This window comes from Sturnus vulgaris, chromosome 6 (assembly GCF_052056855.1).
Source record: "Sturnus vulgaris isolate bStuVul1 chromosome 6, bStuVul1.hap1, whole genome shotgun sequence".
In the NCBI taxonomy this organism is placed as follows: domain Eukaryota; kingdom Metazoa; phylum Chordata; class Aves; order Passeriformes; family Sturnidae; genus Sturnus; species Sturnus vulgaris.
The window spans coordinates 7707082-7851260 of NC_142248.1; the positions used below are offsets into that span (position 1 = coordinate 7707082).

General features: G+C 43.4%; 2 protein-coding genes across 2 annotated transcripts; one reads left to right on the forward strand and one right to left on the reverse strand.

Moving 5' to 3' along the window:
- Positions 1–462: 462 nt before the first annotated feature.
- EXT2 (exostosin glycosyltransferase 2) lies at positions 463–73088 on the forward strand. Its single transcript, XM_014873572.2, has 15 exons — positions 463–543; positions 1090–1199; positions 2351–2910; positions 3082–3171; positions 7914–8030; positions 11345–11540; positions 14903–15042; positions 15909–16002; positions 33306–33437; positions 42714–42903; positions 55229–55395; positions 62222–62365; positions 62885–63013; positions 64213–64295; positions 70312–73088. Exons 3-15 carry the CDS (start codon positions 2375–2377, stop codon positions 70448–70450), a joined length of 2157 nt encoding a protein of 718 aa, XP_014729058.1. The 5' UTR covers positions 463–543; positions 1090–1199; positions 2351–2374; the 3' UTR covers positions 70451–73088.
- A 5569-nt stretch (positions 73089–78657) lies between these two features.
- Positions 78658–122028, reverse strand: ALX4 (ALX homeobox 4). The gene is made up of 4 exons (XM_014873524.2): positions 121377–122028; positions 93523–93833; positions 85889–86017; positions 78658–83876 (listed from the first exon to the last, which is right to left on the reverse strand). The coding sequence occupies exons 1-4, from the start codon at positions 121771–121773 to the stop codon at positions 83553–83555; spliced, it is 1161 nt and encodes a 386-aa protein (XP_014729010.2). The 5' UTR covers positions 121774–122028; the 3' UTR covers positions 78658–83552.
- Positions 122029–144179: the final 22151 nt, after the last annotated feature.

A 144179-nucleotide genomic window follows, 5' to 3' on the forward strand; every position in this document is an offset into this window, starting at 1 on the left:
GCTCCCATTTCTGGGGATGAAACCAGTGTCTCTTATTTCCACACGGCTGGAGTTTTGTGCAATAAATTTGTCCTTCTCCGTCTTCTGTTAGAAGATACTTCCAGCTACTTCTGTGAAGAGTTTGGGGAAGGTGTAGATATGGGATATGTCCTCACTGAAGTAGTGCCATCCAGCAGAAAGCGACACATGACCCAAAAGCCAATGAGAAAGCCCAGCAGAGTTTTGGAAAGGCACACAGGACCGGAGGAAAGCGAGGCATTAATGCAAACGTGTTGTAAACCAGCGTGGCGGCGGTTCATCGGCGCAGGTTTCGGGCACTCAGACGCGGTGCCGGTCCGTGCCGGTCCAACGGGAGGAGCTCCCGCCCCCGCCGGTGGGGGCCCCGCCGCGCTGCACGCCCGCCCTCCGGCCGCGGGGGGGCGCTGGGCCGGCGGGGCCGGCGGCCGCGCGTGCGCACCGGCCGGGCCGGGCCGGGCCGGGCTGGGCCGGGGGCGGTGGAGCGGGCGGGGCGCGGCCGGGCGGCCCCGGTGACTGCGGGCGGAGGTGAGTGCGGGCCCGGCGGGGGGGAACTGCGGGAGCTAAGGCGGCCCGGCTGCTGCCGACCGGGTTCCGGGCTGCCTTGGGCCCGCCCGCCGCGTCGCTCGGAAGGCGGCCCGTCCTCGTCCCCGTCCCTGTCCCCGTCCCGTTCCCGTCCCTTGCGCCCCGTATTGTGCTGCCACCTCTCTGCCCGCTGCGTCTCGCTCCCGTTACTTCCAGTAGTCCAAGCGCGAGTACGCCCTGTCCCGTGCGCAAGCGGATTGTGTGCTGTGTAAGAGAGAACGTTTCCATGCATGGAGGGGGACCTTTCACTGAGGGTTCTTCCAGCCGGGCTCAGGTCTGGACGGATTTGCCGAGTGAGTGAAGCGCTCGCTGCAGGGCGCGACCTGTGTCATCACATAGCTGGTTCTGGTGCTATGTCAGGAAGGAGGAGTAGAGGACGTGGTTAACAGTCGGGAGCGTATAGAAAGTTTTTAATTGTAAAGCTGACAGTAATGTAGCGTTCTGGCTTCTGTCCTGATAACAGCATGACACATGTATTGCCTTGTACAGGAGATTTTAGAAGCTTCCTCCAGAATCCGATTGTGGATGTAAAGTGATGAGAAGAGCCGTTAAAAGTGGAATGCTTATTGGCATCTGCGATTATTTCAGTGCTGCTTTGTGTAAGTACAGTCAAGTCACGCATAACCCACCCCACCCTGTCAGTCTTTTGTTAAGAACACAAAATAAACACGATTCAGTTTGTTACACCATCGGATTACTAATGAAATTAATTCTCCTTTCATTCATTGATACTTCTTTTATTCGTATTTGTTGTCTACTGGACAGTTAACATGTCTGACTTTCTCTCTCACAAAGCAAGAAAACATCCCATTTGTCTAAAAGAAAAACATAATTATACTGTTCACATTCTTTTTCTGGAAAACATGCTTGCTGTTCTTAAAAAGCTCTCATTATGGAGAGTTCAGGTTGAATTTATTTATGATGAAAGTTGTAGCTGAAAATCTAAGCAAGCTGTTGCTTGCCGGTTTTTTCAGTCTGTAGTTAGTGTAAATCATCCTTTGCAGGAACCACAATTCTGTGTGTAGCAGCTTGTAAGAAATATCAAAGATGACAGTAGTTTGTGATACTTTATATTATGTCATGTTTTTCATTTCAACTATAGTTCAGGCTATAGTGAACTATTTAAATGTTTTTCTCAATGTGGCTGCTCATAGAACATTTTTATGCTCCACTAGGCACGTTGACTAAGATGACAAATTAATTCCTTTTTCTTGCCAGAAGTAGTTTACCATCGTTCTAGTCAGATATGGTGGGGCTTCTATGAAATTCAGTTTAGAAGCACATTTATCTTAGAAACAGTATCATGGTCCTAAGTTTTGTGTGATGCCCTGTTACAAGCTCTTTGCAGGTATCCAAGTTGTTTCTCTTCTCCTGTAGATAAGCATTTTGGTTTTTTTATTAGCATTCCCTCTGAATACACTTTGTAGTGGGACCTCACTACTTCTGCAGTGTCTGAGATTTCCTCTCTCTGGCCAAGCTGTGCCTTTTTCTGCCGTGTGATTGTTCATTGGCCCACATCATTTCATTACAGCCAGACCCAGCAGATCAGCCTCAGTTGCTGCTTGCCCAGTGGCAGTCCCGGCTGGCATCCTGCGTTCCCACGGGAATCATGAGCATCTGAAGGAAGCCTACTGTAATCTGCTGAGGCAAAGACCCTTCCCCGAAAGGAGCAACTGCATGTTTCTCTGCATTGTGATAACTATGTATCTCTTCTAGAGCTCATCCTAAAACCTCTCTCTCTATTTTGTAGCAACAAGAGATAATTGATTCCATTATGTGTGCCTCGGCCAAATATAACACCCGGGGTCCCGCCCTCATCCCAAGGATGAAAACCAAGCATCGCATCTATTACATCACTCTCTTTTCCATAGTTCTGCTTGGCCTAATTGCCACAGGAATGTTCCAGTTCTGGCCTCACTCCATTGAATCATCCAGTGACTGGACTGTTGAAAAACGCAGTGTCCATGATGTGCCTGTGGTCAAGCTTCCTGCTGATAGCCCCATTCCCGAGCGGGGAGACCTCAGCTGCAGGATGCACACCTGCTTCGACGTCTATAGATGTGGTTTCAATCCCAAGAACAAAATCAAAGTATACATCTATTCACTGAAAAAGTATGTGGATGAATATGGGACGTTGGTGAGCAACACCATTTCCAGGGAATACAATGAGCTGCTGACAGCCATCTCTGACAGTGAATTCTACACTGATGATGTCAACCGGGCCTGCCTTTTTGTGCCATCCATAGATGTCCTCAATCAGAACGCCCTCCGGATCAAAGAGACAGCTCAGGCTTTGGCACAGTTATCCAGGTACGTGCTGAAACTTCAGTGTGTGAATGGAAAGAGCACAAAGTAAAAAAAGTAAGGCTAATGCAGGAGGGGAGAATGCAGTGAGTTAATGCCAGCACTAGGCTTTGACAGATCTTGTCTACATGTAGAGAACGCCTTTCTAATTGCAGTTTCTTTCTTCTTTTGCTGTAGGTGGGATCGAGGCACAAATCATTTGCTCTTCAATATGCTGCCTGGAGGGCCACCAGATTATAACACTGCCCTAGATGTTCCTAGAGATAGGTATGTGTTGTGCTGTGTGATGGGCAGATCTAGGTTTAAATGCCACTGAAGAAGCAACAAGCTCAGAAGGGAAATTGATAGTAAAGGATGTGCTCCTTAACCTTTACAAAGCTAGATTATGACTTGCTTGCTTCTCAAAAAAGGAAAGTAAAACCTTGTATAGAAGAGATGTTTACTTTTGAAATCTGATAGTTTAGCCCCATCCTTAATTTTACGAGGGATGTGGCTATCTGTCTGCTTTTAACTCTTGGAGTTGCTGTAAGGTTGGAGAATCTTGATCGAGTGTGTAACTGAATATGAATGCTTTACAGAATGTCCCATTTGATCCAAATTAGAAATTCAAAGACGATTGTAGCAGCAGCTTTCTAATAGAAGTCAGGTACTTTAAGGGCATTTAAAGCAGCTCTCTGCTTAACAAAACTATGCTGAATTTCAATAGTTTTTGTTATCTTAATAATTAGACTGTATTAGTAATTGGACAAATGCTCTTAGTTATTCTCTGGCAAGTGTGCTTTAAAAATATGTGCCAGGAACTTAAAAGGCATACATTCTGAGCTCAGTTTTCACTTGCAGGATTGTTTCGTTTTGGAGGAGGAAAGGAGGTTGTAAGGGAAAGAAAATTGAAAGAGGAAGGAGATACTGTTACTGAAGATGTTTCTAATACGTCTGCCTGTGTGTGCTTAGTTCTGCTGAGTTAGGTCCATTGTAACCAGTGCTTTTCTTGAAAGTCAAAGTTAACTTTCTCCTGCCAAATCTTGCCTGAGATACGGGGTCTTTGCTAAGATGATTGCCTGTGAAATATATCTTGATTTCCAGGCATCAAAGACAATTTAAAACATCTTCCAGTACCAGAACAGACTTTTTTTCTGGACATGTTTAAAGAGTAAATTTGCTCATTGTAATTATATCACTGTGAAGTAAGGCTTTAGTTTTTTCCTTTTCAGTATGAAACATGTTGTATGTATGGGTTAGCCTGGAGAGGGCAGTCAAGCATCAGTCTCATGTACAAGTCTGTTAGTAAATACTTGCATTTGTTATCTTAGATTTATACTTAAGGAGAATTTTCATTTGACAGTAGAATGGACTGCATATTTATAGGTATATGTGTGTCTATCAAAGAAGTGGATTTATTAACTGAATGTAGTATATATGCTGCAGAACTTTTTTATTTTTGCTTTTTAATCTCATATCTCCATTTACATTTGGCCTTGCATGCCTTGGCTTAGCAGGCAAGAAACCTATTATTTTGGTAGGTGTTTCTCCTAAGTATTTGTCATGCAAACATGGAAAACTGGGTAATTTATGTAAGAAACTAAAGTCTTTTTTAGCATTCAGGTGTTGTAATTTGCCAATCTGACTCAGTCCATCCACAGCTGTATGATTGTGAGCTGTAATACATAAGAGAGGTGATAACAGTCCTTGGGATGGAAAAAAAGTGGAAATTCCTTTTTGTAGGGAGCCAACAGTTGGACTGTTTGATGTACAGAAGTTATTCTACAGGTCACAGGTGCAAAGACAAGGGGCCTCTGAAAGAACCTGGGAGTGTGGACCTAGTCCTGGAGAGGCCTGAGTGGTACAGAATGAGCTTTCAGTATGCTTTTGGAGACCTTTGGAGCTCTTAGTTCATGTCTAATGGAACAAGTGATTAGGATGTGTTTTCTTCATTTGAGAATGTTTAAAGGTGCTAGGAGTGGGTAGTTAATCAACTGTGATAGACAGTTGTTTGTAGCATCACAGGGTAAGAAGCTGCTGGCCAAAATAAAAGCATGCTGGCAGAGTTCAGTTGGTTTTGAATGACTTGTCTGAACTGTACCATGACAACTCCAGAAGGAGTTTTTTGGGAGTTTGTGGATCACTTGTGAAATACACAGGTAATATTTGTGGAGTTTGCACAGTGAGTGTGGCCTGCCTTCTGCAGTCAACGTGTCTGAGAGATCATACACAGTTGAACTGTAGTGGATCATGAGGTTTAATAGACTTGTGTCCTATTAATTTGCTGCAGAATATTGATCCAGGTAAAGTAAGACCTTATACACAGGGGGGAGTTCAGTTATATAATGATTTTACATCTGGAAAAGTTCTTGGCTAACGTACTTCACTAAGGGGTTGTTTGTTTATTAAATCTTTAATCCAATTTCCAAAGAGAGTGTAGAAGTTCTTTCTTCCATAATTTCAGAAGTGAAAGTTTGCCTTGTGGGCATGGAGGCTGCGTTGCTAGTATTGGCTGCCATAACATATGTAATCTCCTTCCATAAAACTTAAAAGATAAGCTATATATTATCTGTTAATTAGTGCTGTTGGATTTGGTACAATGATGAGGTTGAAAGGATTTCTTTTGCAAAACTTTTCTGGTGCTGTAGAATTGAATTTATGAACTAAGATACTTTTTATTTATTTCTTTTTCAGTCTGTGAATTGAGTTCAGTGACTTGTGGAGTTTGGCAGAAAGCTGCTGCAGATGGCAGTTGGACAGAAATATTTAGAGTACAGGCCAGCTGGAGCACTTAATGGAGAGAAAGAAGGATCAATATTTGAAAAGTGGTGAAAAGTTGCTCAGGGACAGTCGTTCCTTGCTGATCAGTGCAATTTAAAGATTATTTGTCTTGAGTGCATTAGGAGTTAATATTCCTACTCTCTTAATGCATTGTACAGTGAAAATCCAAGTGGAGTTACTTAACTGGTGTTGGTTCCCTGTGGGTTTATTTAGGTAAAAGTCTGCATGACACACACCTGCTTTCTCAAGGCTGATGAGGTGCTGTCGTGTTTTCACTGGATCCTATTAAAACAATCTGTTTCTGGTTTCCCAGTTTGGGGGGAGTGTATAAAAGGAGAAGGGAGATATAAAGTGCAAGAGCAGTAACACTCAACCAATTTTTTTTCTCTCTTCTTGTAACTGGATTAATATGGATAAGACACAGAACATGCAGCTTCAACGGTGAAGCCTAGTCATAGCAGTGTTGTACATGTCACCAAAAGCAGGGGGTTGGGGGACATTGGAAAGGAATTAGAAATTATTTGGAATATAAATTCTAAACTCAGTATGTACTTAATTTATCATCTGGTTCTCAAGCTGATTTTTGCTCCTATCATAGTTTGTATGCTGAATGAAGAGTCACATTTATGGCAAAGTGTGACCATGGTGTTTGAACACTGAGCAGTTGTGCTGCAGGTCAGAGCAGGAAGTGAAGTATCCTGTGGGGCATCTGATGGGGATGAGAACAGGCACAACATACTGGTGTTCATCTAGAGTGTCTTATACTCATGGGAAGAATCTTGGGTGGTAATTTGGTATAATGAGAATCTATTGTCTAACATTTGTGGGAAACTGCTTCGCCAAACACCTTACCAAGGATTTCATTCACTGATGTCTGAAAACAGGAATATTAGCTAATGGATTGTTGGTGCCTCTTCCAGTCTCATGTTGACTTTTTGTTCCTACGTGTTCTGATTACTGACAAGACCTATGCCTTCTCTGAAGTGTGACAGTAAGGCTTTCCACTGTAATCATAACTGCAAAAATGGGTACAGCTCCTCAAGATCCTTTCTTTAATGCCCTGTCTAGTAATGTATTTGTGTCCTGCTCCTTTCTACAGGGAAGGAGGCAAACTGGAATTGAGAAATAAGGTACCTTAAGCAGAACCAGCGTTCCAGAAGCAGCTGAAAGTATAGCACACCCTCCTGTTGAATGACAAAGGACTGAAAGTTTGATCAGCTCTTTGAGAAGGCTCACAAAAGAAGCTGAATCTGAGCTTTTGAAACTAGGATGATGTGTTCCTGATGCCACCTTGTCACTGGACATGAAATGGCAACGGAAAAACTGTTATCCTCTACTAGAGTATTTCAAAGAGGCTTGATTTGTGATAGGAGATAGTGGCAAACTTTTTTTTCTGGAATTGTATATGATATACTGCTTTCTTCTATATACATTGTTCTCTTCTGTTTCTTAAAGCACTTCCGTGTGGCAAAAGGTTGTCCCATCTAGGAAAAGGCACAATGCAGGTCATCCTGTTGGAAGGTTGAATTGCATTTTAATTTATCAGTCCTTGATTATTCCCATGTTCTCTAGCATATAGTGTCCCAAGCAGCCTCTACTCTTGGAAGTTAGTGTCATGAAATACAGATTTCTTTTTCTCATGTTTTCTGTTCATAGAATTTTTGTGTAATATAAAAATGAAATAAATTTCAGTAGTATGATAACTTTGAAAATACAGTTGCAAATAACTTAATTTTATTTTCCATCCTAAGAAGTCCAAAGTCACTGTAAGATGCTAAAATACTGTTACTGTACTGTGATTTGTATCTGAAATATAGCTTGTCTTGAACGCTTTGAAAGTTGTTCTATACCCAATTTTAATATGGGTATCAAGGAATATCTTAACTAGTCGAAATAATTCAGAATGTATTTCTTCAGATTAAAATTGTCTTAGGATATGTAAGCTTGTAAATTGCAACAATAACAGTAATATATTAGATTTCCCTATACTAATGCAAAAATGCTTCATTCCTCAGTGATCACACACAACTGTAAGCACTCTGTAGGTGACTAGATCCTATTTAGCAGCAAACCAAGATCACAAAAACTAAAGTCAACTTAAAGCCATCATGAAAACATGCCACTGAGAAATGCTGAGGGAAAAGCTTACCTCTGAGCATGCATCTTGTTCTGGTAATGACAAGCAGTGAATTGCTGGAGTTTGAATGTTATACATTCTCAGTTTAAACTTGCTTTCTTGTGTTTTCCAGAGCTCTGTTGGCTGGTGGAGGCTTCTCCACTTGGACTTACCGGCAAGGCTACGATGTCAGTATTCCTGTTTACAGCCCCCTGTCAGGAGAAGTAGATCTGCCAGAAAGAGGACCAGGGTAAAGTAATTCCCATGAATTGGGCAAAGTATATTCAATATCATATTTAATATTGATGATTATGAAATATAATTATAGCTACTAACTTTATGGTGAGCTTGGGCACTTTTGTAAGACTTGCTTTTAACAGCTCTTGCTGTTAAAACTGATGATGCTTTAAATGCTGATGGTTCCACTGCTAATGGTCTTGGTTCAATTGCCAACTGCTCCTTCTAATAACTTTATACTTTTCTTGTATTGTGGTGCCTAAAACTGTGCAGAGCACTCAGACTAAGACAATCCCTTCCTTTGACCAGCTGCCTGATGCACCCCAGGACACAGTTGTCCCTCCTGGCTGTTGGGGTACTACTGACTCATATTCAGCTTGCCATTGACCAGAACCCCCAGATCTCTTTCCACAGGGCTGCTCTCCAGCTTCTCATTTCCCAGTCTGTCTGTACATCCAGGTTTGCCCTGTCCCAGGTACAGTCTGAGACTTGTCTTTATTAAACTTCATACCCTTGGTGATTGCCCAGCTCTTTGATTTGTTGAGATCTCTCTGCAGGGCTTCTCTGCCTTCAAGGGAGCCAGCAGCTCCTCCCAATTTTTTGTTGTTGGCAAACTTACTTAGTATCCCTTCCAGTCTGTGTCCAAGTTGTTTATGAAGATGTGGAACAGCTCAGGACCTAGGTTGGAGCTCTGAGGAACCCCACTGTGACAGGTCGCCAGCTTGATGTAACACCCACCATTTGCACCTCACCTGTCATTAAGCTCATGAAAAAGAAGGATGAAATCTTGTTTGTGTGATTATGGGAATACGTACATCCAGACCTTAGAACACTGATTTTGTTTCTTTTTTAAAGTAATGGAGTAAGACATAAACACAAACAACACCACCTTCCCCTCCCTGAACATTGTCGTTGGAAGAAAAGCAAGAGAATTGGGAAATAAAACACTGATTTTCTCAGAGCATGTAATTAGCCATTGAAATGAGCTATCCTGGCTTCTCTAATCTGTTCATGTCTTCAGAACAAGAGGAGGTAGAAGTCTGGAAGACATGTTTTAACTGGTTATGGAAGGCTGTTCTTTTTCTATTTCATAAATCTTCTAATTACACAGCTGAAAAAGTTGCTCTGTAACAAGGTCTTACTTCTGTTATGATTTAAAAGATGGGCAGACAGAGGCAATGGGGATCAATGATCTGTCTGCTCATTGTGAAGATCAAGTGTACAAATGTAGTCTGGTAAGGGCAGTGCTCTTGCTGTTACTCTTGCTCCAAGTACAATAATGCAGTCAATTAGGACAAATTTGTGCAGCAGTGGTTTACTTTGCTCACACCCTTTATGTCCCTGCTTGTGATGCCCCTGGACCAGGCCAGTGAGTGGCATCTCATTGGCAATCATCCCAATTGATTGCTCACAGTTCTTAAGTGTTACTACATTCCAACACAGAGTGCAAGCATGCTCTGTGTTTCTGTCTGGAGAGCATGAATGTGATGATGGGCTCCAGCATGTATAGAACCAGTTGTAAAGAGAGAAGCAGTCATATTTTTCATGTCCAGGTAGTCAGTTCAACTCTGATTTTGGGTTTTTTGGGTAGTCAGCTCAACTCTGATTTTGGGTCAGATAAGAGAAATAGTTCTTGTGTTCCGTTAATGTGTTGGAGATTTAGTTTCTCAAAATTGCTTTTTGTTTTATTTTTTTAGTTTTTTAAAATTGTGTTGGGCAGCCTGGTGTCCGGAGTGCCATCCAGTGGCCAGTCAGCGTTACTAGTGACTAGGATTCCCAGGCTCGCCTGCTTTGTGCAGGAGGGGTGGGACGAGGACACACCACTCAGAATCCAGGCTTGCTTGGGATAAACCTTTTCATCACACTACGTTAGTGTGTTATTTCTTGGGAGATGGCATGTACTTTCTTTTGTAGCAGTGTTTGATAAGCCAGATTTTGAGTGTCATAGAGTGATGACAATTTCCAGGCAAAATTTTCTTTTAAACATATAGACAAACAACACAAACAAACCTACTTTTTTTTTTTTTTAAGCTAGTTATATGCATTTATTATCGCTCATCTGTATCATTATTTCCTTTTTTAAAGGCCTCTTACAGAGCTGAACTGAGGGGGTTTGATTTTCTTGCCTTTTTAATTGGATTGCTTAAAATCCAATTCTGCTGGTAGCAAGTTGGTAGCAGCTGGAGACTTGTGAGAAAGAATGTTTAAAAAAAATGCTATGCATCTGTTAATTGGAGCAACTAAAGTGACCAGCATGAAAATGAGTAGAAGAGGTGAGAAGAGCAGCAGGAGAGGTCTGACTTTATAAAGTGTGTGTGTTTGTGTGTTTTCAGAGCTGTAAATTAAAGATAGCATCACGTGGAGTAGAACTGGAATCCTAAGTACAGGCCTCGTGCTTCCTGTGTTCTTTTGGCAGCGTGAGGGCACTCACTCACTATGTGTGTTCCTTTCACTGGGGAGTGGTGAAGCAGTCTGACTTTAGCTGACCTGTTTGAAAAGGAAACCCAAGTAGATGAGTATAACAATTATATGACATGCTATTTTCCAGTATTAGTACAACTTTTTTAAGCAGCAAGCACTTAATTTGAGCTTGTATTCCTGTGTGGTTTACCTCCAGTGTTATTTAGTGTTTTTAAACACATCACTATATGAAATGTTCAGCATGTTTTAAATATTCATGGTTTTGGAAGATGGTAGGAGTTGAGAGTGTATGGGATAACATATGCCATATGGACCTTCAACTTTTCTTTGGAAATGTTGCCTCTATATTGCCCCAAGGGACAGAACTGAATCACAGTTAAAAAAAATGAGCTTGTTTATTGCTGCCGTCACCATATCAAGCCTAAATAAGCTAAATACTGAGTTGTCAGTTCAGCATCTTTTTTCAATTAAAATTCATGAGAACATATATGGGAGGAGAAACTAGAAGCACTCACTGTCCTATCTACTTTGTTTTAGCATATGAACACCAAACAAAAGTATAAACAATCCTGGCATCAGTAACAGGCTGATTTAAAATGCAGCTAAATAATGTTTATTTAACTTTATAATAGAAGTTATAATGCAAGTGCCTATTCTAATGTGATAAATACTCTTACCAAGTAGAAATTTATTCAGAATTGTAAATAATATTGAGCCACTATCTATCCCAGACTTAATTATATTTCATCATTACCCATTCCAGCCTTGTCTGACAATATGGTCTTGGCAGCATGTCCTCATTTAGTTAATCTTGCTCTGCTTTTCCAGGATGAAAGGAAATGCATTCTTGAGCATCTTGGAAGTAAACTTGCAGTGCTGTCAGGTAACCTGGCTGTGTTTTTCCAGCCCTCGCAGGTATTTCATTCTGTCATCTCAAATGGCTCTGCACCCAGAATACCGCCTGGAGCTGGAAGCTCTTCAGGCTGAGAATGGGGAATCAGTGCTGGTCCTGGACAAATGTACAAACCTGTCAGATGGGGTCCCTGCTGTTCGCAAACGCTGCTACAAGAATCAAGTCTTTGATTATCCTCAAGTGCTTCAGGTAAGGCTGTCCCTCCTGCAGGTTTCTCTTCCCAGCAGTGTATGTCTTAGCTGTGATTCTTGTTCCTGTCCAGCAGTGGTAGGGTACTTCCTTGTATTTAGTTTATGTGCTTGATATGGTTTAAAACTGCATAATTTTTTATGTTAGCTTGAGTATTGTATCTTAAGTATTGAGGATATATCCTCAATGGTATTGAGTATTATATCCTTGAGTATTTATCCTTATTTTTAAGAGGGCCAAAAGCTATGTACTCAAAATCATATGCAGACTCTGCTTATATGAGACTGGTCATGGTAATTTGGCAATACAAGGCAGTGTCATGTAAACTTAAAAAAAATTACACGAAGATACTGCCAAATCCAGTAGCAATGGGTTGCTAAATGGAGGAATGGGAGGAAAAACTTTTGGAGGCAGATGAAGTTGCTCACTTCAAAACTGGAGAGGAACATTGGAATTTGCACCTTCCGAAATAGCTGACAAAAGGGCTTTCAGCTGGCATGAATTTGGAATTGATTTCTCGGATATGACAGTCTGGGCCTTGCTAGATGAAGCTTGAAACTTGAAGATGGCTTTGTCAATTGGATAGAAGGTTAAAATGCACTTTAAGGAGCTTATGCTCTTATATTTGGGCCACAAAAAGGAATGTTAAATTTAAGGACAGTTGTTAATCAAATTACATTTTTTGTATGCAGTTTAGTAGTTAAATTGTACAGAACTATCTGTGTAGATATCTCAGACTGAGCTAGCAGGCTTGTCAGCATGCAGCTATGAAAACATCTAGGTGAAATGTGTTTCATGGCCTTGGCCCAACTTCCAGAGGCCTTTTGATGTGTCAGTGAAGATAAAACTAGATAGTGTTCTCAGACCCCTGTGTCTCTTGGCAATTCACTAACAGAGGTGCTTTGGCATGCAGTGTGGTGAAGTGAGCTATGCCACAGGCCACTGTCTGCGGCCACCAGCATATAATCTGTCTTTGAACTTCAGCAAGTGATGGTAAAATAACAAACAAGCTGAGGAAAGGCAAAGTTTCCACCCCTCCTGTTATGTTTTGTAGGAAATATGTTTAAAATTCCATGTGGAGGAGGAGGAGAGGGAGGAAAGGGTCACCAGGAGTCCTAAACTTTGAGTAACAAAAACTTGTTTGCTTTATTTCTTTAAATAAATAGTCTGAATTGCTAAAGGATAGCAAGTAAGGGAATCTATATCTGTATCTTGCTATATATGATTTTATAACTCAGAAGAGAGCTGGCACATGCCGAGATTGTTAAAATACTTTCCCCTGCATTTCCCTTTGGAATGTCTGGCTGATAACAGTGGTGATGTGAGGAGATGTATTTATAGTAACCTTTGTCTAGACAGGAAAAATGGTTATCTGGGCAGATGAGCATGTGTGTCCACATCTGGGCTTTTTTTTTTTCTTTTTTGTCTCTCCCAGTCCTTACTCGTCTCTTCCACCTGCTGCTGTGTGATCTAGTGAGTCAATGGTTAAAATGTGTGTTCATTCTCTCAGCTCCTTTCATTCCCCACACCCTTCTTTTCTTTCTCTTCCTGTCTAAGAGTGGGGGAAGGGGGACTTGGATCACAGTTCATCCTTTCCAGCACTGCCTTTACAGATGTCCTACTAGACAGACTCTTGGACTTCTGGGTTGTTAATGCTTCCTGTTTGCAGTCTTCTCTTAGATGAGATTTTCAAGGCTCTTAGTACTCTTTGGGTATGAACACAGGTCTTATGATTACATCAGGAAACAAGTGAAGAGCCAGCAAAACCCCTTGTATTTCCTAGTTCCATCTTGATGTTTTGCTGCCCTGCTGAGCCTTCTGACTCCTTTTCTTCAGGCCATGGAACACAAGCTGGAAAAATGTTTTCTTATCTGTGGGAACCCCTGTATCAACTTTATAATTTTTCTTTCTTAAACTTAGGGATAATATTGACTTGGGATTTTTCCCTGTTGTGTAGCTGAACTCTATTAGCATTTATTTTGCAATCTTGAGTCTGTAGCAAGATTCCTCAGTGGCAGTGAGAACTAAAGTCCCTAAATACAGGGTGAGTGCAACATAGTCAAGAAGTCCTCTTTGCTGCAAGTTAAACTTGTGGCATTTTGTCTTCTGTATTGTGGACATGAGTAAATGGATTATACTCCTTTTGTGACAACGTTTTTTAATCTTTGAAGCTCCCTTCCTCCTGCCCTCATTCCTTCAGAATAAGTAGCATTGATAGAGTCAATTCTTCCTTGTAGATTATATTTTCAAGGTAAGTAATCATCCTTTACTTACCACGGGAAGTGCATTGCCCAAGACTGAACCCTGCTCTGTCTGAGGTCTTTTGTTACTGTGAAGAGTAAGGGAATCCTTCAGATTTCTTAAATTGTACATGTTTTTGGATTGTAATACTACCTGTGGGTGGAGTGGTTTGTGTTTTCAACAGTACAACATTGCTGTCACATGAATACCCTTTCTTTGCCTGTTCTTTTGTAGGAAATGTCCTCTTCTGCAAAGTGCAAATCTTAGCCAGTTGCTTCATGCCTGTTATTTGTGCAGTTTGCTATTTTTAAGTGTTGAATTCTATATCAGTATTTCTTAGTTGATTTATGCATACAATGTCTAAATCTAATCCTGGTATCTATTACACCTGCTAATCCTACAAAATCATAGATATTGTCAGTCTAATAAGTATGGTCTTAATTCTGCTGCTCAGTTAGCTAAGGGACACGCTGAATGCTGTTGCACTTAGGAAAGATTACTTGGTTTATCACTGCTTTACTTATGAGTCACTGGTAACTACTATATACTTGGAGTTCTGTAACTGTAATTTATATACTGTAAAAGCCTATGAGGGCTTTATCTAGCCCCTGATTTCTTAATTTGACTGTGAAAATGCTGCCAAACATGTCAAATGACTTGAGATTCAAAATTTGTTACTTCCCTGCTATCCATAGAGCTGCACTGCCTTATAACAGAAGAAAATTAAGTTGGCTCCATACAGTTTATACTTAAATAAGTTCATCTTAATTGTGCTGAACTGTTGAAAAGTTTTAAATTTATTTTTCTCCTTGAGTTTTCTCAACTGAATTCTAAAGTTTGGCCATTAAAATAAAGCACAGAATTGTCCCACCAGCCCATTTCTCATTCCTCCACTTAAGATATTTTTCCTAACCTCTGGAAGATAAAGTTGTAAAATTATTTTGAATTAGCTAATAATTCAGAATATATTGATTGCACAGAGCAAGTTGATTTTCCTTTTGACTTTTTTTTACGAAGGGAAGGGCAGGAAAACATAATGCATATATACATACACACACACAATGCAAATATAACATGTCCTTTTTTTCCTCATCTGTGTGTTGGATACCATTTGTTGACAGGAGTCTACATTCTGTGTTGTTCTACGTGGAGCCCGCCTGGGACAGGCTGTGCTAAGTGATGTTCTTCAAGCTGGTTGTGTCCCAGTCATCATTGCTGACTCCTACATTCTGCCTTTCTCTGAGGTTCTGGACTGGAAGAGGTCTGTACCCTCGCTGCTGTACATCAAACCACTGCCTGAGATACTTCATTGCCTTCAGTGGTTTGAATCAAATCTGATAAGTCAAGTGTACTGGGGGTTACAGAGTAAGATGCACACTGTCTTTGCCCTTGATCTATTTTGTATCATAAATAGGAGAGGAAAATAAATGAGACTGATATGACAGAGCATTGATTATGCTGTAGCCAGTAATTTTTTCTTCTAAAACAGATGTGCTGTATAATCCCATGCTTGAATTCAATGAGGACTGGTCTCCATTCAGGCTCTTTTAAGGAAAATATATACTAAATATTGTGTCACAGAAATGCTAATTCTCTATATTGCACCATGATTCCCAAGTTTATCTGAGATGGAAAGGTATCATTACTTTGTGACTGAGTACACTGTATTAGAAGTTTATATTATGTTTCTTTGCATTCACTATGCCCAATTAAATGATCTTATGATAGGGATAATATGTACAAAAATTATTTATTTTATGTGTAACTCTGTGTATGCTACTACTGTTTGGTTATTCAAAAAATCTCTGCTGACAGCAAGTCAGTGACAATCCAGAGATGAGAATTCAAAATTTCTGAATCTCTATCCATTCCATAGTTATTTGATAGTCTGGACAGATCAGTTTACAGACTTTGGTGGCATTATCTGTGGGCAGACTGGCTGCTGTTGGGAAGGAACTGTTATCGAGTATTTTGTTACACTGAGAGAAGACTGCTTCTTTTTGCTTATGTCTTACTAAAATAGGGCAAGATTCTGGGTTGGAAAAGCAGTCAATGTCTTTTGAATGTAGATGTCAATGTAGAATTTCTTCTCACCTTACCATAAGTTTTCTTTTTTTTTGCTTATAGGGCCTCTGTTGTCATCCCTGAAGAGAAGATGCCTGAAATGTACAGTATTCTGCAAAGTATCCCCCAGCGACAGATTGAAGAGATGCAAAGACAGGTAAAGCAATGTACCATGTTAAAATTATTTTCTTTGCTTTACAGTTGGAGTCTATGTTCATACACTTGCCTTGCTCTGACAGCTGTTGGAATGCAGAAGCATCCACTGTACTCTCATGTTAATATTTTAATTATTTGACCCTCGTTTTTTTTTAATGCTAAACATCTGCATTTGCCATCACTTTTCAGTGGGATGGAAGCTCTCCCTGAATGTAAGTGTACTGCCTACTGACATCTATTGACATATTTCTGATGAAATCACAGGGTATATTTGTTTTGCTTTTCTACATGGCATTTAAATTGTAGTAAAGAAGTTCAAGAATCTGTGTTTATTTCAAAAGCAGCTTTGGTTTGTAGAAAAATTTTAGTTGCCTTAAATGTGAGGGGACTGTTAAGCCCAAAATATTTTAAATGTTTTATCTACATTGACAATTCCTCTGAGAGAGGGATTTTTCTTATTTGGTGACTGCAAGAGCTGAGCCCATGAACTGTCAGGCCAGTAAAGAGCATATTAACATGTAATGTACATTTGTATCTAGGATATTTCATCCTTGACACCTTACTGTACCTGAGTGTATATTGTTATAAGGTAAGATGGTGCTCTTATCATTGCCTCAGTTCCTCATCAGGAAAATCATAGAGGAAGTAAGAGCTAGGGTTTTAAGGAAAAAGTTAACTATGTGGTCTCAGGTGACTTTTCAAGATGCATGGGATTTCTGCAGTCAAATTTCTGCAAGAATTGTGAAGTCATTTGTCTGAAATTCCCTTACACTACCTTAGTGACAAAGTCATCTTTTGTGTGGTCCTTGTAAAAAGTGACCCAAGACATTTTTTTAGAATGTAGCCCACAACACTCTAGTTATTACTACTTAGGCAGTGCTAAAAGATGCCCAATGTATATAAATACTGATATATGGGGAAAAAATAGACTCTCAATTTAGAAGTAAATGTCTTTCACACCTGAATTCTGTTGCCACCTTCACTGCATTCTGTTCTGGGTCTGCAATACCACGGCAGCCATCAGGGGTCTCCTTTCTCTTTAGTGCCTTCACACAAATGAACCATTTTGATGGGGTCTGCTGGCAGCACCAACATGCCACCAAAACCAGGAGGTGAGAAAGTAAGATGAGTGTTACAACTCCTAGAGATGTGGTTTTTGGTTTAGAGATGTTAACCTAATAAAGCTTTAAAAATGATATTAATAGTCTGTCAAAGTGTGCAATAACTTTCTTGTTGTCTATTTCACTGATAATATAAAATAATCACTTCTATATAGTGTTATAGATAGTGTTCTTCAGCTATGAACAATGCACTTGATATTATGGACACCTTAAAAACTAAAGTATGAAATCAGGCAACTCATCTTTAAAAAAAAAAAGCCAACAAAATAAAGACAAAGGAGCAAATCCCCTAAATATTCACAACAAAGCAAGCCAACAATAACCCCCTTAATCTGGATTACATATACATTATCTATATTACCTGTAACTCTATAAAATTAACTTAAAATAGATGGTATTTTAGTGCTCATAATACAGATATAGTCTCTGTTCAGAGTGAACTTTGTTGGATAATACATGGTTTGTGATAGTCATTGTCACTGGGATCAAAACATCACTGAACATCATTGGAAAATGTGACTCTATTGACTGAAGGTGTGATGCATTTTTCTAAAGCTTCTTCTCACATCTTATTGCTTTTATTGTGTGTCTTGACAGTAAAAGTAACAGGATGAAATCACAAGGTCTTTCTTCTTCGTGAATTCATTTCTGTATGTATATTGAAGATATTTAAACATGTTATCCATACATTTAATGTCCTGTCAGCCTTATTTACAAAGCAATATGCTTGTGTTAATGTCTCTGAAGTTCCCTTGCTGATAGGTTGTTTTCTAGACATCTAGTATGGTGAAAAATACTTAATGACTGATACTGTGGGGACTACCAGTAACCTGACATGTATGGTTGAGATAATCTTTTTCTAGGCAAATAGAACAAATCTTTGCTCTGAATTTCTCCTGGCTGAAGCATGCATTTATCAGATCTATCAGACTTTTTGGGTCTGATAACCTTTGTGGGATTGGAGCCTTGCTGCCTGACTGCATTGGTTTCAGTGATTGTCTTAGGATAGAATTCTTATCTTTATTTGGAAAACATAAAAATTAAAACAAATATTACTGTAAATGTTTGCTTGCCAATTTTCTTTGTTAATTACTTTGTACTTTTTTGCAGTATTTTTTCCTAGGAGATTGTCTGAAGATCATACATCAAGGTTAAAATGTAGACATAAACATATAAGCATACACCTACATATACCTGTATATAATTTTTTTCAAGTTGAAATAGGTAGTCTGCTTTTAAAGACTAAAATTTTCTCTATGGGTATTTTTTTCCTTTGTTTCTGGAGATACCTCAAGTTATACATCAGCTGGGGAAGAGAGGAAGCCATTACATTTAAGTTATACAAGAACTCATATTTGAGAGTGTTTTTTTCCAGTTTGTATACCTATCATGGACATCACATAGCACTGTCATGAAGAGGATAAAATACAGGAGTTTCAGTTTTGGAGACTTGATCTGCTAGGATCTGTGGCTGGTATGATCTGAGCTGTGATTTCCTCCAATACAATTTTATTTTGCTCAGTTTTTTATCAGACAGTACATGGTATAAACTGGGAAGGAGATTCATTGATTTGAACAGAGCTTTAGTGCAGGAAATCAAAATTAATTCTGCTATCCTACATCATACCTGATTGCACTGAGATCAATGGAGATCAGCTACATTAACTTATGCCTTTGTTGTTCAAACTTGCAGAACAGTTTACTCCAAACAATTCCAGTGCAGTTTCCTGTCTGTCCTCAGAAAAGGGAATAATTTCTCTGCTTGTAGCCTAGTTTACATATTTGCAAAAAATTGATACATATTTTCAATTCTGCATGTACAGCCTACGTCTCTGAAAACCAATTCTCACGTATATTGCTCTTATAAACTGCAACATTTTGACCATCAAAACCAGTCTCTGCTGATTGAGCTGCTAAAATTAATAGCAGTCTGGATAAAACTTATGTATCTCTGGGATTGCTGTCTTGTCTCTTTTCTACAGTAATGTTGTCATTCTCATTTTCTTTGAAGCTTCCTTGAACCATCCCCCTCTCACAAATAGTTCCATATGGAGTTTGAAACTCTGGTAGAAGTGCCCAGAGGCAAGTTGATAAGCAACTTTGCTGCTCAGGCTTGATGCTGCATCCTTATGTTTTCATTTTATCTGCACCAGCATCCAGGTAATAGCAAAGTTCTGGAAGTGGAAGGGAAGAAGTAGATGTAATGGTCCTGTATAATAGAGAGTAAAATTTGAAATTTTGTCTTGCTCCTGCAGAGTGAAATGGATAAAAAAAGCAAAACAAGACTTTGCTGGCATCGCCTTGTCTTATGCCTTGTATAGTTTCACTTCCAACAGTTTGAAGGGTTTTTTGTAAGATTTTGCTCTGAAAGCCTATTGGTCTCTGGAAAAAGGGGTATATATGCAATTTAAAACAGCCTTCTCATGGGCAGTTTTGGCCTCTTAACTACCTGCAATCACATGGAAAAGATTTTTTAAGAGATGTAATAAATAGTTATGTGAAAGTATAAATTCCATAGTCAGTTATGTAAAAAACAATACAAAGAATTTTTAGAAAAGAGATAGAGAACAAGTTGGAAAATACTGTGCCACTATGTAAATCTGTTTTATGTCTGCACCATGAATACAGTCTGTAGTTATGGTTCTCCCATCCTGAAAATGATATAATAGAACAAAGGTGATTGAAAGCTTCAAGAGAAGACTGATAGCCTAATGCTCTTCATCTTGAAAACGAATGATTGGTGATGATGAAGCAGGAATATAATACAGAACTATAAAATAAGAAGGTAATGAAAAAGTGAATGGATGTGCCTGTACATTGTTTGATACTATTTCATTTGATGTCTCACAGTACTTTTACTATTTGGAATCTGGTCTAAAAAAAAAAAAAGATGATCTCACAGAACTGAGAGGTCGTCTGTGAGAATCACTTCTTCATAATTTGGTGTGAGTGAAGGGGTTTTATTGACATAAAAGGCAGAATGAAGAAATCCAGAGAAGGAAAATCTGTCAGAGATGAATGCAAAGATATACCCTCTGGCTTAAAAGTTCCTGCATTGCAGACTTCTGGAAGCTGGAGAGTACTTTGAGGAAGTGGTGGCTTATGCCTGCTGTGTCTGTGGGAGGGGGGTTCCTAAAGTACCTGCTGTGGAGCACTGTCAGAGGGAGAAAATGGGAACAGAAGGCCATTTGGTCAGACCTGGCAGCTTCAGGACTCATGTTTACTAAAGACTTCAGTATTATATTGCCTTGTGTAATAAGTTGTCAGACAATCAGTGGTTTTTAAAAGGCATCTTGACTTCACTGGCTGCCAAACACTTCAGTGGGAGAGTATTGAAAGTGATGTATAGTTTCCTTCTTTGGATAAGTGTGTAATTTACTTTCCTTTCAAATAATGGCCATGTACCATTCTTGCTTTTCATTAATTAAAGTTTTAGATAATCACAACCTCTTGCTTTTTTAGCCTAAGTGGACAATTAAAGGCTAAAAAAGGATTCAAATTCAGTGTAAAAACTGTGGCTAGAAAACATGTAGTTTGCAATGTTTGTTCCCACAGTTGGCATACCTGGACAAGCTGTTGTGGTTTTTCTTGTGCACATGCCATGTGCCTTAGCCCTGAACTGAGGAGAAGTTCAGACTTCAGGTCAAAGAGAGCTGAAGACACAAGCATAAATCAATGACTTATTTTAGTGCCACGTTAAAACAACATGAGTGGCTGGCTTTTCTGACCCTCCTCCCTTTCATTTAATGTGCTTCTTTGGCTCTTCTTTAAAGAGGGCTCTGTAGAGTAATTTCAACTCTTATCAGCTTGCTGACAGCTATATGAGCCTTTCTGCTGGCTCCAGGCAATCACTGCCAGCGTGTGAAACATCCCATTCTTGCAGTGAAATGGTCTTGGATAGAGTTAAAGCAAATGGGTGGTGGAGTTTTCCTGTGGGTGGTGCAGCTTACATGAAAGAGATGGGATTTAGTTCTTGTTAACCAATTAAACAGAAATTCATTTCAATATCTGGACACTAGATGCTCTTTGAGCATACTTAGGCTTTTACAAGTCCTTTTAATGAGAATATTAAACTTACAGCTGCAGTTCTTTCCCTGACAGGGGACAGCTTCTGTCTCTGGATTCTGTAGAATCATCATTATCAAATTTAAGAGAACTTTCATCTGCCTGCCATTTGTAGCGTTTTAAGGAGTGCGACTGCAGAGCCTAACCCTGCTTTAATCCTCCCAGAGTGCTTCAGTGAAGCTCTGGGTCCCCCATAAATGTCAGGCCTGGACAATTTGCCATCTTATCAGATGCACTGAAGTTAGTTCCAGCCCTCTCACCCCTCCCCCAGAGGAAAGATTTGTTGCTGCAAACAGCAAAGGAAAGAAAAAACTTTTTCCTGGCTTACTGCCAGGATCACCATGGGAGTTGTAGAATCCTTGGCATTTATATATGAGACTTTCATTACTCCCCTCTCCCTTCAGTTGTTGCAGAGAGTATCCTTACCCTAGATTTTTTTTTTCTTCTTGCCTGTCCTGCCTTGTTGTTTTTCAGAATGAAGAAAGCTGTCTTCGTGGCATCTCTGAGATAGAGCTCTGAAATTTGAGACCAATCAGCACCTCCATCTATAATTTTTATAGGATACATTTGGGCTGCTTTTGTATCTAGATAGGCAGCTTCTAAACAGTGAAAGGTTAAACTTAACTGTGAGAGGAAAATTATGCTATTCTAAGACAATTTTGTTTTTTTTGTTTTTCAGATTAGATTTTAAGAATCTGTGTCTTAAGAATCTGTATCTTGTTGCACAGTGGATTTTTGGTACTTACCCTTTGCAGATTGCTATACACAACTTGGATAGACTACAGATAAACCAGATGATCCAGAAATTGGAAAGGCATGTACTTTTAGGAAGAATATTTGAAAATATTCTGTCATGCACATGGAGCAGTTAGCTGCAGACAAATGGATGATTAAGCATATCTCCTGGTGTTGCACTCTTTCTTTGTTACTCTGTGCTTTCCTTCTGCTGCTGTATAGCTTGTACCACATCACATTCCTTATCAATTCTGCTTGCTTTGTTTACCCCCTTTAGTTATTGAAAATATCACAACTTTAGCATTTATCTATATAGCATAAATATGCTGCATTGTTGTAGTAATTGGCATGTGAATATATTTAATAGAGTAGTAAATACACCTTGGTCTTGTATCCATTTTACTGATGAGTAGATTGATATGTAAATAACTTGTGCAAGGTCAAATCATAATATTAATAATGGAATTTAGAAATCTAGATCCTGTTTTAATGTATCAAATGTATCTTACAAGACAGTAGGAACATCTGACTTTTAAATTAGAAAGGTTTTACATTTTCTATAGAAACAATTTGCTGCCAGATAATCTTTAGCCAGCTTTTCCTTGAATCTTTGTCTGTAAATTATGCAGATATATTGAATAGTTTCTTAGATGCCCGGAGGTAGGAAAATCGTGTGTCTTTTTTGCAAACTGTATAGTGGGCTGGTTTAGGAATATGCTGTAGTGCCCCTTGGCTTTCAAATTGTGTGATTTGTATCTGGTGTTTGGCTTCTTCCTTTCCTTTTTTTTTTTTTTTTTGTTTTGTTTTGTTTTGTTTTGTTTTTTGGTTTTTTGTTTTCTCATTAGCAATAATTTTGAGTGCTCTTTAGAAATTAAAATGGCACCTGCCATTAGTTGTCTTTGAACCCTGGTGACTTAATTCTGTAGAGATGCTATGGGCAGAAGGATTGTACAGGGTGTGCATATTCCAGGATGTTAATATTGGAGTAGGGAATCATGGATAGAAGTTTGGCTTCATACAGTAAAGAATATCATGCTATTCCAGATGTTTACCAAGAAGAAATAAACAACTCTTGTTGATGTCTATCAATGATTCTTTTTCATGTAAATTTATTTTCAATCCTCTTTCATTGTAGTGTGACTGCCACATAGTATTATCACAACCAGCAGTTAATATTCACCTTCCCCATTTCATCAGATTGCCATACAGCCATGGATAGTTTGAGCCATGAAGGTTGAGGTATTTTTATATAGCTCAAGCTAAGTTCAGTTATTTTTAAGATGTGGAGGAAAAAAAGCAGCACCATGTCCTAAATGGAATTTTTCCAGTAGGTATGGAAAAAACCTCATGACTGCCAGTCCTTCAGCTTTTATCCTCAGAGAAGTCAGTAGGATATATTTGTATTCAAGCAACGCTGGCAGTAATGTCTGTGGTTAAAATTGTCCAATGTTGAGAACTGTGTGTATGGGGATATGTGTATTATGTTTGTGCTTATATAAAACAGAGCTGTATAGCTTACAGGAAACTGAGCAAAACATGCCTTCATCAAAAGGGCAAGTTCTTCCTGGTATAGAGCTTAAGCTCTGAAATTGAGGTATGTGCTGATTTTTGACAGCTATAATATGGTGGTAACCTTACCTAGATTTTTTTTTTCTTCCTTCAAAAAGCTGTCCTTTCATGTGTGTGATTGGCACTGGGCTTGCTTTGTGTTTAGCTTCTCTAATCAAGGGAATTTAAGCTTCTATTCTCCCAGCATTAGTACAGCAGTCATGGGAAATCTCAAACAAGGCAGATCTTATTGCAGCAGTTGACACAAATAAAAGCAGTTGTGCTTTTATTTATTTATTTTTGATGCTGGATGCTGATTAAAAGTTTCCAAGCATCCTTTAGCTATGTTATGAAGCCAGCCAGCAGAGAGCAGGGCAGCTGCCGAGGAAGGGAGACACTGGTGGACACAGGACAAGATCACAGTGGGAAGCATCAGTGTGTGTAACACAGAAAGCTGGGAAAGGTGTAAACAGATCCCCAATTTATCTATAGGGTGGGCTCTCCAAACACTGTTTTATTGGCCAGTGGCTCCTGCTTTACTAACCTCTAACCTCTGCAGTACTCAGAGGTGCTGCCCACCAGCCAGCCTTGTCTTTGAACCTCCCTTGGCTCCTGCCACCTCAAAGACTTGCAGTCAGATTCCTGTGTTTTGCTTGGGACCTCACCTCTCAGCGGGATGCCTGCAGCAGGGAAAACTGATCTACCCTGAGAACATAGACATATTTGAAGGCAATACCCCTAGGACTAGAAACCTATTGCTTTCAGTTTCAGGAGCTGTCCATCACTTGTCAAGAAATGTGGATAAAACATCTTCCCACCCCCCAACTTCTGGTCGTGCAGTAGTTGAATGTTCCCTGCAATTGCATACATATATTTGTTTTCTGTTATTTTCCAGACTGCTTTTGAATCAGTGATAGCACAATTCTAGCTCACTGTAGGTCTGGTTTTATGTTGAGTGGGTCAAGAACAAATATCATAATAAGGATGATACATGTTCAAGTATTTTTGACTCCCCAGGTTAGATGTGCCTGCCACTTCCTTTAGAGTAATGGCCTGGTGAAATTGGAGTAATTAGAGAGCCATGCAAACTCCTGGAAACTGGAGGGAAGAGAGTGGGCTATTTTTTGTGTCTTTACATCATTATTGATGACTATGTAGATATAATGGCTTATCTGGAAGCTAGAGCAGTATCTATTTGTCTTTTTCAGCAGTGTTATTTCTATGGGGTCAACACATACCATTTGCTTGTAAATAGGAAGACAAACTGAAAGCTCTTTGGGAGCAAAGGGAATTCAGAAAATGATAGTAATTTTATATATCACATGTTTTTAAAGCTGTAAATACCACATGAAACTTTGGGGTTTTGTTTGGTTGTGGGTTTTTTGGGTTTTGTTGGTTTTTTTTCCTCTCATCCTGCTGTTTTCTTTGCTGGCTCTGTCTCCATACTTTGCAGCAGTATTCCCAGCCACAGCTGAGAATGGGGTGGCTTCCTTGCTGTTCATAGTGCTGGTATCTGTTTGTTGGCTCCATAACTGAAAAGTATTTTGACCGTGGATTTGTAGGGTGCCAGGACAGTAAGTCAGGTTTCCTGGCTGGTGCAATGTTGCCTTCTGCAACAAAGTTGCTAAGTTGACATACTCATTGATCAAAGAGGCAAGTTTGAGGTGCAGAAATATATGAAAGGAGGGGAGAACACCAGTGCTAAGTGATATTTTTATCTATTCAGGTCTTGTGTTCTTGCTTTTTTTAGAATTAAGTTGCTATCATTAGGACAAGGAATAGTGGAAATCTGTATTTTAAGGGTAAAGATAATTCAGGATTTCAAAAATATATTAAAAATTGCCATCTAATGAGAATGAGAACTCTTTTAGTGAAAATACCTTGTTTTGTGTCATGTATTTAAGCAGAAGGTGGCTCTTCATGAGAAGATGAAAACCTTAAAAACACCAAAGCAGAAAAATCTCCAAAACCCACCACCCCTAAAACTAATCAAAAAACCCCTCAAACTCCCAAAGTTATGTGAAAGTGAGGAAGCAAGAGTGAAAATGTTAACTTGAACAGATAAGCTTCTAAGAACCATTCTCATATATGCACAGTATGTAGTGTATGTGTGAATTACTACAATTGATGTAATTCTTTTCAAAGCACCAAAGAGGAGAATCAGAATCTGAGGAAGGCTACGGTGCAAGAAACTTAATTTTAATATCTGAGCTTGCACTAACATTTTCTTTTAATTCCTCTAAGAGTCAGCAAGTAGTCTCCAGCAATAAAACTGAGAGTGAGGAGAAGTGAGTGATTCCCAAGTGGCTGGTATCTGAAGGGTAAGATTAGCATTTTGAACTCTGACCTCTGTCCCCTTATGAATTGGCAGCTTCAAAAAGAAAAAGAAAAAAAAAAGAAATTTGGATAATGGAAAGATTCAGTTTTCACTCTCTGTTGTATCAGAAGGAGGCAAATGTGCTTGTTTCATAGCTGAAATTACTTCAGCAGAGAATATTGAGCCAAAGGATTAAATCCACTTAGTGCTTCACTTTTGAAGAGATTGTTTTTGAAGCTGAATTACAATAAAAACCAGCACCATGAAATGTCTGTCTAGAATCTTTTTCTTAAAATATTTGATTGTAATCATACAAATTATTGTTTTGTTTGTTCATACTGCTGAAGTGTCTTGTAATTAAGGAATATTCCTCTATAGGCCACTCATATAATTTGTGTAAGTTAAATAGACAAATTGAGTATTTTCAGGGCTTTATTTGAGAATTGTGCATAACTCAAAAACATGGAATGAAAGTTCAGAAATAATATTGAAAGAATGATGTCAGATTACAATAGAAACAAACCTTAGTTAACTGGAAACAACAGTGTGTGCCCTGCATTGTTCTACTGCTCATTCCTCTTTTTTGCCCTTGCAGAGGAACTTCTGGTTTGAGGTTTTGATAACCCTGATGCTGAATTATGGATTAGTCTTTATCTGAAGTGATCATGGGCCTCCAAAACTTCAATTCCTTGCTTACCTTTATTTTTTAGGTTTAGAAGTGACATGCTGATACTCTGAGCACTCTTTATATACTGTCTGCACTACTACTTTTCTTGGATAGGTCTGCAGTGAGAAACAGATGCAACACAGCCAGTTTTGATGAATTTGAAAGATGCTTTTTATCTGATATTCTATAAAACATAAAAATCACAAAACTTTTCAGTTTTAGGAAACTTAGCATGATTTTACCAGTATTTATTTGATTTAATGGATTAGCTTTTAAAATTCCTACATCGTTTGTGTATGGGGACAAGAAACTGATTTTTACTTTCAGAATGCAATTTCTAAGGAGTTTACCTCTAGTTTCAGGTAATTGTGCTGGCACCTCAAAAGTGAGATAACTTTTCAGATCACAGCTCTCTTACTGTTATTCGTTGGCTGAAACACATGAGTTGTTTTTGAAAAATGTAACCTACATTTGTGTAGCCTAGATTTGCATTTCAAATTTTCATGCCTCTCTGGGAAAAATGAGACTACTTCAGGTCACTATTGAAAACAGAGCTTTAAGGGGTAGAAGGACCATGACTTACAGCCAGTCACTTATTTTATCCTCTCATGCTCCCTTCCTAAGAGAAGAATGGATTTATTAGAAGGTATTTTAAGGTACCAGAGGTCCAGATTTCTGTCTGAATAACCCATTTTTTTTCCTGCACTGATTACAGAGAGAATGAGCCAGCCAGCCTTAGGAATGTTGAATGTGGTTGAGTGCTATCACCAAGGGTCCTAAACAAATCAAGCTTTTTTTTTTTAATCCCAAATTCTTACCATTTTCTAGAAGCAACAAAATACTCTTGAATTCTTAATAGTATAGTCTTCTGAGGCTTTCTTGTAAACCTGTGTAAAAAACCTAAACACATCACTGGTTTTAGCTGATACAAGCTGGTATCATGTTTGCTGGAGAACTGCACACTAAAAGTGGTATGTGTGATCAGCAAGGAAGCTCTTGGAACAGATGTAGGAACAATAACACAGTACAGAAAGAGGGTGCAGGTTACAGTTTAAAAGCAGAAAAATGTGGGAAATTGGGGCTATAAAGTCCTCAGTCTGAACCCAAAATTTATCTTGAGAAGCTTTTTCTAAAATGCATATTGCTCCAAAAGAGTAACTTACTTTCTCTTCAGTCCCATTTTGCAGGGGAGCTCAGTAGGGCTCTTGAGAGCTCAGATTTGCTATCTGACTATTATATAACATCAGCTGTATTCATATGCATCTTAAATATAGGGCAAACATACAAAAATTCAATTTATCATCTTGAACCTCAGTAGCCCATTTAATACTACTGCCCAATGTAAATAGTTTGGGGGGAGGGTGCCTGGGACCAATTTGAGTACTGTACTCAATGGGAAATAGTGTGCTATGTCTCAGTAGAAAATGTTTGATTATATCACAGTATGACATATAACTTTAGCAGGTCTTTGTGGATGCACTTCCATGTCCAGAGCTGTCAGATGCACAGCTGAGCTGTAGATATTTACTGTAATATCTTTTGTATCTCTGTTGAAGGTCCACATTTTAGAAGGGGTTACTACAATCAATTACTTCAGTTACTTAGCTAAATATTTTATTACTTTAAAGTTTCTATTTACCAATAAAAAGAAAAGATAGTTATTGGGTGTTTTTCCTATTCTTCTATCCATCCCAAAATCTGAAAGGTTTAGAATGTTTAAGTCTCACAACATCTCTTTGAGGTCAATATTACACATAGTGCTGAGAGGCTGAAGTAAAAGCAAGAAATCTAATAAATGCCAAACTTTTATCTGTAAATAAGTAACAGAACCAGGATTAAAAGTAAGATCAGCAGGTTGACCATACTCTTTTGCTTGGATAGACTTCTCTAATCCAGCTGGGAGTAAAAACCAAGAACACCAAGAGCCATTAGGAAGGGAAAGCATTAAAGTAGAGTCACCATAGGCGGTGTGAAAATGGCTGTATTTCAAGGCCTTGTAAACCCTTTCAAGGCATTTTGGAAACACTGAACTGCTGCAGTGGGGCACAATCTCACAGCATCATGGCGCCTGACCTAAAAGTTGAGAAAAGTGGTGGTTTATGGGCAGTTAAATTTTACTACTCTTTTGCGAATTTTGGTTCTTTCCCCTCTTGCTACTTTTACGAACTCCCACCAAATCATGGGCTGTGAAAAGACAGAAGGCTAGAAAGTTCCTTTCATGGACTGTTTTCCCTTGATGTAAATGTTACACAAGGTAGTCCTTTCCTTGCCTTATGCCCAGTGTTGTTTTTTTTTTCACAAACCAATCGAAAGATTTGCATTGATCTGTCTTGCACTCTGCACCAGAGCACCATTAGTGGCATTAACACTAGAACTTATAAACATTAAATGAATGGACTCTGTAACCTGATTCTATTTTGGCTTGTAAAGAGCTTATAAAGAGATGGTAGGCCCCCAAGTGTGTTTATTTCTAAGGAAAATAACACCTTACCTAAATAAATGTTACTTTCTATGAGTAGGCTGCCTTGTTGCTGCATGCTGCTGCCTGTTGTCTGGTGTGAAAATAAGTGCACATGCTCCCTTCCCAAGCTCTTGCCTGTGCTGGTATGTACTGAATATTGTTAGTTTAGGTTCTTCATAGTCCAATTGAACTAAATCCTGAAACTGAAAACAAGTGGAATTGAACTTTTGAGTTGCATGCTTGCTTATTTGGTTTAAGGAACATCTGTCTCACAAATAGTGCTAGTCTGGCTCAAGGTGTGCATGTGTATTTGTAGAGATAAATTGACAGCACTACATTATGTTAAGAAATTGTGGCCTTCAGTGATGGGTTAGGAAGTGATGTGTTTTCTTGGCTGATCTAAGGAGGATGCAGCAGTTGAAAGTGGGGCAGGAGGAAGGAAGAAAGGAAGGGCAACAACTTAGAACTACTTACTGGCATGCCCATGTTTGTGAACTTGGTCTGCAGAACCCATTGCTGCTTGGCAAGAGGAGAGAATTTGATCTCCGATTCCTTCAGTCTTTGGCTTCCATAATGAAGTTGTCATGGCTTTGTTAAATTTACTGCAGAAATTGAATTCAGATGAACTAATTTCGTGGGCAATCTATTGTGTAATGAGAACTTCTAGTCGATTCCAACCCACTGGGCAACCCAATAATATAATGTATTATTGTCAGTCAAGTCATACAGTATGCTAGATTTGACTCTTCAAAGCGTTGGTAAAACTGTTTCTGAAAGTAATAATTTTCTGTCTTTCATTTTGGATCTATCTTAGATTTTCTATTTATCCAGAAATTCAGAAGAAGAAATTTTATTTCTTCTTTCTGCTTTCAATTCCTGTAAACCATACAGGTTGTATGTAATGTACATTGATCTGTGTTGTCCTGGCAGTCATACAAAGTAGATGTTTGATTTCTGTTAACCACCTAGGTTGTCCATGGCCTAAGCAATATTTAGGTGTATACAAAACTAGCTTTCTCTACAAGTCTGTGGTCTACATAGTGTGCTTCCTCAGAAAAATCTGGAAACCTCATCAAGCAGGCTTCTAGAGTACTAGAAGCTGATTTCAGTTCAGGTTGAAAGGAGAAGTTTGATTTTTATCATAGTTGTAGTCTGAGTATAGTCAATGCTATGTGGAAGCCAAGGTCTGGACTTACAGATTATTTATTTTGAGATACTGAAAGGTGTTCAGGTAGCTCTAATTAGTGGATTGCAATTACCATACCTTAAAATACTGCTTAGTGTCTTAAAGTTACTCTTCAGTTTTCTGGATTCATAGATATTGAAAAGAGAAACAGAGCTCAGTAAAGCTATGTAAGATTAATAAGTTGGCATAGGAGTCTGGAACAGAAACCTTTTTTTTTTATTGTTGTTACTCTCTCCTGTATCACAAATGTGTTCATGGAATTTCTATCCACTCTATTTCTTGCTTTTCAACCTCACTGAGTAGAAAATACATTTCAAATGGAATCAACATACATCTTCCCAATAGAAAACTTTCCCAAAATATTTAGTAACTCAGCATGTGGAGCAGCAGACACTAGCAAGCCATGTTAATCAGTTCTGCTTTATAAAAGCAAACAAGGTGGGGAGGAAGTAATGAGACCCTGAAACATCTGTTTGGGGACTTCAAATCCCCTTAGAAGGTTTTGAGTTCTGCCTTAAAGAAACACAACTCCGAAAATATTACAACCAACTGTGGGAACATTTTATGGCTCTTTACAAAAAATTAATTGCATAAATATTAGTCTATAAAACATAAATTCCCTCTGCCCTCTTCTCCAGATTTGCTTCTGGTATAAAGGTGTAATCTTCCCTGACATTACAAGCATTCTTTAAGCAAAGAACAGCTGGATCAGGTCCATCCTAGTTTTGCTGAAGAAAGAAAATCATCTTTGATTTTTATGAAGCTAGGTAATAATAGATATTATGGTATTAATAAACAATCTTAGAACATTATAGGAAAGCTGTCATTTAATAACAATAGAATACATAATCCTGTAGTTCACACTAATAATAGTTACTTAATTGCATATAAAGTTGTGTGTTAAAAGGCCACATAAAATAGTTTCTCCTTCCTACTTAGTGCTGCTTACAGCAGTTGTTTTAAACTGTTGTCCAGCATGAAAATAAAATTTGGAATCCTTTTTATTTAGCATACTTCAACAGAGAAGTTAGCTGTTCTGGTCCATTTTAATTCTTAATCTGCTTCTGGTTTTCTTTTTAGATAGTTTGTTTTTTGATAATATGTTTTTCTTAAGGGATAGGATATAGGGAAAGAAATACTAATGCTTATGCTTAGCATGTGGTGTTTCCTTTATTTAGTGTCTTTTTACTTATTCTTACCCGTTTATATAATTCTCCTGCTTTTACACTTGAATGTGGTAGTAATTTTGTTCCGTGTTCTTGGTAATCAGCCTGTTATCCAGCTGTTAAGTCCTATCAGGAAGAGAAATAAGGACAGGGAAGTGATTCCATTCTAAAGTGAAGTTGCTTTGCACTCTCTGAATGACAAACTCCACAGTAATGTCATTTTGGACATACCTATCACTCTCTGTAGTAAAATTTGTAGTAAAATTTTGAAATAACCTGAAATAGTCAGAGTTATGGCTGTTTGCACAGTAAATGAAGTACTTTAGAGGGCACTAATCTCTCTCCTAGTTTGCTTTTTAAATTGTAACATCTTCAATATTTACAGAAATAGTCTGCAGAATCTGTTTTACAGATTTTTTTTTTTTTTTTTACTCCCAGAGTAGAATTTTAGGGCTGGTGGTTCAGCACCAAGTCTGCAGTTCTAAACCCCGTAGCTTATACTCAGAGTAAAGTACAGGGTAGCATAAGCATGAATATATACAAGTTTGTGCTTATAATCTTTCCTCTATACTGTTATTTAGTCTAGCAATATCCAAAAGGAAGTGAATATGCAGGAATCACTGTGTGTCTTCTGTTAAAAAGTACTGATCTGCAGAGTGAGATCTGCTGGCATTTGTTAACAACAGATAAACAAGAGTTATTTTTGGTTCATCCTAAGGTCTGTACCTCCAGAAACTTGGTATTCCTTCAGTAATTAAATAAGGTAAATAATACTATTTAATATTTTCATAGCATGTTATTAAAATTGGCTTGTCTGTAGAACCTTTTTGCTATTTAAGAATCCTGTAGCAAGAGTAAAGTAGCACTTGACCAAATTTGTGTTTTGTCCTCAGCTGTGTCCTGACTGAAAACTTCTAAAGATTCCATTTAATGAAAAAATGCATTTATTTTAATTGTTCTACCTCCTAGATGCAAACACATACTCTTATAGTTGGTAATTAACCATAGGGAGTTTGCAAATGAAATTAATTTCTGGAGAGTTCAAGGTGCTGCAGTTTCCTGAAGAAAAGGAAGATTGTAAAAAATCATATCTTTTGGGCCAGAATTCTTGAGCTACATGGTTTGGTTAAACACGTTTCCTTCTGGGTTGGATGGGGACCTGCAGGATCATTTGATACTTCTAGGGATTGAAAAAGTATGTTTATATCCCTTAACAGGGAGTCAGATAAATTAGCATTTTCATTTCCAAACCCCTGCTTTTCTTCTATCATTTCTGTATTACACAGAAACTAGGACAGGATGGCAACTTGTACAGGACCTTAGTTTTAGAATAACTCATAGTGAAATTCAGAGCACCTGTGTATGACAATCCCATGCTTCATTTCAGCAGTTTTACACTGTGCTAGAAATTAGCCTAGATTTATGATTGTAATAAATTAGCATGTACATGTACTTTTATGTGAAAATCAGAATTATTTACCTGTATAAATAAGAATAGGTTTCCTGGAAGTCTTGGGAAGCTATAAGTCTGGTAGGGTTCATGACTACTGAAATTCTCTATCTGATCAAGTGTCTCTAATACTGATGTTAAAAAGTGACTTCTAAGTTCTGCCTTTCAGACAGAATGCTTTTATTTTACTATTTAACTGCACTGTGGATTCCTTTGCCTTAGAAAAAATGGAGTGTAACAGTAATTTGTTTTGTTCTATGGTCAAACTTCTTTTGACATTTTTCATGAGGAAGACATATGGTAAAAGTATGAAAATACTTGATTCCTTCAAATATTTTCATTCTGTTTAATCACTTGCAAAATAATGCTGCTGCTTCTTTTTATTGGCTGTAATTCATTTTAAGGGGTGGAGTTGAGTTTGAAGCCTTCAGGCTTTATGGAAATACTCCATTTACAACAAACATGCCTCCTAATTTAATTTCCACCTGACATGTAGACTGCGTGGAACAGATTGTGCATGGCAAGCCGAAATTGATTATTAAGCACTGGATCTGTGCAATATGAAAGTGAGTTTTATTCTCTTTACAGGCAAGGTGGTTCTGGGAAGCATATTTTCGATCAATGAAGGCAATTGCTCTTGCTACTCTTCAGATTATCAATGATAGAATTTACCCATATGCTGCCATTTCTTATGAAGAATGGAATGATCCCCCAGCTGTAGTAAGTAAATTCGTTTGATTTACTTGTAAAACAAATTGTGGATTTTTTTTTTCCTTGTATAAAAGGTATGTGCTATGAAACTTGGTAATAATTCTGCATCTGAGTTTGTGTGTGCATGTGTTGTGCTGGTAACTTGCACAGATGAAGCTAATATATTTTATGAGAACTGGCAGAATAACTAGCAGTTCTTTTTATGTCCTGGCACTAAGATGAGAACTTTTAACTTTTGCTATTGCACCCATTAAATTGCTTCCTTGTTTATATTTTTATTTATTTATTTTTCCTTGATGCATACACACACGAACACACACACTTCTATTTAATTCAGGGAGAGTTTGGAGCACTGTATATATTTGGACACAGTCTGTATGACTGCAGAGAAAATAGTGGAAATGCTGAAGATCTCAAAAAATCTGCAGGGATCTTTCATATAATTCTTGACATAGCTAATTATTCTTATGCCTACAGTTTTCTTCATGTTATTTCTTAACAATTTCTCTTACACAGAAACTGATGATCAAAGTTTTACTTTTTTTTTTTTTTGGCCTGTTTTTGGTTTAATTTAAAGTTTCACTGGTTGAACTCACTTCTGTTAAGAAAAAACAGTGCAGTATTAATTAACCTTCTGCACCAAGCAGCTGGTTCTGATTTTTTACTATATAAAAGCCTGTAGATGATTTTCACCCATAATCAGTTAATTTTCTCTGTGTCAAAATATAAATAATAGTTTTGTTTTACTAATAAAACCAAACTTGTTAACTGTCTTGCTTTATGATAGTTTAGAGAAAGAAAGCTGGGTAGGAGTACTGGGTAGGGAGTAAAGTGTGTTTTACTTTAAACTCTTCAGACCAACGGAGTGTGAACAGTTGCTGATGAATAGTTAGAATCTTATTGCTGTGCTTCAGAAGTTGTGTTTCCATTGCCTAGCCAAAGGCATTAATCATCTCCAGTTGTCATTTCTTGGAGAGGAAATGTGGCCAGTGGTCAGTATTTAAGGAAGAAATTATTTTGCACAAGTGTGTACTCCACAAGAAGAGAATCAGAATGTCTTAACACCTTTACAATTATGGTAGCAGAACCAAGCACCTTTAAACACACTTAGTGAAATAAAGAAAATGCTTTAAGGATTATTCAGCCTTTAAAGGGAACCTAAAAATGTCTCCTGGATTCTCTCCTATACTTCTTATTTTTATGGTTTTTTTTTTAATAAATGCACTAGTCAGGGTTTCAAAGTTGTCAGCTTGTTGGGCAGTAATAAGCTTCTTGAGCCTGTGTCTCACTAGCTCCTGCCTAATATCCACTCACAGCAGTGTCACAGTTTCTCATCAGTCTGGATGAAAGTTGGAAGGACTTACAGATGTACATCTCAGGTAGCAGAAAATGGCAACTGTATCTTCTAACTTTTATAAGAGGGCAAAGTAACTAATGTCCTTTTTGTTAACAAGAAAATATCTATATTCTTCTCTAAATAAACTCCGTGATTGAAGCTTTTAAAGAAAATTATTTCAGGTCAGTCTCTGGGCTAGGGTATAGCTAATTGTTAAAATAAGCACCTGTGAGTTAACATTAATACCGCAGTGAAAAGTGTGAGTAACTGTCATAAATTCTTATGTTACTGGCTAGAACTGACCTCCAGAACTTGCCATGTGTATTCTGCTTTCAAACTCAGCCGACTCAGCAGCCAGTTCCTTTAGCTCTGTTTGTTGTTCCATGTGGTGTTATGGTCAGTGGGGATTAAGTGCAATGCTCTTCTATATGCTTTTGTTCCTGTTACATGGTCTCAATAGGAACACAAAGGTGCACAAAGAGTATGCAGAAGCTGTAGGCGTGTTAACAAGAGGTGCAGAGGTGCAATCACTGTTTTAAGGACTTACTGAAGTTAGCCAGAAATTTCTTTAATCAGTACAAGGCTGTTCATAAAGCTCAGATCACTGTGCTCTGAACAGTGAGGTTTTGAAAATGAGAGCACAGATTTGCCTGTGGGATATCTATACAGGAAAATGCCAGCTTTAAGGGATTTGTAAATTTATTTGCTAGGACAAATTCACCTATCTAAAGAAAGAAGAGCTTGCTGTGCAGGATCATTATGCAGAGAAGGATACTTGGAAAGAACTCTTGGCCATGGTTGCTTACCTGCCTGCCTTCTTGGTTTAAGGTGGGGAGTTTTTTGTGTGCACTTTTAGGGGTTAATTTTGCTGAGTAGGTCACTAGAATCCTGAGAAGTAACAGAAAAAATTTGGTAAAATGTCCTGGTTACTAATTGTTGTACTGCTCAGTTGTTACAACTGCTTCAGGTGTTAGACAAAGCAGTATAACCATTATTTCTACTTTGACAATTAAAATGGCTCATAACTCTCCATTATACTTTGCATTTTGTTGAAGTATTGTAGCTTCATGTGTTTGCTTTCAGAATTAGATTAGTCATCTGATTTCAGTCTATTTTCGATGTTTTTCTATAGTTCTGCCATTTCGTATTTTGATTGTAGTATAGTAGAATAGATTCTGAGTTAGCAAACATTTAGCAGATGGCAGCAGGTGAGTATGCCTGATAAAAGAGATTTTTAGAGGTCTCAAATGTTTAATTTAGTTTGTAACAGCAACACATATGAGGAAAAAGCTGAGAAAGCTGCATCTTTTGCAAAAGGCTGCCCCACGTTTGATATCAATTTCAAAGTAGGATTGATAGCCTTCTCTTTGCTTTTCTTTGAGCTCAGATACTTCAAAATAGGAATTAAGACACATCTGCAAGCATAATAATGATTACATTGTTTTTACTGCAAAATTGCATTAATTGCATTAATTTTTGTATCCCCCATTTGAGGGGATGGCTGTTACTTTGTACAGTCAGCGTGAAAATGATACTTAAAATTTGTGAGGCATATTCATGGCTAGATCTGCACATAGATAAGCTTCATTTCTGTCCCTGAGATATTTCTCAAGTCTCAACACAATGAAACCTCAGCCCATACTGTGTTGAGTTGGTAGTTTCCCAAACACTTTAAACCACTGTAGTAGGTACTGCTGCCCAAAGAAGCAGTCCTGCACTTTTCTACAGCTGGGTAACAATTTTCTCTTTCATGTGCAACCTTTTTTTTGATATTTCTATTTCACTTGTGGTGAATTAGCCAAGATAATATTCCTTATATAAAACTTACCAGGGAAGAGAAAAAATAAAGAGTGGGGATGTGTGCAAAGGAGGGACTGGGTGGCTTGAAGGCTGCTTTTCTTGGCATTAGTTTGACTTATATTGGCTCAAAATATTAGTAAGACTGTTGCCTGAGTATCTTCACCAGAGTGTCGATCCAACAGTGGTACAGGAGGGTGTTTTTCCAGGAGGGAGTATAAGGTATGCAGAAGATAAATGCATATACAGTTAATTCCATACTTAGTACATTGCACAGGGGAAGTGATCCAAGCAGTTTTATGTGTTTTTATGGGCTGACTGAAGACTGTTGGCCTTTCTCAAGCAAAAAAAAAGTTATAAAGTGGATTATTTTTCTACTTATTCACTGTCCTGTTGAGGAAATGGAAGACTAGTAGCATATAACATGCTAATATGTTATGGAATAATACTTTGAATAAAAATACACTATAACATATTTCCTCCTTTTAATGAAGAGAAGCAAATGATACTTTTGGGGCCTGAAATTCATTGCTGGACTACTTGAGCCCTTTATGTCTCAGGCAGTCTTTTGTTGCAAGCATGAGAGTTTAATGTCTTTTGTATTTTTTGGCCCAATCGTTATCCATTAGGCAGAGGCAATCAGTTATGTCCAAGTAAACCAGAAAATGACTGATTCTACGGTGTGCATTTTGATGGTTACCAGTTTGGGGTGGATTAGAAATAATGACTTGGGCTTGAGATGTGATCTGTTACCTTCAATTAAGTACTTTGTTATGCTCTAATAGAAGTAAATTACTTCCTCACTTATGCTTCGTTGTAGATTGCTTAAATTCTCCTCTTTGCCTTATACCTCACTAATGTATATGGGTTTCTGAAAAATGAGTCAGACAGATTTTTTTTGCAGAATTCTTCAGCTGCTTTTGTTGAAATTCTTTCAAGCCTGTTTATAATGTAAACCTATGAAACATTAGATGTTTTTTTTTGTCAGAGGCTGCTTTTGAGCTCTGACCTTGGATGATACAGACCAGAGTTTAATAATCACTTGAGAATATGAGTATGTGAACAATAAACATACCAGATTTCATTTCTTCCAGTGAGGCAGAAAACAGCACCATCATTTGGTGTAAACTAAAATAGCAGACTTTTCTTAGTGCCCAGAATGCCATTCATTTAGCAAAGTCTAAGTAGGATGTTAATTTACAGAATACTTTGTGGATCCTGCCAATTACTAGGCACTTGACACTTGTTAAAACATTCAACTATTCCTAACCTCTTTGACTAATATTTTATAGTCCTCAGTCTACAGAAAATGCTACTGTTATAACTATGCTTCCCTCCTAGCACCATTTGTCATCTCTAAAGCATTAAGCAAATATTAGCATACATTTTTTTATCTATCTGTAAATGAGAACAAACTAGCATTTTTCTGGGCAGTGCATATCTGGTATTTTTTCCATTGAACAATATTAGATTTCTGTTTCTGCTGTATTTTCCAGCTACTTGTTTGATGATTGCAATCAGCTGGATCAAATCATGCTTTATAAACGTTGGTATTTTTATGTGAATGTGAAACATGATTTAACAGTTGGATCTTTAATTTACCTGCCCAGAGGTTAGGATACTTCTCTTACACAGTGGATTATTCTATAGTTGATAGAAGTTCCTGTCTGTCTTGTGGCTAATTTTTTTTTTTGTGAGGAGGGTTTATGACCTTCATTAAAACATGAAATGATGGCCACTGCAACTTTGTTTGTAATTCTGTTGGGTGTAAGCACTTTGGTTCTCTGGACAAGTAGAGAGGGTTAATTCCCTTGGGTTTGCCCTGTGACCACTTGAGGATGGGAAGCATGATGAAATACTTTCTCAAAGTATTGGATAGAAACTTACCATAAATAATTGGAGAAAAATAGAATAAATCAAGGCTTCTTTTGGTCTGGTAATTCATAATTGAAACCATATTGAGGTTAGATGGATTTTAAGAACCATCCAGCTGAAAAAGCCTTAACCACAGTGGCAGAGGATATATCTCTGTTTTGCTTAGATGTATAGGACTGCTCAGCTACTAAGTTCAATACACTGCTATCCTTACCTCTGTGCTTCTAAAAGGCAGTGAATTGTTGTTCAGCCTATGTGGTTTCAATAATATGTGGTTTACAGCAAGCAGGCTAGGTGTTCAAAATAGAATACACGGGTGGGAAAGCTCACTGTCTTGTTCATGGGAGCAGTGAAATTTTGTTCTTCTTAAATGCTGTTGCTGAGTTTTTCCACTAAATGATAGCTGGGAAATTCTTGATTCTTCTTTAATATGGGACTTCTTACACAGCCTTGTTTTCCCAGAGACCATTCTGTGATGTGTCTACTGTACCTTCAAGCCTCTTTCAATGGTGAACAGCCAGTTAAGAAGTTTTGGGACAGGACCGAGTCTTTGTTGTCTCTGATGCTTTACCAATAACTTTGAGGCTCCATAGAATTTAAATATTAAGATTGTCCATTTCTCAGTCCAGTTGTATTCATTGGTGTTGTGAAGCTCCCACCCTATCTCCCCTCTGTACCCTGCTAAGAAAGGTCTGTTATAAACTTCCCTGCTAAGTTGAACTGGAAGACTCTACATCAAGTCCAGCCTGAAGCTTCCCACATCATGAGAATTCAGCTCCCTTGATGTATCATCCTTAATGTATTTATTTTTCCTAAGGTAGAATCAGGTTGTTTTTCATGACCAAGAGGGAGGACAATATCTGATTGAGCTATAGTAAAGAAAGGTGCCTTGTTTCTAAGACTTTATTACACATGCACAGGACAGCTGCAGCAGTCTGAATCCTTATGTACATACATAACCATTCCTGACTTCTCCTGTCTTCCAGCTTCAGGCTGTTCCCAAGTTCTCACTGTCACTCACGTTGCAGTACTTTGGATTTTCATATGAGCTGCAAAGAGCTGTCAGACAACTGAGACTGTGAGACTTAAGGGACGTGAAATTACTCTTAGGAAACTAGCATTTCAATTTGATCCTTTTTGCCCATAAAAATGATTCACAGCAAGTAATCTATTAATCTTGGATTAATTATCCTGGTCCTTCTAATGATATTAGCTGGGAGAGTGATAGTGAAGGGTTGTCTTATCCGTAGCTGAGTGTCAGCACTTTGTCAAAGAAAGGTGATAGATGATCAGTCTTCTGTTGCTGTTTGCTCTCCTCTCTGAGAGTGAAAGTTCCTGTGAATTTCTGTCAAGAATGTTAATAAAGATGGGAATGGAGCAAATGTGCCTTCATCACTTGGTTGCTTGAGCAGTGACTGGGAGAACCCATCCCTATGTCATTAGCCATTTCATGCTTTGCTGCCATAATGGAGATTTAATTAGGTTGCTGTTGTATTAATTGCCTGTATGGTTTGCTTTTCCCAAGCAAAAATCTGGAAGACTTTAGCAAATTATGGAGGCTTGAATTTGCCTGATTTCCTGCAGAAAGTGGGGTCAATAGGTCTCAGACTGTAGACACACTCTTCAGGCAGGCAGCAGGGGGTTGGCTCTTAATGGCACTTGAGAGATGCTTAATTGCCTTTTTGAAATGTTTTTCTCAAATGAGAGGCATGGTTCTCCCATCCATTAGTGTGTGTCTACAGGATTTTCCCTCCTTCCATCATCCTTTAGTAAGTGCAGAAGCAAAACCTCCTTAAAAGTTGCCTTATTTTTCCTAAGTTATGACCAGCAGGGGAAAATTTTCATGCCTTTCTGAAAGTACTAGAAGTTGGGATGTAAGGAATGTACCTAAAATTTAGGTTTATAAGAGAAATTCATTACCATTTTAGGTACATATGCATGTGTTTGCACACATATGCATAATATATTTCTTTCTGTAAGTACCTAAAACAGTTTTAGCTTATGAAAAAGGAATAATCCTTCTCAAAAGATATTATATCAAGAAATTTATTAGGAAGTGCTGTGGACAGAGAGAAAACATTTCTAGAAAAACTTCAAATGGGAGCCATTAATCTAGGTAGCAATTCTTGCCCATAAGTTATAAATAGAACATTGTCTGCAGATGGTTCTACCGGTTATTTCTTCTTGTAGGACAGAAACATAATATTTTCTTGGCACTCTGATTATGATGTTAAACCTCTGCTTCAAGTATTAATGAAAAGAGTTTTCTGAGAGTTGTGTTAAGAAGCTGCTTGACATTACCAGGGTCATTTGGATAATAGCAGTCTTGGAGTGGGGGTTGTGTGAAAACAAGTCTGTAGTAAAGCTTTAATGAGGTGGATTATGCTCTGGTAACATTTAGATTGTGATTTGCTGTAGAAATTATTGAAGCTAGAGCAAAATCAGAGGGCTGTCCCCATCTGCCACTAGTCACCTTGAACAACTAGCAAAGTATGTACAAAAGCTTTTATATTAGAAAACGTAGTAATCTGAAAGCAGATTTTTCTCTGCACATATAAGTTGCTGAAGTAATGGATGTATATTTTCTGAATTACTGAGTGTGCTTTCACAGGTAGCCATGTCCCTTTAATGAACCAAAATTCCATATTGTACCATTACTGTTTCTACATTATCCTATTATTCCTCTTGGGTAAAACGTAGAACTTTGTGTTTTCCATTAGGATCCTCACAAACAGTTTAAGATGAATGCTGCTTTTACCAGACCTGATAAAATGTGTGTAGCTGGAGGCCAGTCTGTCTTTCCAGCTATTTCAGGAAGTCTACTAAAACATACTACTCCTACTGACAGGTCCTTGCCTGGAACATACTCTTAGACCATCCTGGACAAAAGAGTGTGCCAATGCTGTGCTTAACTTTTCCACCTCACATATTTATCCCCTCTTCAGTTTTGATTTGTTCATAGAAGGAAATCATATTCACATCATTTTTTTCCCCCCTCCTTTACCAAAATGGTCAAAATATTATGATGTCTCTCAGTAAATAGACTCTTTATTCTCTTTATCCTTGAAATCATTCTTGTTAGAGGAGTCTAACCATTAAACACGAGGAAGGTGACTGCTGAGTATATAAAGTTAAGCAAAGACTAAATAGGGAAACAGAAAATTTCAAAGTTTGCTTCCTACAAATATGACCTTGTAACTCTGAATCTGTAAAACTTGCTTTACTCCTGATACGAGCAGGCTTATGATATGAGTTTAGCTGGAGGATTTCACAGTATTTCTGTAAGCTGCTGGCAGTTGCTAACCTCCTACAAGTATTCATAGTTTTTACAGGCTAGGATTCAAAACTTCCTTGCAAAACAGCATCACTCAATTTCTGCTTTCCCAACTCCCCTTTTCACCTTGTCCCAAAGGGTTTGGTTTTTCCCTTTGCTTCTCTGTCCGACCCCTGCTTGGAACGTCAGTTGGAATGGAAAATTTGAGACTAAAATGCTGGTGTTTTCATTCTTGTCAAATGGTCCCTTCACTGCTTCCTCCCCCATGTTGTCAGCTCCAAAGGGGGTTGGCACATTCAGTGGGAATTTAGTTGTCTGTCTTGTCTTTTGCTGTCTGGGCTGGCTTCCCTATGGCGTGTATTGAAGTAAGACCTTTAAAGTCCTAAAAGGGATGCCCTAGTTAAAATTCCCAAGGAGCAGATAGTTCTGAAATTCATCTTTGAATCTCATGTATTTTTAAGGGGTTTTTTTTGTGTAACAGGTGGGTTTTTTCCACTGTTGAACAAACTTTGTGGAAGCTAGTACATTGCTCCTCTTTGTATCTGCTTTTTCCCTTTTTGCTTGGATGCACATTTCATGCCAAGTTCATGGGTTTGTTCCTTTGGTTTTGTTGTTGTTAACACTTTTTCACTCTGAAGTTGTAGTGCTGATTAAGTTTGTTTTTTGTTTATTGACTCCTGACTATAAATATAAATAAATGAGAATTGAACCATGCTAGCTGGGCTCAAATCACCTTGGTTTTCATTCTGCCTCTTCCACTTTAGTTTTCACCTTAATCCCTATTTGGTTGCAACATTACAGCTAGACAGAAATGAAAATTGAAATAAGAAAGAGATTGGAATAAAGGTTTTGAGAAATTGCTGAAATCAGAATTGAGAGTCAACCTGCCTGATCTGAGCAAATTACAAATCTGATGGTTAGGGCCTGGCTATATGAATTACTCCCTACTGTGATAGTTCACTTTAATCCAATTGGTTTGCTGTTTTCTTGTTTTCATTCACAGAAATGGAGCAGTGTGAGCAACCCACTCTTCCTTCCACTGATCCCACCTCAGTCCCAAGGTTTCACAGCTGTGGTTCTGACCTATGACCGAGTGGAGAGCCTTTTCCGGGTTATCACCGAGGTGTCTAAAGTGCCTAGTCTGTCCAAATTGTTGGTAGTCTGGAACAACCAGAATAAGAATCCACCAGAAGGTAAAAACCCATGGAAGGGGCATAGCATGTCTATTGACACCTGTTCTACATCATTTATATTCAAGAAGTATTTCACGGTTCTTTCAAAATAATCAGTTGGATTTTTTGTGACAAAGTGTTTGAAAGCAAAATAAGAGAAGCCAAAGTAGATAAGAAGAAAAAAAGCATAGCAGTGGTTGTGCTGCTAACTTCTGAATCAAAAGTTACAAATACAATATTACAGACACATTTCTGTCTTTAACATTTTTGGAGGGACTAGGAAGGAGAGGCCTAGTTTTGATCTGTCCATACTTGCTTTTATTTCTTTGTAGACAGACTTTCCTCACAGTGTATATACTGCTGCTACCAGACTGTTTCTGGAGCAATTGTGGTTCAAAGCAGCAAAGTAGTTTGAATGCTTGGAGGTAGAAAATAAGTGAATATTTTGATTGACTGATGAAATGAAAGTTTGAGACATTTCAGGTGTCCAAAATGGAGTTTCCATACCACTAGAATATCTTGTGAAAATGCTAATGCTTGCCCAGTAAGACAATACATAAATTCCTGTTTTAAAATATTTCTCTTACCAACACATATGGTATTCTGTGCTCCTCTTTGTAGTATGTGAGTGAGTCTAGTGTCATCTGCATGGTTTTAAAGTTGTTTTAAAATTTGTAGTTATTTTAAAATGAGGACTCATTCACAGGCATTTTCCCAAGTTATTTATATGTGTAGATTTTTGGAACAAGGTTTGGTTTCAAAGGTATATTAATTACTCCGATGTGAATTCAGTGCTGTAAATCTCTCAATTATTTTATTTTCAGTAGCTGAGGTGGGTTTTGCCAGCCTGTCATACTCCTGTACTGTGTCCCCTTGTGCCAGGACCTCAGTATTAGGCTGCCCAGTCTTCACAGCTTGCTGTCTACATTTTCAAACCCAAGATCCTTACCTCATGTTTTTTTGACTCCTTCCATGCAATGTCATTGCACACTCCATGGGCTGCTCTGTGTCCAACCCTTCTTTCCCATCCCCAGGCTGTCTGCCTCACGAGACCATGCTGCTCCTAATCTTCTCCCAGGCTCTGGAAACACAGCTCCTGACTTTAATGAATTCCATTATGAAATCACCATGGAATAAATGGGAGGTCTTGCCCCATGTAAGGGAAGCTAGCTAGGCTTGGCTTTTGCTAATCTTCTCCTGTGCTAGACAGACTCTCCAACACTGCTCATTTTATTCTTGTGCTTACTGTTCCCTAGGGTGGCTTTCTTCAAGTTCTGAACACCAATACTAAAATCCAGAGCATTGTGCTAGGCAATGAAAGCCTCCTCTTCTCATTCTGGATTAAATACTGTAGCTGTATTAGCTTATATGAGGCTGGTTCCCATGTGCTGTGCATAGGGATCTGTCATTCTCATCTGAAAATGTGGTGATTTTGTGGGACAAGAAATGTTGCCTTCTAGGAATACGTGTTCAAAAAAATGCTGTGGTGTGGATTTCTCTGTCTTCTGTAGTGAATGAAGTGTGTAGTCAGGACTCCTCACTTTTTAATTCTCTTTCCAGAGGCTTCACCTTCTGCTGTGTTCTACTCTTCAAGGTTAGTTATTCTGCATAGCAGCAAGATGCAATGTAGAAATTTATCCCTGACCACTTGTCTTAATTTCCCATCTCCTAAGAGCTCAGAGCCAATCTATTGCTACCATTCACTTGGCTCATTTGCCATTTTGGCAACTTGCTGCAGTTTAAAGCAGAGTAGCTTTATTGTTTACTTTAAAAAGTGTTCTTTAATGTTTTGCAACTCTTTAGAGTAAAAATTGTTGCATATAAATTGATAACAACAGGAATTTTTGCAGTAAGCAGTTCTTTTCTAAAAGCAAAAAGGTTTAGTGATATATAGAGTTATGTGATCACTGAGTGTGAGTGGATTCTACCCAAATGGATTGTTTCCACATTTCCTTCACATTTCCTTCAGTCTGAGATACAGGAGAGTTTAAGCAAATAGATCATTACAATAAGCTTTTCTTTTCAATCATTGTATTAGTATTGAAAGCCAAAGTGTGTTTAATTTTTTTCTGCCCCTATTACTGATAAGTCATAAACTAGTTTAAAGCAAACCCAACCTGTAGAGCTTAAAACTGTGGACTTGAGAGCACAGTTGAAAGCATAAGCAGGTTTGTCCTTGCATTAGCCTAAGCATTACATTGAAGCAAATATCTATTTTTTAGTGTCCCTTGTCCCTTTTTTGCTGTTACAACCATTGTAATCTCTTGGCCTATGGCTAGAGAGAGGTCAGGTTGATTAAATGAACTTGTTTTATTCCAGATCCATGCAGGGCATTCCACTTGGCTCTTCAGCCAGTCTCTTGTTCAGTCTGTCTATTGATGATCCTAATCCTCGGACTTCAAAGCTTCTGCTGTTTATAGCCTGTTAAAACCAGGAAGTTTCTGATGGATTAGAACAAGGAATGAGTTTGAAGTTTGTAATGTGCACCACTGTCACTGATAAAGTCTAGTTTATTACCCTACAGTAGTATCTGCACTTTTATGGCTATTCATTTTTAATTGGTTGTAGTGAAGCAGAGGTGCTTAACCTTCCAGAGCATCGAGTGCTCTATTTCTTGGTCCTTTGCACATAAGGGACATGTGTCAGTACAGAAGCAGATCTTGGCTTTTATCACTGCAGCCCTTGGTGTCTTCATTTTGTTTTGCAAATAAAATGTAAGTGGGAGGGCTGGGTGGAGAGCATCCAAATTGCCTTCCTTAGTGAGTATGTGTGCTGAATTGAGAATTGGGTTTAGGTTTCCTGGGATGCAGCTGGCAAAGTGCCACACAAGTGACATGTGGTCTTTCCTTTCTTTCCTCTGTCAACACCAGAAAATTATTGTAACTGAAAATATCATTATTATCAAAACAATATGCTATGCATTTGCAATAATGCCTTTATGTATTGACACTCACGACTTAGGAGGAAAACCAAATTAAAATTAAATAGTGTAAAAATTGTACAAAATTTAAGGTTGTGGAGTCACAGGTGGTCAATGCCATCAGTAGTGCTGAGCATCCCAGCTGAGAGGCTGTAGCTGATCTTGGCTGCTGTACAGTGGTAACAGATGTGGGGAGTGTGCAAGGTGTCTGGAAACAAGCTCCTTTCAAACCTAGACCTCTCAGGACAGATGCAGCTCTGATGCAACAGAAATATTTTGTTATGCTGGCTGATAAAAAAGGTAAACAGGTAAGAGGACAATGGATTAATTAAACACTTGACTGGAAAGTTTTCAACCAAATAGCATGTAAAAATATAAAATTGGAGAACTACATGTATGTGAGCTAGATATCAGTATTAATCTTAAGATTTTTTTCCCTAGTCTTAAGAGTTTGTAAGGATCTTTTTTTAACTTAATGTCTGAGAGCTATCTGTATAAGTCTGATCTCATAGTTCTGTGTTTTCTTTAGAATCAGTGAAAAAAAACAAGATGGGTCTATGAGAAATACAGATGTCTTGTGCAAAAACAACAAAATTTGAAGTTAATACAGTGTTTTTGATAGTAAAAATATTAGATTTTAGATGTGAAATAGCAGAAAGAAAATATCACATGCAGTGATTATTCTAATCTGGAACCTTAAAACATAGTATCAGCTTGTTTTCTTAAGTATTCAATGAATTTAGGAATGTGAACTCTGTTGTGTGTCTTTGGCTGAGATTTGATATTTTCTCTGCCATACATTGTATGCAAGAAGCTCATCAATGCAGCAGTAATGTCAGTAGGCCCATAACTGTGTGTGTAATACTAATAAAAATAGTAAAAGCCTTGAAATATTACAGGAAAAAAAAATCAATCTTTTTCCCTCACTCACTCTGGATCAATTAAAGTAAACATTGTGGTCCAAGTGCCTGGTGCTGGGAATATTTATGTAGAAATCTTCATTTTCTCCATCAGCCAAAATTTTTTTTTTCAGTTCATTCATTGTGTTTTTCTAAATTGCTAGTTCTGAAATTCAAGTAAATAGTCTGTGATAGAAATTTCCACAAACATTTGTTTCAGACAAGTGAAGAAACCACTTTGTCTACCACACAAATCATATTACAATGTATATTAATAATGTAATTCATTACTTTTAATAAATATGCAACAAGCTACAAATCATGTGTGGTAGCTTGATTCCTTTCTAGGTTCAGTTTTATAAAAATGCAAAGTGTATTTTAAAGAATATGTATTTTCTGTTTAGTTGTGGATCCTGGAGCTAAGTTGCCAATAAACTTCTTATGGTATTACTGAAATAATAATATTTGTATTTCTATTTGATGCTGCTGATGGACAGCATTGATATAAACTGTTGGGACTAAAGAAAGTGAATATCCTTTGGATTGCTGTATCTTAGGAAAGTTTATCTTTTAAAAAAAATTAATAAAAACATTTTCAGTGGCAGGTTTGGGTTTTTTGTATACTGTATCTTTGGTAGTTAGCACTGATAGGAATGGGTTTTTTTAACTTCTCTCTAAGTTTTGAATTAATTTGGTTTCTTGATAATGGACTTAATGCCATTTTCCTTGATTAGCTAGAGAAGTAATTCATGGTGATTTTAGTCTTCTATAAGGCATATTACAAACATTTTGCAATACTACTTCCTAGGGAAATCTAGAAAGTTAGCCTATCAAGCCCATCTTACCAAACTGGGCCCTGATGTCCTAGAAGCAAATATTCTGTTTTTTTATATACAAAAGGAATTCTGTGCATTTCTGTAGAACAATATAAACACTGTAATGTGAGTAGAACACTGAACCTGTTTTGAACAGTGAACAGACTTTTTCACTCAGCCATAATGGAAGGAGTTCTGTAATAAGTAGAAATAATATGCTTGATGTTGTTTCTGACAGTTTTTTGAAAATTCAGACTCCAGCTGAATTTTGCCATTCGGTATTAGAGATTGAAAAAGTATTAATTAGGTTTCATCAGCAGTGTTCAGTTAGTTGCATTCATGCAAACTACAGCTAGAAGAAGTATCAGATGTACAAAAGTTCAGGTATGAGAATTGAGAATGTTGTATGGGATTCTGTGCAGCTGCAGGTACAAACAGAGCATGTTTAGAGATGTTTTCTGCCAGTTTTTTATCAGACTTTGTCTACCTTGCACAACTTCTGGAAAGGTTTTTTCGTTTTTGTATTTCCAAATGGGCTCCATAGAAATTTTGGGAAGTCAGAGCATTATAGGAATTAATATTCTGGACTCAGGTTGTCACTAGTCATGAGATAATCTTAGCTGTTGTTATTGAGGCAGTAAAGCAGAAAAAGAATGTTTGTACAAATGTCTTTGTGTGAGTCATCAAAATGCCATGATTTTAGCCAATAAGTGGATTTTTAAAAATTTGTCACATTGGTTTTAATACTGACAGGCATTCAGTTATTTCCATCAAGAGTGTATGCTGTATTTCCAGCTCGTCATTATCCTTACCTGCTGCTTCCACTGCAAATGCAACAAACCATATGCATTCAAGTACTACTTGCTATTTTTTTGAACTTGGTACTACTTAGAAGTGGTGTCCCAGGAATATTGGTTAGCTCTGTACAGCTGATGTGCTGATTCTCATTTTCCCTAGGTTGAGTGTTGAAACTGGGAATGGATGATTAGTACATACAGCAAGTAATTTCCTTTGTAAATACACTTCTGCCTGCTGACAAGATCAACAATAATGTGTGTGCTGCAAAAGGACTTCTTCAGATGTTATTAACTTCACAGTTTCCCAGAAGCAAGGGTACAGGGAATGGTGCTGTTTAACAACACAATGGTGTGTCCTGGTTCTGGCCAGGACAGGGTTAATTTTTGCAGTCTGTACCACCTCACTATTCTGTATTTCCTCACTCATTTCTAGGGGAAGGGAGTCTCTTCCCCGGAGAAGGGCTTCCTTCTGGTTGAGAAACTTGGTGGAAGGAGCTGTGTGGTATTGTCTATCCTTGGGTTTTTCTCCCTGTGAATAGTTTTCTTTCTTGTACCCTGTTGTTAATACTGTTATCACTTATAATCACAGTGTTACTGTTCATTTTGTCTCATTGCTGTTTCCAGCAAGTTGTTTTTACCTCAGCTTGTGATGTTTGCCTTTTGTGCCTCCAATTCTCTTCCTCTCTATCCTGCTGCAGCAGGAAGGGGGAAGGGAAAGTGAGAGAGAGGTGTGTGGTTTGGAGGGTCTTGGTGGAGGCACTGAACTGGGGAGTACCATTCCCAAACCATGACACAGTGCCATTTCTCTTTAAAAAGAAATAATACCTTCCGTGGAAATATTATGCTCTATTATTTTTAACGATCCCCCTTTTATGTATGATGTAACAGTTCATTCAGTGCTGAGAAACAGGGCTGGATTTCAGACTAAGAAATCGTTTTTATACATAAACAGTGTGCAAGCTTATGTTAGTTACATTTTCATTACAAACATCTGATCACAAGCCTAGGGAGGTGTGGAAAATGAGAGAGGTTTTTTGTGTGAGAGGTTATTCCTTTAGGTTCTAATGAAATTACCTCTTTCTCATGACTGTCCTCCCTTCTCTTATTTACAAGTCTCATGTGATTCATTGGCAGCTGAAGCTGAGAAATGCATAATTAGAGGATGGGATATTTTGCTGGTCTTTTATAAGTGAGTGTTTTAACTGGGAATGTAACTATGTCACCTTTTTATCCCACAGTTTAAATCATCTTGAAATCATGCTTGGGAATTTTGCTGTGAGATGGGGACTTGCAGGCCATAATGGTGGAATTGTGGGGTGGCCAGAAACACAGCCATGTGTGTATGTGGTTGTTAGGGTCTGTAAGCCCATTAGAAGAGGGAGCTGCATTGAGCAAAGTTGGGAAGTTACTGATTTTATGTTTAGAGGACCACGCACTCTTTTCTATGGGCTTCTCCAGCAATCACTGCATCAGTAGTCCTAAATAGCACATAATGCCAATCTTGACCCGAGTCATTACCAGAGAGCAAGTGTGTTATTCACTCTTCTCTCATGATTATTTCAATATGACACCCAGTAGGAATTGCCTGTTATTCTCTTCAGAATCCTTGTATACATAGACTTGTATTCATTCCAGACAGCTTTATTTCTATAATTTGTTTCTATTTTCTGCTGCATTACAGAATCCACTGATTTTTTAAAAAGTAAGAGTAGTCCCCAGTCCAAACATGCATTTTTTTTACTTTTGTATGCCTAAAGGATCTCGTGCCATGATGTGAGATTCTTAAGCTTCTTTTGTTTGTCATACTCTATTAAAAGTCTGTCTTACTGTAAGAATAAAGCCTGTGCTTTTACCTTGGTTATAACAAAGTTAGTAAATTGAGAATTTCCTTCATATAGGTTTTGCCAGTGCTGAGGTTTCTCAGAACTTTCCAAGCTGTATCTGAAAATTCAGTCTGATATTACAGAAGTGGCACACCCTGCTTCTGATTTCTTTTTAAATACAAATACTTTTCTTTTGTGGTCCTTTAAAATAAATATAGACAATTTTAACCTTCCTAATGGATTCCAAAACTTTGACTTCTGGAGTGTCTGTTGTCCTTTATATATAATGTATTTCTTTTGGAGTTCCTGTGGCAGAGCTAATTCCTAATACCTGGATCTCTCACTGGAGCCTGCTGTCCTTTATGATAGTCAGTTTTGCCCAGCTTGCCAGTTGTTGCCCAGATGTCATTGTGTCATAACATCTCTCCCATGTGCTTCCATCTCTGGAGGAGCAGCAACCTCCAGGATCAAGTCAGCCTCTAGGCAGCAAGTAGCCTTGACATTTTGCATGCTGCAGAGTAACTGGTACCCTAATGTCTTATTCAAAGTTTCTCCAAAATGCTTCTATTTTCTTTTCATTAATCTAAGGCTAAATTCAGAAACTTTATATTATGTTTCTCAAAGCACAAATATTTGACAGTAACATACCCGTTGTTGAGAACTGGTCATTTTGAGAGACTTTCCAAGACCTTAGTAAATCATGTGGATTTAAGAGGATTTGCTGACATCTGAGATGCGTGCTGATTATAATTAGATTACATCTTCATTTTTCATACACTTTTCATTACTTTTTCCTTCTATAACCATTTTTTATGCGAGTGGCATGTCTGTTAGTAAGCTATCAAATAGTTGATTTTTCAGAAGAGCTGGAAGTTTAATGCTTAAATGCATTCCTGTTTTTCTGAAGTATAATTTTTCAATCCTAGTGAATTTTCAGTTTCAATTTTTGTTTCAATATATTCCTGCACTTTGTTGCAGTTCGGTTGTCATTTTTTCAACATGTAGAAGACACAAAAAGAAGAAAAGACTGAATAAAAGAAGACATTTGATACATTTTAAGCATTCTTTGATGTTACAAATAAATACAAATTTACAAATGCATGCATAAATATGGCAATTCTGATTGCAACTGAAACACTTGTAACAGTATTTTTGGGATGTATCAGGCTGTTTAAAATTATTTTATACCAATCCTGGGGTTACATCTGGATAATTATAGGCAATTATCCAGAGATCTTTAAGAAGCTTGCAAACATTACACAGTGTGTAGTCTTTATGAAGCAATGACATCTGTCTTTGTGAGGTACCTGCAACTGTCTGTTATCATTTATAAAATGATTCTTGCACATTGTATGGTAAACCAGTAAGAAAGCAGTGGATGAAATCAAGAGTACTAATTTGCAATAATCAGTTCCAGTCATTCAAGGTTGCTGCCTCCTGAGGTTACAACGAGTAGTAAGCTGAAAATGTTGGAATTTCAGTGATCTCCTACTGGAATCATCATTTCAGATTATGATTCATGCAGGACTTTTAAAGACCTTACAATGCTGAGAACAAAATGAGCTCCTGACGCTATAATTGGAATCAATGCTCCATTTTTGTGGTGGCTCCAGGGAGCTTGCTGTATGTCCCCAGCTGGTGACTGACCATGACTTCCACTGGGATCCATCAGGAATGGGATTGACACCTTCCAGCTGACTACTGGTCAGTATCACAAGCCAGTCAAGAGTGCTAGGGCTAATGACTTAAGCCCTTCTAGTAGAAGGACAAGAGGTGAGTAAAACAGGACAAGAACATGCATATGTGTCAAATAAAGGCCATGTTCTACAAGACCACACAGATAAAAGTAGATTTTACAGACACATTTTCGACCTTACAGGAAAAACCTTGGGGTAGGAAACTGAATACAAATTTTGCCAGTAAATATCACTCCTTGTTTCTTCTTTCTCTCTCTCTCTCTTCTTCTTTTTTTTTTTTTTTTTTTTTTAACTTTTTGGCCACCCATGCATGCCAATCCTCTTTTCTAAAATACAGCTCCAAGAAAAACTGACTTTTGAAGTCTTGCTCTGGTTTGGAAATATTGCTTTGTTTTCCTGAGTGAAGTAGTGTTTGGACTCTGGTGTCTTTTAGCAGTGTGCAGATTTGTGGGTTTTTTGAGTGTTGTATGAGCTGTTAAATCTGAGAGGCCCAGTGGCAATGAGGATGTGGACACTTCTTCCTGAGAGCAAATTTTACTTGTACATGTGGGAATGAAGCATCTTCTCTTCTTCTCTGGTACTGTCTTCTTATTGCAACAGGCTGATGGTGGAAAGAGTGCAAAACTGTTGTGGAGACAGACCTGATTGAAGGTTATAATGGAGTTGGAAGTGTGTGCACATAATGGTATCCCATTATTTTTGGAAGCCAGCATTCTTCAGATTCTTCTGCTGAGAACAATTCCAGAATATGATCATATGTTTTTGTTTAAAAACTTAAACCATTTTCTCAGGTTAGGACTTCTCTTATTTTTGTCCTTACAGTGGCTTTTTTCATTGGCACCTATTTCAGCTTCCACTTTTCATTCTCAAAACACAGAAACAAGGATCTTATTTGATCTTTTGCTCTTTTCTGAATTTCTGTATTTGTTCACCATGTCCTAGTAGTTTTTTTCAAACTTGCTGTTCTTATCCTGATGATACTCATCTTACTGTTCGTGGAGTTTGAGGCAGAAGGTGCAGTAAGACCATCTGAGTCACCACATTGCCTTTCTTTTCAGTCTAGTGACTTCTAACCTGACTTTATCTTCTATAATAATACCCAGTCTTGTTGAAAGACAAGATGTACAGACCCAATTGCTGTCCTTTTTAACTTTTGCCAGAGGTTAACCACTGTTACTATTAAAAATGTCTGCCTTATTTATACTTTGAATTTGCCTGGCTTTAGATCCCAGTAATTGTTTTTTGTTATGTCTTTCTCCAGTTTGTTGAAAATACATGTAATTTTTCTTCTTCTGTAGGTGCTTGTACATGTTAATCAAATCTACTTTTTGTTCCTTCTTTTAGTAAACTAAACAGATCGATCTCCACGTTCTACCAAAAGGCATTTTCTCCTGACCTCAAATAACTCATGTGATTCTTTTTGCACCATTTTCAGTGTTTTAATATGGTTTGAAATATAAAAACACCAGAATGAAACAGTATTTTAGCATCTGTCTGTCTGCTTATAGGTAAAAGTGCCCTGCCCTCTGCCCCCACTTCTTACTACATATCCATCTATATGTACAAAAATTAGATTAATACATTCTGCCTTATCAGCATGCTGAGAACTAATGTTCACTCTGTCCCTTTAATCTTTTTCAGAAGCTGCTTTTAGGGAAAAAGTTGCCTTGGTCCTAGTGTTTAACTGTATGTCAAATGTGTCAGTGTGTTTTTTGTTCAAGTGCACCTAGTTTACTAAGCAGTCCAGTCATATAGACTTTAGTAAACTCTGTATGACTTTATTGTCCTCACTATTTTTCATGTCTCCAGGCTTTGTGTCATTTGCAAATTGCACTGGAAATTTACATGTATTTCAGACATGAAAATTCCAGTGGCTTCAGGCCCAATATCAGTTCTTCTAGACTCCACTTACCACAGAATCAGAGAATGGCTGAGCTTAGAAGGGGCTTCTGGAGATCAGCTGCCCAACGCCCCTCTCAGGCAGGAACATCTCAAGTGGGGTGCACAGAACCATCTCCAGATGGCTTTCAATACCTTCAAGAGTAGAGATTTCACTACCTCATTGGGCAACCTGTGTTAGTGCTCAGTCACACTCATTCTGAAAAAGTCTCTCCTGATGTTCAGAGGGAACCTCCAGTGTTTCAGTTTGTGCCATTGCCTCTGGTCCTTTCACTGGCCACCAGTGTAAGGAGCCTAGTTCTGTCTTCTTTGCACCTTCCCTTCAGGTATTTGTACCTATTAGTGAAGCCTTCCTTGAGCCTTCTCTTCTCTAGGCTAAGTAGCCACAGCACTCTCAGCCTTTCCTTGTAAAGGAGATGCTCCAGTGCCATTATTACCTTCATGGTTCTTTGCTGAACTCTCCCCAGTTTGCCCATGTCTCTCTTGCTTTTATTTAAAATTCTTTTTCATGAATAGTTGCTTTTGGGATGTGTCATATGGTAATAATGACTGCTGTTAACCTTTGTGCTAGAAACTGTACATGGTTATATGCTTTTAGAATGAATGTTTAATATTCAGCCCTTACTTCCATTTCCTTTAGCTTGGTGCTCTTGACTTATACCTAAGTTATTATTTTGTAGGAATAGAATAGGATTTTGAAAATTTTTTAATATTTGCAGAATCTGTTAACATGACACTTAAGGTGCCACATGTTAAACACGTAGGAAGAAAAGGAAATTAATGTCATTGTAGAGTGAATTGGATCCAGTTTTGTGTCTGTGGGGAGTTTTGTTGCTATTTAAATCCTCATTTGACTTGTAAATGTTAATGTTTGTGTACTCCAGTGCTCTATTCTACTTGGAAGAATGCTATAGGCCACAAGTTAGAATCCATTTGTATGTATCTAGTTTTAAATTATTGCTGTGACTTAGGACTTTGAAGATGAAAGAAATTGCTAAGACACAGAGTATGCTCCCTAGTAATAATCAATAGTGCTAAACATTTAATTGATATAATAAAATTTAATTTTCTCAGCCCTTGATAGAACTAACCTTCTCAGTCAAATTCTGTATGACCCCTAGACTTGCAGTCAGTGATTGTGTACTGCCACTTCGAATTATTTTAGTTGCATTTGAGTGAAGTATCTTTTCATGCTTTGTGTCCTAAACCAATACATATTGGCACTGTGAGTGTTGCAAGTCGCTGTTTTGGGCAAGCTATCCTCTTTGTAGCTGCCCATGAAGCTCTTTGTTGAGAGACACAGAGGGAAATGTTGCTGAACTTCTGTCTCTTGCCTTCATATGCTCTCGTGTTTGCCAAACTGTAACTGCTGTAAATTCACCATGAAGAAGCGTTTGTTTAGATGTGAAGAAGAAAAAAGAGCAGCTAAGATGGATATGCAGACTCAGAAGTAAAATATAACATTGAATTCTTTTTCTTCTAATTTTTCTCTCTAGATTCCCTGTGGCCAAAGATTCGTGTTCCCCTGAAAGTTGTTAGGACTGCAGAAAACAAACTTAGCAACCGCTTCTTCCCTTATGATGAGATTGAAACAGAAGCAGTGTTGGCTATTGATGATGATATCATTATGCTAACCTCAGATGAACTCCAGTTTGGCTATGAGGTAAGAGAACTGTTTTTTCCCTGTCTCTTAGTCTGTCCACTTCAACATTGTATATAAACTGGAGGAAGCACTGCACAGTCTGTTAATTCAGATTGTTGCATCTCTCTTTACCATAACAGTTCAATGCCAACTGAAATAGTTTTACGGATAGTCATTCAAAAACTTGCCAGCTAAGAGGTTTTCAGTAACTGGCACAGGAGTGCCAAGAGACTCCAGAAAATGTTATAGTGGAATTAGTGTAGTGGAAACAGTCTGAAGACTGAACTGCATTCTTCTTAACAGCTTCAGATAAATCAGAAATGCTAGCCAAGTGAACGTGTCTTGATGGACAAGACAAGTTTCAGAGATTAAGTGTTGGGAACAGAGAAGGCCTCTTGAGGACATGCCAGAGTAAGGTGGAGTGCAGTGAAAAGAAGAACTGAAGAATTTCAAGGAGGGGACACATGGATCATGTGCTTGAAATGGCAAAGCTTCAACAGCTGCTCTTGTGATGAGGGTATGGACAGAAAGCAAGCTTGTCCAAATCAGTTACTCATGGCAGTACAAAGAGATGACAGTCTTCATAGGTGCTTGAATTGTTTGTTAGAAGAGCACTTGAAGCAACATTGTTGTCTTCCTTCCCAAACTATGTTTTGAATTAGGTAATTTTTGTCTTCCATTTGTATTTGAGTGTATGACACAGTCCATAATCTAACATTACTGTTATATGTGTGTATTTAAGACAAAGATGCTGTACATGTAAACAAATCAGAAACATTGAAAAACGTAATACCATATTTTAAGAAATCTTTGAATTATTTAGTCACACCTGTACATGCATTATCAACAGCAAAACAACACTGGGCTTCCTACGTGAGAGCTAGAACATGAAACTGTTATCTAAGTTGAATAAAATTGTGAAAACTGCTTCTCTAAGGTGGAGAAAGCTAGTGAAATGTGATAGTTGTACAATTTTTAGCAATCTTAAGTGCAGTTAATACAAGATATTTTTTAAAGTTATGTTGTAAGTATTTCTTTAATGTATGTACATGCATGGAAAAATATTGCTCTTTCTCCCTCTCGAGTAAAAGAGACTGTTAGCAAGCAACAAGCTTTTGGACTCCAGAAATGTCTTGTGATGATGTAGGTATGCTGAAGTAATAACAAAGATGTTAAGTAGTGGAGACAGAGGTTTCATCTATCATGTGTGTCTCCAGAAAGGAAATACTTCTCTTGCCAGGTTAAGAGTAGTGGGTTAATACATGAGGTGTGAAAGATGGAAGGAAGAGAAGACAACTGAAGGAAGGGGATTTTGGCTACACAGACCTTTTCTATACTTTGTTGTCTACAATGAATGTTTTAAACACGATACTGCAACAGCAGAGCAATCGAGTGCTGGCAGTTCTACAAGCTGACTTACTTTTGCCTGTGTTGGTGCTTATAGCTACTAATTCTGAGGGTGATCTGATGGGATGAAAGACAGCAGATCCATAATGTGCCTGCTGCATTAATCTTTGCTCTATTTGCAGTTTGATTTTCATTTCATAAAGTCGTCTCAAATAAAGTGACTAAGAGTAAGGAGTGACTTACTGAAGTCACATAAGTGACTGTGTAAGTAGTTCTGCTATTGGCAGAGCAGGCTTGAAGGGCTTTGAAGCAAAGACTCAAACTGCAGCTAAGTTCCAGCTGTGTCAGCCAGGAGTCTTGCAAAGCAGAGCCTTGGTTTTTGTGTGTCTGAACTGTTAATTTTAACACTCACAATGGACAATATCTGTAACATCACATATATTGAGTCTGGTCACTCACACAGAAAGGAGTTCTCCTCATGAAAAACAAAAATAAGGCAAAGAAAATTCGATGTGAATTCCCCTGTAGTCAGTGCAATTAGGGGATAATTGGGACCTGCAACTGTTCATCTCCTAGGATTAAGTCCACCAGATCTAGTAGTTTGAGTGTGCTGGCTCATTTATTGTTCTTACAGCCATGTCCCTTGGTTGCAGGGACTATCTGAGTCACAGTCCTTATATTCTGTGTGTGAATGTAACTGTTTGGACATGAAATTGTTTAGTTTGGCAGACTGGAAATTATTTCTTTTGCAGTTTTTTGCATTTTATTATAAATCCTATTCCTTTTTGATATTCTGGGAAGTCAGTTTACTGCACAGTAACACTGATGGAAAATTAAAGTGCTGTATTGAGAAGATAGTTGAGACAAACCTACGAGTAATTTGAATCCTTATATTTTGAATTTGGCCTCACCCCCTCAGTAAATTAAATGAATAGAAATGTCTTTGAATATAGAAGCAGAGCAATTTATTCTAGAAATACAGTTTTCCCCATATAGGGGGTGAGTGATGTAACTCCTACTCTCTGGCACAGAAATCAGGGGCTGAAGATTGATCTTTCCTGTCCTTGAGTGTCTGTGACTTGCTTGACAGGCCTGAGCTGGCTCCCAGATGTTTAAATTGTCCTCAGCCTGTGATAATTTATTTATCTGTTTATGTGTGTTACCAGAAAAGTATCTCTCAAACTCTTGACTCATTTGCAGGGGAATCCAGAGGGAACAGTAGCAGCATATAAGGTTACTAGAAAGTTTTCTTTTAAAAGTAGGTCTGCTTCTGCTTTGGTCATATGAAGGGCTGGAAACGTGACATTCAGTAATTTTCTTTTCTCTCCTGACATCTTTGAGACTTTGCATTTAAACGTGTGGCAAAACCCCCTCTGTCACACACTTGTCTGAATGTATAGAGCAAGCCTAAAAAAAAAAACCAGAAAACTTTGATCTCTGTACACTTTCAGCCATAAAAAATTATAGTAACACTCAAAGTGTCAGACATTTTTACTTGTTAAAAGTGAACTATTATGGTACAGTGATTTATGACCTTGCATAAATCTATTGGAGCAAGCAGAAAAATAGTCCCTATGTGCTGCTGTATTAAGGTAGCAGAAGAATACTCATGACATTCTGACTTTGAAAAAAGTAGTTCTGTTAAGTTACATGACTTGGGACACTGGAAAAAACCGTTTATATCTAGATAACTTTTTTCCTACTTACTGAACTTTTTTGTTCACAGAGAGAGTATCACAAAGACCAAAGAAATTGACCAAGTATTTAGATTATTGTAATCTCAAAAAATTAAAGTAGAACCATTGGCCACCTCTGAAGTGTTTAGTGTTTGGATACAAGACTGAAATCAAACATTGTAGCATTCCCACCTCAGATGTCTTAGCATTAAGTAATTTCTTATTGCCTACTTATGCAACACTTTGTCCTTACAGAGTCAAAATATTTTTATTAGAGCAATAATAGAAACAGTCTGAATGGAGATTATTGTTCTGAGCCCGTGTTTCTCGTTCATAAAATGCACAGTTTGGTGCATTGCTAAGTTTGCATTTTTTCTGTTGAAAACTTTTGGCCTTCTGTTGGTAGATGACCTTATTCTGTCTCAAAATTGTTTTTCAGTGCTTCATGTCTCTGGCATTCTTTAAAAAAATCTACTCTCTGTTGAATTGCATGTTTTGCTAGGCAGAAATTTTCATGAAGTTTGAATGCCTTCTTCAGAGGAATTCTTACTTGCTCATTTTGACTTTAAAAGCTTAGTTTTCAGCATTCCTTTGTAGGACAAGTCTTATAACTCTGATTAACAAAAAAATATTCACTGCTGGCCACATTCAAAGCTCTTCTTCAAATTGGTGATACTTTAAAAAATGTATGTGTGCAAAGCATCATGTATCTTTTAATGGACTCTGTGTTTACATTTTGCTTAATTTTTTTACTAAGAGCACAGGCTCTCATTCCTTTGAGGACTGGGAAAGAATTAAGAGTGGATGGGTCTCTGGAAGGCAGGAGTACTGATGGGTTGAGTTTGTTTTCATTTGTAGAGAATAGTCAGTTTCATTCTTAAAATATTGTCATGGTAGCTTCAGAAAAATAGTCAGCATTTCTATTAATTAATTCGCTGAAATTGCATGTGCCTTAATGTAGTCTAGTGAATTTAATACATGAATGTTTTGCACATGGAGAGTTTACTGTTCTGATGGCACAGCAAATTGCACAGAATAGTTGAGGCTGTGAGGCAGAAAGATGAGGCTGGAGGGTGTTTTAGCTGTGCTGGTTAGGTCACTTGGGAACTGCACTTGAAAACAAAATTACTATCATTTCCTTTTGGTTTTTCTTACAAGATTTCTAGTAAAACTACTAAGTCAGAACTTCTATTTGACATTTCATCTGGGAGATGCTTCATCCAAAAATATTTATCTTCAGGATTGACTAGCAGAGTCTTTGGAATGACTTGTCTGCAAAGATGCATACCTCCTCTTCACTTGGCAACATGTTTTTCCTTGGATGTGTCCCTTACCAGTATTAAATCAGGCCATTCTTCTTAGTCTGAGAAAGCTAATAAGATCACTGGCTAAAATGAAATGTATTCCTAACAGACCAATAAATTATAGGCAACCATCAAACAAGAAAAAGGACAGTCGGACAAAATAGAGGGTAGTATTAGAATCATTACCACTGTTTTTATTCTGAAAGCTTCCTTATAAGCAGTAGCTGTATATATTAATTTTGTCACAAAGCATATGCATGGATTTGGGCAGTGAGCTGGATGGAGCCATTGGGAGCCTTTCCAGAATTACCATTGAATCAGCTAGTGGTGAACATTATGAAAAACCCAAGCTTTTCCACTGACTTCGAAAGCATTGCTTTTAAAGGGAATCTTTGTTCTAAACCCCGAAGTTATTTTTCAGATCCATTGAACTGACCATTTTCAGAGGCTAGCAAGTTTTTTCACAGGGTAGAGTTGATATTTGGAGTGACACAAGGACATCTGTATGAGTAATGTGCATTATAATTGGCTTTTATTTTATGTCATTTGGACTCTTGAAGATGACACCAAGGGCAAAAACTGGAAGGGATATGAATCCAGGGTTCTGTATTGAGAAGGCACTGCAGTCCCATGGGAAGCAGTAGCTGACTTTAATCTTTCTTTCAGCTGCTGTTAATATGCATGCCATTTCCTCTACAAGAATTCTTAGCCCAGTACGGTGCAGATCTGTGGTGTTCTGTCAAATCCTTTGCTGAGCCTCAGTAGCTTATGTGGTGGTGCCTTCCAACAGCTGGGAGATAGACGTTTTAATATTCAGATTTAAAACGAAATCATTAATTTTTTGAGTCCTGGAGAGTGAGGAATAAATTTTTGAGTGTTGTACATTTAGTTTTGTGTTCTTTCTGAAGGTTTTCTACATCATGTCAAAATAGATATCTCAAGCCCTCAGTGGCTTGCCTGCCAGAAGTCTGTATTGTTTTAATTAGCTTATGGCACCAACTTGTAAGTGTCCTATGAATTCTCTTTCTTCAGTTCCAAGTTATCTCTGCTTTCAGGAACCCTCTGTGTTGGAGCATTGTCATATCTAAATACTATCCCAGTACTTGTGCCCTAGAACTGTCCAGAAAGATTGATTTCTGGATAAAATAGAAGGCGAGGAGTCAGAAGATCTGGTTCCCATTCTTGTTTCCTGTATGATTTTTGGCAGTTTTCCTCATCTGGACGTTTGAAATAATAACTGCTCTCATCATGGGATTCTGAAGCTGTATTAACTGACAGCAATAAAATGTGTTGAGATGTATAGATGAAAAGGTATATAGTAATGCAAAATCACAGAAATGTAGATGCAGAAGCAGTAACTTAGAGCTGATTGTTTTATCATATTTACTTTGACAAAACACTTGCATTGAGTCCTTATAATCCAGGCCTCCCAACTGAAATGCACTGACACATAAAAAGTGCCCAAAGTGAACTGCTGGGAGTGACATTTGCAGGATGGTGGAATTCCAGATAACACTTTCTTTACTGTACATTCAACTATAGGGTTCCCCTGTCTTTTGTACAGACAAAAGAGATTGTGAAGGGATCCTTGGGGATTTTGAGGTTCTTTGTTGTTGATCTTGCATACAAAAATTTCATTGTGTATGCATCTGTTTGTTTATACATTACCAACTTAAACCAGCAACTCTTGTAACCTAACTGTATGTTAGAGAGTCAAGACTCATTTTTCCAACTGCCACTTATCTGGATTAAGGGACAAATTTCAAATAATTTGTCTGCAAATAAAGCAGACAAACCATATCTAGCAAACAAATAGCGTTCAGACCCCTCTAAATAATTATAATCCTTCCTCCCTTTTTCTCTAATGCAAAAATTGTCCATTATTTAATGTGGCCAGCAGTGTGGAGAACTGGGGTTGCGTTAATGATGCCCTTCTCCTTGTTCCTGTCTACTGTATTTGATCCTGTAGTCAGCTATAAAATAATGTATGGAGTGACAAGGATGGTATCTTGATTGTATCCAGCTGTCTGGAACAAGTCAAGGGCAAAGCAGCCTTCCATGTAGCCAAGCACCCACTAAAGAATACCAGAAATATTAAAATTTAAGCCAGTTCCTGACAAAGGAAGCAGGTTGGTTAGATCGAAAGCCAGCTGCGAAAGTAGTTAAGTTGTAGTCATATCTACTGACATAAAAAGTTTCATTTTAATCATGCTTGTGTTTAGTTGGAGTTAAAATCTTTTGGAATAGTAATTTGTGTTTCTCTAGAACAATTATTTTAGTATTCCATAAGTGGCCTTTTGCTCTGGGACATGGCCTCTCTGAGTTGTAGGGTCCTTCTACAGCAAGCTCATTCTTTTTTGTACTTCTTCTTGGCAATTTTTGTTCAAAGAATGTGGACTTAGAAGAATTTAAGTGATCTTTGCCCCTCTGAAACTCTACCCTTCCAAAGCAGATGTGTTGCATTTGCTTTCTGTGCAGGCCTGGTTAGCAGCATATCATGTTTTTTTTTTTTCTCTTCAGGTCTGGCGTGAGTTCCCTGACAGGTTGGTTGGATATCCAGGCCGCCTGCATCTTTGGGACCATGAGATGAACAAATGGAAATATGAATCAGAATGGACCAATGAAGTCTCAATGGTGCTCACTGGGGCAGCCTTTTATCACAAGGTAGCATACAACTTGCACTGTACTAATGTACAATATATACATTAAAAAAGATCTATATGTGTTTCTGTCATTGTTCCAGCAGTTTTTGTGGTGCTATGATTATGTTCTTTAAAATAGTTGGAGAACTGATTGCAAACTTTCCCTAGACCTCTTTCAGTTGTTGTGAAAACCACTGTTTTGTCTCTGCCAGTGAAATAAAATCATTACTTACCTTCATGAACTTACAAAACTCCTGCCAGTTTGCATGACTTGAAAGTACATAGCAAATTTTTCAGGGAATGTAGCTTTGTAGCTGGCAGGTTCAGAAAAGAAAACCAATTTTAACAAAATTTGTGTGGTGGTCAGGAAAGGAATAATTATGCAGTTTAGCACCCAAAAAATATTTTCTTTCTGCTGAAGTAGTTCTTGTCTGAAGGCACTATCACTTAGCTGCCTGCTTTTCCATGACTGAAATATTTAGTCTTGCAGTTACTGTATCTATATTTGAAATTATCTTCTTTCTCTCTCTCTCCTCTGCAGTATTTCAACTACCTTTACACCTATAAAATGCCTGGAGACATCAAGAACTGGGTGGATGCTCATATGAATTGTGAAGATATTGCCATGAATTTTCTAGTAGCAAATGTCACTGGCAAATCAGTCATTAAGGTGGGGCTTTTCTGCTGTTTATCTTTACAAAATTTAAAAACATGAGATACATACTTAAATTTATTCAGTAGGCTTCAATATTACTTAATACTTCAGTAATACTTAATCCTCCTTTTTCTCTCATTTTCCCCCAGTATGGTATCTTGCTCTCCTTCCATGATAGAAAAACCCTTCTAGTAGAGTTTTTATATTAACTGAGAACAGAGAATTGTTTTTTAACAGTTGTTTCTGGTGGTTATTTTAGCCATCTAGATGAGCTATAAAAAAGATAATTTAAGTGACAGCTGTACATGTGTATGTGTATATGTACGTGCCCACATACATATATTTTAACTATTTGAGATCGCTAGAGGAAAGAAATTGCCAACTGTCCACAGCTCGCTCTATCATGGCCTGACAACAGCTGATTTATAGGAATGTTAATTGCAAGAACATTAATTGCAAGATCAGCTTTAAATGAACTTTTTATCCCTGAATTAATTTCCTGACATGTTTCGACACGTTTTCAGGTCTAGACATTCACTCCGTACATTCATTTCAAAGTGTGTCAACTTGGAATGAGATTTAGAGGCCACCAGGCATTACTTCAATTAGCAGGGTCCGTTCTCCCATCTGTCCATCATCATTTACTGGGGCTGGTGGCTGCATTTCCTAGAAAAGTCTTTAGAAGATAAAGTGTGTGCTTTTGCTGAAAAAGTTTTTGAGCTGTATGAGGGCATGGCAGAGCAATTTGGCACCTCTGTGCGATTCGGAGAGTCTTGCAGGGTTTGCCAGTCAGCTCTTAACTGGAGAGAGCAAAGGAGCGCCTGTTGGATTAACGTTACGGTGAAGTATGGGAAGCTATATTTCATCGCTGTTATGGCTGCAAGAACAAATGGTGTTTATACAGGGACCTTGGCAGTGAGAAAACAGTCATTAAACAGGAATTAAGGAGCTTGTCATCGCCACTTCTTTTCGGTTACAGAAGGAAAAAAACCCTCCAAGCCGTTTTTATTGGGCCCCTGTGAATTTTGCAGTCGGCTGGGCCAGATGGAGCTGAATGGAGGAACAGAGTGGCTTTTTTTTTTGTACACCCCCTCTTTTTGAGACAGCTCAGCTTACACTGTAGGCATGTTCAGAGGTATTGCACTGCTCTCTCTGCAAGGAGATTAATGTCCCTTCTGCTGATATTTGATAATATCTGGCGTGCCTTTCTGCAGGTGACCCCACGAAAGAAGTTCAAATGTCCAGAATGCACAGCAATTGATGGGTTATCATTGGACCAGACACACATGGTGGAAAGGTGAGTGACCATTCTTTATTTCTCTGATTGCCTTGTTCTGATCCCTAGAATCTTATCCTGTGTCTCATTAAATTAGGATCAAAAGTGTTTTTATAAATTACTAATTTTGAAAGAATGTTACATGGATTCGATCAGCATAAGTCATTCCTACAGTGAGTGATGTGTCACTGAAAAGTAGACTGCTACAAAAAAAGGACTTTAAAAGGGTACAATTTTTAGCAGCTTTGCTGTAAAGATTATAGGACACATATATGAAATTCAGGTTCCTTGTTGGCTGTACTGTCGGTAATACCACATTTCTGTTTGCCGTGGAATATCAACTGAACTAAGTATTAATTTTTTTTTTTTAAACCAGACAATTGCTAGCTTACCAAAGAGCAGAAAGGATATAATTATTAATAAAATCATTTGAAGTGTTATTTGTACAGTGTCTTCTCTCCAAGGATTGTGAAGCACATTCGCAATCCTTGTGCTTCACAACAAAGATTATCAATGTGCTTCACAATCCTTGGAGAGAAGTGAAGGGCTCTTGCTGCACAATTCCATGTTGCATTTTTTAACAATGGCAGCATCATTACATTTTTCTGAAAATTTAGTTTTGAAATGAAGTATGCATTTGGAAAGACATTGAATGCTTAGAGTGAAATACTGAAAGTTTGTAAGTATGAGATTCACATTCCCTCCTTTACTGTAAAGGGCTTTCCAGCCTTGACCTAGACGTTAGGCTTCTCTCTGCCTTGGCTGCTGAATGTGTGAAGTAAGGGAAAGCTTCTTCATTTTGCAAAGCTGTTCAATACCCATGTTTGAAATGGGCTATCTGACAATAAATGTACATACTAGTTACTAGGTGGAATTAACTTGAGATTTAAGACCAATAAAGGCATCTTACTATGTGCTTCTTAGGCTGTTGCATCTCTCCTGCAAACTTTGGGAAAAATTATTTGCAACCATAGAACTGATGGGGTAGGTAAGCAGGGGAAAGAAGTCACCAGAAGAAACAGACAGTTGGACTTGATGATCTTAAAGGTCTCTTCCAACATCGATGATTCTATGATTTTAAGATGTGACAAAAAAAAAAAAAAATCTGACCTGCATTTAAAATAGGCCATTTCAGATTTTCATGGGGAGTTATAACATGGTTATCTTGCTAGTTATCATTTTAACAGTGAGCTTTTTTTCTGTCCTGCTCTGCAGAACTCAGAAAATTTAAAGTGTTGTATGGGCTTTAATAAGACTGGATTTTTAAAAAGAGTATGCAACTCAAAAATAAAGCCCACCCCATTAAGATGGTAAAAATTACTCTGCAGGCAACTAGTTGAGAAGGGGTGGGAAGTTTGGTAGATCTTAAATATTAGCTGAAAGGGAAGCACAAGAGGTTCCCCCTGGAGAGGTTCCTACCTGAAGCCAGTTAAGCTTTACTATGGTCATAGTAGTAGTGCTACAACAACACGTGGGAATTTTAGTTATGAGCTAGGTTCTCATTAAGGTAAATGCTATAAAAACAGAAGATTAAAAAGTGCTCTTTGCCTTGAAGTGCATTATGATGCTGAGTAAAGGTCATGTTTCCATGTCTATAGCAGTTCTTGTATCCTCAGAGTAAAGTGTCATTGACAGTTTATTGAGAACATGTTTAAACTGTTGTTTTGCTTGTCTTGAAATTTTGAAAAGTGGAGAATACTGGGTTGTGGGAAGGGTTAGATTGACTACAGATCCACATGCTTTTATTTGCCCAGCCAAAGAAGTATGTGCTGAGATTGAGTCTGAGTGCTAGAAAATCTGGAGAGATACACAGTTTGGGTATATTGAGACTTGATTTTGAAAATCCTTAATATCATACTGAAACTGCTTGCTATACCTAATGCCTTCTTGCCCTGTGTTATCATCTACCTAAATATAAAGGAGTTATTTGAGAATCTGAAAGGATTTATTTTTTTTAATCTTTTAAGCTAGATATTCATTTAAAGTGGATAATAAGTGGTAACAACTCCTAGAGCAAATTTTCCTAACTTAGCAGTGAGTAAGGTTCTCCAGTCTATCTATCTGTCTGTCTATCTGTCTGTCTGTCTATCCATCCATCCACTAACTATTTTCAGGGTCAGCAGAGAAGCTGAATGGAAAACAAAATGCATGCATCATGGAATTCTGGTCATTATAAAAGAATAACTTTGTACTGATGACTTTACAGTTTTGGGCATCAAGAACAATACCTGAGATGTCAGGCAAAGAGCTGTTATCAGCTTTACTTGCAGCTTTCCCAAGTGCCTGACTCCTTGCTTTTTAGCATTCAGAAATAACAAACAGGTAGTCTGAGTTAATTACTTGCCCGGATATCCAGGGATCAAGCCACTGTTTGTGAAACAAACAGTTTATCAGGGTTGTCACGTGCATGCACAACAGTTAGTGTTAGGTTTCTGGTACAGAAATAGCAGAGAGATGCCCAGCAACTGCCTGTTGGTTTTGTAAATGGAGAAGGTTTGAGAAGTCAGTTGTGGAGATCTGTCCAGGAAAGATATGTAACTAATTGGTTTTGTTGGCCATTTTGGCTCTTTCAGCAGAGACAAAGGAAGATGGTACACTTGAACTCGCTCTTATTAGGAAATTTTATTCTTTTAGCAATACACTGAATCATGGGAGAGCCAACTCTGCTATTCTTTGTGCTGTGTAATTTATTTGAGATAAATAGACTTTAGTCCCCAGGGTTATCGAACTCCATCATTAAAATACATTAACTGAAGAAAGCTTTGAACCAAGAATTCCTTTCTTGTTCTACAAGGTTAGCCTTTACATCAGGTCACAGAAGAAACTGCAGGAAGGTCTCATAATCCCTGTATTTACAGGTATTTAAGTAGCAACAGGTTTACTGCCTTTAGCATCTTTGGCTCTCAAAATGGAGAACTCTGTAAAATGCAGTCTAGAGGGCAACTGCCAGTACAGTAAATATAGCAAAGGGCTGAACTGCTTCTGCAGCCACAACAACAGCAGTGTTTTATGTAAGACATGTATTTGTCAGTCAAAATAGGAAACCATTTCCTTAAGAGGCAAACTGCCCAGGTCACAGTTGGCCAAAGATTACAGGTAAGGGCTACCCTGCCACATAGTGAGTTGGATTATAGCAGTGAGGAACCTGATTAAGAGAAACCTTGACAAACACCAAGTTCATCCAGGGGCAATGGGACTGTCAATTTCTGAATTCACACAGTCTTAATGTCTTATTGAGCTGAGCACTACTGCACATTGTCAGCAATGCAAGGAAAAAAAATTCTTGGAAGCAAACATGCCTCTGTTACTTTGAATGTGCAGAACTGTTGACACAACCAAGAGAAACACCTTTCCTCCATATTGAGATGACACTACATTATCTTGGCCACCTAGCTTTCAGTGTTTCATGTTCTAGATATCTTTTCTGGTTTATATTGTCCAAAAGTGGCAAGGACTTCAGAATTCAAGTGATTTAGTTCAGTGCTAGAGATGAAATCTTTGGAAAGAAGTGTCTTTCTTTCAAACACATTTTGTGGCTTGTGCATGACATTTCTTTCCTTTAAAAAAGCCTGTTCTGATCTTTTAATTTGATATTTATTTGTGGAGGGCTAACTTCTGCTTCAGCCACAGTGTTTAGAACATAGTATTTTTTCCATTTTTAATTTTTGCCATTTCTTTAACAATGAAATGGTTTCATGGTGGTTAAAGATGTTGTACTTGCAGGCTTAAATGGACTTGCCACCAAAATATGTTTGGCTGTAGAAGGATCCCATCTTGATATTTTGTCATAAGACCTCACTTTTGATTAGGGAGTATAACTTCTGGAGGGAAGAGGTCAATTTTGTCTGCCCTATCCATTTAGTTTTGTCTTTTGCTCTGAGGGTGCCACTTAGTTCCGGTTGTGACAATGGCTGGTCTGATGTGGACACCTGCCTACCAGGCAGTAGGCTGAGATAACTAATTCATTTCACACCAGCCACCAAGCAGCTGTTACATTACAATGTCTTTCAGTCATTACTGGCAAAGGCAGGATTTGAACCAGTAGACTAAAAGTATTCTTGTATTCCAGAAACCAGTGAAGGCCAGCAGCTGTGCAAACTTCTCACATGCACATCTCCCACTGCATCTACCTCCTTGCCTGTGAAGTTTGTGGGTTTCATGCCATGAGGCTTCTCCAATACACATCATGGATTAGTTAACCACATTTCTTACAAGTAACAGATTATTTAAAAGTCTGACCTTATCTAAAAATCAGATGTGTTTACTATCTCTCACGGTGGGCATCCTGTGGAAGCAACAGAAACTGCTTAATGTTCCTGGAGATAACACTCAGCTCCTGCTGTCTGCAGGAGCCACTGCAACCTGTCAGTGCCTGAGGTCCAAATCTCATTCTCATGGTTCACCTTGTTATTGCAGATACTGAACAGCTATACCTGGGTCTTCAGTCCTCACTGGTGGCTCCTTTGCTATGTCAGATCTGTGCTACACTGGAGCAGATAGTGCTTGTCACAGGAGTAGAGGTTGTGTCCCACTGCACATGAATTTCTCTTACACTTTGAATTCCTTTTCTTTTGTTTGTGGTCCCAATGATTTGAATCTGAAGATTGGAAGGTATGAGGTAGGACGAAGTATGAAAGGAAGGGAAGGTAGCAGAAAGTGATGTGTCTGCATTTACCTGTATAAATACTTTACTCAAGTATCACATCATATGAAGTAGTTTTCTGACACTTTTCTCAGGGCAGAAAATGGTCTGAATTATGACCATTATAGCTTGAAACAGCTGTGTGGTTGAGGAAATAATTTTGAAAACTGCTCTTGCTGTCCTGTCTACTTCAAAAGAGTGTTTGGGGCAGTGTTGAGCAGTCCCCATCATAGAACTGTCACACTCAGTTGGTGTGATTGACCAGGTCCTGATGAGGAAAATTATCCTGGAGCCATAGTGACCCCCCTAACCCTTCAAAGGGGTCGGGAGAGGGTGCAGTGGTTGGAGAGCAAGAGACCTGCTCTGTGACTGCCTGCAGCACATCACTCTCTGCAGCTGAGTCAAAGTGCTCACTTCTTTTTTTGTTTTCTCTCTTGAATGGTAAAAGAAAAGTCACCTGTTTTCTTATAGCTCTCTGTTATGTGCAGGAACTGTTGTCATGATTCTTGGTGTCTGAATTCCTTAAAAGCTGTTTTATGTAGCAGGCAGCTAATGTAAGCTGAGCATTGGCTAGGGTGAGATGAGCCAGGTTTTCTCTGCCTTGTTTCCACAGGTACAGCACCCTTCAGTGAAAGAGTTAAAGGAGCAGTGTAATGGTTAAACATCTGCTTGCTTGTTTTTTGAAGAATATGGCTGTGCCTTTCCACATTACTGACACCTGAGATTGTTAAAACTGAAAGAGTCATCAGTGGTCCATTTTTTGGTGCTAATGTGATGTCTTCTTGCTCAATATATCTTTATTTAGACAAGGAAAATAAACTAGTTAGTTTGTTTCATTTTATAGCTTTAATTCAGCTTCACCTTTAGGTTACAGTACAATCAGCTCTGCCTATTCTCTAAGGCATGTTTATTTTTTTGTGAGAAAAGATAGAGCTTCTGAAGAAGCCTGAAAAAAGACAGACTTTTTTTTTAGAACTCTTTTTCACAAAGCCTTGTTTTTTGCAAAACCTTCCTTATAAACGAAATTGACCCAACAGTGGCCCTTTAAGAGACATGTTGGCAGTTAATCTGTTCTGGTTTACAGCATGTACATTGCTTTAAGAATGACTGGAATTCTAGGGGGAGGGAGAAGGGAAGCTTTGACCTCCATGTGCACATGTGCTGCTGCCAGCATCCCCTTGCTCGTCTCTGTGATTAAATGGATAAATCAAAGAACACCAGCTTCTTTTCTGTTCTCTCTTGCAGTGAGGCTCTCTTTTTATTTATTAGTAGCCAGCATGGCTGAAATACTTCCAAGTGCAAGAGGGAAGGTTTCTACCAGTAATTTTGGTGTGGGAGTTGGTAGCCAGTCCAGTTGTTGGAGTTCTTAATTATCCTTCTTTCCTTTTTCACCAGGTCTGAATGCATCAATAAGTTTGCCTCTGTCTTTGGGACCATGCCTCTCAAAGTGGTGGAGCATCGTGCTGATCCTGTCCTGTACAAAGATGACTTTCCTGAGAAACTGAAGAGCTTTCCCAATATTGGCAGCTTGTAAAGAGTGATACAAACCTCAGTGAGGAAAATGACAACTGAAAAGGTGCTATGAGGAATATAAGGCCCTGAAGACAAAACTTGCCAGAGAGTGGGTTGCATCTGAGGGAGATGGAAATGAATGTTGTCTTTCTTTTACACTGCAAAATGTTGTAATTGAAATCTGAACAATTGCTCCTCCGTTGCTTGCAGAGAATCGAATCTATTTGCAGGTTCTCCAAGACATGTCAAACACACACTTTTGTCCAAAGGAGACTATGCACCTGGAAGAATCAAACAGGATCTTGCTCTCTGTAGTCTGACTGGCATGACTGACCTCTTCTATCAAATGTGCTGCAGGCTCTCTGATTAGTGAGCATCCATCCATTCAAAGCAACTGTCTGCAATGTAGAGCTGTTCTCTTTTGGAAGGAGTTTATTTCCTGTGGTGGGCCTCTGTCTTTTGAGCTTTAACTGTTGTCTTAAGTAACTGTGTAACAAATATTTTATTCTGTAATATGAGACAAATGTTTATTTTTTTACAACATCACAAACAAAAATCTGTCTATTTTCATCTAGTTTAAAGAGCAAGGCATTTTGTGTTACTTAAATTATTTTGATGGAGATGGAGACACAGCAACTGGGAGGATACTCTCCTTCAAAGCAGAGACCTGCAGGAAAGAACTGCAATTGCTGCACTTCCTATGTAAAATCTCAGGTTTTCTGCTGCACTCATGCAAAAGACTCTGACTCTATATCAGAACTAGTTGTATTATACAGAAAATTATTTGTCTTTAGTCGTCTTACATTTTATATTTTCATTATCAAACCAGCAATCAGGTTACAGTTTTACATTGTAGCCATCCATAGGGATGAAGTATGAAGTAAGTTTTTCATGTCTGAATCCTCTTTAGCAAGCAGTGTACTAATTTGTAAAACACCTATATTGGCAGAAATTCCCAGTTTCTGCTTCAATGTACAGGCACACGTGTACGTGTAAGACACTGTTAATGCACACTTACAAACTCCTGTAAGTTACCATTGTTGGAAAAACTATTGCATCTTTGCATGTAATTTAAGGAACCCATTGCCACAGGCTGAAACATACAGCTTAGGAAGTCTTTTGAAGAAGATTTACATTTCTTAGGAGCATTTGAATTGTTTCTCCCTACTGAAATGAACCGGAATGAGAAAATTAAATGCAACAAAATTAGAAATAAAGTTGCCTGGTCTGTTACTCTTGCCCTTCAGTATTAACAAGGGTCCTAAATTGGGCTGAGAAAGCAATCTCTTTTCTAGCTCCACTGATAAAATGTTTGTAACTAGATAAGTGTGATTTCACTGTCTTTTGAAACCTCTGTTGCTGCTGACTACAGACACATCCTACTTGATGGGCTGTTTTTCTGTTACTGTGCAAGCAACCTTATTCCTCAGATTTGCCAAACCCCAAACAATAGGACAAGTGTTAGACATCATGGTTCACCCCCTCTCCTTAGCTGGATACTCAGCAATGACAGAAACCAAATGAAAGTCAGGCTAGAAACAGGAAACATCTGCTCCTATTTGTCTCACCCCCACTAAGACTTATCTTATTGTCCAATGCAGTGGATGTGCTGTGAATGAAAATCATACTGGAACAATAGCTTTGAGGGGATGCTTCACTTCATAACCTCCCTGGGATGTGCCTGTAAACTGTATCATCTGACTCTCTGGGAGTGTTTAATTACTAGTAAATGTTTTTTGCTGCACTCTTTGTTTCATTCCTGAGTTGCTATGGGAGCTAAAAGGATAGCTGTTGCAGTGACAACTGCTGTCTGCACAGTGGCTGTCACGAGAGGAAGGTTTGTTACTCACTATTTCTCCTTTGCAGCCTTTCAGATTTATTAACATGAACCTTCTTATTGAATCTTTCTGTTGATTTATGTGCTGGTACTTGAGCACCAGGAGATAGCAGCATATTTCCCTTGAGAATTTTGCTTTAAAAAGGTAGCTGTGACAGTGCAGTAGTCACTTCAGTTTTAGCTGTCTTTTTGGAGCTGATCTCAGCTTGGCAGGCCCTAGCAGTTTAACTGAGTTATAACACCTTCCTTACAGAGTTGTGAAGCTGCTGTAGATTCCTTGATTCTTTCTCAGGAAGCCCATAAAACGTTTGTTTTGCACAGAGTCTTAAAAGACACTGAGGATTTGAAATAGTTGGTTGAATATTTTTTAGATATAGGCAGCCAAACCAGTCCTGCTAAGCTGAGCTATAATCTCCAGTCAGTAAAAAGGTAACAGGTCCTTGTGTCTGCATCCAGGAGCATCTGAGTAGTTTCCCCTTGCACAAAATGCCCAGTGACCCCTAACAATCTTGTTTTATCCTTTGGCCTTTTACAGTTGCTTTTATAGGGCTAGCTCATTTACAACCCCATTTGTCTGTTTAGTGTCATGAAGAAAATTGGTCAATTGACCCTAAAGAAAAATTGTAAAATTGTCTACTTGCTTGCTCTCTGCATTTATGATTGTGATGTTCTTGATGCAAATTATGTAAGGGTAAGATGTAATTGTGTGTCTGATTTGGAATGGGGGTTTTGTCAGTCTTTAAATTAAGATAATTTTTAACTTTTCATTGTATATATGATATCCAAAAAAACTTAATAATTGTATATTAAAAATTAAATCACATGAGTGTTTATTGTATTTCACTTTTGGAGTGGCATAAGGAAACATGAATTAACTCAGAAGGGAGAATTTCAGTGACAAGCTCTTTTACTACATAAATCTGTGTTAAACTTGAATATCCACAATGCACTTTGGAAAGATTTGTCAATATTTTGTCTTTCCCATAACTGGAGTTTGACAGTTGTCTTGAAAACAGAAGTTTGGTCTGCATGAATTCATCCCAGTCACCTTTTGGGGAGAGTAATTGTTACTCTAATTTTCTGCCAAGACTTGACAATAGCATTTATCTTGGAGAAATTGGAACTGATCTTTTCCTTTTTTGTTTTTCGTTTTTTCTTTTTTTTTTTTTTTTGCAAAGAGATACAGCAGATGTTAAATAACTGTGCTTTTGAGAAGAGATCTTTGGCTGAGTCACTGAGATTGTGGAATCCAATGTGGTGGCAGCTTTTTGTTTCCAGAAGTGCTGCAGCACAGGCCTGTGGATCATGGGCACATGGCACACCTTGCTGCTTGTGCATAGCAAGGGGGCATGGGGTTCAGGGGCTGCCCTGCCAGTCATGGGGAGTCCTAAGGATGCATTTTTAACATCATCAACTCTTCCTATAATGCATGAGTTTTTCCTTCCTCACAGCTCCACCATCTTATTACCAGATGTGAAAATTAAGGCACTTATGTTCCAAACGGCTCTGTCCTTCCATCTCTAGCTCCTGCTCTGGAACCTCCTGCCATCCATCATGCTTCCACTGGTGTGGTACAAATATGCTTTACTCTAGCAACAAGTTTATCCTCTTAATTATCCATTCAAGGGCCTTTTAAACTCAAGGACCTTGGAGACACAGAGGTCAAAATAATTGTGAGGTGGGATTGAAGTGATGCTCAGTATTTCTGGCTCATTTTGCTTTTAGGCTGTACTGGTGAGTGTTGAGCATTCTAGAAAAATGCTATACTGAGACATATCAAAATGGATTTAGATGGGCAATTTTAATGTTAAATATACCTCCAAGATTTGATATGAATGCCCTCCCTAATGAATGTCTGATACCTTGGGTACTTCTCACAGGTAGAGCATCTTTTGATCAGAAAAGATCTCAGAATGGTTAATGGGCACTGCATAAATCTGTCCAGCCCTCTTACATGGAAGCTGCTCTCACAACCAAAGCATGATACACAGAAGAAAAACTAAAATCAATGGTGCTGATGAGAAAATGGGATCAGACAGAGTGAGTATGAATTTTTTCATTTTTCTCTTTGAAGATTTGTATACTTAAATTTTACTATGTCTGCTGCAAAACGTGCTCTTTTGTAAACTGAAATGTAAACTATGTGTAGTTCATGTAGTCGTGGATAGTCTCGTCCATGTACTTGAATAATGAAAAAAAAAAAAATCTGTAAACTTATGTTTGATTAAATCTATGCTAGAAAATGAGCAATTTTTCAATTCCAATTGGTCCAGTTGCTAACTTCAGTGTGATCCTGAATAGCTGAGAGGAGCAAAGCAAATCCAAAAGGCAGCTATGCTGCCTTTTCATTTCAATTTTTAGGCTGAAAATAATAATTTCTGTCAAAACCTGCCAGAAAATATCAAAAACAATACTCTGTAGGACCTGCAAGTTATCCCATGAGCAGGTGGTCACTTCAAACCTTTTGCTAACATTGACATGTGACAGAGATAGCATTTGCTTAGCAGAAAATTCAGGCAGAGCACTTTTGCTTTACTCTTGAGCCATAGGTCCTTAAGTTGTATCTCATGCTGTTGGGAGTGCCTGAAGGACGATGTAAGTTCTTTTTATGATGTCTGCCACTGCTGTATCTAAGTGCAAGAAATTGAGCTTCATGGTCCTCCTGCATGGGTAAGATCAGCCTCTTCCTTGTAGCTGCAGATAAGTAAACAGAGAGAGGCAGCTGGATACCTTTTGCAGATGTGTAGGTAAAAAACAGGATTGAACACCAGTATCCCAAGCCTAGGATTTAGCAGAACAGCTACACTTTTGTCTGAATTGTTGTTTGTTTGGAGTTTTGGGTTCCTCACTACCAAGGTAGAGGACTGTTAGCCTTGACTTTAAGAATCAGCAGGCTTCAGCAGACCCTGGCTTGAAGCCATTTAGAGACATTCCTGGTGCACTCTGTGTAATTTCAGCCTGATGGAAATGGCTGTAATGCAGTCCCACCTCTGCTGATCTTCAGGATTCCCCTGTCTGCAGCTTCTTGTGGTTGCTTTGAAAGTGAGTTATGTTTCCCATTAAAGGATAACAGGGACAATTGAGGCAATTATGTGGACTGGTTTGGAGCTAGCAGCACGAAGGGAGTTTTCCGACTGAAAACAGTGCTGCTCAAAGGTTCTTCCTGCAAGGTTGCCTGTTTGCTGTCTTCATTTGTCTGGAAAAGGAACCAGTAATTGTCCTTCAAATTTCCTTTAGTCATGCTAAATGCCTGTTTACTTGCATAAACAGGAAGTGCTCCTGCTCCAGACAAGCATGACAATTCTGTAGTGACCATGGACAGAGATCACAGCAACTTGGTTATGATTTTATTAGGTCTACAAACTTGTGCCAGTGCTCAGTACCAGACTCTATGCAGGGGGGATGTTGTGACTAAGAAAATACCAGCCTAATTATGAATTTACATTTATTAGATATTTAACCTAAATTTCAGTTGAGAGGGGCTGTACAAAGGTCAAAGCTAGACCATTTGACCAATGAAGGTGTGAAGAACTTGGGATATGCAGACCCATGTGAGGTTTTCCATGTGTCAATATGAGGTGTGGTTTCTGTTGCACCCTGTGATTTTAAGGATGAAGCTTATTTCTTTGAGCCCCCCGCCTCCATTCTGTGCAGTGATAGGAACCTGTAAAACTAAAAACTTGGAACTAACTGAACTAAGTGCCACTTATGGATATCCAGCTGCCCAGTGTGAATATCTCATGTTCATCCAGGAGATAAGCCCATAATGCCTTGGAAAGATACCTGTGGCTTTTCAGGCCACAGGCTGTGTTCCCTCCCATGTGTCCTTGTGCCGTACACTCAAGAAAACCAATGTTTCTCACTTGCTTGGCTGGCTGTTTGTAAACTTATGGGTCCTTCTTTTGTGAAACGTGTCTTTGAAGGCGAGGGCCAGGTCTGAGCTGGGTGCTGGGCACAGTTAGAGCAGAGTGCCTTCAGCTGAGGACTGATGGGAACAATAACTGCTTTGCCACACTTCATACAAACAGGGAGGGGAAAAGGTTTGAAGGAGAAAGGACCGTAAAATGAGATCCAGGAATTCAGTAAGGCTACAGCAAAAGGAGCAGATTGCTAACTCAGAGCATCTGTCTTTGCCCTGTGAGTAAGTTACGAACTGCAAAGCAAGAGAAAGTGGAAGATCCTTTCACAAATAATAAACACTTGTTTGTCTCAGATTAAATGCAACACCTTTACATGTGGGCTCCAGCTGGCCATAAGTAGATGCACCTTGCATGGCTGTTACCTTACTTGCCAATGAGAAGATTATTGAACATCCATCTGCTTAAAGGTTAATAACTTGCTTTTAAAAAGAGGAAGAAAAAAAGGCAAATCTGTTTAGTTTACAGGAATAAAAAATTGTTTTTCATTTAAACTGCCCGAACCTTGCCCTGCCTCAAAGTCGTATTCTCCAGCAGAGAAGGAAGGTGTTAACCTAGGAGCTGTAGCCACATCTCCCAGAGAGAAGTTTTTCCATGTGTTTTAAATAACTCCAGTAACTCCACTAAGAAAGTGCAGCTTCAAGAAGAAAATTCACGTTTCTTATCTGGATTCTGCCACTATCTAGTTTAGAGAGAGACTTTACAGTTCTTTGGCATCATTTAGGCCAGGAGCAATTTCTGATGTAAACCCATACAAGCAGGATGTTACTGAAACTGGCTTTAGGCTCTCAACACTCTGAACTCTGCCAACATCTGGAGAATTTGGCTTTGAGTGCTTGGGGAGGGAAGGAATTTTTCTCCTACAAGTGAGAGGAATGGATAAGCTTGCAACAGCACCTGCATTATCCATTTCTTTGTGAGATAGAAAACAGCCATGCACCATCTGAAGCAAGCTGATTCTCCCAGATAACTGATGGAAAGGCCAGAGGGTCTCTATGGGTCTTGGTGGGTTGTTGGCAGCTGCTGGGCACCTTCTCAGCTTTGTCTGAACAAGAAAGGCTCTTTCCAGTCCACTCAGCATCTGGGTACAGGGACTTGAGCTCTTACTGGTCCCAGTGCTGGTGGGTCTGTGCAGTTTGAAGGAAACAGGTTTGCAGCTGAGTTTTTATTTATTAACAGAAAGGATCCTCACAGAACCCAGATTTCCCTCAGTGGGACAAGAGCTGTGCCCTGTGAACTGGTGAGGCCCAAACGAACCTTTTCCTTTGTGTGAGGACAAGTGATACCCAGAGGGCTCAGTCTGCCCCACAGCCCACTGAGCAGCTTCTGGCTGCAGGCAGGCACCTCTGGGACTCCCTGCAGAGCCACAGAGGAGGAGAGGGTGGGTGAGGCTTGGGTGCCTCTGCTAAAGTGGAGCTAGGAGGGGAGGGAGTGTAATGGCCTGTGGGAATATGGGAAACACTGTCAGCCCCAGGTGTCTTCTCCTAGAGCTTCAAGAGAGCTTGTGCTTGGTGCCCCAAGCATGACTGTGCTGTGTGAAAGGGGTGGTGCCACAGCATGGGGAGCTGAGGGTCCCCAGTTCTGCGGGCTCTTGTTGGCAAGTCAACTTCTCCCTGTGTCAGCTGTGATTATGGGCTGCCTCATTAAGGACTGCTTGAGAAGGGCTGGGAGACTTGCAGGAGCCCTGTGAGGCTTAAGCTCTGCTGGTAGCAGCAGCTGCAGAGCAGTCAGCAAAGGAGACCATGGTGGTCTCCACCCTGTGGCCAGGGTGCTCTCTGTGCTGGCTAGAAGGGACCTCTGTACTGGCCAGGGTGCTCTCTGTGCCGGCCAGGGTGCTCTCTGTGCCGGCCAAGGTGTTCTCTGTGCCGGCCAGGGTGCCCTTTGCGCTGGCCAGGGTGCCCTTTGCGCTGGCCAGGGTGCCCTTTGCGCTGGCCAGCGCAGATGCCCGGTGGTGCCGGACACGCTCACGGAGGCAGCGCAGCCCCGTTATCCGGGAGCGCTGGCAGGACGCTCCTGTGCCCGCCGCTGGCTCTAAACCAGCTCTTTGTACCGGCAGAGGCAGCAGCCCGCGAGCTGCCACCTGTTGTTAATCTACCCCCGGCTAATCCATTCTGGACTGCGTCAGCAGTTCAAAAGGGCACTGTTAGTATTTTTTGCCAGCTTCAATTAACGTGAGATTTTGGAGGCCCCTCTGATCACATTTCATCTGTCATGAGTCAGGAACAAACCAGCCAGATTGCAGTTGAGAGGAGAGAAGAGAAGGAGTTTATTGCAAACCAAAACAACAACAGTGTTTGTGCCCCCTTGGCCAGGGTGGCTGGGAAGCAGGGACTTTCCCAATGATGCCACTCCTTTCAAAACCTGGAAAAATAAAAATTGGTGAGTGGAAATCCCAGCCCTTCACCTCCAAAAAAAAAAAAAAGCTGCAAGTGCAATAACTTACTTCAAAAAAGTTAAAAATAATCAAGCTGCAAGACTGTTTGTTCTTTTTTAATATTCCACTGTAATGAACTGGTAATACATGGTTGCATAGGCAATAACATTGCATGGCACAAACCTCATGTGGCAACATTTTAAATGATTTTTTTTATTCTTTTTTTTCCTGAACATTTTAAAATCTTTTTTGTTTTTTTATATGTTCTACCCCAGGCCGTGAAGCTAAAGAGAAAAAAAAAAAAAGGTAGCATTTATACAAGGTTACAATATTTTACAACAAAAAACCAATAATATTGATTGAGGTTTGTTTTCTTCCTTTCTCCCAGTCTCTCTTTCAAGCACTGCACACCTAAACCGATATATTATTATACATTGAAAACTGTCCTTCAAAATCAGTAGTATAAAAGTCCTAGCTCTACCTACCTACCTAGCTATGTGGGGGGAGTGGAGAACCAAGTAACCAGCAAAGAGTTAAGGGGGTGTAAGGCCTCTCCCTCGCCTCCTCCCAGCTCCCTTTGGGAAACTGCAAAGGGCTGAATGGCTTTCCATCTTATTCCACCCCCTTCCCATTTGGGTTTAATTTCTCCCTCGGTCTGTTTGCTTTTTGCTGTGTCAGTCAGAGCAGCAAAATAAACACGGGGCTCTGCCTCTGCTTGATTATTTTTCAATCCTTTTCCAAAAAACTACCTTTTTGCTTTAGTTTGTTTGGAGAGTGTTTTACAATGTGCTGCCCAGTCTGAGTGTACTCTGGGAATCAGGGGGATGCGCCTCCCCACCCCAAAACACCTCCACTGCAGGAGGAAACCAGCAGGCAGCCCTGCTGGCAGCACACGGGGTACTCCTGGCCCGGGCTGGTGATGCTGATGGGGCAGGTGAAGCCATGTGTGCTGCAGCTCTGTGACCTCACCTGTGACACACTGTCACTGCCTGTGGCCTTTCCCCGACACCCTGCCCATGCTGATGGCTCAGGCCAGGCATGGTCCTGGAAGTACACGCCATCTGGCAGGGATGCACATTCCAGCAGGGATGGATGCTCCCTCACACTCTGCCACAGGCTTTAGAGGAAAGGGAGAGTGGTTCTCTTTTTATTTTGCTATCTTGGTCTTCCTCCCTGTAGGCTCTACCCAGGTGGGTGCTGGGGCAGTGGGAACTGAACTGGGTAGGATATTCTGGAGGAGGCAGCTGGAGCCTGGCTGGAGAGCCTGATGGGAATGCAGGTGGGTGGCACTGCTGGCAGTAGGTGACGTGCCAGGGGGCTGACCTGGCCCCTCTCCAGGAGCTTGTTGAGGCACAGCAGCCCTTAGAGTCTGGACCCTGCAGGGCCCAGCAAGCCCAAGCCTGGTTCCCCAATGGTTTGCAATTGCTACCAAAGCTCTAACTACTGCTTGTTGGCAAGAAATGCCTCCGAGTACTTGGCAGCGAGTGGTACCCAACCACTTTTAAGCCAGTGCCAGGAACCCACGCCGCTCTTGCTATTTGCATCCTCCTGGTCTCAAAGCTCTGGGACATCTCTGGAGTTCCTAGCCATGGGCAACCTTGTAGGATACCTGCTGCATAGCCAGGACTTGCCTGGGAGAAACATTTTGCTACCTCGGTGAGGCTGGAGGGAACTTCTGGGTGAGCCCAGTTGCCTGGACTGCACCCACAGAGGATGCCACCATGGGCATGGCAGGTGTTGGGATGGCTGACACTTCTGAGACATTTTGGTGGTGGATGGGGACAAAGCTTGCAGCTTTGAAGGCAAGTCCAAGCCAGGGAATTGTGATTCAATGTATAGACAGGAGTAAAATACTAAATAAGAAATAAATAGAGCAGAAAGTCATAAATAGAATTGAAAGGTATTAAAATAACAACAATAATAATAATTAAAAAAGGTATCATCATGATAACGTGAGATTGCAAGAACAGCACTGACCCTGTGACCCTTAAGAAATGCAGTAGCTGCAGGCTGGCTAGGTTAAGATACATATATATATATACACATATATATATACAAGTATATATATATATTTATACAGTTTTTAATGTTAATTTTACAGCTAGTTTTAAAAACCCTTTTAAATTAATTTTTAAAACATGTGTAAGTACAGATGCATGTAGCTTAAAAACTACCAGAACAACTGCTTTTGAAGATTTGGGAGGGGCACACCTTCCAGCATTACCCAGAAGTGTGGGTGCAAGGGACTGTGCCAGAATGGCAGCAGCACCCAGAGAGGTGAGGCAGAGCCCGATGAGCAGTGGGGCTGCCTGCAGCTGGAGGTGGGAAGGGAGCCCTGCAGAAGGGGGTCCAGGGAACAACATTCCCCTTGCCTCGTGGTGTTTTCAGGCAGGCTGAGGGCTGGGCACGCGCAGTGGTGTCTAAATTAGACTGAGTCCAACATGTGCTTTCCAGATGAATTTTAAGGTGAGAGAAAGTGGGGGCCAAGCTTCTCTAAATGCCAAGTCTGCTGCCAGGAGACTCTCCTCTCTCTCTCTAACAAGACAAGGATACGGCACTTAATCCTCTGGGCTGTTAAACAGCTCAGATGAAATACTGGCCCTGTGGAAGTCTGTGAGGAAAAGCTACCCTTTAACTTCAGTAGGGAATGCAGCTAAGCTCTTGAATAGATACAGCCCTCCACTGGAGCTGCCTTCAAAACTTGCAGGCTAAGTGAGACCTGTCCCCATATGCCTGCCTGCCCCACTGCCCTCTCCTTAGCTCTGCTTGTTGCTAATTTGCCTTGTCAGCAAGGGTACTGGACTGTTCAGGCAGCAGCCCTCCACTGATTGCCTGCTGACAGTGGGAAGCATCAAGATCCCCAGTGTACCTGGGAAAAGGCTCTCAACGCTGTGCTCCGCTGCCTGCACAAATCTGATGGACAAATTGTCTCCTGCCACTAGTCCCTGGGCGGTTGGGAAGCTCAGTGACTTTCTGGGGTACCCAGTGAGGATGTATATGCCTCCAAAAGTATGCAGTATGATCCTGCCTGGTTCAATGATCAGCAACACTTTCAGCATCTAAGACACCATGCCCGAGGCCACAGCTGAATGTTTAGGCTGGGATGTAAATCCTGGCTGCTTGTGATGGGAGAGGCCCTGGTTATGCAGATAGTGTGGTGAAACGTATGCTGGCTCCCTGTGCAGAGCAGGAAAGGTATCTCTGAGCTTTTCTGAGGAGAGAAAAAAAGCAGTACTACTGGTGTTTTCTTATTCCAGTAAATATATTACTTTTGACCTAGCAATAGTGTATCATTAAGGTAGTGTATTGACAGTCTAGGCACTATGGAAATACTTGTATGGCTCATTAACCTGAAGCCTGACATTTGGTTGTAGCTTATTTGGAACTTTTTCCAAGACCACTAGATATTCCTGGACCTTAAACTCCAAGATCCCCTAACACTGAGCATGAGGAAAGAGGGCAGAGTGACAAACCACTTTTTGTGAGAGTAGTATCCTATAATTCCCTTGCAAATCTTGGAGATGTCTACTCCAGCTCAAGCCAGCTTGCAGAGCCACACTGTGTGAGTGGTAGTGCACAGCTGACTTTCAGCTTCTCCTTGGCAGTATTTCAGTGGGGTAAAAGGATGTTCCAAAATTATTCCACGCACTATGATCATTGAACAACTTGTAAAATGTTTAGCCTTGCAAAGAAGATCTTACTTAACAGCTCTGTGAAGGTAAGAGCACTGAGAGGGAAAAGCGGAGAGGCATGTTGGCTCACACAAACCAGAGAAGTTCTGGTCTCTTTTACTTCCTCTGCAAAGTGAAAAGGATCTGAGGTGGCTGGAGATGGGGCAGCATCACCTGTCCTCCCTTGAGCCCCTTCCCGGCCTGTTCCCTTTGCTGTCCCTGGTGCAGAGATGCCCACAGCCATTGTGTGCAACAGGGCACTGGGGTGGAGGGCTGAGGTGTATGAGGAATGTGCCTTTTATGGCACGTCTGACTCCAGGATGAGGTGTATGAGGAATTTGGTGAACTTGTGCCACTGTGGCTGTGTGCTAGCACTTGAGCTCTTTCTTAGAGCAGTCTTTTTGGGGACTTGCAAATTTACATAGCAATTGTGCTTCCCTGCCAGAGCTGCTGTCTGTAAATTGAAATTAATAATTCCCAACCCAGTGAAAGACAGAGGAAATCTCTTCCTGTACCATCACGCTTGTGAGCCTCAACATAGACCACGACCAGGGAAAGCAAAGTCCAGGCACTCCCTGGGGTATTGAGCCATGCTGGGAAGCTTTTGTTTGCTGGGGTGTATCTCCATCTGGGTCACCAAAGGGTTGGCCAAGACTCTCAGGGTGATAACACCGTGCCATGGTGGGCAGAGGGGCAGCCCCTTCACAGGCCTCTACAACTCCGTGCTTCATCTCAGAGTACGAGATGGACAGGGAGCGGGGTAGAAGGAGGTGGGCTAATGTTGCCTTTTTTCTAGCTTTAGTTATCTTCCCAGCCCTGTTCCCCATGCAGCTGTGGGAAGTTGTAGGTCCTGCTAAAATGATGTTGGCAGTGTGAGAGTCTCTTTGCTGGTGCCAGAGTCCCCATCCAGACCCCTGCCCAGGGCAGAATATGTGTGGGTGGGTGGGTGGTGGCATGGGAGAAGCTGCTGAAAGGCCAGTGGGCTCTTGCCCTCTGGAAAGGCAGGTCTGGTGTCAGAAAAAATAGCGGGAAGAAAAAATGCCCAGGTTATTGGGGAGGTGGCAGTGAGAAGGGATGCATCCCATCCCAGATCTTGATGGAAGAGGTGCTGCTCCACAGCCTCCCTCTCCCTGCCCGATGCCAGGAAGCCGGGAGCTGCCACGTTCATGCTGGAAACACTCCACTTACATTAACATATGTACTTTATATGCCTAGGGTAGCTAAAAGTGCTGCATTCACATCCCCGAGGAGGCTGTCCGGAGTCCAAGCGGATGGGTGTTGCGGGCTGTCCCCGCGTGTCTGGCGGGCACTGGGCCGCAGCCCTGTCATGTGGCCCAGGAGATGGCGGCGCTGTGCTCCTTCGCCTTCATCCTCAGGGCAGCGATGCTGGAGGTCTTGCGGTCCGGCTCGCTGTTCAGCTCGTAGCCATTGAGGCTGGGGCTCATGCCGGCCGTGCCGAAGAGGCCGCCCATGTGAGTCTGTCCCACGTGGCTGCCGGGCCCCGAGACCCCGAGGAACTCGGAGACACCGCCGGCAGCGTGGGGGTGAGCATGGGGGGACATGCAGGACGGCACCGACTCGCAGGGCACGACGCAGGCTGGCACCGGGGAGGCGGCTCCGTTGTTACCAATCCACGAGGGGTTCTGGATCTGGGGGTGGGAAAAGAAGCGTCAGGGTTGTCCCATGAAGGATACCTGGGGGAATGGAGCGTGTCCAGCCCCGGCCTGGCAGGGCAGCCTAGTGGAGGGACGTGCAGTCTGCTGGCCCCTGCCCTGCTTCATTCTGCAAATCCACTCCAAAACCTGCATGCCAGCCTGGGCAGGGGCAGGGAGTGCAGCAGGATTACTCACAGGGAGCAGGATTGTGCTCCTTCTCTGCCACAGCATCTGTTTATTTATTCCTCTCCCAGACACTTCTCTTACTTTTTTAATACTATGAGCAGTTTTCTCAGCGCAGGAAACTTTGTGTCATCCATGGTGTTTCTGTTGTCCTACTCATTACAGAGGGATCAGGAAGAAAGCAGTGCTGTGAGGCTGCTCATCCACCTTCCTTCTCCAGCTCAGGGCATCTTTCCCTAGCAAGGGCAATATTGTACCACACAGACGTGCCTGCCGGAGCTGAGCTGCCCACAGCCCCCAGCACAGGCGGCTTCATTGCCCCTCTGACCCAGCAGTGCCCATCGAGGCAGCATCACCCACCTTGCTGCAGAGCAGAGCCCTGCAGGGCCACCTCGAGGGACCATCTGGGACCCTGCCGTGTCACTCATAAAATGACAGTGTAGAAGAAGGGTGGAGGACTCAGTATTTGGCAGTGGGAATAGGTGTGCTGCAGCAGGGGATGTGGACATGCAGGATGAAAGCAGGGAGGACGTGAGCAGCTGGCTGGAGCAAGAGAGCAAAGGGCCCTTCATCCCACTGCCCCTTTGCACTGCTCACCCTTGGGCCCTCCCTGATCTCTTACCTCCTGCAAATTGCTTTTCAAATTTTTGATCTTTTGTGCTGGGAGAGGAGGGCAGTATTGAGGGAGAGAGCAGTGTAAGTTACAAAGGCAAGAGAAGGACATGCTGAAAAGGCTGCTGAGAGTGTTCTCTGCTTGAAAAGCTGCTTTGGCATCTCAGCTGTTTCAAAAGGGTTTCTTGTTCAGTTTATGGGAGACGCCAAGCAGGAGAGAGGTCAAACACTCCCAGCTTGGCTGCGGGGTAGCTTTGGTACAGCGCTGGCTGGGGAGGCAGCTGTGGAGACGGACAGGGTGCCAGGGAGGGAGGACTTCCAGCAGATCTGTGAGGACAGTCAGGTTCAGAGCATCATGCCTGCAGAATTGCGCCCTCGAGCCAATTCTGGGTGGTGGGAAGAGGAGTGGAGGATAGAGGGAGTGCTTTCTGGGGCATAGCCTAGCCCTGGAGCTAGCAAACCTCAGTCTGCCTGGCATAATCTGAAGTGTTGTGAAACTGGGGCTGACCCAATGTTTAGGAGGCTATTGTGCTGACAGGTTTTCCAAGACAGGAAGCTAAGGAGGGGATGCAGCCCTGTGACTTGCTTCCAGGGTCAGGGAAGGAACGGTTTCAATAGGACACAAAAGCAGCCTTAGGTACCCCAACAAGGCTGCTCCCTCCCTTCCCTTGGAGCATAAATCTACAACTCTCTTGGGAAGCATCCCCAGATGTCACCAAGTGTGCTGTGTGTACCACAGCCCATCACTGGCTATGGGAATTTGCCAGGGGAAAAGTGCTTTTATCCAACCACCATGTCCAAGGGGCATGGAAACCAGACATGGTAACAGGAAGCCTGGGATCTGCTATTCTTCAGGCATGAATTAGTCTTTTGGATCTTTTTCAAACCAGTGGAAAGTTAGTGGGCAGCAGCACATGTGATAGTGCTGAGCAGGATGACCTCTGCCCAAGGGTGCTGCTCTGTGTCACACAGTGCTGGGCTTGGTACCTGTTTTAAAGACGTCCTCTGGGCCAGGGCATGAGGGAGACAAGCAGGACACCTGACTGAAAACTGCCAGCCCTTCAGTGCCAGACAGTGTAGCCCCAGCGTCCTTGCAGCCTTGCCTAAGGGCAGGTGGATGTACCTGAGAAGTGAAGCACGGCTTGGGGAGGACTGAGAGCAGAAGCAGCGTGTCCAGCAAGCACTGTGCCCAGGCAGGGGAATGCACTCACCTGGGCGTAGTTCTCAGCACGGGTGAGCAGAGGCAGCTCATAGGCGGTGGAGAAGTGGGTCCGGACCTGCTGCATCTGACCGAACCGCTCCCGCTTGCGCCACTTTGCTCGCCGGTTCTGAAACCACACCTGGGGAGAGGCGACAGCAGGGCTGTGAGCAAGCGGAGCCCGGCAGTGGCTGGTAGCCCGGCAGCCCTGAAGAGCCCACCAGAGGGCAGGGCCTCACCAGGTGGGTGGTTTTGTATGGCACACAGAAGGGCACTGCTCCACACAGGTGCTCTGCAGGAGAGGGACAGTCCTTCCCTGCTTCTCCTGAGGGTCTGGGGCCAGCCTGTGCTCCTAGAAAGGGAGCACTCCAAGCAAAAGGGGTTGCCCATCTTCTGGTGCACAACCCCTCTGGCGTCATTCCCAGCTCTTGCCTCCCACAGCCTGATTTGCCCTGGGATAGCCCATCTTCCTCTCACCCCTAAATCTGTGTTACCCAGGCTCTGCCTGCGGCTCCCCTGCTGTCAGCCAGTCTCAGACGAGAAGTGTGAATGTATTCCGTGTGTGCTGCTGCCAGGCTGAAAACTGCAGTGATGGGGCTTTCCCTAAGACTGATCCTGGCTATGGTGATGCCGTTGTCTGCGGCTTGCATTTCTCACCAACTCTCTCATTTTTCTTAACCGCAACAAGAAATACAAAGCTGAGCACTCCTTCCCTCCTTAGCTGCAGGAAAGGACAGGTGCCCTTCTATAGCATCCTTTGGTTTACACTGAGTTTTCTTTGCAGGGTTTGCTACTCTTTGCTTCACAGGGCTGCTCAGATCCCTTCAAGGCAAAGACCAAAACTCTGTTTCTGCTCTTATTTTTACTGGCTTGACATCAGTGTGGATTATTGCACTGTTGTCAGCACCACTGCTCCTGATTTGCATCAACCTAAGAGAGATCAGAGCCTGGCCCAGTGTCTTCAAAGCCTCTTGAAGCTCGTGAGTCAGGGTAACACATCAATCAAGAGCTGCTTTGAAGGCACTGAGAGATGAGGGTGATCACCAGGGGCTGGGTTGTGCAGGTCACGCCAGTGCATGAAAGGAGCACTGCTAGAGCCTCTCAGCTCTGCTTCGAGTTTTACACGGTGACTCGCTGCGGGGGACCAGAGGGGGTATTGCTGACAAGCAGCTTGGCCCTTCCCACGCCTGGCCGTGGGGCAGCTTTGCTGCCTGCCAGGCACCTGGGGAAAGCAGACGCCAGGTAGGAAGCTCGTGTCTTCGGAGGATAGCAGGAAAAGCCAGCTGCTTGGCACAGGGTGGGATGGCAGGACAATTTTTGCAGAAGCAGGAGAGCTGTGGCACCTGCAGCCTGAATCAATGCAGCCAGAAGCTGCCACAGGGAGGGATAAGAGGTTTAGGCTTCTGGTCTGAGCTGACCTTCTGCTTGTGCTGGAAGAGTTGTTTCAGGCTCTCCTGCTTTAGTTTCTGCCTTCCACCACACAGGCAGCCTCGTGCTGGTCTCTCGCAGCCAGGGCTGTGGTATGAGTGGGCAGCTGAGGGTCTGTGTTCTGTGTTGGGACAGGGAGCCGATGATGCAGCTGCCAGGCATGTGCTCCACATGTGGGCTGTGGATAGCATAGGGCTTAGTGCCCGGCCCCATGGCCATGGCAATGCCACTGGTGTGGGACATCCATAAGCTGGACAAAGCAGCGACCTGCTATCAACGCCCTATCCCAAATCAAAAACCCTGTGAGAGTTTTCAGTAGGAGTAAAAAGCATCAGGAGAAGCATCCTAACGTTATCCCAGCTGTGCACACGCTGCACATGCAGAGTGTCCTACTGGAGCAGGTTTGATGCCTCAGGCATCTGTCTGTTTTTCTTCTACCTCTTCTTGGCACAGCCACTCCAGCCCAGCTGCAGGCCAGTCCCAGGGCTGGCCTGGATCACACTGCTTTGATCTGCAGATTCAAAGTTAGCAGTGGTGACCTGGTTCCTCCTCGGGCGGAGGAGGCCCCGCTGTGCACAGCGGGGTGGAGAACAGGTAGGGAGCAGAGTGCTGGCTCTGCATGAGGCTGGGATGAACATATGCCAGGCATACGTGGCCATTCCCTGTGTGCTGAAGGCTTCCTTGCCTGCCTGAGCATCCCACCTGGGACTTGGGAGCAGTGTGTGGCTCTGCAGTGTGACCTTCCAAGCCATCAGTGCAGGGTTTGTGCCCTCTTCTTCCCAGGACAGCACAACAGCTGCCTTGACAAAGCAGAGTGAGGTCTCAGCCTCTGCTCTAACACATTTATGCATTGGATTGAACAGAGCAGAGTGATTTAAACTGGCAGTTCCCAAATTGCCATGTGGCTAGTGGGCTGGGAGGATATGGCAAGTCATCGCTTTAGGCTGAAGAAGAAGAGTGTCTTCAGTCCAAGTGTTGGTGTCACACAGGGAGCTGACAGGGAGCTCTCAAGCACTTGTGGCAAGGTTTGGACTGCTTTTTAAAGTTCTCCTTTCTCCTCTGGTCCAAATCCTTATAGGCTTCTTAGTATCTTGCAGTTGGGTTTCTCCAGACCTCCACAGTGCTCCGGGGAAAACAAGACAGGCATGTCAATGTATAATGTGAAAATGTCAGCAAAAAACCCCAACTAATCCTTAGTATTTCCACAGTCTTAGAAGACACCTGCTTTTAAAAAGCAAATCTAAACCCAAACAGAAGTTCATTTTCCTTTCATTGCCTGTCACTCCTTGTCAAGAGCGACTGTTGTGGGATGGGAATGTGACATTGGAGGCTGCAGTGGCTAGTGCAGCATTCCTCTGGGGTCAGGATGGGCTACTTTGTGCAGGGGCCAGGAGTCGCTGTGGGCTGAATCTCAGTGTTAACAATTACAGTAGGAGTGTATGGTAATGTCATGTATCTGACTCCTGCAGACAATGCTTTGGTAAGCCCTGATGTACCAAATCAGCCCTGTAAAAATCGAAGGAACAGAGAATGTTTCATGTCTCCATCAACATTCAGCCATATGCTGGTACCTAAATCCATATGCAAGCACAGCTGATGTGTTGTTGGGGCTGGAGAGGCCTGAAGTGGCCTGAGAAAAAGCAAGGAGGCTCCTGCTCACTCTCTTGCTGCTTCTTCCCTTGCACCCAGTGGGCAATGCCACTCTGGCCCTGCCACCAAGCCCCATGTGCCCTGCACAGGGCACAGGTGGATGGGCCCTGTTGGGACTTAACCTAGGCCACTGACCATTTCTGGATAGTTGGGGGCTGCATCACTGATTTGTCATTCCTCCAAGTTAAAGAAAAAGGTGTTTTCCCCTCTCTCCTACCCCCACCATGGCAGTGGTGGGTGAGGCTGACATCTGCACATGTGGTGGTGGGCTGGTGGCAGCTGTGGGGTTGTGCTCATGCCTGGTGCTCAGCATCCCTCACTGCAGGTAAGACCTACCCACCACGTTCAAGTCTCTTGTGTTTTTGCTCTCTTCTGGCAGCCTCACAGCATCCATTCTCCCCATTACTGTCCTCTCACCCTGCTACCCTCTCTTTGCTCAGCCTCCATCTGTCTGTGTTCGGAATCCCATCCCTCCATCAAAGGCCAGGCCATCTCCCCTCTTGCCAGAGATGGCCACCAGCCCTTTGCTTTTCAGACTACAAGAACAGAGCCAGAATTCATCCTTGAGTGCTGAAACTGGACACCATTTTATCAGTGGCCTGGAATGGGAAATTGGAGCCTAGGATGAGAGAATTGAATAACTTGAGCTTGTTTTCATTTCATGTTTAATTTCCTGCAGGCTTAGCTCAGTCTTTCCGCTCCTTCCACCAGCCTCCCAGGGTTTTATGGGGGAAAAGGGATCAAGATATATTACTTCTTGCTTTGCTTTGCTTTTTTTCTTTTCTTTTTTTTTCCAAGGCGGTGATTTTGCTACAGCGGAGTTTGACATTTCCCTCTCACTTTCAAGCCCCCGCCGCATCACAGGGTCACTGCCAAAAACATTTCATTAATGGTCCCAGCAATGATAAAGCTGGCTCTGAGGGGGGCTGGCTGGGGGGTTATATTCCCTGGCAGTGAAACCTTCTTCCAGTCCCATCCCTTTCTCCTCTCCCAGAGAGCAATCCAGGAGGCAGATACTGATAACCCAAGAGAGATAAGTAGCCAGGGCCAGGCTGGCATGGGCTTGGGATGTGCCCGTATGTGTTTCTATGCAAGGGGAAGGAATAATGGGTGAATACATGTGTCTACCTTGTTTTTCTAGTGCCACTGCCTCAGACTTCTGCTCCTGACCTGAATGAGCTGGAAGAGCCTCAAGCAGAAACTGATACCAAGCAGAAGGTCTTTCTGGGGCTCTGCAGCCCCAGACATGGAAGAGGAGAAGAAAGGAATGGGATATACATGTTGCATAGGACCTACATGAACACAGCACCCCCTGTGCACCCTTGCAGGTTTGTACCTGAGCCGTAGCTGCCTCTTCCTGGCTGTGCCTCTGCACAGGGCTTATGCATGGCTCCCACTTTGGAAAACAGGAATGTGAAGTATCTTAATACTTCAACTGCAATGTGCAGTTGAATGGGGCAAGGAAGTGCAGTGGAAACAAGGGGCAAGATTGTGGGGAGTAGATAGGAAAACGTTGCATTGCATTACAGGGGGAATTAGCTTTGACATTGTCAGACACCAGTACAGATGGCTGGAAACTGAGGCAGGCAGGGAAATGGAGCAGGAGAGGGGCCAGGCCATGGGATGTCACTGCTTCACAGACTGTATGGTCCACATCACGTGTGCTGCTGGCATGGGCTCTTCTCCAGGCACCAAGAACAGCTACTTCACTAATGAAGCGTGAGCTTGGGAAAGGGATAGAAACATCAGGGCTGCAGAGCCTGTCTGGGCTCCACATCTGCTCCTGCCTGCAGTGCAGCTGGTTATTCTCCCCAGGAAGCCAAGCTTGGCCAGAGGGGATGACCTTCAGCCAAAAGCTGTGGGAGGGCGCATCACACCTTGAACCTGTGCCTCACATTTCTGCCATCTTGCTTTGCTTAGTTCAGCTTTGCAGGCAGCTGAAGCTGACCTCCAAAACATCATTCCAGGGCAGGATTATCCCTTACATGACCATATCTTCCTTGGGTGAGGGACTACTGTGCTTCCCTCAAAGCCCATGGGGCTGCAGTAGGTGTGCGCCCAAGCACCCCACAGCAGCTAGAGCCTCTCCCAGTGTTGTGGAGTGTCTGAGTACCTAGCAGCTCTCTGGCTTGCAGGTGAAAAGTAATGAGGGGCTCATGCCTCATTTGTGATTTCCACCCTCTAGCCATTGGTTCTTGGCCCTTGCAGCAGGCATGTGCTTTGCCATCAGCCTCCTGAGCTGCAGCCCCATGCCCATACCCACTCTTGGGCTGTGAGCTAATAGCCCTTGATGCCACACTACTGGTGTTGAAAGACCCCACAGAGCAGAACTGCCCACGGGATGGGAGACCAAAGTCAAGGCTAAGCAAGCTATAGCACAACCCAGAGGTGGAGACAGGCACTAGGGTGATTCTCTAAGGCTTTGTCTCCAAAAGCCTCACTCTCAGGATCAGCAGAAGAGCCCTGTGCCACCACAGACTGTGCCTCCCAGGGGCTGCCACTGCCATGCCAGGACTAAACAGCTCTCTAACCAGCAGCCTCGGCCCTGGGAGCACATTTGAGATACCTGGGCAGCCTCTGGGCCGGCCCAGCCAGCACCAGCAGCACTGGGCACAAACCTGCTGGCTCTTGCTCTGCACTGATGGAGTCTGCACTGCTCTGACAGCCTGGCAGTCCTTCATCATGAGGTCATGGCCTGGTGCCAGCCCATGGCCCGAGTCACCGGGCCCTTCCCGGCAGAGCTGGGGAATGACTGAGATTCAAGGGCTTACCCCTTTCACCATGGGGTAAGTGCTCGAGCAGCCAGGCCACTTAGACCAGCCCTTCAGCAGCTCTGTCACACGAGCCCTGTCATCGCCATCCCAAGTGAGAGGTGTGCACTGGCAGGAGCAGGAGCAGGGAGGCTGTTCTTGGCTGCCCGTGGCAGCAGGCTACTGGCACGCTTATCCCAGAGCAAGCTGAGACCCCTCTTTGCCAAATATACTCCTGGCGACCTAGGGAGTTCTTCTGCCCTCAGCTGAAGTGTGATCCAGTGGTAAAGTGGGGAAAAAACCCTGAAATGAGGGGTCACAGGTAAGGAATGTGTAAATTGCATCTGTCTTGCCTGCCCTGGGTCTGATGGCCAGCCCTGCACGCTGCCTGGGAAGACACAGTAGCTGCAAACCCTGGCTCTGAAGCGAGCAGGAGGAGCTCGCCACCCTCCAGCACCTCATTCTCATTCCTGAGCTAAAGGAATTTCATGCACTGTGCAGCCAGTAACCCGATGCCATGCCTGGCCTCCCAGGAGACCCCATTAGCACTTGTGGTGTGTTCTTGGGAAATCAAGAGCTGCATCCAGTGGCACAAGTAGAGAGCTGATGTTTGCAGCACTGCCTGGCTCTGCCCATCCTGCAGTGATCAGCACCAGTGGGAATCGCACTGCTGCCTACTGAAACGCAGCCATGTCCAGCCTGAAGAGAAACAGCTGTGGGGAAGAAGAGCACACCGGCCCTGCAAACCAATTAAGGAAAGCAGACAAGAAAATTCTTGCTTCTGGCTGAATCCAGTAGTGAATGTACAAACTAAAATGGACTTAAGCAGGGATGTGGGCCTTATTTGCAACAACTACTTGTAAAGGTTAAAGCAGAGGCTGCCAGACAGCTGGGAATATTCCTGGTATAAAAGATAGAATCAGGTGTCTCCATGGGCCAATTATTCTTGATGCTTATGCATGTTCTGGAGGTGGTGAGCTGACAAATGCATGCAGATGGAAGTTACAGGATTAGCTGTGCTGGAGAAGGAGCTGGCCACCACAGTGTGAGCTGGGGATGTCCACTCCATGCAGTGTGCTCCTTTTTGCACATGCTTCTGAGCCCTGACAGGCCTCCTGTTTAACCTTGACTCAGAGGAAAGAGCAGTAGTCAGAGAATCATTCCCTGCTTTGATGTGGATTTTGGGTTTGCTGGGCCCCCAGGTTAGTTCGAGGGAGCTAGTTCATGAGACCTGGCACCTGTGTAGGTGGAGGTGATTGAGTCTGTCAAAAGAGTATGGCTATTTGACTCTCCTGCTCCTCCTAAGGTGGTGGGTGCACCTTTTGCCTCCAGATCTCCAGCTTTCATGCAGTCTCAGTGCCTGCCAAGCAGGTGACAAGAGCTGCCTCTCTTGTATCACCTCATATTCTCTGGTACTGAGCTCTCAGTCACCTCTGCAGCCCCATCTGCCTGAAAAAGCCCATCCTGTGGAAAAGCTTGCTCTCACTTGGATTAAGGAACCTGTGTCCTCTGCAAGCCTCCTGAAGAGAGCAGGTTTTGTGCAAGCTTTGTTCAGGGTGGTGGTGAGGCTTTCCCACCCTCTGTCCCATTAGCTCAAGGGCAAGAGGTGTTTCTGTGAACACTGGATTGCAGGGCACCAGACCAAATAAAGGAGCTGGCACCAGTGCCAGATGTGGATGTACCTCCTTGTGCTTTCCCTGTGCCACAGGCTCTAATTAGGGCTTGGCTGCCTGCACCTTACGGTGGGGCTGCAAAGGAACCTCAGAGGTTTTTTGCAGCTCATCCAGCCCTCACCCAGCCCCAGGATTTCCCCCCATACCTGCACACGAGCCTCAGTGAGGTCTGTCCTCATGGCTAGCTGCTCCCTGGCATAGACATCGGGATAGTGGGTCTTCTGGAAGACCTTCTCCAGCTCCTCCAGCTGGTAGCTTGTGAAGGTGGTGCGGTTCCTCCGCTTTTTGCCCTTGTTGCTCTCCGAGTCAGTCTTGTCCATGGGGCTGGGGAGGTCTGTGCTGGCCCGGTCCTGGGGCACTTTCACCCCGGCTTCCTTCACGCTGAGGTAGCTGCTGTCCATTGCTGAAGGGTCGGAGTTTGGCTGCAAGTCAGGCTCTCCCAAACTGCTTTCCTTACCTAGGGAGGTAGGGGAGGGGAGGGAAGGGAAGAGGAGGGCAGATTTGACCAGGGGTAAGGGGCAGGGAGAGAGAGAAAAGGAAACAGATATAAATCTTTTGACCAATTTTGCCCAGCACAGATGGGCAAGAAGAGGTTGGGGCAAGCTCTCTCAGCTCCTGCTCCTTCTCAGAGACCTAGGTTAGAGGATCAGCCCTGCACACTCAGGTGCACACACCCTGGCAAGGCCCTCCTTCAACCTCTCAATAGCCACATCAGGGTTGAACATGGAGCACTACATTCCTTGGTCCTGGCCACAGGGAAGGTCTCTGAGAGGCATCCATCTGCTCCTTGCACCATACAGGTCCTCTGTCACCAGCCCATCTGTGCTATCCTGCTGCATAACACAGAAGAAAACCAGTACACAGCAGGTGCAGTGGGGTTTGTTTTCTGCTCCTGCATCCTCAGGCAGCAGTGGTGTGTCAGCAGAGGTGCTCCTGTCTGGCACCCCCAGTCACTCCCACAGCCTTCTGCCAGGACTTGCACTGCTTTTGGCATGGAAAAGGACAGTATGAGACACCTGCAGGAACAACATCCCCTGTGTGCAGGGCAGAGGGAAATGAGAGGAGTGTGACAGCAGTCTGGGGGCTGTTCCCACCTGGTTGGTCTCAACAATTAATAATTAATGAGACATGACATATGAGAGCAGTATGGCAGCACAGGAAGAAGACATTTCAACCACTGAACCAGTGAACTATTTCCTTTCTAAGGCTTAAGAGCTACAGTAAAACCACCTTTGAGCTTTGTAACAGGGTATATGCATCCTGTGTGTCCTCTCCTGCACACCTCCTGTCTCCAGTGACAGTGGTGTCCCCTTCACTGGCAAGAGTGATGCTCGGCCAGCAGGACCCTGGTGGGGACCCATGGCTCTGCCTCATCTGATGCCACTGCTGCTCTGCATGGCGGGCTGAACCCAGGACACAAAAGAGAGCTGTGTGAGTGACTGGTCACCTGGCATATAGTGCACAGCCAAATGTCACACCTGGCTGCATTTCTGACTGAGATCTTTGGGCAAAAACATGGTAGCCCTACTGCAGGTTTTAACCTTGAGCTGCTATGCTCAGTTCCTAAATGTGTGGGGAGTGATACTGTGGTATTTTGCATACTCTCCTTACCAAGCCAAGAGCACATCAAGTGTCTCATTTTTTTTTGAAATTTCACTTTAATCTATTTTTAAAAGTTTCCAGGCCAGGATCAGTCTTTCTGAGAAACAGCTCCACTATTTAGTGATGTCCCCACTGGGAGCTTTTCCCAGGCAATGTGATAGCCAGGGTCATTAATGCCAGCTTAGGCATCTTAGCCTGTGTCTTTGGCAATACTCATCTCTTGTTACAAAATCCTTTTGCTAATTCACACTATATTTACAGTTTAGCCCTTCTGTGAACAGCTCTGTCACATCTTCACAGCCAAAAGCCCATGAAAAATGTTGTGAGAAGGTGTACAATGTACAAGTCCGTGCCCATCTCTCACTCTCCCAGCTGAAAGACTGCACTGAGATGATTGGGATGAAACCAGGAGGATGAAATGTAGCTGTCACCCTCAGGCATGAGAGCAAGGGTGGCCCAGATTTAACCCTTGGGGTATGAGGTACGAGAGGGATTTGAGAAGAAAATTGCTCAGGTGGTACAGAGGGCTTGTAGGCAGACCTTGGATGAAGGCAATGGAATTACCTGCCACTTTCACCCTACTGTGATTTCACATTTATTGCTTTCTCTAATATTGTTCCTTCAGACTTTTAAGAAGCTCCCTATAAAATTTACCAAAGCTTGATGTCTATCTCAGCGCTCCTTGCTTTGATTCTTGGGAACATTTTGCCAAAACTTATGCTCCCTGGGTTCCAGGACCAGTGTCTAGGCCAGTGTCTGACACATTGCCTCCTCTTTGAACCTGCCTTCTCCAACTGGCTGACCTCTCCCATTGCTCCTGGGGGATGCAGGTGGACAGACCTGCCCAAAATGGGCTGGGAGAGTGCCCTGCCCCGCAGCCTTGGTAAATCATATGCTATGGACATGGTATTTATAATTTTTACAACTGAAAATAAAACAGTTCCAGAAAGTCTGCAGCAATAGACTACCACCTATGGGACTCAGTAGAGACAGAGTAATAAATAAAGTATTCCAAGAGGTTGGAGTTTTTTTCTCTTTCTCTCTTTCTTTTATTATTTATGATGCTGGGAAGCTCAGTACCTTTTCCCCCACGGCTTTGTGTTGGCTGCCTCCCTAACTCCTAAGACCCCTGCAGCTCCAGCAGCACCAAAAACAAGACCTGAAGCCTTACTTGGGAACTCCTCTGCTGGTTTTTATGTGCTTCAGAAGCTCAGTTAGCTGGGGAAGGATCAGCACAAAGACACACACATAGAGAGAGAGAGAGAAGATCTGTGTCTGTTCTAATTTCATTGACAGCACAGCTCAAACTGCAGCTGAGAGCTGGGACTTTCGGCAGTGATAAGTTATCTCTGTCACAAACCATCAGCCCCAAGGAGCAAGGACTGTCCCTGCTGCACACACAGTGGGTGTTCCTGTGCCTGCTCTGCCAGCCCAGAGCCCTCCTTGCAGCTCAGCCACGCTGCTCTCATGCTCCTGCACTGCAGCAGACATGGGCTTCTTCACCTCTAGCCCCTGGGGACCCTGGTAGGGATGAACTGTTTCCATGGAAGGGACAGGATGGCAGCACAGGGAGGGCATGGTGAGCACCCACCCTCAGCTGAGCATCCCAAGAAGTAACTGTCATTCCCTAGAAACAGGCTCCCTGACCTCGAAACAGTCACGCTAGCTGCTGAAGTGAAACAAATTGCATACATCTGCATATGGATATGCCCAGACTTCCTGTAACTGGAGATGGCCTCAAAGTTTCAGTGCAAAGTTTGGGGTGTCTGTTTCTAATCAAACCTAGGGAGACCTTGAGTTACATATTGTGAAGATCTCCATGGAAGGAGTTAATGTGAGCATCACTGCACCCTTACAAGCCCGACAGGACAGCTTGGTGCCTCCTTCTCTGCTTGCCAATCCATCCTTGCCCTTGTAGCTGTAGAAGGAGGATATTTTCTGTCTTCCCAAATTATACCCTGCACTCCCAGTGCCTTGGATGCCTGCTAGACCATCAGCACTCCCAAGACCTTCCCTGAGTCACCCTGTGTCAGCTGCCGAGGGACAGTCCAGGATAACTGGGCATATGGGTCCCAAGCATCCTGCAGCTCCTTTTGGGCAGGAGGGATGCAGGCATTCCCACTTCTTCTGCAGGGAATATGCCTTTCAAATCTCACCACATCTGTCCTGGGAACCCTACAGAGGAGAAAGAGGATGCAAGAGACACAAGACCATGTTCACCTGTGACAATGAGGTAAAACACTGAGACAGCCAGGCATTGTGCTGCTCTGCTGCCATGCTCCTGAAGGGAGCAGTCATCTTTATCATGCTGTCAGAATGTTGGGATTCATAATTTGGATCTGTTTTGTTCCTCAGGTGTGCTATTCTGAGAGGATGATGAAGTAAAATCTTCACTATGTACAATCTTATCCATGGAATTTAATTTAGAGCAAAGTTCAGCTTGGTGCATCCACGGGGATGGAGACTGGGTTATTTCCAACACACAGCTTCAGGCCCAACTTGAAATGGTAGGTTTGCTTTGCACAGCACATGCATGACAAATCACAGCTCCTGCACGATAGGCTCCTTCACACAGAGCCTGTGGCAGCAGCCCCACAGCCCATAAGGCTGCAAGAGAGCCACATGGCCAACATTACCAGGGACACAGCCAGCACAGGGCAGCTTCCCCTGGGCTCCAGGCAAAGCAGCCTGCTGGGTCTTGGCACTGCTATTGTACTGCTCTGGTGACATCTTGTCCAAGCTATTACAGTTTCAGCAAAGAGCTGATGCCATCCCAGTCCTGGGAGGCTACAAGGGTAGCCTGGAACACCTACTGGCATGTGGCAGCTCACAGACATTGTCTGTCTGTGGACAGTTCATGTCCAAAGAGCATGGTGCAGGTGGCATGGGGCTTCCCCAGCCTGCCCCTCTGCTCCCACACTAAGTGACACCGGGGTCTTCTGCCTTCCTGTCCAAGTGTGGGCATAAGAGTGTTCCCCCCTGCCCACCCCCAAATTCTATGGCCTCCACTGCTGGCCACTTCAGGGTGCCTCTCCTTGCCTGCACAGGAGTGATCTGACTCTTCATAGCAATGAGGCTTTAAAAAAAAAAAAAGTCATTCTCTCAACTCTTGCTTAAATATCAGTGCTAAAATTTTGGCTAGAGAAGGTTCATGGAGTGTATTTTACACTTCTTACCAAGGCAGATTTGCACCACACTGAGCCAGCACACCTCAAGGACTTGGCCAACCACAGGAACCTTCTGCAACTCGTGAGATCTTACCTTAACACGTGCTGAAACCATGATACTTGTTTCTAAGCTGTCTGTTGCAGTCTTCTGCCTCCTATTTATCATTAAAGTCTAGAAGCCAGCACAAAACTATGATTTAAAGAACATCCACGTTTTCGGTTATATAGGAAAAACCAAAGTGACTGAATTTTAGATTTATAAAGAGCCAAATATTTAGGTTTATTTCTGTTCAGGAAGTCAGTGCTCTTGCAGTCTGCACATGTAGAAAAACTTTTAGCACTTTTTTAGTCATATGTGGCATCACCGATTTTATTAGCAATGATCAGATGCTTAATCATACTTTCACTCTTGTGTCCAACTGAAGTGTAAAATGGGGCAGCATTCGTCTCTTAAATGCAGGTGGTATAATTTTGCATAGGACACAAACCATTGGCTTCATTCTGGAAGCTGCAGTTACTGTTTCCTGCTAATCAACTCCATTTCAAGTTTGGATAAGGATGAATATATGGCCCATCCATCCCTCCCATACAGGGACCTCCTTTGGTTGATTCTGCAGAACCTGAAGGAAGTCTGAATATGGTTTATGTTCTAAAATGGTCTATGAAGCTGTTCCTCTGCTCATGGTACAGCATTCACTGGCTTCCCATTGTGCTCAGGAGACCACTGCATGAATGTTCTCATCTGCATGGACACCATCCATCTCTGCTGAGCTTGTCAAAGCTGCTGGCACTTCTGCTCTGCTGCCTGCAGCCTCCCGAGGCTCTAGAGCAAAGGGGGGGACACACTCAGTGATTACTCACAGACTAAAAATACCTGTGAAATGTCTGATCACCTTGGGGAGCTAATTACAGACAGAGCAAAGTCCTACAGAAAATTCTACTTGTACAAGAATGAAAGGGGGAAAGGAGTGTGCTCCTCCTGACCATACCTGGGGCTCCCCTCTTTGAGAAGAAACTTATTTTTCTGATCAGCAGGAACAATACTAAGGCCTGGAGCAGAAAGGTCTAAAAACTTCCTTCTATTTCTGAAAAGCAGTCTGGAGACTGTTGAAGATCCCACACAGTATGTCCATGGGTGGTTTTTTGGTGGCCCTGAAGCCAGTGTATAACTTGAGTCACTGGCTCTACCTCCACTGTGTGCCTGGGAGATGTTTCTCTGTGAGTCAAATTCACCTCAGCCCTGGCTGCACTTAAGCCCTCTTGTTCCTGGCTGGCTAGTTGTCCTGGAGTAAATCACTGTATGAGTTTGGGGACAGACAGCTTGATAAACATTAACTCTAGTGCTGCTGAGGAGTTTACATCACAGCAAGCCTGGGGAATATGCACAATTTACTTGGGAAAATTGCTGTTCCTCTCACTTTTATTCTGAACTAGCTTCACCCCCCCAATAAAAACATCTGTTTTTGAGGGCATGTGTTGCTTTATTGCTTGATTAGCTGGATTCACACACCCTGTGGCTACTTGGAGAGACCTCAGCATTGTCTGTTCAAATGCAACATGTGCTGCTTGCTCCTCTTTCATGTTTTTTAAAGGACGCTAACAAAACTGGCTTTTACATAAACAAATCAACTCTGAAAACTCTGCATAGAAGCTGTGGCTAGAGAAAAAGGCACAGCTCATTCCCCAAGTCCTTTTTCATGTGGCACATTCATCTGAAAAGGAGCAAAGTGCTGACTAGCAAATTTTGAAGGCACAAAAATGCTTCTAGCAACCTGCTGCAATTGCAGTTGACTTTCTGGTTCCCAGAACATAATATAAGGAAAGAGCAAGAAAATGTACTGCCATTGCCTCCATGGAGAGAAAATAAAACTGCTCCATTGCATACCATGGCTTCCTCACTACTGAATATGAAAGGAGATTATTGCTTATGCCAATATTCTGGAGCTGGGCATCTCAGTTCTCTCTGATGAGCCTATTAATTTCCCAGTGACATGGTTTTGTCCTCTCAGACACCTGAAGGTCTTCAGTGTTGCAGGGGGTGACACAGTGCCTTGGGAATATGCCAGGATCAGCCACAAGATGACTTTTTAAGGGACAGCAGATGGAAGTGACAGCCACCTCAGTGTGGCTCATTAGAGAGCCTCATTAGATCCCACAAAGATGCTCCCAGGCACAGAGCTGGGGGTGATCAACAAGTTTGCAGCATGCCGGGCTATGTGCAAAGTTTGAAAGTATGACAGACAAGATGGGTGGGCTACTGCATTTTAAAATGTCTCATTTCCCACTGTAGGCATGTCACAAACAGCTAGAAAAAAAATTTTAGATTTTTGTCCATCCTACTTGTGTCTCTGCCTAAAGCAGTGCATGTGAACCAAAAGCCATCTAGAATCTCAGAACTGATATATCCCCAGTGAGTACCAGCCAAGGAAGATGGACAAAGCAGGCAAGGATGGGAAAGGGACTTGAAAGGGCTTTCAGTTTCCTCTTGGCTCTGGTTTTTGATACCTTTTGGATAAGTAGTCTCCTCCTTCCCAAGCAGTCCTGCATGCTTTGCCATGATAGTGATTGCCTGAGGCTATTGGTTTTTCCTAAGCTCCTCAGAGCTAGATGTAAGCACCTAACTGCTCTGAAGCCTTGGCTCAATGCTGAATAGATGAAATATGTGATTTCATTAAGAAAAAAATCAGTATCACTAATATTGGACGAAGTATTGAATGGTCATCTCAGTCATAGACTCATACCTACACACGGACTAGTAACTATTGATTGGGATTTCAGTCCAGAAGAGTTCACAGATCCTTGGGCAAGTGAAAGACAGAAAAGACAGATCCTCAGTGCTGTTTGCTGAAGGCTTATGTTCTTCACAGACAGGCACTGTAGGGTTTTGCACACCTTGATGCTCTGTCCTGATGTGAGAACTCTGTTCTGAGCTGAGTTCTCCTATTGGGACATCCTTACTGGCTGTCAGCATCTGGAGCAACATCTGCCCAATCCACCTGGTCTGCCTTACTTTGGGATCATTCAGTTATCCCTCTGTTGTGTTGTTTTTAGAAATATCTAGATCTGTCAAGGTTGCCCCTCCTCTGCTTGGATGCTGTCTCAGGCCGAGTTAGTGACAGTGGCACCTTAGGAAGCCAGGATTCAACCCCCTCCCTGTGCTGGGGCCCTGTGAAGTCAGACCCTGCACCTGGAGCAGGGAAAGGCAAGTGCTGTGGAGCTCTGGGGCTGACAGCAGGCAGTGCCACTCGGTGCCTGCAGTTCAGATGTCAGTGGTAGATGAGGTAGATGCAGGGCCTAGGGCTAAGCTCTCACTCTGAAAGGAAGAGCATAAGAACTCCCATCAGATGCAGATTTATGTATTCATCTTAACCTCATCCATGCTGTTTGGCCACTGCAAGGATCTGAAAAGATCCCTCACCTGAGCACTGCAAGAGAAAAAGAGGCTCTTCTCTGCTAGCTATCATCTTCTCCAGAGGTTTCCCCTGCAACCAGTCAGTGCCTCTCTCTTCCCCACAGCATGGCCCGGACATTTTCCTTACAATTTCCATCCTAGGCTGTGTTCTGGATGAGCAGGACCTCTGCTCTGTCAGGGTGAGAGGGAGTCATGCAGCCTTCTACATCTCAATGTGTGTGTTGCCTTCCATGCTAACCACATGCCAAGTGAGGCACCACCAGCCATCACCTGTGACAGAAGGTATAAATCAGCCGTCTAGTTAAGAAGGGAGTGGGGGATGCTACTTCGTGCTGGGGAGACAAAGCTGCCTGAAGGGAGTTGATCCTTGCTCTGATGTCTGGCTATGGCACAGTTTAATTCCCTGCTGCCAGCTTGCAGAGTGATTCACCCCATCCTGTGAGTCGGTGCCTGCCTGGACGCTGTTCACATCATTGGTTGGTTGGTCTGTCTGCCTCTCTCTGCGTTCTTCTGTCTGTCTGCTTTGCAAAAGCAACCTCTCTGCAGCAGAGACAGCCATGCATTGCTGAAGTTTAGCTGCCTCCCAGAGGTGACTTCTAGTTGCCTGTTCTGTGCTGCTGGTAGCAGTGCTGGACCTGCAACCTGAAATTGCTGGCTGAGAAGAGGGGCAGGAGGAGGGAGGTTCAGGCCATTTTGTAATGGGCTGGGCAAGAGCTCAGCTGCATCTGCATTATGAAGTCCTGGTTCAAATTAATGACAGACAAACTTCAGTGGCCAGGGCGGTGGCCAAGCAGGTTGTGCCCATCTGAAGCAGCCAGCCTGCAGCCCTAGTCCAGCAAGGCACTGCCCCACATGTGTGTCCCTGCACTGCCCTTAAGTGCAGTGTTGTGTACTTCAGATGGGCAGTCAGGCAGTCCCAAACAAATCTTCCCAACGCCACTCCCATGGCACTCCTTCTGCTTCTCAGTTTGGGCCTCCAGATGCCCCCATGGGGAAGAACTGGGAACTCCTGAGTCTGGATGAGATACTGGGGCAACCCCATTGGAAGCCAATGCACATCTCAGGGGGAATTGGGTGCTACCAGTTACACTTGGAAATTGGAAAGCAGGAGTGATGGAAAGCTGGCATAAAAGCAGAAAACAACCAAAATTGACTGAGCCTCACAGAACCACAGAAAGGGTTGAGTTTAAACATTGAGACAAAGTTTGGGCAAGATTTCTTAGCAAAACAGTTCTGTTGTTCTTCAGTTTTATACAGCTGATTAGTAAAGAAAGGCCCAGACGAGGGAAGAAAAACCTTCAGCCTTCCCCAAACCTGCCTGTTCTTGGAAGAACATCTATAATTCATTTCCATTCCAACTGCACATTGCAAAACTCAAGGCTGGCCAGGTCTGGGAAAATTCCTACAAGCACTAGGCTTTTAGAAGCATTCCAGAAAGAAATTAGGTTTCTGGCTACCAAACCCACTAATTCACAGCCACTGGGCCTGGGCAACAGACTGGCATCAGCTTTTACTGGCAGAGAGTAATAGGGCAGCAAAATCCCAAACTGAAGCAAGAGGCAACACAACCAAACTGGGAACTTGCCAGCCAAGAAGCAAGACACAATAACCTACAGCAAATCTGAGAGCAACAGGTTGTTTCTCCTGACCTTTACACCCTGGTCATGAGGTGGGGGCAGTGCTGCAGCCCCACAGGGGTTTCCTGCAGAGGATGCCAAGTGGGATGGGAAAGCCCAGACCCCTGACAGTGTCTGAAGGTGCAACAGCAAAGCCTGGTACCAGCGACTCTCATCCCTGCTCTCCATGAGATGCAGGTGGTCTCCTGCACCCCACATGCAGTGCAGGGGTACACAGTGACCTCAAGTTCTCTCTGAGGTTGAGATTTGTTTTGAGGTATTGAGGGGATATGGCTGCACTGCATGGCCTGGCCATGAACCATAGTATATCTACACTATAGCTGTGGAGAAAGGCAAAAGACAGAAAAATCCATCTAAGACTGCCTTGCTTGGAAACTCCAGTTGACCCTGACACAGTCTAAACAAATATTTTTTTAAATTACTCAGAATGCCCCAGTCTTCTTATATGTATCCCTAAAGACTGTCATAAAATGTCTACAGAAAGGACTCTGTGAACCTCTGCTGCCCTGCTCTAGAGGCACATATTTCAGCTCCAGTCAAACCGAAGTTTAATAAACCCTTGGCCTCTGTAGGTTCCCTCCAGCCTCTCAGCAAACAGTTCTCCCCTGCCTCAGTCTGGCTCTGGCTCTGTGTCCACCACTGGTGTTTGCCATGAGCTGCAAACCAACACTGCTGCAGCCTCTGATGGGATACTACCAGAAGTTGTGAGTGCTATGCTCTTGCACCTCATGTTTTTTTTCTGCTGAGGCTGAGAGGAGTAGGGAAAGAATGTTTGAAACACTCCCTCCTTTGTCATCAGCTCTGAAGCATATATACCCACTTAGGACTCCTCTGGAGCTTTAGCTCCACATCCTTCATATCCCAGAAGAGAGAAGGCATATGTTGACTATGGGAGCCAGGATAATCTAAGTCTTTTGAATGATACCAATAGCTGATGCAAGCCACTGTGCTTGGTAAAATACTGGGAAACCCTGCTTTCATCATGGTTTAAATACAATGCTTTCCTCATCCAAAAAAATACTTATGTATTGTTCAATAATCCCCCTTTAATGAAGTTTTGCCAATTCATCAAGGAGTAAAAATGATACTGCATGACTTGACCAATTACTCTCATGAGATTCTTGTGCAAGAGCCCAAACACATGGTTCCCAAAGGAAAGGGATGGAAATGATTTACAGAAGCAGTGAGGCAAAGGTTTGTTGATAATGAGGCACTAAGAGGAAATGGGATGAAATGTGCCTAAGATTCATCTAGCAAACGAACAACAAATAATATTCACAATCAGCAACTTACATTTTTAATTTTGAGCTGAGAATAGCAACATTCACAGACTCACAGATTATTCTGAGTTAGAAGGGACTCACAAGGGTCATTGAGTCCAAGTCTGAAGTGAATGGCCCATATGGGGATTGAACCCAAGATACAGGTCAAATGACAGTTATTAAGGAAAAAATCCATTAGGTAGTACTGAACAAGGAAAACATCCACAAAAGTGTGCTCTTACTTGTGAAAGGGGAGTCATGAATTGCTCAAAGGGTAAACTGTGCTTGTCAGCTAATTCAGAGAGCTATGCACTCTGAGGTCAGAGAAAGATTTCATTTCGCTTGAGAACTACTTCACCTTGCAACACATATAATTATCACCGGGGTGGGGGGGGAAATTAAATAAAAAAAACAAAAAACCAAAACAACCAAAAAAACTCAGAAGTAGATTTGCATAAGCCAAGAGCATTTGACCTTTACTTTCTACTCCATATCTGTGTTTCAGTTGTTTTCCCAGACTGTGCCTGGTGAGCCACATTCCCACAGTGTCTGCCCATCCTGTGCATGCTCTCCAGCTGCCTGACCCAGGTGGCCAAAGCTACCAGAGTCTGGCCACTTGTTGTACTTGGTGGTGACCAAATCAGGCCAAGATGTGGATCTCTGACCATCACCTGCACCACGAAATTAATTTATAAATTAAATTATAAATTATAATAATTTATTATATATTATGTATTATTATTTATAAATTATAATAGAATTTATAACTTTATTAATTTATAAAGCCACTCCTGGTACTGTTGTGGCTGCTGATGGTTACACTGTGTGAAGCCTCTGCCAGCTGGAATGGTCCCTGGCTGCTTGGCACCACATTTAGACATGATGCCAGGACCAAACATGTCTACTGGACCCCAGAAGATGAGCAGTGAGAGCACATTCTGAAGGACTTTTGTGCCATTCCTCTTACTTTTTTTCCTAAATACTTCTTGCTTTCTGGGTCTTCGGATCACAGACACTGGAACCCTCTCTGTGGTGAACACTTCTCTGTTTTCTCATCATTATCATCATCCAGTGTTTGAAGGCAATCATTATTTACTGCATGGCATCCACACCCTATTCAGCAGTGTCCTCTGGGCTTCCCACAGCATCCACCAAACTGTGCCAGAGGGTCACACTCGAGTCACAATGAGCCCAGTGAGGTGAAGCCTGAGTTTTAAACAGTACTTAACACTGTCTAATATTTTTGCAGCCTGGAGATGAAGGTCGTGTGCCCCTCAGATGTCCTGAATCATGCAATACCTTTGTATCTTGGCCAAGTAGATCTAAGCCCCCATTCAATCCAACACACTCCTCAGTCTTCAGAACAAGTTTCTGCCACATCAAAATTCCTTGTTCTTATCCCAGCCTTTGCTCCCCTTCTTTGCCTGGGTCCAGGCAAGGGTGGACAAACTACTGTGGTAAATGGCCACTGCAATAAGAGTAAGTTCAGACCTGCCTGAAAACACTCCAAGAACATGAGAAATCTGCAGTGTCTTCAGGTGTGAAAATCAAAGGTGTCACTACTGAGACAGTTCAAACCACAACTCCTTATGGCTAGTTGTTTGATAATTTTTCAGAGGAAAGGCACAAAGCACATTTCCTACCCAAAGCCCAGCTCCACTGTAAATCTGATGATCTTGCTGCACAGTGCAGCAGAACTTATGAAAAAATCATCATCAGATTTTTTTTCCTGACGTGGAGAAAACAAAAATGTGCTTAGTTTTAGTTACATTCTTGGAAATGGCTTAATTGATTCAGAAGAACTTAAAAAAAAAAAAAAAAAAGTATTATAAAAACAGCCAGAGGCAAACAACTGCTGTGGGAGCTTTTAGGCAAGATTGTTAAGTTTTGATTAAGTTAGAAGGAACTGGATGCAGGATTGTGGTATGAAGTGTCAGACAGTAGACACAAACAACACTGACTCTGGTAACACATTTTCCTAACAGAAAACAAAAAAATCATGACTCTTGGAAGGAGGGGAACTCCTGGAGCTCCACTAGTTCTCAACCTAACTGGATGATTACGTGAAAGATAATGACCATGAAAATCAGCCTAAATTAAAAAGTGGAATTCATGCCCACTTTTGTGTTTGCTTCCAGTTAACATTCCAGAATGGGATCATATTGACATGAGTGGCTACAAATGTGAAGTAAACATTAGCAAGCATTTACATAAATCATCTTTAGAAACTTGTGAAAAGGAATATTTGTCCCAGAAACCTGCTTCTGCCAGAGGTGCTCCTCCAATCAGGGGACAAGGACTCATCGTTTGTGTCCACCATGTACCCACCTTCCACTCCACCACAGATGCCCTTTCAGCCCCCTGCTCCTTGCATCAGTTCACACACACACACACAATCTGCTGACCAAAGATTACTCACAAGCATCATCCCAACAACAATTTTGTGTCCCAGACAGACCGCAAAAACTCATACCTTGCTCACAATTTGCAAATAAAACATGGGGTATACATCCTTCCTGCTCCCTGACTCCCAAAATACTTCCTTAGGGGAGCCCTTACTCTGGGAGATGGCTGATCTCCATGAGGGTGGCTGTGTGTTTACATGGACCATAACTCAGAAAGTCTCTGCCTAGAGACATCATGACATCAGTACCACAAGGAGAGCTTCAGTGCTTAAAAGCTGCCTTTCCTAGCAGGATGGGAAGCACCAGGAGGTGCTTAAAAGCAGGTGGAAAGAGTGACTGCAGGCAGGACGGCCTAGAGAGGAGAATAAAATACACAATCAGAAAACATGGGCTAGAATCAGTGCACCTGGAAAGCACTGGTTGGAAAGGTATGTGCTGTTTCAGTTTCCTAGATGAGAGCAAGCAAGATCCCTTTTCACCAGCTGTCTTTCTGTTCTCTTCAGAAACAAGCCTGTCTGCAAGGGTCTGGAAAGGTTGAAATTTAGGCAGAACAGATAAACACTTCAGTTTCCAATGTCTGAGGGCTCCTGGAATTAATGGGGTGACAGGCACTGGCTGGCCTCTCTTTCCCCAAAGCATTTCCAGCTCATGGGCTCAGAGTGCTTGCAGGGAAAGATACTGGGGGCTGCAGTGGGTTGCTTTCTCCTTCCTTCTCATCTCAGACTAGGCTTCCCACACACTGCCTTCACAGATTTACTGTCTCACAGTACATTTGGGTCATGGTTTTTCAGATTCATGAGAGGCAAACATGCCTGTGTGGGAATGTGTGATTTCTTCTGCAATTCGTTTGGTTTATAGGGCTTTCAGGAGAAAATATACAGTCGGATGTAAATAATGGGACTCCAAACTCCAAAACCCCTTCAGTGAACAGAGTTATGAGTATGTAGCTTCCAAGAAGCCAGGGATCTAAAGCCAAGGTTTTAGTGCTAGAGGAAACTCTCCATTCCAAAGAAGGGAGCACAGCCCTGGGCTGTGCCTGCTGGTAACGAGAGACTTGCCTGGAATCAGGGACCCTCTGAGTACTTGTGGCTTATGTCCTCAGTTTTCCAAAGCAAAGATGCTGCTTCCTGAATTTGCTTAAACCACATTGTTCTTTCCACTGACACCTCCTACAGCTTATGAAGCTGAGGCTTATAAACTGCTATACAGTCCAATCTGCTTCAAACTCTAGTACACTGTGGACTACATAACATGAGTTTGAAACTTTGTCAAGAACATGATCTAAGAAACAGAAAATAAAAGGTTACTTTTTCTCCTGTCAGCCGATGAACTCTGGTGTTTGGATGCTATAGTAGAAAGCTTCATCGATTATTACCAGGCAGTGAGAGTCTGGAACCCATTGTACCATCTTCTTGTTTAAAGGTTTTTGCCCCAGTAGAAAGCTGGGCCAGGAGAGCTGAAGGCTGTGGAGCAGAACTGCCTGCCTGGAGAAGGGGTGGTCTGACATCCCTTTGAGCAGAACACACCAGGACGAGGAACAGGCCACCTCAACCATGGTGCCACACTGCTATCACTGCCATGCTGCCAGCTCCCCTGCTTTCCCCTGCCACCTGGGCCAGGCATGCTCTGAGATGTGCTTTGGGCAGTTTTCAGTGCCCATGCTCTGTGTTAATACTCCTGGCACAGGACTGAACAAAAGGGAACTGATTTACTCACTGCTGTCAGAAATCCCTGCAAAAAAATGCCCTGCTCGGCCTCCTTCCAGAAGAACCCAGACCCATGGACCTACCTCATGCCAGGGATACAGGGAGGAAGAGCAACCAGTGTAGCTATTTACACACTCATATCACATTTTCCTATTGGGACATTTTCATAGAGCTTGGATTGACTTTACTCCCACTGGGATGCCACCACAGGCTTTCAGCTGCTGCTCCCTTTTCTTTTGAAATCCTGAGGAGGAGTTCTCAGCAAAGTTCTTGGTTTTAATGAAATCTGTGGGCTAAATGAGGCCATTCCCTGTTTTTCCCCAGTGGGGAACTAATTTCAACCAGACTCAACACCCTTAGCTGTATTCTTGGCTTTCAGGACCCACTCAGTTACCCTCATAACTTCTCCTTGGCCAGGACCCACTGGCCTCTTATGTGTTAATGCATGTATGTGGTCAGTGCTACAGACCATGGTTTATCTGCTGCAGGCTCCTAATATCTCCATCTCTGCGGGGTGTGCAATCAGCCAGATTTCCACACAAAAGCCTACACCACATTCACATTGCCTGAGGCAATATTTGCACCAGATTTTCTCTAGAAAAACCTCGGCTGTTCCACTTTATTTTTGCAGATTCCAGATAGGCTGGATTTATATAGACCAGATTTATTAATTTCTCACAAGGACTGGGCTATGTTTCCTGGCTAATGTCTGAAGAGGAGAACTGGGGCCAGGCAGTGCTTTGCCTTTACACCAAAAGTCATTAAAACCCAACAGAATAGACAAAGGGCTGGATCAGTCCTGGTCCTTTTGTCACTCTCTACTAGCATCTGACAAACCTGTTGAAATACTTCGGCATCAAAACCTCTGCCTTGTTGCATGCTCTTTGTGTCTAGGTCCCCAAATATGGTGAAAAATTCAGCCCTTAGAAGCTTGGTTGCTATCACAGCCTCATGGTTCCTTTTTGGGTAAACTTCAGGTCATTTTCTAAAGAAATCCATAGCTACCAACAAATATTGTCTGGCAGATTCTGTCTCAGGCAAAGGCCCAACAACATCAACAAAAATGAATCGAGTAAGGTCCCCAGGAAACACTGCTCAGTAGGGTTTCTCCCCATCTTTGGGGACCCACTTTAGAAATACAACACATGCAAGAAGAGCCTCACACCTCCTTGTAGTAATTTTCCATCATCTGTCTGCATTTTCCTCAAAAGCGGTTCTCTCATGGCGTGACTAAAGACTTTACAAATTCAGGACACCGTAGCAAAACACGAGAACCTCTTTTTTTAGTGTTTTGGTGATATTGAGCTCTCACGAGTGCTCATCATTTGTTGTATTATTTTCCCATCTCCTGTACAACATTTCATCTTTAAATTCCCAGCTCTCCCATCATGACCAGAGGGCCTTGCTGGTCTGAAAAGAGTCAAAAAGCAGACAAGGGTGGCAAGTAAGGGTTTGGTTTTTTTAATCACATCTTATTTGACACTAGGAGCCTTTTTGAGGAACACTCCCTTTCAGTTCCATGAACTCTGCTCTTGCAAACTTACATCTATGGATGAAATAGGAGAGTTTTCATTCCTGCACACTGTGGAAGAAAGAGGTAAAAAAGGATGCAGTCTCAGTTTTTTCTTGCTGCCCTGCTGAGGGAAGTATCTGCACAAAATATGCCTTTGAACAAGGCACTGGCAGAACTAGTCTTTGGTGACTGTGCTCTTGTGTCAGTGCTGTTCCGACCCCACAGGCACCCCCAGCTGTGTTCAATGGAAACTGCTTCAGCCCTGAAAATGCCTGGCTGCTCTCCTTTCACTGTCAGGGTAGCTTTCTCTTCTCACAAGGGGCATGTGGAGCTTTTGTAATCCTGGCAAGTCTGCAGCTGAGCCTCCAGGAGTAGGATCAGTGCCCTGCAAGGCCAGACAGGCTGGCAGTTCTGTGCTCCCTTCCCTGGCATTGGGGAAGCACTGCCTCTTTGCTCCTAGCTGAGTTTACCCAGGGTGCATGTTATGCCTCTCTTCAGCAGCTCACCTTGCTCTGGGTTCAATTCAGCTTGGCAGCCTGGAGCTCATGACAGGCTGTTTATAAAACATCATTGGTTTATTAAAGGGCTCACCCCACACCAAGACATCCCAGCTGCACCACAGGGGCTGGGTGGCTGCCCGTGCAGTACCTGCTGTCTTGGTCTCTTGAGGGAGGGCTGCTGTACACAGGGGATGGAAGACCCACACTACAGTATTTTGTGGACTTGTGCTAACATGAAAGCAATTTTCACCTCTAGATATTCACTGTGGAAATGAAAATGAACCTAGTAAGGCACATCCCAGATATTATCTGGTAATGGTAAGACACAAGCACCCTCTGGTTAATGTATCACACAGCAAAGCACTTGCTGGCCTTCTTTTCTAACCAGGACAGCTGATGAGGTCCCAAAACTGTGTAGAAGCTCAAAGAGACAGCTCAGGGCCTGCCCACAGAGGCAGGAGCCACAAGCAGATTGCCCAAACCTCTTTCTTTCACATGAACCATGTTTTGAAGTAAAACACCGCAGGCTGAAAACCCTGGTGCCAGCTGACCAGGTCCCAGCCACAGTGATGTGTATGCTCAGTGTTAGCTCATCTCCCACCTTGGCTATGCTGAGCAATTTCCTGGATCCCAGCAGTCCTAGGTGCTACACGCAGTTTTTGCCAGCAAGGACATTTTCCTCAGTCCCTGCCTTCCCTCAGATCCATGTGAGGAGGAGGGCTACGTGCTGACTATCCCATCATTTCCCTCTCTAGTTTCCATGACCAGCTGCAGTAGGGTTTCTCCCCATCTTTGGGAACCCACTTCAGGAATACAAGACATGCAAGAAAAGCATCACACCTCCTTGTAGCAATTTTCCATCATCTGTCTGCATTTTCCTGAGAAGCAGCTCTCTCATGGCATGACTAAAGACTTTATAACTTCAAGACATCATAGCAAAACATCAGAACCTCTTTTTTGAGTGCTTTGGTGATAATGAGCTCTCACGGGTGCTTGTCATACATTGTGCTATTTTCCCATCTTCTATACAACATTTCATCTTTAAATTCCACACCTGAATGAGCCCCTGTGATGCCTTTGAATTACACAGGTGATAAACTCCTCTTGTGCTGCTTGGCTACTCCCATTGCCCACTCTCTGAGGTGGACTGCTGACAAATGGAGAAAAAGGTTGTTCAACCAAGAAGTCCAGTTTTTACCACCCAAGCCAAGGAAAAGGGGATTTCCAGGACAACCAATCACAAAACTAAACTAATTAAAGATCACAAGGGAACAGCAGGATTATATAGATACCAACATAATTTCCAAGCCTAGGCACAAACAAACTTTATCATAGCTTCAGCTCTGACTTAAAACCAGCATCACCCAACTTTGCATGTGCAGCTACAAGTCCTTCTGTTTCCTGCACTGACTTTGGGCCTTTCAGTAGATTTTTATGTGGCTCTGTCCTGACCAGTCCTATATTTATAACAGGTCTCTGTGGATATTTCCCATCCTCAGCAGAGCTGCAGTTAACTAAGTCACTGCGCTCATGTTTGATGTTGCAGCCAATACCCCATTGCTTTCTATCTTTCATAAGTCTATTTTTCTAATAGCTTGAAGGGGTATGAACTGGATGGAAATACTCATTTCTCTAGCACAAGACCTCATACCTGTATAAAGCAACCAGCTTTCCTCTCTTCCAGTAGCAGCTTTCCAACTTCTGCTCAAGAGCTGAAATGCAATATTTAAGCTCTGTTATAAATCCCACAGCTTCATAGAGTGTTTCTGGCCCTCTGCACAATCTGTCTAACTGTCTAGCAGTTGGTCCATCGGCTATTTATCTTGGAAGTCCCCACTGGAGATGTGAGAAACACAAAATGTCTGCAGGTCCTCTGCCAATTTAGGTAGGTTCTTCTTCCTCTTGCCTTCTAGCATCTGGCTATGTCCCGTCTAGTTTAGAGTGATATCTGGCTCCAATCTGCTTACCAGGTTCAGACCAAATCTTGATAAGCCAGGTTATGTCTATAGTACAGTGCTTCTCAGCTCTCAGCTATGGGTCCTTGCCACAGCTCTGCTCCTGACTCTACTCCAGGAAGAGGTCTGGGCATGCACCATCCCAGGGAAGGCTGGAAAAGAACCACACAGTGCTCCAGTGAACTGTAGACCAGCACTGTGGTCCAGGCTCTAGGGCATACCTTGCCCCACCGTTTGGCCTCAGGCTCTCCTCTGGGAACAAGCTCTGCAGAGCAAGGCTCTGCCCAGTTCCTCTTTCCAGCCAGTTGCACAGTGGGAGCAGACAAGCATCAGCCTCCCGTGCAGTACTTCTTGAGTGGCATCTCTGGGACAGGGAAAATGTGATGCTGTGGGCTTGTGCACACACACTGGAAAGGACCAGTCTCATAGGTGACCCATCCCCACCTGGCAGACCCAACAGCCTGAGACCAGCTCCATGCCCAGCAGGCTCATACCCCTGTGAGCCTGTGGTATAATTTTTGAAATGCTTTTCTTTTCTTTTCTTTCAGAAACCTTGCTGTGGCACAGGTCTTGTATTAAGTTTTGGGCTGAGCAATATGTTTCTGTTTCTCCTGTTTTGTAAAACAACTTCTGACCAGTGTTACACAAATTCCTCAACACCTTGAAGAGTCATGGTCTTGCAGATGGGCCTTCAGATCTCTCTGAGCACTGTCCTGGAACAGAGTCATTGCCTGATTGCTTTTGATCCTTTCTGGGAAAATTCTCGATATTGCACTCTTTCCCTGTGCATACTCTACAACTTTTGTTTTGATTTAGTTCTGGTGTGAATTTCTTTCACTTCCCACTGCTCCTGAATAGATTAGATATCTGTAAGCACTTTTGTTATCTGATCTCTCTTGCTTCAAAATAATGAATAGAGTTCCCCATTTCCCTTTTTGGAAACAGCATCCTACCCTAAAACCGATGTTACAGCTCCCAAGTGAAGCAGTCAGTCAATATCCAAGGTCCCAAGGGGACTGCTTCCACTACAGGGAGGAACTGATGCAACGTGAGATATTTCTTTTAAGCAGCAGTGCTTGCCCTAGAGCCCAGATGGGGAACAACAGCAATCAGATAGGAGTTATACTGAGACCTTACAAATTTATTTTATTTCCCCCTGACACCAGTCTGCCCAAAGCGTTTGTTCTCTTCCTCGGTTTCCTCATTCCCCATTGATAGCACTTCTCTGATGGGCCTTGAAGCTGTTGACTCCTTGCCCTTTGGTTTTGTAGGGTTTTTCAGACTTCCACTGAATAAAGGTGGCTGTTATCTTAAGTCCCACAGAGTTTGCACCCGGGCTCAGCATACAGCACACAGTTGGTGAATAAATCAGCTTACCTCTCAGGCTCCACCACCAGCTCACCCACTGCCTAACAGCTAATGAACCCTGTTCTTGCTAATAAAGAATATCTTTAGAAATAATACTGATTCAACCATTTGTTTTCAATAGGCAGATTAAATGTAAAAAGAATAACACTTAAACTGCATCTTCATTAAAAAAAAAATATTAGATAGAAACATACTTAAATAAACATTTGATACTGAGTTGGATAATGCAACAGTCTTCAGTTCGTGCAGATGAGAGACCATAGCTCATGATATACCAACTTGTCATGACTAAGTCCTGCTGGGACCTGAAGACAACAGCTACAAAACATAGAATCACAGCTATTCTCAAGTGAGATATAAAGAATTTGATACTGGTGGGTTCATACTTAGATGGGTCATAAAATCAGTTGCAGACTAACTTCCATAATAGTTCCGTAATAGTGCTGAGTCTGTCACTGCTTATTACCCATCCAAGATATCTCCTCTTCTTCTTCTTCCCCTGCCTCTCCTCATTCATCTCTTCTCCTTCCTCTCTCCATCCATTTACTCTATTTCTCACTGATTCCTCTCTTTGACCAAAACATGACCTTAAAATTATCATGGGGATCACAACTGCTCTTTCACATTGTGTCTACTTATGTGACAGTCAAAATATGAAGATGATTTGCAAGCATGAATGAAAAATATAGCCAAGCAGATTCACCAGTATGTATAATAACATTGAATCATCTGAACTTACAGAGAAAATAAAGTGGAGGTCATTTATTTATTATATGTTAAGTACTCTCCTCCTTTACTTATGAACTTTCCGTTACAAGTTGGGGCTGCTGAGACACATGTAACTATGATAAATTGCTCTGACATTTTATTAATATGAAATATTCCCATCCATCTCTTAGTAAATGTTTCTCAAGTCACAGGGGTCCTATATCAGCTATACTGCCACTCGGGCTTCTCCTAATCCAGAACTATCTCTTTTTTCCGTTTGAAAATATATCTATATAAAGATATTATAGAGATCTGTGCTTTCCAACATGATTAACAATTGAGATGGGATTTTTTTTCAGATGTGTAGGAGGAGTACCTCAGAAACATATTACTTTTGGGGCAGGGATTGCTCAGCATTTTCTGAAAAGCACAATTCATATCTTGTGTTGGCCAGTATAGGTTGCCTACGCTGATGAGTTGCTATTTAAAGATTAGACCATTAACGTGGATTGGCAGGTTGAGCCTATTCTACACACTGAGAAACCTAAGGATATGAGAGCACACCGATTGCTTACAGCTTTTTGCACAGAGTAAGGACATGGCTGTCAAGAAACCTAAGTTAAAGCCCCTACAAAATCACACGCGGGACCTCTGCTCCGTGAGTTTCTGACTCCAGCCGTGGCTCCTTCCCAAACCGGCTGAGTGCCTCTTTCTGCTGAGCCACGGCCCTGCGAAGGTCACACTGATGCCACTGAGTGGCCACAGCTTCACCTTGCACAAGCCACTCGGGTATTACAAGCGTCAGTTTTTCCAACGGTAAAATGAGAATAAAAGCCTCTAACTGCCCCGAGACACATTCACACTTTTTACCTGAGAATTGCTAAGCTACAAAAATGCCCTGAAAAAATAATAAAGCGTCTTAAGGACTCCAGGGAGCAAAACTGGCTAAAGGGCCGGGAACAAGGGTGACCGAATGGACAGGTCTGGAGATGTCCTTTAGCAGCAGACCTTGGCTCCGAGCCTTTCAGACACCACCTCCCTCTTACAAGGGAAACTCATCATGGCTTTGAACGCAGGGCTTGGAAAATGAATAAATCCTCACGATCTGAGGGATTGAAGTCTGCACATTAGCTCCCCTTAAACCGTGGGTGCATTTAACTTGGGAGGTTAGAAACTACAGCCAAAGAAATTTCTTTTGATTCACAACTTGTTTTGAGCAGTCACCCATAAAGCAGCCAGTGAATCACTCCAGCCAGTTAGTCATGCAACCACACTGAATGTACACTCAAAAGGCTGCACAAAATAAACAGCCTGCAGCTCCAGATAACACACATACAGCTCATTTGCGCTATCTGGCATCAGCATATATTGTTAATAGGACTCCTACACCAAACCCTTAGGAAAAAAACGCACTCAAATAAGCATCTCCAAATCTCTCTCTCCATCAGTATTTTTCTCGTCTGTTTCGCTCTGTCTTGCTTTCAAAATAATTAACACTAGTAAAAGTTTTAAGACTCTTTCTCTTTCTGCACCTTCTTGCTGCTAGTAACGTCCTGCTGGGTTTACAGGCGTGCGCTGCTGAAGTGTAGGGCTAAAGCGGAGTTAATTCCAATCAGCAGCGGACAAGTCGAAAATAAACAGCTCTAGTGCAAAAAGAAATCTTCCTGCAAGGAGGGAGCGGCAGGGATACAGAGGGAGGGAGTCTCCCGGTCCTTTGACACATAAATGTTATAAACAGCTCGGGTCAGGAATCCTATAAAAGCCTCCAGCCAGATCTACCGACCAATTCAAGAGAAGCGCAAAACACCTTTTGGAAAGAGCAGCGAATAAACGTTCCTGCGCGGCCCTAGGGGTAAGGAGCGTGAGCCCTACCTTCGCGTCTGGCTCCCTGAGGAAATCCCGCAGGTTTCCGCGGAGGAGATCCCGCACCTCCGAGTGTCTGTTCAAACACAGGCTTAGCCAAACTCCTGGCGAGAGCTCCCTCCCCTCCCTGGGAGGGTGCCGGAACCCTTGAATGGCAGATCTGGTGGCCCTATTGTGGAAAAGAGAGGGCTATTGCCAGGGCGGCGTCAGCAGCACGCCGGGAGCCGGCGGCCGAGCCTCGCCGGGCAGCCGGTCCCACATCAGCGGGAGGGAAGGGCCGGCTCTGCCGCCCTGCTCCCTGAAGCTCGCCTCGCCTCCCCGCCCTCCTGCCTCCGCTCGCCGGCTCCTGCTCCCTGATGCCAGCTTGGATCACGTCCCCTCCGTGTCCCCTTCCCCCGCTTCCCCACTCGCGCCTGCCTCCCGCGCACTTCTCCCCTTTATAGCCGCTCGCTGCTCCCCGCGGGGCTCAGGGCAGCAGCATCTCGCCACCCCGGCCGACAGAGGTGCGGGGGAGGCCGCGCACCCCTCCTGCCGCCCCGCCTGCGCTCTTAGCCGCGGCGGAGGAGCCCAGATCAAAGCCCCACGGCGAGGGAAGGGACGCACGACCGAAGGGCCGCCGCAGCTTAGGACACCCCTTCCCAAGTCCTCTGCACCCCGGGCTGTCGGCGGGCGAGGGGCAGGGACCGCCAGCCCCCTCCCGGCAGAGCCGGTCCTGCGGAGATCCTTAGCAGGGGTGCCCGGACGGCGGTGCGGGGACACGGCATCACCCGAGGCGGGGGAGCCCTGCGGGAGTGCCAAGGGGAGCGAGCGCACGGCCCCGTTACCCCGTCCGGCTCCGGGCGTGGGGCTGCGGCAGAAGGGGCAGCGGGAAGGGGCAGACACCGCCGGCCCTCCCCGGAGCACGGCGAGCTCCGCAGAGCCCTTGGACGTCGGCGGGGGCTCGGCGCGGCGCCGCGGGGAGCCCCGAGCGCCTGGCAGCGAGCGGTCTCTCGCGGGAGGCGGAGAGGGACCGCCAGCGAGCTCGTTCCTGCCGTGCCTGCAGCTTACGTTACATCAGGGAAGGAGGAGGAGGAGAAATCCATTAAAAGTGTCAATTTAAAAAGCACTCAACGAGCCTCCGATTCCTACAGCGGTGGCTTTCTGTACTTGTAATATTAACATACGGCCGCACTTTTTATTTGCGAGCTGAATGAAAAAAAAAGGTCGTTATTTGCATAACACGGTACTTAAAGAATTTCCTCTGCTAGAGAAAGCCGTTTCCTTTCTACTGTTTCCTTTGAGCAAATATCCCCATCATATTCGCCTTCACTCACAAAAGGATTTTGTTCCAGCCGGTATTTCTAGACAGCAATATACATATACATTTCTGTATGTATAGGGGTATGTGAATGCATATATTTCAAGAAATATAACTTACTTCAGCTCCACACAGTAGAAATAGCAAGTCAGATTACTACAGCACATAAATCATCCGAAAGTTTCTTCCCCTCCTAAGCCAAGATATATAACCTGCTCTCAGGACTAGGTGATCTTGAAAGTCTCTTCCAACCTTGAAGATTCTCTGATTCTATGACTTTTAGTTAAGAATTCGGCTTTCACTGCCCGTGCCGGTTTGCGGAATAACCCGTACCCCTATTCGAGGCAGGGAACACGGGGTAAGCAGTGCGAGGCTGCCGGCCTGTAGCAGTGCAGAGGCAGCAGGCTCCAGGTAGGTACAGGAGGAGCCGTGCCGGGAACCCCATAGGGACAGGCTGGCAGCCACCACTGGGAGGGGACCGCAGGGAGCCCGGCCGAGAGCCAGGGCCGCCCAGTGCCACTATCCCTGCCAGAAGCCGGGCTGGAAGCGCTCCGACGATTGCCGTCCGTGTCCTCCGAGTATTTACGGCCGCAGCTCTCCCTGGCCTATATTTATCTGTACAATGCAGTGGAAGGTCTTAGATCTAGAAATAGAAGCCGAGAGCAATAGATGGCAGGCTCGGGCTTTTTATAACTCAAAAAAAGACTTGTTTATTAAAGAAATAAAACGGAATTAAACAACTAAAAAAAGGAGGGGACACCCTGTCCCTCCGGCACGCGGAGTGCGTGCCATGCCCGCCGTGCCCCGCCGGCCCGGCCCCCGTGCTCCGGGCTCCCCCGGGCCTCGAAGCGACCGGGGCAAAGGCGGAGGCGAGGGCTCCGGGGCCGCCGTGCGGGGAGCAGCACCCTGCAGGAGGGGACCGGACCGGGCCGGGCCGTGGGCCGGCCGCAACGACAGGCGCGGGCAAAGCCGGCCGCCTGTGTATCGCCTGGCACGAGAGCTTGCCTGCTGGTTGCTTTGTGTTTCGCTTAATTGGGTTTTTTCCCTTCTTCTTTTGGGGTTTTGTTGCTTTTAAAATTGAGGGGTTTACAGTCGCGGTATCCAGCATCCTGCTCAGGCCGGGACAAGAGGGGACGAGGGAGCCAGTGGTCCCCGCCGCGCTCCTTCACCTCTGCGCAGCGCGCACGGCAGCGGCAGTACCAGTACGGCTGCGGAGCTGCAGCGGGGTGTCTGCGCGAAGCAGCGGAACAGCCGCCTGTCCCCGGCTTCCCGAGCAAACCTCTCCGGACAGCTTTCCTCACCCGCCTCGAGTGCCGTGTGCGCGCTGGCTGTGCCCGCTGCAGAGAACAAGGACCGCTCTCTCTTCCCCCGCGCTCACCCGCGCAGAGGGGTCTGCCCCGACTCGGAGGTTTCCCCGTCCCTTTAGCCCTCGCGGGGTTCCTCGGGCACAACTCCGCGCCCGGCGCGGTGGTCTCGTGGTTTGGGAAAAGGCGGAGAGGCGCCTATGGATGTTGCCCGCTCCGCGAAACCCCGATCTGTTATTAGCGAGTCTCTCTCTCTTCAACCATTAAGCACTATTATTATCACTATTGCTATTAATTATCCTTGCCGAACCATGTGTCTCTCATTATAGCCCACCGTCCCCAGCCACATCACAAGGGGCTCACAACGAGCGCGGTCTGGGCCGGGCCGGGCCACCCGCCGCCGGGCTCCCACTGAAGGAGAACCCCGAGCCTCGCTTGAAAATAAATCAGGGGAACCCCGGCGGCGTTAGGAGGGCAATAAACTCGCGTGAATCTACCGGGGGGTTGTAATGTGTCATCACAGGCTATGCCGGCGCCCTGGGCTTTGCAACCTACAAAAACAAGAGAGCCGGTTAACAGAGAGAGGATGTCAGGGCGGCGGGGAAGGCACGGGGAGCTGCCCTGCGATCCCATTCCCGGAGGGAGCGGGGACCGGTTACCTCCTGCACGGGCCGCAGCCCCGCAGGTCTCCCCGGTCCCACCGTGCGTCCTTCCCCGCGGAGCCCGGGCTGGTCTCAGAAGGCCCCCGCGGATGAGGAGCGGCCCTGACGCTGGTGGGGGTTGTCCGCCCACAGGGAAAGGGCAAGGGAAGAGAGGGAGCGTAGGAGAGGGTCAAAGCCCCAGTTCTGGCCAGAAAAAGTGTGTAAGCAGCCCATAAAAAGAGGCCTCTTGCCACTCCGCGGCCCGGTCAGGAGATACCCGCGGGAGGATGGTTGTGCCACCGGGTGTGGGAAGCATCCGTGCGGGTCCGGGCTGGAACCCGTCCGGGCGCAGCGTGGCTGGGCTATGCCTGTGGCTCCCGGGCACGTCTGTATGGAGAGGACTTCGTGTCCTTTTGCTGTGGAGTTACCTGTGCGTGGGGAACTGGGGCTGTGGCCGGAGACACTTCAGCTGCAAGCAGGGGGCGAGGGACGGCGCCTGAAGGCGACCTGGCAAGCCGGGGTTTGGGAGACAGGCAGAAGTAAAGCGCCTCTACCCTCTTTTAAGTCTAGAGATGGGGGAAAAGGGTAAAGAGGGCAAAGAGCGCTCAAATGACGGCGAGAGCCTAGAAGTGGGATTGCTGGCCTGACCCGGACCTCTTCCACCTCCTCTGTGCCCCCAGTCCGTAGTCACTACCCGTCTTAGGGTCTCCCTGGAGACAAGGAACTATAGCTGTCCTTGCATTTGAGACTAACGCATCAAGAATGGGACCCGGTCAGAGGAGACGCGCTCTGAATCTAGAACCTCTGCCCGCAAAGAGATCACGGGGAGGGAAAGGGAGAGCTTTCATTTCCACCTTCTCTTCCTGGGAAAACGTAGGAGTGTTTATTTGTTTCATCGTTGAATTTTTCTGTTTGTTTTTAGGGGGCTGATTGTTTGTTTGTTTTGCTTTTTCCTAACCGCCCCGATACAGCAGAAACCTCCCGAAGAAGCCTTTTAAAGCCACGGTCGGAAACGACATGAGAAGCGCCCCCGTTGCCGGCTGTACTGTCGAGCACCAGAGCGAGGGAGTGTCTTAATTGCCGCTAATGACCCACGGAGGAGATGCGAGGGGCTTATCTGCAGCCGGGCAGAAATCAATTAGGGGAGTGGCAATTAGGGGAGAAAGTGAGAGACAGGAGAGGTCGTTACCGCGAAAAGCGATGATTTCGGATAAATTTTTCATAAATTCTTTCTGTGGAAAACGATCCCCGCGGGGAGTACATTGCACAGCCTGACGCTCCGCTCTTTCTGTTTCTGCCCCGGTTTCCGCGGAGTTCCCCGCACTGCTCAAGAGCTAACGCTTGGCGGGAGCCCATCGCCCGCATTCCGAAATTACGATTCAGATCACGGCTAAGCGGGACACGGGGGAAGGGCGGCTTCCCGCGGGCATCGCGGGCTCCAGACCCGGCTGGGAATGAAGACAGATATTCGTGGGGCACAGCGGCCCCCGCTGCGGCGAGAGGGGGCTGCGCGCCGGAGCCGGGCAAAGTCTCCTTGACCCCGGTAGGGTTTGTCCTGCCGGGCAGCCACCCCCCACGTTCCCGGGAGGCCCTTCCCAGGCCCGGGAGTCTCTCTCCGCTTTCGCCTCCAGTGCTTCCCCGCCGCACGCCAAGGACTCACCGTAACAGGAGACCTGCAGGGCTCCGTTGTGGCCGCTACTCTCTTGCAGCTTGATGTTGCTGTCCGGGGGGGTTTTGCAGGGGCCTCGCTGCATGTAGAGGTGCGGCGGCTGCTGCTGCGGAGGGTATTTGTTAAAAGAGGCCGGAGACCCGGCAGAGCCGGGAGCCTGCACGCTGCCATCCAGGGACTGACATTCCTGCTGGCTGTAGCGGCTCCGGCACTTAGTGCTGCTGTCACCAAAGCCTTGTCCTTTGCTGGCCAGGAAAGTAGGGCTGAACTTGTCACTTGCTTGAAATGCCCTAAAAGGCGAGGAGCCTTCTGTGTCCTGGGAGGCTGCGTTGTAGTAGGAATCCATGGCAGCCGGATCACAATAAGAAACACAAGTATCAGCATTCATTCCTAAAATTAAAAGGCCCGAGTGTCCTTAATGCGCTTGGAGGGGCACCAGGAACCACTCTTTCTCTCTCCCTCTCGCATAGACACACACTCACAGCTGGGCCGGGGAGCTCTAAGAGGATTCAGATGTTCGTGAAAGCTGACCAGATCTCCAAACCCCCTTAAGTTCTCACACAGTAAAAGGGGTCTTTTTCTTTCCCTCCCTCCCTCTCTCACATACGCTTGCCCTCCGTGTCTCCCTCTAAACTACACTGTAAAGAGGCTCTTCTCTGCACTTTCCCCCCCACCACATAGGGGGGGAAAAAAAAAAGAGAGAGAGGGAGACCTCTCCCCCAATTAATATGTAGATGATGACAGTAGAGGGGAGGGGGCCCAGGAAGGGGGGGCTGTGTGTGTGTGTATGAGAGTGTGTGGAAGCAGAGGGAAGGTGGACGTCATATCTTTTGCCTTAAAAAAATAAAAAATAAACCATACCACAAAAACAAACCAGCCCCAACATTTTTATGATTAAAAAGCAGAAAATCAAGCAGATGACATAAACACCACGAAGGGATGAGTGCGGGATCGGCGCCGGCGGAAGCGCCGGGGACGATTTAATGGTCGTGACATGCTCTGTTCACTCCGGCTCTCTCCTCTGCTCACTGCCCCAGCTGTGGGGACCCTCGCCTCTGCGACCCCCTCCTCTCTACTAAAGGCAATACGGATTTTCCCCGCAGCTATCTGCCTTTAAGCTTCCCCCCTGCCGTTAACCCCTTCAGGGCCGACAGGTCTCCCATCGCTGCAGTGAGCAGTTTCCCTACAGTGGTACGGCGGTGCCGCGGTCGCCCCGCACAGAGCCGGGCGAGCTCTCCGTCGGGTCTGGCCACACGTTTATGTTGGTCATTATTTATTTACCTCTAAAAACGTGCTCTCTTCAGGTCTAAAACTATCGGATCCAAACGGGAGGGCAGCAGGGACGGATTTTAACAGGGTCACCAAGCACACAGAATTGGACCAAGCTTCTGGGATAGCCAGAGGTGACTTGCAAAGGGACAGAGGCTGGCATGAGCCCTTTTTGGTTTGAGGGGTCAATTACAACCCAGAAAGAGCTTAAAAATAAATCAATACTCACCTTTCGTCGTCCTTCCCTCCCCCCCCGCCCCATTCAACCTGATTCCCCTCCTCCCCCAGTTAACTCCTGCTACCCCTTACTTACTCTTACCCTGCCTTCCTCCCATCCCCACATCTGGTTTCTATTGCTCACTTACCTTGAAGTTTTCAGTAATAAAGATATTACGCAAACTAAATCCACAGTTCTTCAGAAGGAAAGAAAAGTAAAGTTTAAAGAAATAAAAGAAAAAAAGAGTAATGGAAAGGGAAGACAAGAAGAACCTTAACCCCTTCGGGAGCGCGGGCCGCAGCGGAGGAGGCTGCGGGCGGGGAGCGGGGGCACCGGAGGCTGCTCTGGGCTCCCAGCGGGCTCCCCCCGAGGCCCGGACCATGTGTCCTCCCTTCTCCCGCGTAGCTTCCCCCACCCCGCGCAGAGCGGGGGGACTCGTGGCTTTCATCAGTGTGAGTGTATATCTGTGTGTGCGGGGGGGAGCGGGACGCCGCTCAAGGGGGAGCGGGACGGCAGAATGGGAATGCGACCCCCGAGACGGCGGCTCGGGAGGGGCTCGTGGCCACCGCCACCCTCCAGGCCTTTGCTCCACGAGCAAGAGCGGCACCGCCGTTTTCATTAGCTTGGATCTGACAAGAATAGGCGCCCACCCCTCGCCCCCCAGATGCAGAAGGGGTTTCTAGCGACGTCGTCGTTAAAAACAGCCAGAGACGGATTCATTTACGAGATTTTAAACCATTTTGCGAGTTTCCCTCAGAGCAGGGCCGGGCTCGCTGAGTTTTCTAGTCCAAGAAAGCTTTCAGCGGATTTGCCTTCCTTATTCTCTTTATTACCTCTACTTAATTATTTTCTCGTCCTTTCTTTTTCCCCTCCCAAACTTACCCACCCCACTGTAGGCCCCTTTCTTTCCCTCGTCCACCACATAATAAAAACCAAACCAACTCAATGCATGAAAGCATTTCTAAAATCCGCTTCGGGGCGGCCAAGAGAGCCTGGGTACTGCCGGTACCGGCAGCCTGCGAGCGGCTCCGCCGAAGGGCAGCTGCCCTGGGTACCGGTAGCAGCTCAGCTCCCGCATCCTCAGCTCCTCCGCAGCAGACCCTCAGCGTCGCTTACGGCGGAGGGACGCTTTGAATACGTGTTTCCCAGTTCATTCCCCAGCGATTTTTTGGGGGAGCGAAAAAGAAGTCTGAAAGAAATGGTGTGAGGGCAGTTCTCGATGCTACAGCATTATATTCGGCCTCGGAATTTCTCTTCGGCAAAGTTAAACAACAGCAAGAGCAAAAAAACTAAAGGGAGAGATTTGGGAATCGGGCAGGAGATTATAAACACACACACACACACACACACACACATATGTATACATACACACACACATATATATATTTTTTTTTTAAAGAAACGCTGCAATGCACTGGCTCGGAAAGGCAGTGCAATGTGGCCGACCCGAAGGAGGGCTGCCCAGGGTCCCTTCGGTCAGAAAGCTCGGCTAGACCTTCCTTACATTAAATTATAACGAAAAATCCATTAATTTCAAATCGGGGCTAATCCTCTGAGCTCAGAAAGGACAGCAATAGAACCCTCTGTCTGAGAACCAGTTTGCGTCCCTAGAAGCGGAAGGTTAATTCGGGAATCGTTACCGGGGGAAAGGATGTGCGCAAATACCTGGCGATCTAGCAGGCGATGGGGGGGAATAACCGGGAAATCATTTTTCCTGACTGTTTTCGTTTAGCTGGACTAGGTTTGGCGTGCAGTTCTCTCAGCAAGTGTGACGGGGGATTCCCCTCAGCCCCCGTTAGCCGGGAGCGGAGCCTTGGAATACCAAAGCACACGGAGCCTGTGGCCGCCCTCCTGTTAAACGAGGAGACGGAGCTGCGTGTGGCGGCGCAGCCGGGACGGCCGTGTCCATCCGGCCGCGGCGTTCTGCCCGCCCGGCATCCCCGCATTCCCGACTGCGGGACCCAGGATCCGCAGAGCAAGGGCACCAGGGGACGCGCACTATTTGAAACACGATCTCATCATTTTTCCTCCGAATGACCCCAAACCTGCCCTGCCCCTGCATCAAATGCATCCAAAAGGAAAGGGAGAAAGAGCGGCCGAAAGGTGTCCGCTCCGTAGCAACCGGTTGCCATTTCCATGTGTATGTGGGCTTTATATCGATATAATTTTCAGGTACAGTCGCTGTTGGTTTTGGAAGGGGTCACTCGCGAGGGTTCCTTCTCCCCCAGAGCTGCAGGAGCCCATGCGAGAGCCAACCGGTCCCGCCTTTATGGACGGCAGCTCACACCGACAGAGTAATAGATGGGGGAATGGTCAGGAACCTGCAGTTTTGGGCGTTTCAGGTGTCGCCTGCCGGCGACACCCCAGGGGGAAGAAACAGCCCCGGGCAACCCCGACTGGCTTGTTTCCGAGGAGCTGTTTCCTTTCCGCCGAGGCAAGGGCGGGCGTCACTCCCGGGTGAGGACCCGGAGCGAGGCGCAGGCGATGGCGGGCATATCCTGCATTTCGATTTCTGGAAGAAAAATAAATCTTTATTCCCGTGTGATTTAAACACTCAGGCTTGTGTCAAGTCCAGGGAAAAGGCAGAGGTTTCCGCTGGTCCCTGCACACCGGGCGCGGCAGCGCAGGGCTGCGGAGAGCGGGCAGGCGGGACGGCTGCTGGGACGAACCCGGCTCTCGCAGGAGGCCAGGGGGAGGAGGCAAGAATGCTCTTCCCCAGTTTCCCAGACACCGCCGAGGGAAACTCGCGATGTCCCCTCAAACCGTCCTCCTGGTATTCCCAATGGTTGCAGCCAGAGCGGCGGCGGGATGGCTGAGGAGAGTCACGACAGGACTCCGGGGTGCCGGATCCAGGACCCCAGGTCCTGCCCCCACCTCTAAGCCGTGGGAGAGTAAATATCTCTGTTCAGGGAGCGGGGTCGTTTCACTGGAGAGGGGGACGGAGGGTGGGGGAACCTTTCACACCATTCCCTCCTGGCACTTTGGCAGAGCCCTGCTCTTGGAAACTGTTTCGAATTTGTTTCCCCAACGGATTGGTTTGTGTGGTCACTTCAGAGCTTCGGGCTCCTTTTGTACTGCACCAAGATCTGAAGGCGACCTATTTATAACACCACTGCAAGGGGGGAGTGAGGGAAAAAAGTACTCCTGCTAATCTCCCCCAACTTTTTTTTTTTTTTTTTTCCAGTGGGAGGAAGACTCAGTCTTTATTTAGGGAGTGGAGCTTGCTTAGTGACCGTCCGGCCGGTACCTGCCGCCTTGAGCTCTGGCTCCTGCTTCCTGCTGGACACCGGCTGAGGCCTGAACTGCACGCTGCGGGGGCTTTGCTGTCCTGCCTTTTGAGCCTTACCTTGGGAATAAATACCGAATGTTGTTAAAACACGTTCCTCGTGTAACGAAAGCACTTGCAGAGAACTGAAGCTGACCCGCGCCCCTCCTTTCCGGGAAAAAGGAAGGACCAGGCTCCCATGCTGGCCAGGCTAGCCCCTGCCTCTCTGGGCTCGTGCGGGCAGAGCTTTTACATTCACCTCCTTAGAGCTGCCCCGCTGCCTCTTACCGCCACCTCAGCGAGAGAGCTCCGCTTCCCGCAGGCTCTCACCTCTCAGCGCTGCTGCTTTCCGGCCGTGGTCCCGCAGCAGCGCTGTCCGCGGCTCTCGGCCCCGCTCAGCCCGTCCTGCTGCTCCGGGGACGCAGGGCTCCATGAGGATGCACATGGCCACTTGTGCCTGTGTATCTGTATGTTGCCACCAAAGAAGGCACCTGCTTGGTCGCTGGGACGCTGGGTGAGGGACCCGCCGGCTGCCTCCGCTGAGGGCTGAGCAGCTCATGGTGATGCCTTGGGTTTTATCTTGGTGGGGCCCCGGTGCGCGCTCGGGAGCAGGGGCCGAGGCGGGGGTCCCCAGCCCTCTCCGCGCCGGGCACGAGGGGAGGCGGCAGAAGGGGACAGAGCCATCATGGCCATGGCTCCTCTCGCACGACGCCAGGGTCCCTAAGGTGCTTTAGGGAGCTGCTGCGGGCCGCAAGGGCTTTCCAGACGAGAACTGTGTTACCTTAGGGTTTTTTTGGTTTTTTTTTTTTTTTTAGTTTTTAAATTTTGTTTTCTTTTTCAGACAGTGTGGAACTCGCTCCCAGCCGCGGGCAGCGAAGGGCATTTATGTACCTGGTCCTGATCGCGGACCCCGAGGCTGTCGCGGCCGGAGAAGGGCGGCTGGGCCCATTCCGCAGCTGTGCCCTGCGCTGTCCAGGTGGTCAGCGGGGTCCCCTGAAGCAGCACAAACCTCTCGATCCCGTCCTTTCCCCAGTGCTCCCAGAAAAACATGGAAAATCACCTCTTTTGGCATGGCGCTCGCGGGGCCCCGGGTGACGCCAGTATGTGAGAGCCAATGGGAAGATGGAGCAGGGGCGGCCCCCGCGCCCCCCGCACCCCGCTCCGCACCCCACTCCGGCACCGTGTCCCGGCCCGGGCTGAGCTGGGTCTGAGGACCACAGACAGGCTTAGACGGTAAAGCCGGGCTGAGCTAAAGCCGTGCTGCTCACTTCGTCCGGCTTCCAAGCACCCCGAACAGATTTGGGATGGAGAGAGGGGGGCAGAATGCCTATATTTATTATGTCATCCCTGGTGGATGTCTGTAAATTCCTTCACACGGGGAAATAGGCACTTGCTAATAATTTGCTCGATACTTTCCTTTTGCATGTGACCCTGCCAGCACTGGCTCTGAAATCAGGGGCTATTTTTTGCTTAAGTCAGAGGTTCGGGCGTAGGGAAGGCAGGGCGGCTGTGCCTTCAGGGGAAGCGGTGGTCCTCCGGGCATTAACGCCGAGACAGCGGCCGAGCTCCTGCCGAGGGCTCTGCGAGAGGGTGCACGGCGGCAGCCACGGGAGATGAGGGAGGCGGAGGGCCGGGCGGCTCGGAGGGGCAGCGGAGCCCTAGGGATGCGGCACCGCGCTCTGGGTACCGCCCGCCTGTCCTGGGAATGTTCTACGGGACCAGGCGGACCCACTTGCCCAAGCATCCTGGCTCTGGTCCCAGGAACAGGACAAGGACAGCCCCCAACACTGGCGACCTTTTGGGGCCGGGACCGCGGTGCGCTGCGGGATAGGCATTTCCCCTTGGGGTGCTTCGGCCTGGGAATGTCCTCCTTGCCCTACGCTTGAAACAAAGAGGTCGGGGAGGAGGGAGCTCCGAGCCGAAGGCATCCAGTGGCAGCTGGTGCACCTGTCAGTGCGGCGAGAGCGGCTCCCCCTGACCTTTATGAGCAGGGCAGAGCTGGGACAGCCCGCGGCGGCGGGGGCGAGGGAGAAGAGACGGGGACACGCTGGGGCAGGGGGGGAAGGTTGAGCGAAAGGGAGCTCGCCCCTGGTCCGTCACGCCTGGTGCTGAGACCCGGCCTCGCCTCCCAGGCGGCGGGGACGACGCTGGCCCAAACCGGAGACCAACCTCCAGCACCCCTCGGCGAACAGCAGCTGGTGCCTGCTGCCAAGGGAGGATGAAAAGGCCTCCCAGAGAAGCGTGGATACTTTTTATTACAAAAATGAGGCTCTCAGGGCAAGGCGACTCCAGGTCTGGGAGAGGGGAGGCAGATCGCGCCCGTTCCCGCACTCTGCAGTGCTCTGCTCGGCACCCCCGAACCTTCGTGCTGCCGCGGTGGAGCGGCCGGCTTAGCCCCGTCCCCGGTCCTGCCTGGTCCTTGAATTTCGTTTACTCCTCTCCTTGCCTTACTCTCCGGTAGATATTTCCCGGGTTGTTTGTAAAAAATGCACCTTTCTCGTTGCAATCTCCAAGCAAACCATCTCCAAACCAAACAAAACCAGATTTTCCCAAATAAAGCAACTCCTGACCCAGTGCTAGGAATTATAATCGTGACAATTTTTTTCCTGATAACAATCGCCTGCCAATTACAGATATCACAGAACAATGTTAGGCGGATAGTGCACCGCGCACAACTTATTTTCCTTGTGATTTGCGTCAAAATCTGCTGCCCTAGGAAGCTTTAAGTGCTCAGGGCGATGGCTCAATGCGCCGCGGAGCTCTGGAGTTCTTGAGCTCCTGGCCCGGGCGAGGAGTGCCCGCGCTGGGCTCCCACGCTTGCTCCGGGGCCACGGCAGCGGATTTCTCCCATTCCGCTGCTCAGAGCCCTGGTTTCCAAGGCACTGGCGCCGGAGAAAATCCCCTTTTATCAGCAGGTTCATTCGAGGAAGAATACAGGAAAGGAAACCTGTGCTTTTTGGGGGGCTTATGCAAGTCCTGGAAAAGTCCCTTCCTGAACTGTCCCGAAGAGGGAGGGGAGCAAAGGGGATTTGCAAATAAAATGTTCGGCTTCTTCGCACCGTGTTCTCTCTCGGGACAATCCGCACTCGCCCTTGGCGGCCGCGGGCACACAGCGCCCGGCCCGAGGGATGCCCGGCCCCGCCGCGGCTCCCCGGGGGCTCAGCTTTCCGCCACGGCCGGGTCTCGCAGCCGCAGCGGCCGGATCTCTGAGTAGATGTGATTCCTAGCAGGGGCTTCATGCTGCTCTTCCAGTCTCCTGGACCATAGATATGACCCCCTTCTTTCCTGTTACCCCTTTGCTCGTTTATTTCTTTAAGCCTCACAGGAACACTGCTATTCTTTTTTTTTTTTTTTTTTTTTTTTTTTTTTTTTTTTTTTTTAAGTGCAAAAAATCCTATCAGGGCTTATTGTGTCAGAGCCATGTCTAATTAAGGGAGACGCGGTTCACAGGGTCTGCAAATTCCCTCCACAGGATGGTCCAGGATTGGTTTTACAGAAAGCATCTAAGATATTTTGTAAACAGTGGAGCAGGCTGAGGAGATGCCTGCACAGGCACCCCAAGAGGATGTCACATCTTTACTTTAAAGTCTCACACTGAGGGAAGCACCCTTTATCTAAGGCAGAGAAAATGAGTCTCAGACAATGATTTTCCGAACTCACACTCAGCCACAATATCTGCTGTCCATTGGAAGCTGGGAAAGAGCCCAGGAGTCCTGTGTGTCTCTGCCCCTTCCTCCAGTGAGCAGCTCAGCAGTGGCAGCCACCTGCCCAGGTGAGCAGTTCGGCCAGCCTCTGAATTGCAGGCAAAAGTACCTTATCTACTGACAGACACAGGCACAAAAATGATGGGTATTTCTCTAGGTCTTGAGCTTCTTCAGCTTTTTCTGGAGCCTGAGAAAGCTGCAGCAGCTCACCCAGAAAGTTAGCACCCAGAAAGTTAGCAACCTTGGTGAAGTGCACCCAAGTCTCCAATTTGCATGGTGACCACCTTGTCCAGTCACAGTAACAGATTCTGCCCAGCTGCCACCCTCAGCTTTTAGGGGTCATCTACTCATGAAAACTTCTCAACAGGACACACTGCTGCCAGGGCACAGAAGAAGGTCACTGAGAAAGTCCAAAAAGGAACAGTGTTTGAATGACACCATTAGGAAATTTGCTATCAAAGCAGGAGCAATGACTCAGTCTGCCTGGTCATTTTCGGTAGCTTAAAAAACAGGACAAAAAGAGGGAATAAACCCAACAACAACAGCAATAACAGCAAAGAATCATAGAATGGTTAGTGTTGGAAAAGACCTTAAAGATCACCCAGTTCCAATCCCCTCACCATGGGCAGGGACAGCTTCCACTCGAACAGGTTACTCAAAGGTTACACCTGGCCTGGAACACTTCCAGGGATGAAACATGAACACTTCTGGGCAACCAGTTCCAGTGCCTCACCATCCTCTCAGTGAAGAACTTCTCCCTAAAGTCTAATCTAACCTAAAGCCATTCCCCTTTGTCCTATCATTACATGCTCTTGGAAAAAGTCCCTCTCCCTCTTTTCACTTTAGGTACTGGAAGGCTGCTGTAATGGAGCAAAGGCAGAGCCTCCACAGTCGTTGCAGTCTGTGATGGAGACAGCATGTGGCTGTGCTGATGCTGGGATGGGGTGGGAGGACAGTCAGAGAGACCTTCCTCAAGTTTAAAATGACAGTCCAGTCAGCTGAGCCCTGGGGCCACCTGTGTCCTCCCTGCTGCTCAGATTTATAGAGTGTAACATTTTAATAAAAAACACACACACCTCTCCACTTTGGTGCATTAAGAGATTTCTAGCAAAACACAGTAATGTTGCTATAAATTTCCCTCCCAGCACCCTCACAAGTAATAACTCAAGCCCCAGCATTTTGCATTTAATGTTTATTTTGATGGCTGCATTCCAGAAAGAAAAGGGAAAAAGAGGCAAAATCTACTCAACCACTCTCCCCATTGCTATTAGCCTGATGTTTTCAATAAAATTTAGTGCAAACTGGGAAACAAACACTTGGAAAAAGAGAGGAGGAAAACAAGCACACTTGGGCAAAATTCTCCTAGACATCTGCCAAGGCCTGGGCTCAAATCCTGGCTTAAATTACAGATGCCATGCCATGGGTTCTCATTATGTTCTACTCCCTTGGCATGTTTGAACAGCACCCCAGGGAGCCATACCTGTGTTAAGCAAGGTTCAGTGGTGGGATGCTCTGAAGGACTGAGACATATGGAGGTTTAAGGTTGAAATGGCCAAGTCTGGAAGTTAAAGGCTGAGGCTTCTTGGCCAAATAATGCAGGGCAGAATACTAGGAGTGCTGCCAGTCATGTTTGAAGTATGTGGCAGAGCTATTTAAAGCTTTCAGAGCACCTGCTTTTCTGTGAAGCCACCAGTCCTTCACGTGCACCAGCACTAAGCCTGCATTTGCCACTGAAAAAGGACAAAACCATGCAGACAGATGGTGATACACCCAGACAAGCCATGGGCATTTGCTTGATGACTCCTGACTCTGCTGAGAGCAGCTTAAACCCTCATGTGATGGTGAATATTTACGCAGATGCAGTTTAAACTTCTGATTGCTTACCCAGGAGTAGTAACCCTCATTCAGATGTGATTAACAAAAATGTGCTGAGAGCAGCAGCACTATGGAACCAGGTTATTCACTACTGAGAGATGTGTCCCAGGCCCACAGCTAGACCTGTGTGTGAATGATGCATGGGCTAATCGTGGAGAACTGCACATCCAGAGCACATGAAACACATCTTTGTGCATCAGACCAGGAGAAGCCAATGGCTTTAAGGAATTACCAGATTTAAATGTCGTGAAAGCTTTTGGATTTCCCGTTGTCCAAGGCACACTTCACCTTGCATTCCCTGTCCAGTAATTCAGACACATGCTGGTATGGCTGTGTCTCTGCCTTGAGGTGTGTATTAATCCAGCTGTGGATAGACCTGAATTTTTCAGATTTCCTTCTCTCCTCAGAACACTCTAGACCTCAAGTGGATTCAGAAACTGACCATACTGTGATGTTTCACTGAACCACCACTGCCTGTACACACTCCCTTAGAACGAATTCCATTGGTTCATGAAGGTGCCACCAGCTCAACCAACTCTCCCTTTTCCATGGAGTATCTCTGATCTCTGAGATACATGACATTCACTTCTCCCCATTTTTCAATAGTGAAATCAGGGTCAAGGGCACCAAATCCACCAAACAGTTCTGCTATGGTGGCACAGAGTGACTTCAACCCATTTGTGTGTTTAGGCCATGTGTCTCTTGAGTTCACATCCACCACTCAAGGTTTCTACGGACAAAATGACTGTCTGTTTTTTGGCTTGTGATACTAGACTCATTGGGCAAGTGGCATATAATAAATTAGATATTGTGGTCACGACTTCCATATGTGGAGGAATCTGTTATCTCACACTAATTCTTGTATTTTGACATAAATGACCAATTTGTAAGTGTTCACAATACTGGGATTCTCCTAAAAGGGACTGCATGCTGTCTGTGACTCTCTGGAATTTCCAAGCCATCTGAGTGAACCTCTGCATTGAATCCTGTCATCAAAGGCAAAAAAGCCCAAATCATAGAGAGACAAAATATATCATTCCTACCTACGGCATCTTGCAGTGTGCCTCTGTATTTTTCAGTGGTATGAAATCAACATCAAGACTTGGTCCTGAGCACACTGGTCAGACCTTTACTGCCTGTAAAGGTCAAAAAGGTTTTTAATCTCCATCTTTGAGCTAATGTGATTATTTCTATTTGAATTACTCCTAGTCACACACATACGTCATGAGTGCATGAGGCATGCACATGATTGTGAACTCATGTCTACTTTACTGGAAACAAAAGGCTCATGGCAATGGTGAGCTGCCCACCAGCAAGCACTCTGCTGATGGGAATGGGAACAACTGTCAGCTCCTTGCCAGTGATTGTCAAAAATATATTTACTGCCAGAACATATCTAGAAAATGTCAGATTTTCCCTTACTTCAGGTTGTTTGCTCTATTGGTTTCAGATTGATTTCAATGAGGATAACGCTCGTTGTACAGTTAGAAGTCGGTCCTTTGCTTTCTTTTCACTCTCCTTTTGAACAGAAATTTAATTAAGCAGCCTACAGCTCTGTGGGGCACATTTTAAATATGCTGGCAAAACAGTATTAATTAAACACACCTTTGCTATTACCTGGAGAACATCTTCTCAGTGAACAGCTTTTGTGACTTTTTGACTCCTTTTAAGAAACACACCAGTCTGTGACCCCACAGGTCTGAAATACGAACCTGCTGTTTCTAGAGGGGTTAAGGCACATTTTTTACCTCTTATATTTTCCCATCTTCCTTCTCAGCAGAACCGTCTACAGCAGTCTTAGTGTACTGAATACCCAGGATGGTTTTTTACCTCACAGAAATTGACATGGCTCTGATGGCATTGTGGCAATTCACACAAGGCATTTGACTCTTCAGTATTTGTCTCAATTAAAAAAAAAAAAGTTTACTTATGTTTAAAAAAAATAATGCTGTTCAGAAGGAGGGCAGCTTGTGTTTGGGTTGATTGTATTTCAACAGTCAGAATCAGCAAAACTTTCCGCCAACCTGGACAAAAGGAGAGAGTTCAGTGGTGTGTCTATCTGATTTCATTTTTTTTATACAACACACGGTACTGAAAAATATTGGAAGAGATATAGTAGTTCCTCTTCAAGGCCTCAAGCAGCATGAGGGAAATATATTCACTAAAAACCTTAAATTGACCCACTCAACTGATAGCCAGTTCCAAGAAAGTCAGCATTTTTTTCCTTTTTACCTTGGTTAATATTATTTTTATAAGGAGAATGGGAATAAAAGTTCACTCTGGATGACTGGCATGATTTACTTCAACTGCATCAGCACTCTCCCAGGTCATATTTGAAGCAGTTTTTCGGTGATATTTCCGGGAGGGCAATGGAGTTGTGTGATGCCATTTAAACAAAACAGAAAGCTGAAATATGATTTTTTAAGGTTCCTTGAGGGACAAGAAGAGATTTGTTTTAAAAACCTTCAGTCACCTTAAATCCATAAATTTATTTTACCTTGGGACAAGCAGCAAGGATGAGATCACTGAACTGCACAGATGAACAGAGACCTCACAGATACCAAAGAAACATGGATCCGGTTACTTCTGTGGCTGAGGATGAAATGGAACTCCATCCATTGCCTCCTCCAGTTCCTCCTCTCCTGGGGCATAATTTCTGTGTGACCCTGGGTACAAGGCTGGCAGGTGGAGCCAGTGCCCTGGCTTTGGCAACCCAGGAAACTGGTGCAAGAGGCAGTGGGGATGATTTGGTGGTCTTGGACACTTGACCCTGACCTCTGTTTCATACCTACATGTGACAAGCTGCCAGGCACTGTCTTGGTTTGCTGTCCAAAGCTAGATGGATTTTGCCAAGCTGATCCTTCTGGACTGCCCTCTGAAATCCCCAAATAACTATAGCAGGAAAAGAAAACTGGTGTGGTTGTGATCGAGTCTGCAAGGTTATGTCCTTCTTTGAGAGGCAAGTGTGGTCATGGGGAACTGAATTTACCTGGAGATTAAATTAATCCCCTGGAGGAAAAGCCCTCCAGTAAAGTTTGCTGCAGTGATGTTGCTATTCAGGTCTACACCTCTTTCATAGTCTCCTTATAGAAGCAGAGGCCAATTGTTGGCTGTTGTACTGATATTTCCATCACCTGAGAGATTCCTCTGGTCAGAATATGAAGGACCACATACATAGAGCAGCGTGGACTCCCTGCAGCTGTGGTTTCTCACAGTGTTAAACCCATAAAAAGAGCTTGAAGAGTGCAACAACATGCTACAGGCTGGAGAAATGTTAAAAATATTCATTTCTTCAGCCCACCTTTACACAAAAAGAACATCTACACGTATGTTCTGCTAGTACATGTATGTGGACTACAAAGTTTGCTTTCTTATTTACTAAAAAGAGAAATATAATCTTTTTTGGAACTGTCCAAGAAGAGTACATCCAGGTCTGTGAGGGAAGTTGAATTTTGGGACCTATCTCCTTCTCTTAGTCATATGAAGCTTCAGCATTTCAAGCATTTGGATGGATGTGTTTCCAAAGGGAAATCTCCCTAACCTCTTGAGACTGCATTATGTTGGTTCATACAATCTAGATATCAACTTTTCCTAATTTCTCTGTGCCTGGGCCCAATCTGGCCTGTGCTAACGTCAATAAAATTTTTGCTGTTCAACTTCTTGGCAGAAGGATTAGGCTTTCTGTTTGTATTATTCCTTTATCTGTGATTTAGATTTTCTGCCAAGCCTTTAACCATTGATGTCAACTGATGATAGGGGAAGCAAGAGGAGAGGGAGAGACGATTTGTTTTTTACTTGAAATACTATACACTGAGTGTTTAAGCATCATACTAGTTGTGTACAAAACTTACAGATCTATGCAAATGCCTGCCTTCCCAGATTACAATAACTTGGCAAAGTTACTCTGTACTTCACCTTTGCATACTGGCTCTTAAAGATACTTCTGCATCACACACACTTGGAGTATTACGTAAATCATTTAAGAGCCAAGAGCAGGAATATGCCCATGAGTTGTTCTTCAAAAATTGGGTAAAGAAGAATCTAAAGTTAAAGTTAACTTCTTTCCTCTCTCTCTGTTTCTTGCTGTCTCTGTCTCTCTCTGCCTCATATGGGCCATAAACCAATATCCTCTATTCTCCAGAAGCAGCAGGAACAGTGGCTAGTAGCACAAACATGCAGATATTAAAATTTGAGCTTATTCAACCATAATTGACCAAAAAGAAAATGAAGTGAAAACAAAAAGCTTAGTTACACAGCTAAGAAAAAAAAAAAATGTATTTCCTGAACACATAAGGGTACGTTTCTCTCCCTTCGATTAGAAATCCTCAGGAGATTTGGGTTTCAAGGGGGGTTAAAAGCTTTATGATTTGTTTAACCAACACATGTGAACCCAAAGGCTGTTTTTGGCCAGGAGTGTATCCTTGGTGCAGGGAGCATCTGCAAACAGACAGGGACACTGTCCCCTCTGTGCTGCTGCCCAGCTGGGACGTGAGCATCCTTTGTGTGCCATGCTGGGGGCAGCAGCTGGAAGGGCAGCTTAGGAAGGGCAGCTGTGGGAGTGGGGTTTTGCACCTCATGGGCAAAGACCAGGGTGGCCAAGGGCTCTGGCAGGGACTGACTGAGGGGACACTGTGTCCTGGCAGGGGCAGCCGAGTTACACCCTGTTCTTCAAGCAGAGAAAGGAAAACCGAGTGCCTGAGGGTTGCCTCTGGCTCTCGGTCCTTCCTCCCTCCTGAGGAGGAAAACTTCATGTCCAGTTCCAGGCTGGAGCCTTAACACAGCCCAGCTCCCCAAAACTTTGACAGACAGATGCTCTTATACAAAAAAATCAAAGGACAAATGTAATTTTTCTCTAACATAGTAATAGACCTGCAGGCACAGGAATTTCTTGTGGGTTTGGATCATTGTTGCAAAATGTTACTGTGAAAGTATCCTTGCTATGTCCCTTCTCCAGCCTGGATGGTTAGATAGAACTGCTCCTGAGTGCCCAGACTGGGCTCTCAGTTACACAGAGGTAAATCTAGGGCCAATCCACAAGACTTTGTGAATAAACAATGCTAACTCTGGGACTGAAAGATGATTCAACAATCTATAGACAGAGCAGTCTGATACTGGTCATGCATGAAAAGTGAAATAGTTTTAGTAAACAGCAAAGATAAAAGTCTTTTGCTATACACCATTTCACAGGAATGGGTCTTTTGAGAGGAGCTGCTTGTCCTTTTGAAACAGGAATACAGCTTGCTTGGTAAAGTCAACTTACATTAAATCCATCTACTCATATTTCTTGATGATGCCTGTCTTAATACTGCCAGATTAAAAAATTCTAGTATGTGGAATTAAGATGGAACTTTATAAACTGAAAGAAAATTTGTTCATGTGTTTTAATGAAAATACTGCCAGTGTGACACCAGTAGGAATGCATATTTCTGGGAGTAGAGCTTGTATGACACTTGATAAGGTTGCTACTCAAATGTTGCACCCAGTTCTGCTCTTCTCTGGCTGGACAAGTGCTGGGGGAAGTTGAAAAGATTTTTGGCAAGGCAATCTAATCAATTTCATAGAATGAGGCTGTGTAGAACATAATCCAGTCATTTTATTGGAGACAAAATGTTGGGAGATCACTGGCTGTGTGCACTTGCAACAGAAATATCCACCTACACGTGGCTTTTCCATCCTGTAAGCAAAAATGCTTTTTATGATGCAGTGGCTGGATTCTGGAGTCAGGCAAATTCATCCTTGGAGCAAGGTATCATTTTATTGTCACAAAGTCACCTCTGCCTATCCTGGGCTCTGTCCTGTAAATTCCTGGCACGTGGAAATTTTAAGCTTGGGCAGCTTTCAGAAAGACATGCTTTAACCCAGCTTGTGGGAAAAACCTATTGCTTGTGTAATGCAGGAAGCAAACAAGACGATCACAGCAATCCCTTCTGCTCTGGGAGCCTGGGAACAGAAGAGTGGAGGTGCTTTGCTTTTCCAGTGGCATGTGGTGGTACGAAAGCTTCTTGGTCATTTAAAAATTTTGGGGTCTTTATTTTATGGTCAGGGATAATGTCTAAATACACATTATTTTTTTAACACCACCACCCCCTCTTGTGCTTTGTAGAGTCCCAAGCTACAGTTGCAGAGCTGTGGTCAGGATAAAAGCCGACAGTCCAACCATAAATCAGCCAGAACCGAGTTCCTTAACCTTTCATATTAACCTCTTGCATTGACTTGAGTTAGGTGCTACGCTCTGCTGCTATAAATTGTCCTGCAGTGAATTTATGAGCCTCAGCACAATAAAGGAGTTTTTCTTTGCCCCCCCCATCCCTGCCCCTTACTTTTCTCTTAGTGCATTTTAGAAATTATGCAGGAAAGGCCTAATGACTGGGATCTGTGAATATTGCTAACTCTCCTTCCCCACCAAAGGGATCTAACAGGAAAATGTGGGGGTTGGGAGTGAGAGTAGAGAAATTCTTAATTTCATGTACTGGTGACATGACGAGGAAAGCCTGTTCTAAAAAACCCAAGAAACTGTTAGCTGCCCCTTGCAATAAAGGAAAAAAAATTCCTAGTAATTAAACCCATTTGAGGGTTAAAATAACAATCTATTCACGCAGTTGCAGTCATCACTCTGCTTCCCCCTCTCCTCAAATTATTTGGTGCATAAGGACAGTGTGATGCTTTGCCCCATGGACCCGGAGCACTCTGCTCAGGTCACCCCTGCACACTTTCCAGGGGCAGAAACTTTCTGTGCTCCTGAACAGCATGTGTAGGAGCCAGCGCGAGGCAGCACAAGGAGAACCCTTGGAGCAGCACTTTCCTCTCTGCCTATCTCCAGCGAGGCTGTGGCACTGGAATGAGAGCCAGCAAAACCCCATGGCTGGTGAGAGTGCAAATGTGCCTTTCTGCTCCCAGACACCTGGGGGGAGATCTGGGGCTGGAACTGCTGAGCATGGGCATGCAGGTGAGATGGCTTTGAAGTTCTTTGGTGCTGTTGGGAGGGAGGAGATATTTTTGCATAGACATCAAACGCCATGGATGCCTTTTGGTGTGAGTGGAGCCTGCCAAATCCTTCCTTCCTTCCTGCCATTAATCCCTAATGCTGCAGTTCGCTATCTGCTGCCCTCCATCCCTGATCTGGCTGCATTTCTCTGTTATTCAGAGGTTTGGAAGTATTTTGAGATATTTATACAGCGATAAAGTGTGTGACTCACATCTGCATCCTGGTGTCTTTGAGCCTGTCAATCTGCAGTATTTCCATGGTGCTGGTGACCGCAGCACCTGACCCAAGAGCTATAAAGAGTTTGGTGTCACTATTGCTGAGTTTACTCCTACCTCTAGATGTGACCCTGCAGAGCAATTAATGCTGATGGACTTCACATTGCGTGGATGACCAAGACCTGCTTGGCCTTGCAAACCCGAGCTCTCTGACCCCACGGCTACAGGCAAGACATTGTGCCCTCTGAAGCTTTTGGGGGGTTTTTGCACCCTGGTATTTTGCTGGCTGATGTGACAGCTGCTGTCCTCCACAGCAATACTGCTGGGGCTGGGGGTGTGGAGACACAGCCTCGCTGCTTCCAGAGCAGCACCTCTGACTGAGCCCCACCCGTGAGGTGGTGTGGATCAGAGGTACTCCAGTTAATTCAGACAGAGCTACCTCGGAGGCAAAGCATAAGCATCTGCATGGCCTGACACCTTCCTGAATGATCTACTTTTCTGTGGAAAATCAGAAAATGAGTAAAGAATGAGCCTTTTTCTATCCTACCTGTGGTACATGCAATTTCAGTGGCTCTTTCAAAGATAAAATGTCCATTTCAAATAAACATAACTGGAACTCCAGAAAGCTTTTTTCCCCCCTAGGGTAGATGATTTTATTCCATTATCTGCATTTATAAATATAGCTGGTGCTCCCTAAAACTAGAGTGACTTTGCTGAGATGCAAGGAGCCACCTGGGCTCTCCTGTCTGGGTGATGGTGGGGATCAGTGGCTGCTCCCTGGAGCTGGGGATAGTTTAGGGGATCAGTGTGGATGAGGAGCAATGGAGAAGCACCGTCCTGAGGACTCTGTTTCCCCACTGGGAGAGCAGTGCAGCTGTTCCATGGCTAACCCTGCAAGTGCTGGCTATCTTAGGGAGCCAAGCAAATATCCAGCAAGGAAAAAGTTAAAAAGAGCAAGTTTCCTGGTTATGTGCAAGGTGAGGGTGAGGACCTGCATATTTTTATGTTGTTTTGTTTTGGTTTTCTTCACATTGTGAGAAGAGAACTGAGGAGTGTTTAGCTGAGAGTTTTTCTCGTGCATTTCTGTTTATCCAGCCCCGGCCACCACTCTTGTCTCTGTGTCTCTACGTGAACTCGTTGCTTCTTTCCTACCCCAGATTTCTCCAGAGCAACCCCAGAGTGTGCCCTCTCACCTCTCCCTGGGCCACGCAGCACGGCCAAGCTGTGCCCGGGTCCCTCAGCCCGGTGGGTTCCCATGCCCGTGTGGGACTTTTCAAGCTGCGGGGGATGCTGTTGAAGCCAGCAGTAGGGGAGGGACTGCAGTTTGTGATGGTGAGGAAACGCTCCCACTCCCCCACTATATGGTGGTCTCAATTTATGTCATCCTCCTCAGTGCTGAGAAACATCTTGCATCTCAAAAGCTGTGATGCACCAAGGGCAATCTTTGGCCCGGCCCTGGGCTGCCCTTCGTGGGTGCTGTCAGCCTTTCCTGGATGCTCCTGTGAGCCCCACAGGGCTGGGCTGCGTCCCCAGCCCCTGCTCAGGTCCCCTCTGAGCCCAGTGTGGGGACACCTCCTCTGCCCCTGCCCTGGTGGTGCGGGAAATGGCACAGAAAATAAAGGGGAAACAACAAAAGGCCGGACCCCTCCAGCCGGATCGTTCGCGGGTGTATTTCTCGTTCCCCGTTTGTTTACCTTACAGAAAAGTTAATTGGCTCCTTTTGATCTTACAGTGAAAACCACAAAGGAAATTTTGTTAGAGTAGGAGCAAACTGAAGCCTGTGAGTTTCTCCAATATTCATTAAAGCAATTCTGTTCGAGTCTTAATTTAAAGAAAACATTAAATTTTTTTCCCCCCCTTGCTTATTATTAAGAGCCCACTACGTCCCTAGGCTAAAGCACTCGCTCCACAAATAACCTTCCCGACAGCTGCCAACTGGGTGCAGTTTATAACCTGCCTTTGGAATATATATGCATGTGCATGTACCTGGGAATCCAGAAAGAGCTGAGTTTATAGTGGTATTGTCTTTAAAATTTCCAAATAGGCAAGTCAAGATTATTAGAAAGTTTAACAGGCTAAAGGAAAATCACTATAAGTTTAGGGAATGCTACTTTATTCTTTTTAAATAAGAGTCTTCCTAGTGTACTGAAATGAAAACAAATTTTTATTCCAAGTTTGAGGCAATTAAACTGAAAATGTGATGAGAAAATATTTCTTTTTTGAGGTTGATTTAATTAGCTGAGCTATATTAGGAAAGCAAGTAATGCAATCTATTTATGGACAGATGTATCTCTACATAATAATAGACTATAAAAATAAATTAAAGAGAATCACAAGGCAAAAATAACTGATGTTTTTCTCAAGTCTTTTCTAGTAATTTCTTGAGGGCAGTAGGCAGGACATCTTTGCTGCTTTCAATTTTTTTTCAGACAAAATGATTCCCTCATTCTTTTCATGAAATCTCTGTCTATTTTTATGAAGATAGTTGAGGAAAAAACAAGTCACTCAGCAGTCACCCTTCCACATCTCACTTCATTTATAACTATTGTAGAGCAGCAAAATGAATTTAATGAAAATATGGCTTCTGACAATTGATGACACGAAGCGAACAAACAAATAAGATCTGACCTCATGCTGTGAGGAAAAAAACTTCACGTTTTAAGCAGATAAAAATCTAAAGGACAAACTCAGAGGAAACTTGTGTGCCAAACACACAAGCCCCAACGGTGAACCAGTACGGCTGGAAGGCAGGGAAATAATGGAGAGGGTTCCTGTAGAATTTCTTTTAATTTTAAAACTTAACTACACCCGCTGCCCATCCATCTGTGCACATACATACATGGGGGCAGAGAAATATATATTTGCAGCTTGTTGTCTGGACGTGCTGCCATACAAATGCAAACTCTTCTGAGAGCAGAAACATGTTGAAGATAAAAAATAAAATGCCACGTAGGAAAGCTATTGCTCTGTGATTATCAGAGAAGAATAAAGAGGGGAGTCATTCTGGAAAGGGAACGAATGCGCTGTGCATAATTACAACATCATGGTCAAGATATTTTATTTTCATTTTTAAAGGCTACATAAGTATTAGCTAAAATGTGACAAGTAAGCACTACTTAAATATGTAACATATTAAAGAGAGTTTTACAGCTTTCTTGTTGTGTTTTTCATTGGTAAATTTTAAATCAACAAACGGCACGTATGAGACATTCAAAAATAAATTGCAATATTTGTCCCCCTTGTTTTAATGTGCATGTATAAGAAATATGATGCTGTCAAAATATCGTTTTAAATAATTAAAATAATAAAATTAAGTTTGATTTTTAATTTTTTTTTTTTTTGGTAGCAGAAACAGACTTTAGAAAACATCCTGGAAGATTTTACAATTCTCACAAAAATTCTTAAGCTGTTTTTGGCATTTCTAGTTCATGAATAGTTCTCTTCTTTAGTCAGTACAAAGATGCTCATGAGCTATTATGTCAAGTAAAATAAAGGCAAGGAAATATTTTTGACTGGTAAAATGTGAAGGTATTTTTCAGTATTTTTAGAGAAAAAATCATAATAAGAACACATAATTGTTGTCTAATAAGAAACAAATCCTACTTGAAAAATTGTTGGAGCTCTTCAGATTTATCCTCTCCAAAATATTATTCTAAACAGCATAATTTCCCCCATTTTTACCATCAGAGACAAGTTTGCAGAATTATTGAGAAATAACAATTATTTTTTTTAACATTAGAAAGAACAAGGAAAAAAAATTTTCTGCAGGTTGGTGACTAAAATAAGATAATCCTTAGAAGGGAGGGAGAGAGGGAATGAGAGTGTTGAAAAGCACAATCAGGCAGCAAAATACAAGTGTCTCTCTTGCCAAATCCAGCTCAGCGTTAAAGCAAATAAGTTACTCAGCAAAGAAAGAAAAGTTTGGACCCTACCTTTGTCAGCTGAAAAGTAATGGGGAACGTCTTCCAATACTGAGAATGACCTGCACTGCCTATAGGGTACTCCTTACCTTAAAATCTATACATTTCTAACCAAAACAGCTTGGAGCAATTCACATAAAACAGACCCAAATGTTGCCCATTCCATGTAAAAGATCAGGTTTCTGTCTCAGCTCAGCCTGTGATATCAGACTTGGGCGCTTTTTTTTTTTTTTTTTTAAATATGTATTCTTATGTTTCCAATCCTCCAACACACTTTTTTCATCTTAGTAAAGTTTGCTTTTTGGAAAGGGTGTGTGGGAAGGATTTTCAACTTGTCAGGACTCTCTCTTTTCAGTACAATTAAGCTTTCACTTGATCATTTCACAGGCCGGAATGATTTGCTCTGGTCACCGGCTCCTTATTATTAATATTGTTTCAGATACATAAAGTTTACTGCGAGCTGTAAATATGTCAGGTTTTGCCACGGGGTTTACTAATAAAGAACTCTTAGAGGGGGATTATTGATGGGAAAGATAATCTTTTCAATAAGGCTTGCTGCTTTTTCTGTTTTCCCTGGGTGAGCGCAGCGCAGGGGCTCTCCCCGATCTCCGTGCTCTTCCCTGCGGGAAGCACAGGGATACTGGGCAGCCCTCCTGCTCCTGCCTTCCTCCCAGCCTGACACATTTCTGTCTTTCTGAGGGATTTTAAATGCCCTGTTAATGGTTTTAATACCTTCGGTGCTACGGTTTTTAAAATGGGTTTGTGACCATAAGGAATTGATTGATTGTCAAGTGACACTTCCAAGTTATTTCTGTAGGTGTCACCTTGGGTTAGCGTAGTGGCATTAAACATAGTGAATACTTCTGTTCCTTTCAAATATGGCCACACAGCTCAGCTAATTAGCTTTTTTTAAACAAACAAACAAGAAAGAGGCATATATGTTTGAATTTCTCTTCTGCCAGCGTTTCTCTTTCTTCTTTTGAAACATCCTATTATTAAATATGTATATATTTGGTCAAGTCACAATAAATGCCTGATCAATCATTCTTAATTCACTTTGGTATTTACTGTAATAACAATAAACAATTTTAGGCTCATATGGTGTTAATGTGGCTGTCATATGGCTGCCCAGAAAACTTCTATGCACATTTACTGTTAATTAAATGCATCATTATGAATTGAGAAAAGTGGAGAGAAGGGACAGAGAAGAGAAGAGAAGAGAAGAGAAGAGAAGAGAAGAGAAGAGAAGAGAAGAGAAGAGAAGAGAAGAGAAGAGAAGAGAAGAGAAGAGAACACATGGAATGCAGTCTGGTCAGAAGCCTCGTTAGCTTACACTGTATGGGG

Bases quoted from the DNA above. Each gene is read 5' to 3' on its own strand.
- EXT2 (XM_014873572.2), top strand. From the start codon at position 2,375: ATGTGTGCCTCGGCCAAATATAACACCCGGGGTCCCGCCCTCATCCCA. The intron at 3,172-7,913 runs GTATGTGTTGTG...TGTGTTTTCCAG, and splicing joins CTAGATGTTCCTAGAGATAG to AGCTCTGTTGGCTGGTGGAG. The intron at 63,014-64,212 runs GTGGGGCTTTTC...GCCTTTCTGCAG, and splicing joins CTGGCAAATCAGTCATTAAG to GTGACCCCACGAAAGAAGTT.
- ALX4 (XM_014873524.2), bottom strand. From the start codon at position 121,773: ATGAATGCTGATACTTGTGTTTCTTATTGTGATCCGGCTGCCATGGAT. The intron at 93,834-121,376 runs GTGAGTCCTTGG...CTACCTCCCTAG, and splicing joins CCTGCAGGTCTCCTGTTACG to GTAAGGAAAGCAGTTTGGGA. The intron at 83,877-85,888 runs GTGAGTGCATTC...TCCCACCCCCAG, and splicing joins GTGCTGAGAACTACGCCCAG to ATCCAGAACCCCTCGTGGAT.